The following is a 102,540-nucleotide window of genomic DNA, read 5'->3' on the forward strand; positions in this document are numbered from 1 at the left end:
TTACTTTAAAGTCTCAAAGTGTTGGATTTCATGGAGGGATATGCATTTTATTGACCAAACAAATTCTTATCCGGTTTTGTTTTACATGTTACGCTTCAATCTACGCTGGCTACATCTTGCAGTCGTGGATATAACCCGATTTTTAACTGCACAAAGAAATCAGTGTCTACTATATGCAAAGTCTTGTAGATTTAGTCTTAGATCGGCGGTGACTGACATAATTAGTTTGGTGCAGGGAATGTTCGTCTTTCCAGGGCGTATTAGTCCGTTTCTGATTTTTTTTTTATTGAACTCTTGATAGGCTTTTTTGTTGCCTTACATACAATTTCTTTTATGCTTTCTAATTAACTGCGAGGTTTGAGTTTTCCGTGTTGTATGTGTTTTTTCCTCGAATATACAATGTACCAGACCCTATTTCAGAATTGAAATTTTCTAAAATCTTAAATTCACTTTTATGGGAATGTGAACCTGAAATTTTAATCGGCTATGATTTTTTTTATATAAATAACACTAAGTACGCTTGCTTTTTCTATGATGAATACAGAAGAGACTTTCCTTACGAAGTATCTGCATACCAACTGTATTAAAAAAAGGTTTGTACCTTATATGTTTTGTCTCTCGTATATCAACGTCGTTTTTTCAGATTTTTTATTTCATAGTTTCGGGTTTCGTTATTAATATTCTCAGATGGTTTGGTGTATCGTAATTAATGTTTTCAGATGGATTGGTGTATCGTAATTAATATTCTCAGATGGTTTGGTGTAACTTGATTAATGTTCCCAGATTTATTGGTGTATCGTAATTAATGTTCTTATATGGTTTGGTGTATCGTAGTCAATGTTCTCAGATGGTTTGGTGTATCGTAATGAATGTTCTCAGATGGTTTGGTGTATCGTAATAATGTTTTCAGATAGTTTGGTGTATCGTAATTAATGTTCACAACTAGTTTGGTGTAACTTGATTAATGTTCGCATATGGTTTGGTGTATCGTAATTAATGTTCCCAGGTGATTTAGTGTATCGTAGTTTCAGACTTATCTGTCTGTTGGTTTGCCACATACAATACGTTGACAGATCTTTGGCCAGGGAAGACAATGATGTCCTATGCTATTGGGTTCCAGCTAATGTGTCCGTCCCAATTTCGGAGGCTGCCGGTCTAAGTCCCGATTTGTTATCTAAAGCTTGATTCACATGTCACGGAAATGACGACAAAGAACCCTATTCGTATACCTTCTTACCGTTTTGAACTGTTTCAAATACATTATGATGGTTTATAAGAGCATGCATTTCGATACTTCATCCATCTTTCTTATCTCTGATTTGATTAGGTGATGAAATGTAGATAGAGTATTATAATAGATTTTGATATATAAAAAGGATGCATACACTTGTCCTTTCATTTTACCTAATCCCGTTCATCTTTTGTCAGTATATGTGTCAGGTATTTACAAATATAATGATATAAAGGAAATGATTTTGAAAGGAGCCTCCCTAAAAAGTCATAAAGCTCATTTGCATTTTCTAAGAATTTCACCGTAAGTTCTATATTTACATTCCTAATGTTGAATTGATTGTGCAATATACCTCAGAAAAAAACATCCATCAAAAACAATTAACACGCCCATCTCAATTTTTTAAGAATTTTAAGATAAATTCTACATCTACATTCCAAATGTAGAATTGATTGTAAAAAAAACCATCCCTAAAAGACCAGTAAAAACGCCCATTTCCATTTTCTAAGAATTTTTTAGTAAATTCTTTATTTACCTCAGAAAATAAAAGTCCTAAACCCAGTAAAAACGCCCATTTCCATTTTATAAGAATTTTATAGTAAATTCTTTATTTACCTCAGAAAAAACAAGTCTTAAACCCTGTAAAAACGCCCATTGTCATTTTCTAAGAACTTTACGCTAAGTTCTTTATTAACAGTAGAAAAAACACCCCTATTTTCTAAGAATTTTAGAAATATTGTTTTCTCATGTTCCCAATAGAGAACCATTGGCGAAATATATCTCAAAAAACATTCCTTAAAACAGGAAGTTTATGATAAGTTCTATATATTCCAAGCTTTAGACATTATTTCGCCCCTGATTCACCCGGAATGTTTTCTTTATTTGGTTATTTTCATAATTTTAGATTATGTTTGGCTGCGCATATGACAGATGATGCAGTTAGCTAAGATTTAATGAAAATATACCATAGCCTACATCCGTGTTTGTTTTTGTAACTTACAATGACCAGTTAAATCAAACTTGAAGTTTGACACCGAAATTATCATTAATTTTTTTTGGAAAAGAAGCACCTACTGAAAAATTAAATAAGATGAGGTCCATTTAGTACTTATTCAGTTATATAGGTCAAACCAATGAAAATACATTTTTAAAGTGTTCAGAAAGATAAGTAGAAATAAAGCAGTAGGGAAATGTGCAATATAAAGCCTCATAACGCAACTCGTGAAAGAAGAACACCATGTCTGAAGAATATCTCCCTGTTATAAAGAGCAGTGATATTAAATAAGATAGTAAAACACATTGTGCTTACCTCCTGTTATTGTTATTATTGCTTTTGTGTTTTTGTTTTTATTAGTGAAAACACTTTGTTTATCAGAAAGGTTAAACATAGAACATTCGATATCAAAAGCTTAATGTTTTTTTTTATTAAAGACATTTTTCTTAAAAAATTGTTGTTGATAATATAATTGACGTCCAAACGGAATATTTCTTATTTTTGCGCAAAATGTTTATATTCTAGCAGTAGAGAGTACTTTCTTCAATTCAGAGACTTTTTGGAGGTCTGAATTTTTCTAGTTGTGTTACCTACAATTACAACAAAAGTAACTCCCTTTAATTGTTTCAACCGTCTTAAAATGTATTTTGAATATATAAACTTAAGCAGCAGATTTAAAGTAGAGAACATTTACCGTATCAAAGGAGACATGCCAGTTGGTTTAAATCATATACTAATGTTCAAATCCTGAGGTGCCTAAAATACTTTTGAAAATGTTAAAACAATTAATTTCAAACTAGTGTTGCATGTAAACAGTGTCATTTAAGATGTTTGTTATTTCAATATTATGATTAACTAACGCTACCATCCTTACAAGCAGCATTCACAAGATATGAAAATAACTAAAAACAATCTACAAAAATAAAGCTTTAATTTTCATTTATCACAGACGGAAATTGCATTGTTAAAAAATGTATGGATGGCGTGCCACTTCTGTTGGACGATAGCTTGAACAAGCCTTCAGTCGAGTCGTCCTTGTGTGGGCATTTTATGGAGGGAAACGATACCGCCTTCTCAGTGGGCGTGACCTGCAACTCACACAAGTCATATGATCGTGGTGTAATATACCTAGCGGACTTCTCGCTGGAAGATCATGACCCGTGTCGAGGATATGTACCGAGGTGTGACCTAGGAGCATTTGAACTTTGCCTTCTAAGGTGTGGCTCTCTTATCCAATCCAAGAACAGTGTGAAGGGAATTCGTGAGCCGCAAGGTCAACTGGAGGCCAGTAATCCACTGTGATGTTCCAAATGGCGATGTACTGGGTTGAGTAATGTTGGAAACAGCTGCCGAATCCACACGTATTCGTGTCCCTAGGGAACAAAAAGAGCGTTGACACATAAGTTTTATTTGAGGAAGTAAACGCCAAAATAGTCACTAGCATATGCACATGACGAAGTCAATTGTATGACGTCACCAGTTGGAGTTTTATTTATCGTGTAAAAAGCATTTATGTGTTTAGCCATTCATTTCATAAAATACTCGTAGTGCTATATGATTATGATTTTAACTGAGATAAAAGAAAGTTTTTCTAAAATGTTCTGTTTATTTGATTATTCTTGAATTACAATGATTAATTATGGCCTTACATTACCCTTTTTTAACAGTTCCTTTTTAAACGCTTAATACATTAAAGCATCGACGTGTTATAAGATCATATAAGATTTATTAGGTACAGTGCTTTTCTTACAACGAAAAAGTTAGATTTTTGCGTTATATAATTTTACAATAATGAAACACTATGTTCTCTCATTCAGTAATATGTCTACTTCCAGACTAAAGTATCGCACACTTACGAGATGTACGTATACACAATACACACTATTCCATGACTGATATAAGCCTTCAATCACCTGTCGTAAAAAAGTCCAGAAAAAATCTACGATGTCGATGTGGTTACGTGGTATGATAGAGTGTCATCTGCAGTGTGTATCAGACGATATAGTGACGTCAATATATATGACAAACGTTACTTCACCACCTGGTGGGTTAGATAGGTCAAGACGATTCTTAGACCACTCATAGTATATATCGTAACAGGACATCACCAGGTTCGACTTATCACTATACACGGCAATATAATAGAATATGTAATTGACTTATTGCTGTATATACTGTTACAACCAGTCCAGAACTATTCCAGGAGAGTATCCTGTGGGAGGTCAGGGCTATATCTATTGAATGTCCACGTTAGTAATTACATACCTTATGATAGGTGATAACTACGTATCTTTGACTATGACAGCTATTGTGTATGTTGTGGTATGTTAGGACTGTGACTTAAACCAGTCCTTGAGTATCTTGTGGTAGGTCAGGTTATATGACTTTACCAGTTATTGTATATATTGTGGTAGGTCAGGTTATATGACTTTACCAGTTATTGTATATAGTGTGGAAGGTCAGGTTATATGACTTTACCAGTTATTGTATATATTGTGGAAGGTCAGGTTATATGACTTCACAATCTTTGAATATATTGTGGTGGTATATCATCTTTTTTACTTTACCAGTCTTTGATTTATTGTGGTAGGTTGTTATTTTGACTTAATTAGTCACCGGCTACATTGTGGTAGGTCAGGTTATATGACTTAACCAGTCATTGTATATATTGTGGTAGGTCAGGTTATATGACTATAACAGTTATTGTATATACTGTTTTAGGTCAGGTTATATGACTTTACCAGTTATTGTATACATGTGGTAGGTCAGTTTATATGACTTTACCAGTCTGTATACATGTGGTAGGTCAGGTTATATGACTTTACCAGTTATTGTATATATCGTGGTAGGTCAGGGTTTTATGACTTTACCAATTATTGTACACATGTGGTAGGTCAGGTTATATGACTTTACCGGTTATTGTATATATCGTGGTAGGTCAGGTTATATGACTTTACCAGTTATTGTATATATCGTGGTAGGTCAGGGTTATATGACTTTACCAATTATTGTACTCATGTGGTAGGTCAGGTTATATGACTTTACCGGTTATTGTATATATTGTGGTAGGTTATTGTATATATCGTGGTAGGTCAGGGTTATATGACTTTACCAATTATTGTACTCATGTGGTAGGTCAGGTTATATGACTTTACCAGTTATTGTATATATTGTGATAGGTCAGGTTTATTCACTAACTTCAACTATAATATGTTTGTACTCAATGTTACACTGTCATACGACATTGTAGAAAACTGCACATTTAGTAAACCACAAGCTCAGTGGAAAACCCCACTTGAGCAATGTCGTATTACATCATGCATTACAAGTAACTGAACCAAATAAGATTAATGACAGCACGTTTAAAACATTCGTTATACCACTGTCGTAAAAACAACTATCAACACTATCTCATTCTTTTTAACTAAAAAATAACAAATCATTTTGTGAAGAATGCCTATTTGTCGTTTGAGTTTAAGCAAAAAAGGAAAGTCAATGGTAGAACTTACGGGCAAAAGCCGACATTTATAAACTGCTTCTCTTCTTCAAGGTTGATGACCGAGTACGTCGTGTTGTTTATAGTAACGTTTTCATAGACCACATGTAGTTTCTCCCTGTAAATATCAAATAATTGAAATAATCGGAGTTAACGGAACATTCACATCCTAATGTAGTATAACTATAACATATATATACTGTGTCAAAGTAAAAAACAACTAGCTGCACCTTCACGAGAATGTTCACATCTTTATACATTATCATAATGAGCGACGAAAACTTTTAACAAATGTGTACTGCTATCCATATATTCTCTCCCTGTAGTGTATAATAGGATTATACAAATACTAACAGGTACAAACATCAAGTTCATTGTACAGCAGGAGTTTGATATGAAGGTTGATGTTTTTTTGATATGCTCATACGACATGACATTTTTTGGATTCGACCGTTTACCCTTCTGGAACACATGATCTAATTATTCTTGTTCTTTTTCAAAGATTTCGACTTTTGTTTGTCATATTTCACTCTAGTTTTATTAATTTGATAATAATTGTTCGCGTGATACTTGATTAACAAAAATAAACAATAGCTTACTACATTACGCTTTCATGATTATGCATGCACGCGGAACACATTAATTAACAAGTGCCATTTTGTATTGGATATAATTATATATAGCCCTATTTCTGGGATACTGGGCCCGTATTCATGAAACCGTTCTCATTATCAAGCATGGATTCTGTGCTCAAGCCAGCTTTCTTGTAACTCGCCTAAATCATGTCAACGATCAAAATGTCAATTGTAGATATTGCAAACAGTATTCGGCTTCAAGCCTCTTCAATTTTTATCACTTTGACAAAATAAAATTTTAAAATAATTTATAACCAGAACCAGAATTTAGGCTTGAGCACAAAATCCATTCTTGAGCATGAGAACGGTTTCATGAATACGGGCCCTGGTGTCAAAGAAGTAATTCTAGTACTCACGTATCACAGCAGGTCGGCTCACACCTAAAGGCTCTTGGGTCCATCGGCCGAGCCGCCTGTCCAGAACTAGCCTGCGGAAGGGGTTGTATGCTATTGAACTGATTTCTAGATGAAGACAGTATATTGGAATCTGTGTTGCGTTGTATGTTAGTGTCTAGTATTTGACTGTTGGGGAACGCCGATCGTTGCACCTCAACTGTGTTACCGTCAAGTCGAAGCGCCTCACTATCGGATAATGTACTGGTGTCCCGAATTTTGCTGGTGGGGTTGAATTCCCATTGTTCGTCTCTACGCCTCTGTAGCCTCCGGTGTCTCCGCTCCCTGTCAGAGTCGCGGATACTCCTCTCTGACATAAACCTGCCTGGGAACAGCTTTGTAATCTCCGGCAGCATCGTGTTAATTCCATACTGTTTATCACAGAATCCGTATTGCCTCTGATTGCGACCCTGAGGAAAACGTTCTATGACCCAACGGGGCAGGTAATCCATATTGTTCTTCACCCTGAGATTCTGCAGGTTCTGTGGGGAAAGTTTGACATTGTTTGTAAGACGCGGGATGTACGTATGTGAGTGGCCATGGTGGTAAATGGTCTCTGTGGCTGGTCTATAGTTAAATTGGCGTCTGAGAAGCGGGTGTCGGAAACCGCCCCTAGCAGCATGCTGTTGTCGTCGCAGATCGGTGTTCAGCCTAGGGCGTTGCACCGGGGCAGTTAGGTTTACCTCCGAGACCAAAACTGACAGTAACCATACGATGCAAAAACTTACCGAGATGTTCATTCTGGGTTGAAATATATTTCTGAAAAAAAAAGAAAAAAAATGTCATCTAAAATAAATATATGATAGAAATAAATTAACTAGTACGTCAGAACATCACGAAAAAATCGAAAGAGAATTCGAAAGGACAAATCATCGCACAGAAAATAGGTAGTTAATTGTGTTGACCATTCAGTATTTTGCTTTCAGATTAATGAATTGAAAACAATTTGGTTGAAACACTTAAAGCACCACGTTCCGATACCTTACTCGAAACGTCACGATAAACGTTAACGCAACTTAAGATATTACTTTTTATATATAATAGTAAGTTTAATACTCGTCGTTATTTTACCTATTCTTTTGGAAGTCAAACAAAATTCAGTCTTAAATGAAAATGCTTCCGTATTTATACGTTCTGGGACATAATGTATACTACATTGAAACGCCAACGTGCAATGACAGGCAATATTTTCCAGAACAAGCATTACTATTTATAAAAAATTATGATAAATACACACATTCAAACGCCAACGTTCTATGACAAATCCCATCACCAACTCACCTGAAGTATCACAGTCAAATTAACAAATTGTGTGTGTTCCTAACCGCAAACTAACGTTTTATCTTATCCCAACATCACAACACACTACCGGGAGATATATGTACCTTGTAGGTATATTAGGACCGTCCTACGTAAGGTGGTATATAAAAACATCCCGTCAGTGGTTGAATTTGTACCAGCGTCACAGACTGATTGACAGTGTAAGGATGTTGGGCCAATGTACGGCCACCGTTCATATCCTCTACATTTGTACGTCGGCAGTGTTGACACTGCGAACTAATGGGCGGTGACGGAGGATGACGACAGGAATTCACTTTTATAATGCTACATTGATTGATGACAAGCTCCTGATTGTTTTAATAATTGTGTTTGTAAGAGTTTCTTGATTGACTCAGATATATGTTTTAAATGAAATAATTGTATGTGTGTAACATGTCTAACGTACTGTTTAAAATGTACAATCGTTGTATTATGTATACCATTGTGAGTCAACGCTGACATCAGAGGATGAAAGCAACAGAATCAAGAAAACAAAACAACTAGAAAATCATCGGAAGCGAATTGTGCAAACTTTATAAACCAGGGTTCATCGAGTTCGCAGCGCGTTTCTAAATATTTGTGTAATTTTTTTTACTCCTCTCTTAAAAATAAAAATTGATATAATGGAGAAACATTGAAAAGTAGATACTTATTTGGATGTTGCTGATTATCAAACATGTCTTCGTAATTGTGAAATCGTGGCCGTTGGTAGGATTCTTTTTGAAATGATAAGGGTTCCGTCGTATTTGGAACAAGCTAGATTTAGTTATGTTTGGATTGGTTAAAGACCCGTAATGTTTAGGATGGCTTGATCTACGTTATGTACGGAATGGCTAGTTACCGTTCTATTTGGTAAAGCTAGAGTCACGTGTTGATGGGAGAAGTTGGGACGCCTCGGCAGGTTTGAAGTGACATGAGTCCCGTTTATTTACGGAAAAGAGTCATGTTCGAAGTGATTGGAAACCAGAAACGATTAACATGGCTGGAATCCCTTCGTGTACGACATGGCTAGAGTATATCACCGTCGTTTATTTAATGACAGGAGTCCCGTCCTATTTTGCATGGCTTTATAGCAAATGTGCAATGGCACATTGGTGACCATAGTATGTTTAACGCATCCTCTTGCCAAAATATGAAATAAGAAAAATATGAAAACGTAAACAAGTCGGACAGTAGAAGACATAGTTTATTCCTACCGTCTGCTTGACAATTTTGCCCCCTATCACAACAACTTGTCAACCAGCAACTCAATCATTCTGACAAATTCATTCTACAAATATTTCATTTCGGCATTTGTTGTGCTTTTCACAAATTATGCTCCAAAATAGTTTACCATGATATATCAATATCACCTTTCTCGAGAAAGAAAACTAGCATAATAGGAGAACGAATGCGTCCCTAGTTTGATATGAGTTATGGTAGTGTTAAGTGTTCAAGTCCATATTTTCTGGCTTTTGTCAGAAGGACCATTTTGAAAGGAAATTATGCTCAAAGTTCTCAGTCCGTGACTTCAACTTCCGGAGTTTACAGCGTCACAATATGACTGTAACCTTGATTTAATGCTACTGAACGGTAGTAAGATGCTCGGATAGTAGCTGGGATAAACAACTAGTAGAGCCAGCGAGTAAACGTTTAGTATATCGAAAAACCGAGACAGATCCGTATTCTAACCAATAATGGGTTTTAAGGAAAAATCATAATTCAAAAGCCTGATCTATTATGGATACGGTTTGGCGTCGTCTCCCTTTTTACCATTTTGATTTTGGCTTCATTGCAAAAAGTTCACCCATGGCCAGGATTTAACAAAGTCCTTCAAGCGTTTGTTGTCATTCCCTGATAAACGTTCATCATCTAAGGAAAGATGACAAATATTCTTATATGATGGCCCTAGGGTCTGACCCCACCCTTGGAGACTTAGTTCCTGGATCGTAACTTTGAAACGGTTGAGATCTCCACCCCAAAACTATATATACAATCGCTGGACATAAAGAGACAAATACAATCATGATATTAGCATTGACATTTGCATCTCCAAGATATTCAGGTGAGCGATACAGGCCCTCTGGCCTCTTGTTTAGTGAGTTACTGTAGTTTTCTTAAGCCATATCAGATTCCCGCTATCACAAGGAGACAGATATATTAACAAACCGCCTGCAGCAGGTACACCACTCAATTACCTCAGGTGTTCATAGAACGTTTAACCCTATTAGCCTTATCCGTATGTTTGGAATAACTTGAGCCCGTCGTTAGTAACATTAAATTGTTGTTGATTTGTTTGCTGTCTTCTCTGTTTAGTAATTCATTTAAATAAATCACCGTTTACTCGACTTTTTATTCTGTCTTGATAGCTTGATATAAACTGTTATCTTATGAACTAGTAGTCATGGTTCGCTATTATTTAGGCTTGTGTCTATATAAGAAAACACAGTTATTTTTATGTTTTTTTTAACAGCCTTCAAACTTCATTGTATACTAATCGTTTAGTACCTACACATTCTTTGGATTAGATCTGAGACATCATGGAGGATTCCATATGTGGTAAAAGAATAATAGAATATCTCACCCCCTGGCGGGTCTCAACCCGAGGGGGGAAATTCTTAAGTTGCCAAACACGAGGCTTTGCCGAATCTTTTTCCGGTGGGGTGAGATTCCCCTATCTCACCCACAAGGGGGTGAATAATTCTTTTTTTTCTTACCCTGTTCTCCCATTGTGTATCATATACACAATGTAAAGTTAACGTCTCAGGCTAAATTCAGGGGAATCCCCTCGTCTCAACCCTAGGGTGAGACAAGGAAATACCACACCGGTAAAAGTGCGGATACACCTGTCCAGGGTAAGAGAAACGCCTTTCCCCAAAAGATATTCAATATGTTGTCTCCGTTCTTCGTGTTCATTTACAAGTGTTGTGTTTTTGCATCTATTATCGTTTAAATTAAAAGTTTGTTGTGGTTTTCTTAAATGTGTGATCTATTATTATTATTGTTATTTTTTACAGTTTGGTCCTAATTAATCCCAATACAAATAAAATGTATTTATAGCCACCATCTGGTCACTCCAATTTTAAGAATAGAATAAACTGATGACTAATTCAATAAAACCTTGTCATGCCTATGATAATGAGTTATTGCGTGTCTTTGCAGAGGTCTGTCTGGCATGTTACATACACGGGTTTTTTTATAACAAAGGCCACTTCTACAATCTAGAAAATCCATTATGTCTCTGTCATAAATGTGTTTCCCATCTAATGAAACAAATGACCTACACTGTCATGATGCTATTTTTGGCTGCGGTATATGATCTACAACAGGAATTGGCACGTTTCAGTGGGACATCCGGATCATAATATAAACTGACAAAGTTCGTCATATTTTTACTTGATGAATGCTAAGACGTAACGGTCCCAGCGAAATCATGTATTTCTTGTGCCTTTTCTCTTTTTGTTCTTTTTTTTCTGCAAAGCTGACGATAGATGACAGTAAATTATACAAAGAATTGGAAAAGTGACAAAGAAAAACTTCCTTGCATAAATAGGTCATTCTGGTGGAGAACAATTTGGTCAGTTGTTTTGTTAATTATTCCATATATATCTGTCTACTCTCAAAGCTTTATGAAACACATGATATATGTATCTGGTTTCACATTAAAGACCCGGTTAAGGTCAACATTTAACGATTGAAGTTGAAGTTTGAGACCTCTGCATTTTCTCAAACTTCAGGAATTAACTTACGTGGTTTATCTCATGATCATAGTCTTTCTTCTTATCGCTTATATTTTCTGTTTTCTAGATAAAATACAGAGACAATACAAATTAGTACAAAAGTTCTAAACGCACTCAAATTTTAGCATATTTTCGAATTTTAATAGATTAGCGCATTTATGAATTGGCGCACCACGAAAATATGGAATAGAAAACAACATGCAAGAACTTTTATCGGTACGTTCATAAATTAAGCGCGAAATGCACCTAAATATGTACATTGTATTTTAACAGTATTGCTTCTCTGTTTGAAGACACTCGCCCACATACCGATGTCATACAACATAGATGTGTTGTGAAGTTTGTCGGGTAATTAGGAAAAACCAATTAAGGTGTAACATTCCTCTGCATTGCCATATGCGTACATCCTTGATACTAATGTAAAACAATGCGGACATTCACGTATGTACAATGCACATTGTGTGATTGAAATTTCCATCGTTTCATTATTGGTACTCGGTTTCTGCATTAAGTCAAACCCAATATTGCAATGTGTAAATCAGACAAATGATTCCAACACGTAAACACTCAAAGACAAAGTATACCAAAGCACCAACATGCAAGGACAAATACTATTAAAGCGTCAATACCATCAACACACAAAGACTAACTAAGGGTGGTCGGGTGGCGCAATGTATAGCGCACTTGCCTTTTACCAAGGCGGCCGGGGTCCGATTCCCCGATCGGGCGTGAAAGGTATGGGTCACCTGGCCGACAACGTGTGTTTTCCCCGGGTTATCCGGTTTCCTCCCACAATAAGACACCTGCACACTGACATCCGGGTCAACAATAGTGATTAATATAAGTTGAAAGAAATTGTTTCATAATTGTTGTAAAATAAAGTTTATATTATTTTGAAGAATTAACGCAAAAACAGACCATGGCGTTAATTAACATTATACATATTTACGACGTCGTTAGCTAACCCAAAACGGAACAGTAATACCGTCAACATAAAACAGACAAAACCGGAACAGTAATACCGTCAACATAAAAAAGACAAAACCGGAACATCATGTTGATTTCTCATTGCGAAATGAAAAAACCAGGAACCGAAGGGAGAGTGAAGGAAAATGTTAGCCATCGGAAACTCCACAAAAACAATCGGAGAGGCTATCAGTTAATGCGAGTTGACGTACCGAATGTAACACTCTTCATGACGACCGTTGACAAAACGAGGAAAGTAAAGAAGCTGCAACGCAAACGGAAACTTAGGTAATGCATGAACTAAGTCACCTGCATTTGTCTTAATGAAGACAAATAAGAGAATTTTATAGAAAGAACAGAAAATGACATACATGTAACAAATAACTGTAGTCTATACCTACTTACATAAATTACCAGTACAAATGCCCTTTCACAAGATTTTGAAAAAACCCATTAATCCTCTGGAAAAATCCCCCGTCTTTCCAAAAACTACATTACACATCAAAAAAATAAATACATTTGTCATAACAATAGATGAAGGGGAACCCCCAGCAATGTTATGGTCGTGTCCTATAGGGGAAGGGAGGTAAACAAAGAAAACTTCACTATTTCTAAACATTTTCTTCAGGTTGCATTGGTAAGTATGGATTATGAAAAGTTCTTTTTTACACAGCCAATAAAATTGTCTATGTGACGTTTCGATGACCAGTACGATATGTACACTATCACCTTCAACAAACAAATGACCAGTGAAGCGTATGCACACAAAGGTGTAAAATGTGTACGAGTTGTCCACAAAATCGTTGTCGATTTCGGCTACGCTGTAAGCGTATGTACAATAGTTTTTTTTATATATGTACCTACAAGAAAACTTCACATACTCTGACTTACCATGCAATATCACATTAATTTTATGATAAAAAAAAATAAACTATAACTTCAAAATTTACCATAACTTGGAAATAAATCACTGGACCTAACATATAGCAAGATATTAGAAATAGTATTCAAAGATAGAAATATTATTGTATAAAAGACAGGCAAACACGAAATTGAACTGATATGCTAACTGTCAGCAATGCTTTTAAATATAAAAAGACAACCAAATATTAGATATAATATGTCAAAACCGATATAGGAGACACAAAACACCTCATTTTATCGTTGTTAACTGTCAATAACAACGTTAAGTAAGACAACGAGACGACTATGAGTTGCAGCCTTGTTAGGTGTTAATCATGATAATAGAAGTAGTGAGATACCATACATAAGGCTACTCCTTCCCTTGCCAAAAACTGTAATTATGCATTAGATTCTTTTTTTTCCGGTTACATTATAGTTTTGATAAATCTTATCTGGAAACAGTAAATACATTGCTGGAGAAAAAAGATAAGAAATTAAAAATTAATTTTAAAAAAGAAAGTGCGACAAAAATGGATCAGGCCAGGATTTGAACTACATTGTATATACTTCGGATCATTAGAGTGTCGCTCTAACAAACTGAGCTCCTATAAACTTTATTTTGTTTTACAACAATTATGAAACAAGTTATTTCAACTTATATTAATCACTCTTGTTGGCCTGGATGTTAGCGCGTGGGGGTCTTAGTGGGGGAAGGAAACCAGAGTACCCGGAGAAAACCCACGCGATCGGGCAGGTGACCCCAACCTTTTCACGTCCGATCGGGGAATCGAACCCCGGCCGCCTTGGAGAAAGGCAAGTGCGCTATCCACTGCACCACCTGACCATAAAACTGTGTTGCGTGGTCAACACTAGTGCCCTGCCCCAATCGCAGTACAGTTATATGTAAATGTATAAAACATAATGTCCAATCTACATGTATGTCCAAGTTAAGTGATGATAGATGACCTACAACATTTTTTGGTCCCAAATTCTATGAAATGAATAAATATCAAGTTGGTGTTTGATTAACCAGTGCAAGTACTAGCTGTTGAACACCGAAGGCTGAGACAGTGTTTTTTGCAATTTTCGTAAAATATATATATATTTTTTAAAGAGATTTATAAGTACATTAACTTCATTACTATTAATTAATTAATTAATCAATCTATAAATAGTTAATAATAAACATTGATTTCATCAATACTTATTAATATCAAATAGCATTAACAATTATAAATAGTTAATAACAACAGTAACAATCACAAAAGAGCCGTGTTTGTTGACACAACAGTACTTAAAATATTACTTGTTGACTGATATACATTATATATGGAGGCCAATACATAAAAACACAACTTAAGTCAAGGTAGCCCTAATCTAGTCAATGGTCAGTCTGGAAGTGTCTAACCAGCGACTGAGAAGTTGTTTGTGCATGTGTTTATACTGAAATCGATCAATAGTTTCATTAAGCTTTACATTCAATGTTTCTTTCTGTGTTGGTTTTTAACTGTTTGCGTGTATTCCAAGTTTGTATGTGTTGGAGTCTTGTTCAGTTGCTAGCATTGTTGAAATATCCAACTGTTTGTTAATAACAGTGACCATTCATATCGATCATTGGAAAACCGTTGTAGTGATGCATAGAACAGAACTAATGCCTAGCTGTTGGATAGGGAAATATACAACTACTAAACATAATGGATGATATCACTGAAACGTTTAAAGCTTTGACGAGTGTTACCTTAAAAGTGCTATAAACGGAACACACGAACTTTAATAATCAATTGTCATTACTGCCTGTGGTGAACCTTTCTGCACACACTTTGTTTTCTTACTGCTTTTTATACATCGATCAACTTAAGTACATTTGCAGACAGCATTCGGCATTTAGGAAGTAGCGAGGTAACACTGATACACCTTATCACAACTTACTATACAGATCGATTCGAAAATTTCCTTCTGCCAGTTCATCTCATAAAATTATAATTTATGTTCTGTGTATGGTTTGAGGTCATTAAAACATATCATTGATCACCAGGAAAGCAGTATAATCTAATAAAATTAATAGAAACTAGACATTATTTAGGAACGATGATATGGACGTTGCGCGCAATTCGTTTTCTCCAAGCATCACATTTGTATATCTAGAATTCGCTATGAGATGATACCAAAATAAAACAAAAATATTGTTGCTAATTAAACAACATCAGAAATAGTTACTGAAAACGCACAATATAATACTCATTACATCCGATTTTGAAACTTCATTACCCTGGGCGTGGGTCCCGTTAACAACGTGTTTCGACATGAAAACACGCAGACGGCATTACAGTGTCATGTTACAGATGAAATATAATTCCTGTGACATAAACATAACTTGCAGATAAGATCTTTAAAATGATTGTGATCGTAATAACTATGTATTTCCAAATTTACTTCCGTTATGTGTCAAAGGGTACAGTACTTACATCAAATTACGCTTGAGAAATTGATGTTTCTTTATAAATTTATAAAGATTAGCCAACTTTAACCCATGTCTGTTATCTTATTTTCCAACTGGCCCCTTAAGGTGTTTTTTCCAATAACAAAATCTACACCAAACACCTTCATTACTACTTTTTACCTGGCACGTTCTTAAATAGCTATAGCTGGTAATAGGCCGTAAAATGCAAGCAAACCAAACCAATACATTATTGAAAATATCGATATAAAGACAATATACTGAGAGGGTGGTTGTCATAAATATGTGGTAAATCATTATTCGTTGACAGTGTTCTACTTTTCCAGGTACTTCATCAAGTAGGGTATATACCACTGCATTATTTATATGACAAACCATGTCTAACGTAATATGACTAAGAAGCCGGTTACTATAAATCGTTGTCTACCGACATAATTTGCTTTGTAAACATGGGATGATTTTATATTGCTCTTTTGATTTTCTTCTTTTAGATATTTGTCCTTAGATGCTTCAATTGCGAGCCATGTAAATAGGTGACGAAAGTAAGAAGCAGTGTGTCACAAGATCTATGGCCTATTGCAGTGATTGACATATCCGCCGGCCTACATTGTAAGAAAACCATCAATCGCATAGATGAATGGACAATGATTGGTCAATCATTTTTTTCTTAATATGTCGATCTACTTACATTGCTGTAAAACCATGTCCACTTCCATCCACTAAACACTTGTCTTCTTGTGTACATTGTTCAAACAAGTGGTAAAACACTACTAGATTCATCGGACAGCAACGCCTCCTGGCGACAGTGTTATTGTAACACAACATTTAAGTATAAAACGTTCATTACCATTTGTGACCGATTATAAGACAAACACATGCACACAATTGATATGATTCGCTTTATGCATATGTCAGCCAAGGCGTATAATTTACCGCAATCTATCATTTTGGAAAGGTGTAATCTTTGTCGTCGGGTACTGTATCATATTGCTAGTTTCTTATCAAAACAAACGGCGCCTACATATAGAATCTTTCAAATTAAATAAAAATGTATGAACAATTCATTTTATTATATTTAATTTTCAAGATACACATGTTTATAAATAAGTGTTAATACATAAAAAATGTATTCCGATGTGTTATTCACATGTAACATAAAAATGAAAAAATCAATGACGGACTGTATTTCTAATAACATTTTTACAGAGGCTAGCATAAGCTTTCTTCTCTAGTACCTAGTGGTAGACTTACAAAAGCGCTAATTATAAACAAACGTTTGCTCCATGGATATGAAATTTGAAATGGATAGCCGTGTAATGTTTCGGTCTATTTCTATTGATGCTGAGTTGGTCTTGATACAGTCACCACAAGCTACTTTGTAGGTCATTAACTTTGTGTCAAGTCCGACACAATTTATCATCCATTAAAATCGTCCAAAGCAAAATTTAATCCTTGATGCAAGAATAAAGAAGGTCACAATTACACTGTTACTTTTGTGTACCCTTATAAAAGTCCTTTTACAACCAATTAGAATATTACCTCCCACAGATCATTATGTCAATGTAACAAGGGGAGTAACTCTAATCATTTTGGCCATCAAAGACATACACAAATTTCCACCATTGGCCATTTCTTTTTTGAGAAATAAGGTCATTCTAGGCAACGCCATAGTGATGCTTGAATATTGCTGGAAGCAGAAATAAACACTTTTATAATAAGAATTCACTCATCTTCATTAAGAAAGTGTAATATTTATATCACAGATATGCATCAGTATTATTACTCTATTACTCTGCAAATACCGTGCATGGTTATATTTAGTTTTTTTGCGTGTGCCACAAATCGCACAAACATTAATTAGACATTTTAAAGAACCATTATTATCAAAAAGTGTGTTTACGAAATGTTATAACTTACATGTGACAAAGTCTGGGTTAATCAATATAACTGGTTCATTTAAATGTCATGAATAGATCTGGTAGGACATGTGACAGACAAACATCCTTTTCTTCCTTCTTTGACAAGGTGCACCAACTATCTTATATAATTATAAACTCTGTTAATTGCATTGTTTCCTTACTTCGACAGGATTTCTCTATTTCTTGAAGTATTTTGAAATATAATGGAGGACATGTTTGGCAGCAACATCGGGTTATTTGTTTCTAACTACTCGCATTAATCGGAACACAAAATCGTCATTGACAATGCACTCACCAATACTATTGTACTTTTTGGCACCAACAAGAGGTCAGGTTTTCATGGAGTGACTGTCAGGACTGAACAAAATGAATCTTATTTCCTTATTATCAGATAACCGCCAGAAGGAGGTAATATCGCTGGCGACACAACCAGGTGACAAAGCGAAAGCTAAAATGTCGTCGGAAATACAATAGCTTAACGATCCCTTTCCCCATTGTACTGTGTTGTTTCAAATATACTGTAGCCTCCCCTCCATTTCCTTTTTCGGTATAACTGTAGCGTAGTTGTGTCAGGACACTTTCGTTGACTAGGAACGTGTAGCTTAGTCGGTTAGAGCGATAGTTTAACGATATAGAGTCATGGGATCGAATCCTGGTCTTGCCCCAATGAATATGGGATTTTATTTCGTCTTTAAGCTTTTTTCATAAAAGTCCCCCAAGGTATGGTTTTCTTTTCAGTATTATTTTTCAAGGCTATAGTCATGCTGGAAAACAGCGGGCACAGTTTGTTCCTAAAGGAATGCCTACCGTCGGCTGAAAAATCTTGCCACCGAACAACTCAACCATTTTAACAATATCGTCCTCAGTATACTAAAGTATGTCGTTTGGGCCTTTATTTTATTTTTCACAAGGGATTATCCAACATAATTTTACAACCATGGATTTATGTTTTGATAAAAGATTTTTCGGAAGATGTTCGAGAAGATCAAAAGATGTTTTTAAGGCATAGCTTCACATATTTCAAAAAAGGAAAGTATTATAATATGGATGTTTTAGTTGAAAATATACCCTTGCTATTTGTAATTTTGTAATTTGTTGTTGTAACGGTTGGTTTGGAAGGAATACATAACGAAACGTCTGCTACTAGCTTTAATAGTTTAATGCCGACTGGTGTGAAGTTATTTATTTGTTTGGGATTAATTGTATATTCTTTGTTGCAGTTAATGGTGCTGAAGCCTGTAAATGATCCAAATCGCAATAAAAGGGTTTCACATGACGTCACATGCCGTAATAAGTAAACAAGAGAAATATATATTTATTATAAAACACTTACATCATGTATAGCTCTCTGTGAATATTTATATAGACAGCATATGTTTAAACATGAATACTTGAAGAAATTGTGATATGCGGCACATAAAGACGATTATATTATCTTCAGTTATGTTTTAAACAATAGTTCCTTTTTCTTGTTGAAATATACATAATTGGCATGATAGGGTGATGTGAGACTCGCATACTGATCTTATAAAATTGGTAATAGATGCAGTATGCCAACAATGTTTAACACTGCTCCATATTTCAACATAATTCTTGTACATTGAAAATAATTTTCATACGGACTAACAATCTCATATGCTTTCTATGATCTATTTGCAACCTAGATCCTTCTCCAAAAACCAATATACATATATGTATATATATCTGCGGTATTCTCTATAAAACCAGCACTGTGTTCTAGATTTGATTTACTGCCAGTTCGTTTAATATAATGCTGGTTTGATTAGTTTATTAGGTGTGAAATGAACATACATACACAGGACAATGTATATCTTAACCATTTGTCAGCAGTCTATTTATAATTGTATATTTAGTGGTGATCCATCATTGTCGTGGAATATGGCCTACATTTGTATCATGGATCCAATAAAACACGTAGACTGATTAACTCATCAGTCAAAACTAGCAGTTTACAATCATTACTAGTATCTGACCAAGGATGTTAATAAGCACAGGTGTTTTTTAATACTAATAGTAAGATTTAATATATAACATGATTTCATTGTAATTTACAATCTTACATATCCAGGCCATTAAAACATATATATTGGTTATTTGAAAAAGTCTATATATTTAATTACTTATCTATTTCTTAGTGTATATTTACTAAACTTCCTTGTCTGCTTCATACACACATGAATAATGATAATAATATACAACATATATAGCGCCCTATATCATTTGTAAAATTTCTCTAAAGCGCTTTACAACTTTTGGATAATAGTATTAGTTATAATTGTGAAACAAAAACAAAGACTTACAATCACTTTGATACATTTGAGCAAGCAGATACTCATCGCAATGTGCACATAAATGAACAAATAAAGGGTGGTATTTACATGAGGTCTTTGCAAAGAACCAAAACGCAGACGTGAAGAGGTGAGTTTTGATGTCCCTCTTGAATTTGGCCAGGGTATTTGACTTTCTAATAGCAGATGGTAAGCTATCCAACAACGTGGCCGAAACCCTCTCAAAGCACCGGTTTCCATAGATCACAGAACGATATTTTGGGACACACAACAATGATTCTGACTCCGACTGCAGTGATAGTGACAGCTGATACAGGGTAACAAGCTCCTGTAGATACTGAGGAGCCTGTTCCATTCAGTGCCTGGTATGTGTACACCAACATTTTGTACTACGACCTGTATCGTTCAGGTAACCAGTGCAATGAATATAGCACAGGTGTGATGTGCTCTTTCATTCGAGTAAGAGTAACCAGCCGTGCTGCAGTGTTCTGGACCCTCTGCAGACGACTAGTTAGTTTGTCAGATATACCACAGAGCAGGGCGTTACCATAATCTAACCGAGAGGTAACAAGTGAATGCACCAAAATATTCAAGCATCTGCAGTTAGAAACTGCCGAATACCGCCGATGTTCCTGATCTGGTAATAACAGGATTTGGCAATAGCATTCACTTGTTTCTCCATGTTCAGTGAACTATCAAAGAATACACCTAGGTTTTTAACAGCTGGGACAGTCTCAATAGTTCTGGTACCGACCTTGAGCTGGAGAGCCATTGTTTGCTGTCACTATAGTTCCGTCATTTCCTGAATAAGCTTTAGCATGTTGGCGTTCATCCAGGTACTGATATCTGTCAGACAAGCTTCCAGATTTTCTGAAATTGTATCCCAACTGTCCTGTGGTTTGATGACCAAGTACATTTGTATGTCATCAGCATAGCAATGAAAGCGAAGGTCCTAACACCGACCCTTGAGGAACCCCGCAATCTAGTACTTTGTCATTTCAGGTGGTAGAACCGACTGTAACACACAGTCGGCGTTCACTCAGATAAGACTATGTCCAGCGTAGTGCGGTATCAGTCACTCCATAAGAGTATTCCAGACTTTTATAATACAGACGCACAAGAGTAAAGAAATATAGTAGCACACCTTACAATCAGGATTTTCTAAATCATATTTTGTTAATAACTAGCTAGTAACGCCCTCGATACATTAAATGAATACTTCTAAGATACCAGACATAACAAGAGGCTTAAACTAATTCTTGAAATATATTTGATTGAAAACACCATCAAATCATCAACATCCGGTCTTGTAGTAGTGGCATGGTTCATTATGTAACACTCAACATTATATTTAATTTGAAATAAACCAGTACTTCTTTTAATTTAAAAATTCTTTAATTAACGGATTTTACGCACCTTCCACCTTTGTTTCAACATTAGTGTGGAAAATTTGGATTTCCAACGTTTTTGCCCCCTAGAATCACCGATAATGCAAAGAAGGACGAATCTCATAGGTGCAGTCACCTGTTAGTGTGTTACGTTCCTCCTTTAGCATATCTACATAACAAATAGCTAGCTTAAATCAATAATATAGCGAAATAGGCGCAAACTGACCCTAAAAATATCCGCGTCATGGTGTTGGTAAACTATGCTTTCAAAATGAATAATTCAGTAATTTATTGAAAACAGAATTTGCTAGAAACCTAAAAGCATACCCCAACCTCCTCAAAAAAAATACAAATAAAAAATGAATAAAAAATAGATACAGTAAGATATCTGAAGTGTTTATGTGTTTGTTCCATCAATTCGGATGCTTTATATGTTTAACGACATCTTCAATAACTGATCATTAAAACACAATTACGCTTTGCCTCAACATTAATAAATGCACTAATACCTCCGGTGGTTACACATAGTCACGTCATTTGCCAATATATTTATAAATCTACCGTAAAATGATTCAACACTGCGAATGAATTGCTTCAATGAATTTCTGTCGACGTCATTGAAGATCATTCATTATTATGAACAAGTTAAATTTTTTGTGTAGGTGTACATGTGTGTGTGGATATTAATCAAGTTTTGGCAATAAACAATTGATTTTCAAATATATATATATATATAAATGATTGACTACACTATAGACGTAGGTGGTTATTTGTCAACCTTAATTACCATAATTTACTATTGAATTATCTTGTTATTGGTTTTCTTTCACTAAGAAACGAAACATTTCCAGAAATATTCCGGAACTATAACTAACTATATTTTCTATTATGTATTCTTATCATTATCTCATATATTTCATTTGGCAGGTTCACATGACCGACATACAGGGTAAGTGTAAATATGTTGACAACAGATGTAACATCCGTATGATACATAACAGAATCTCTGAATATGATTATATATTCCCTGTTTAGGTGTGGCATCTTAATATCAATCACAAACTGATAATTATATATTGTATTTTTTATTTTAACATTTTAAGACATGTAATCACTAAATGCTGAATAAAAATGCAAAATAAAAGTACAAGTTAAATTATATATTAAGCAGGTTTTCAAAAGCAGTTTAATATTATTTTCAAATAAAAACACAATTTGTTTTATACATTTATGGTTCATGTAACCAGATCTTGATATAAGTACATGTAAAATATTGCTGTGTAAAGTTATGTTTAACTTCATATCGTAGAATGGTCTACACAAAATACTTATTTAAGTATACATTATATGTTGTAGCCTTAATTTGTAAACTGATAAATCATTACATTATAAAGGGACATTTTCCCTTTTTTACGTTAATCTACATTGTACATATATTGTGGAACACTTTAGACATAGAGTTTGGATTCTTGTGACCTTACGTCACACTTTTGTGTCTAAAATGGACGAGATAGGACAGTGAAACGGTTGATTTGTTTAGTTTTCTGCATCTAGGAAACACATTTTTTTCAATTTTACTGATATGTTATAGTTCTTTTTCTAACAATTCTAGCAAACCTCTTTTTAGTTAGTATACGCATCTGAACAAGTCTAAGAGAAACACCAAAATATTGACAGCGTAAAATGAATAAATCTTTGTTTTTTAAATTCTGATGAAAGCAATAAAGCAATGTTTCTAAAGCTGTAATTAATGATAAGACATAGATTGATGGCCAATACGACTCTTAGCCTGCCCTATATAGAGCTATTCACTGCTCGTTCATCATCTAGACATTACGTCAATGTTTCAGACAATGGGCTTTTTATTCTTATAATTACCTAGTCATTACAACTAATAGCTAAACAACTAATACCATAGACAATATAAAACGTAATGATCAATTACGTTTCATCATAGAAAGTATTTGATAATGTAGTGCTTAAGAGGACTTATTTCAGATTCATAAGCAAAAAGTGAAATTTAATATTGATAAGCCCTTTGAAGCAGCATAAATAAAACCGTTATTTGTTTATAGCTGATTTTGTCGTACTTGTGCCTATTTAATGTATATATATATATACTTTATCTCTTATATAGGGTATTCTACCAGAGAGGCATCGATATACACTGGAGGAAGTTTATGACTACACTGTATCACAATGACCTAAATCTTAACGCAATTTAAGATCTGTTAATGTGTCTTCGATCGTTGATCGATCGTTGATGACCTACACAGTGTACAATCTCTCTTAGATCCTTCTAGAGTTATGCTTACATTTCCGAAACACTATGCCTCACCCTCGGTTAACCTCTGAAGTTATGTAGGGATGAATGCTATTTTTCATATTTGTTTTGATGTCTTTATGATTATACCCTCGCAACGAAGTATAATTGAATCACTCTGTCTGTCTGTCTGTCTGTCTGTCTGTCTGTCTCTGTCTGTCTGTCTGTCTGTCTGTCTGTCGTCCGCAGTAACTTGTCCGCAAAACTGCTCTTTAATTAATTGGTGGATTTCATTGAAACTTTGCATGAATGATCAGTATCGTATGCAGCTGTGCACCAGTATTTTAATTTGGGATTTCGACCCTTTTTGATGGAGTTATGCCCCTTTTTGCGAAATACTTGTCCGTGCAACTCCTCCTTTATTAACAGGTGGATTTTATTGAAACCTTGCATCAATGATCGGTAACTTATGTTGTTGTGCACTGTCATTTTAGTTTGGGATTTCGACCCTTTTTGATGGCGTTTTCCCCTTTATGCGAAATACTTGTTTTTTTTTTTTGTTTTTTTTTTATTTTATTTTTTTAATAAAATAGTGATTACCATTACTGGTGGGAGACTATATTGATTTGCATGAGTAAGCCTTTAGCGTTCAGTTCTGGTTTATATAGGAGCGGGGGTATTAGTTAGCCTTTGGCGTACAGTTCTAGTTTTAGTGTTTAATGTAGACTTTGAGTAAGGATCTCTGCAAAGTGTTTTTCATAATTTATTTTATACCTTACCTTAATTCGTATAAACAAACCTATCCTGCATTTTTTTGATAATAGCGGAAAGTGTTTTTTGATATCTTATACATTTCTCCAAGCTTCGTTGTATTATAAATTGAAATTCGATAAATTTTAGCATTATTTTAGAACATTAATCATAAACTGCCAGACTGGTGCACATTTTATATACGCCCTTTAAAGTTTTGATGTAGCAAGCAACGTGTTGTTGAAAAAATAAACACGGAGAAAATGTAATTAAAAATTGTTTATTGACAGTGGTCACGACATCTCGACAAATTATGATTAAGATTTGGGTTGAGTCGTCGATTTCATATGCAATACGTGATATGAATACAATAAAAACTGAATTGTTTTGTATCAACCAGACGACTACATACATAATGAAAGTATACTTGCAAACGCAACAATACGGGACGCATTGACAAAAGAAAGTGAACAGAAACAACATGACTTTAAGTAAACAAAATAGACTAAAGACATATATGAATCTTAAGAGACAATATATTTTAACTTTTTGGCATTATTATAATCATTAAAAGACCAACAAATAGTGAAGGTTCAATGGTAGCAAAATTCTAGGGGGATTTATAGATAAATATATAAAATGGAAACCAGATATAAAGGATAGCAGGAACATTGAAATGTTCAGCTGATTTTTTTCAAACACTTAGAATATTAGATGTAATTTTAGCCGAAAGCCGAACATACTCATTAAACCCTACCAGATCGAATCACAACATCTGCACATATGTGACATTGACAAGTGACAATCATAATCAATACAACACATTGCCGATGACATGTTACATGATGCTCAAACATGAGCCAAGCTACGATGATGGTCACAACTATGTTGCGAGTGACAAAAATATGTATTGTAACAATATCGTGAAACATTCGGAGCTCGTTTTTGTTTCAGATCGTAAATTAAATCAGTGAACAAAAACCTATTTATTAGGTATTTAACTAAAAATGTAAAAGTTAAAATTTACTCCCTTCTTAAACTGATTGCAGCGTGGACATTTTCGGGTTTGCAATGATGTTTACATCTGTTTACTCTGCATATCTATATTTTCTATTAATTATACATAATTATTCGTGTGTAGATATTTTCGTGCTAATTTACTCACCGCAAAAGAATCCGCTTTTACGTTATATTACTTTTAAAGGATCGAACACTGCTTTGTAGTAAGACATTATCAGTTAACATCTATGCGAATATCATACATATATATATTTATAGCTTACATTGAACTCTTAACATAGTATGTGTACAAAGCATAAACATATATAGTTTTACGTAATAAATGGTAATATACATGGTATAATATTCGCGGGAGACATCGATATACATAAAACGTACATGTAATATGCATATCTTATCGGCGAGTGACATATATGCAGAGTGTAACAATAAGCAGTACTAAATTATAGTGATGTAATTTTTACCATACACGCTGCATACATATATGATTTCACAGCATAATAATAATACATTTTATAAAACAAATACGAAAAATTGGCATAGCACATATAATTTAATATTTTATCATAGAATAGTTGGTTGTAATAAAATATTACACAACATACAAGTTGGGACAAGTTTCATACAAACTTGGCTTAAACTAATGGAATTCGCAATTGCCTTATATTATAAGCGTCCTTACAACATCATATTAAGTATCCCGTACTTAAGTAATACAGAACCAGACAAACTTCCGTGTGAGTTGCAACGTAATAAATATTTGAACTACTATCACGCATTTTTACTTACAATGGATCCATTTAAAAATATTTAAAATAGGCAATATTATTCATTCTTCAAGAAGTATTCTTTACGATAGCCATCCTTTTAATGCATTAGTAGTTTTCCTCTGTGACACAAACAGAGATCTGTTGATATAAATCTCTCAGAATATGTCCGTAAGCATAGCCTGCTCCTTAATAAAAATCATTGCCTCGCGTTCAAATGTCACCGATAAATTCCCAGTACAACTACTGTCCCATCTGCAGATACCTAATTTGCACATTGTCAACAATTATGTATCAAATACATATTTTATCATATCACAATTTGATTTAAAGCATATAAAAGCAATACGCGTATGAGTATCTCACCACCGGCTAGTCCTGTTACACACGGTAGCCTATACTTCTACCAATAGGTGTGGGCTCACGTACCCTTGGAATAGTCATTTGACCACTAAGCTGCGTGCGTTGAATCTAATAAGCGTATATCTGCCCCGAAGGGCCTTTTTTTACGTCAATGGTTATCAAGTACGCAAAACTTCGACGTCAGTAAATCTGCATCCAGTCACGCATCACTGACGTCAGTGGTTAAGAATCGAAACACGCAATCCTTCCGACATCGGTAAATTTGTATTCAAGTACGCCATAACCCTTGACACCATTAAATATCAGCCCAAGCACGCTATACCCATGACGTCACTAATTGTTCATCAAAACGACAGTGCATTTTGCACTTAAGATGAGGATGTACTCCTTCCCACGTTGACACACTCACAGTGGGAGGGTACTTCGACCGGCAGGAACGTGACGGGCGGGTAATGGGGGAGGTTATCGTCCCATACTAACATCCAATGGTGACGATACATTTGTAAACACTGTCCTACTCCGCAGCTCACATTTGACCTACAAACCAACGGTTTACCATTAATCAAATAATAAGTCTACTTGTTTCCGCTTTTATGTTAATCTCTCTTTAAATTTAGTAGCCGAGTAAAAAGATTGAAATACAGTGTCGAAGGCCAAAATATAGAATTAGTTATAAGCCTTGCTTATATTACGATATTATTCAAACTAATTTTGCATATATTTCTAGTATATTTTTTCCCTGTTAAGATCCAAAACAGCATATATTAAACTGATATGATACTTACGCACACCGTCCAGTTGGCACAAACTGAAACGCATTTTTAAAGTGGACGACATTCAGCTGGAAACTGGAGCTTACGGTCGTATTGAATACCTCGTACGCATAATCTCTGGAAATAGATATGGCATGTCAAGGTTTACATTTCCACGTAATTTTGATATAATTAGTGATTCCGATCAATTAATTACATCATTGTGGTTCTGTGTAACTTGAAAAATAAAACAGTACTTATGTTTACAACACTGTGTTGCAAAACTCGATACCAAACATTTCATTTTCAGACTCTGTAAAATTTTTGGAATTGTTATTTCTTTCTTTCATATTATATTACATAGTTTTGTTAGACTATAATATAGTTATACATGATTCATGGCTCTGTTTTATCCGATTTGTACAGTATATTCTTCCTTTTCATACATGAGTATTACAATATTACATTATGTTCTTCCTTTACCAAAATATCCGAGAATAACATAATTGCGTTATATTATTACTTTACAAACACTTATATATATTCATTACATTATATTCTGACCTAACTTATAACTTACGTAAAACAGCAAGAGTTCTTGGAGTTAGGAACAGGACCGGGACGAGGCCTTATTCCATCTACGTAGGAGTTTAAACCATGACCTCTTACACCTTCCGGTTTTATGACCGGAAGTTGACGCAGGTCACGAGGGTTCATGAACAATCCCCGGTACATACTGAGTACACTGTCTCTAAAGCTTTTTCTAAACTGCCATTTAGACCAATTGCGACAGTGACACCCTAGCAGGTACCATCTTTGATGTTTTCCGTCCGCATGGATTAGGAACACAGTGAGGAGAAGCAGAAATTTGAGCAAACACTTAACACTTTTGTATGACACCAACATCTGGAACGAGAAGAAACAATAACTTATTGTGGATTGAAATCGCCACAAAGTCAACACACAGATACAATATCTAAACGAAAGTCTATTTGAAAGGTAGCACTGTAAACGAATGACGTAGCGTACAAAGTGACGATCCTCGTACAAAGGTAAAGTCGCCAATCTGTACTTGGAAGGATTTACAGTTTCTGCACCAGATGTAGAACCAATTAAGATGTTTAACATCAAATCAAGAAAGTAACAAGGCAGCAAAATGTTCCAACGTCATATGTTTTATATTAATATGATAATCTGATCAAGTGGCCTGTTAACTTTAACAATATGTCAGCATTCGGCTCAAATTGTGTAACTGCATTGTCGGCATCTTTTAATAGTTTATATTTTTGACTTTGAATATGATATCGTCAGCTCTAATGATTGTGAATTTCAAGCAATGTTAACTATTTATCATCCGTCCTTTCAACAGCAGCAACCTTCAGACGCCTGTGGTTATAAATATTAAAAGATGTAATTTGTTCTTGAATGTCTTGTTATACTTTGACAAAACTCTACCAATATATTTGACTGTGAAGTGAAAGCATCGGGAAATTATCTGCCTTTGTGGAAAAGCTCTGGTATACATTCAGTTACTGACATAGAAGACGATACAAAATATAATAAAATATTTTATTCGGTGTAAATGCAGGAAGGATATATAACTATCTTTTTCTCTATCATAAATTATCGTGTAGTATAGTATTATACATATGCTAATGTGAAACATGAATTTAAAGCCTCGTTTGCAATAAATCCTAAAATGAACTTAATAAACATATATGTATACATTTAGGAATATATATATATATCAATTACAGCAATAAAGAAAACGGTAATGAACATTCAAAATACATACATTACAAATAACAATTACAAAACGGTAATGAACTCTTATAATGTTATTACATTATTTATTGTTGGATTATATAGTATATTTAATATCGATTTCAAGAACAACCCCGAACGCATTACAATACTTTTATAGTTTTCTTCTCACAACCCACATTTCACGCTTACATGACGGTATATTTCCCGGAAACATAGCAAAGCAACACATGTATGTGTATTTCACCAAGTAGCTCGTTCAGCTGCTAACGACATTTCAGTTTTGTACCATGAACGACGAATCAATGGAATAATTAACAATATCACCGAGCCAAGGTACTAACAGGTATTTTGGCAAACAACGCTCAATACATCAATGCCGGTTGCCATTTCGGCTGTAACAATATAAAGAAATGTTCACTCGATTATTGATAATGAAGAAACATACTAGAACATTCTAAACGCCTAGAAAGAGAAATGTTGAAAGAAACAAAGTAAGCATTACTATTTCAATTAGAATTGAACAATGAAATGAAATATGTACTTACCATGAAACAAAAGTTCCGTGTTGGTTATAATGGATTTAAAATGGATTTCCTATAAATCTGACGTTCAGTCACAATACACAGGCACACTCAGGAAATTAAGCTTAATACGTTATGTCCGTCCATGCTGTGGGCTGCTAGTATACATATATGCCACATCCGGTCTCGAGAGATTCATCTGCAATATACAAGGTATTTGAAAAAATAAAATTTCCAAGAAAAGACTCGTGGAAAAGATTAAACAGAACTGATATAATCTTAATAATGTTAGAAGCAAATACTAGCTGTACGTACACAAATGTTGTTAGAAGACACCATTCTAGCAATGTGGAGAGTCTATGTCCAATGTGACCACAGTTACTGGCTGTTTACCGCACACTGTTCCTGTAGCGGTTCCGTCTCCATATAAACGTTCATAGTATTCTAATTAGTTATAGGTGAAGCCGGTACGACTACCTGTAGAGAACACCTGTTCAAAAAGGTAAGCAGTTACGTCCTGAGTTGTCATATGTCGTCTGCGGCACAGCTACTTATAATCTTCTGCTTAAATGGTACAATTGTTACTCGTTTTAAACACCAGTGAAGTTTCGCTATTAATTGCAGTTAAATAGGGAATTGTAAGTGAATTATCTGTAACAAATCAGATGCTATAAGAAGGCCGATCTGTTTTGGTGTTGTATCGAGCGTCTGTCCTGTCAGGCGAATACAATCAAACCGTCCCGCCTTGATTGATCGGTCGATTCGTAATCGGCCTCATCAAAACGTATTAATAAATTAAAGAATGATGCAACTGGATTAAAATTCATGATTGCATATTTGCAATAGAATATATGTAAAGTTTGCACAGAGCCTGAACAGAACAGCCATTCATTAGTCGGTGGACCTGCCATGTTTGTGATAAAATGTTTCATTAACAAATGTAGCAATTTATAAACATATATGATTTTTATTGTTACTAACCGGACATCAATCTTCCTCAAACACCTACCTGTTGATATGAATGTTATCATTAAAGTTAATGTATTAGTTATTGTAGTAGTAAGGGGAGACGACCTTACCAAATATATAGATATATGTCAAATAAACTGCTCAGCTTTTTTTAATATTCATGGCATGGAATGAATATAAAATCATGTTACAAATATCAATCAAAAATAAACATATACTGAAATTTACGCAAAGTGGAACATTGGAATATACAAATCCTTATCGTTAACCCGACAGGGGAATACACTCAATAGTCATGGTCGAAAAAAACATGAACATTAAAAAAAAAAAAAAAAAAAAAAGGTAGTTCTAAAGACAACATTTGAGGCGATAACAGATGTATGGTAAGCGTTTTGCCCACCATTTCTTGGTCCCGTAACAATATAAACGGGATAAAATCTGGATGATTGATATAAATAACAGGTATGAAACACATTTTTAAATTAATGAAAACAAAAGCAAAATCTGATTTTGTGCACAACTGATTCAGATATTAAAGTAACAGATTATTTTTCATTTAAGAGATAGTTTCTTACAAACCTGAGCGAACTACTTTATTTCCTGACCAGATCCATTAGAAAAGCAAATCCATAACGAGGTCTGAATAGGAGAGATGACCTACAGCACAAATTAGTAAGCGGATGTTTAATAACATACAGGATGTGTTTTGCCAACTATTGCAAAATAGATAGCATTGTGAGTCACCACTCGTGGCTCTGGCGCAGGTTACTGTCAGAGCTCGATAGGTCATTTCGTCGGCCCTAGGTTACGATGGACACTCCAGGTGTTATACTGGGAAGCATTTATTTGTCAGCTTGACTCCAAAAAATGGTCCTATTTTCTCAGATTTAATCGGTAGCTAAACGTTCCTTGAATAAATGTCTTCATAGTTTTTTGTAAGAGGACTATTTATACACAAATCTATTTAAGATAAAGCTGTTGTTATGTTGATTCGATTAAGTTACCTCACGATAAACGTAGAACCTGACATATGCCGCTCATTTAGACAGGAGTAATTAGTTATCTGTGATGACTACTGCATGTGACAACACACCTGTAATAAGTGTCTTAATTTACGACTGTCCAGAGTAACATACTAAGTACATACTCATATGCAAATATGCAATTTCATTGCATCAAGAAATAACGGGACATAGCAAACCAAAGTTAAACAAAGTATGAAGATGTGAATTTTATCAGTGTTGTCTTTGTATAATACGGCAATATTGATGACAAAACTATATTTTTTTCAATTCTAGAAGCAGTACAAGGCTATAAATAAACTTCCATGTAATAATTGCAACATCAAAAACATACACTCTCAGTAATGCAGAATGATGCACGTTACAAAATTAACTTATCATTCTTGAATAAGAAGCAAATTTTGACACGATTTTAAGATCACAAAGTCATTTACATAGTCTTGCTTTTGATTTACAGAATAAATGATTAATTAAATATCATGGAAAGTAAATTTGGGATATAAGGCTTGATTGACATTCGAAATTGGAACGCAAGATGAAATATTAATACAATGCCAATAGATCTATCATTAAATAAAATTATATCATATCTGCTGAAACAATAATATTTTGTCCTTTGATAATTAAATTCGATATGGAAAGGCACATGAAGAATTTAAATACGTAATGATAGACACACTGACAACTTAACGGAGGGTTGTAGCAGGTTACATTCATATCAACTTACATAATATGGGTATATTAGAGATTTATATGCATTTCATGACTTTTTAAACGTTTTTCATCACACTTCAATGACTTAAATACATTAAACAATAGTAAGTGTGAAAATATAACAGTAGAAAATAAATGCACATTGACATGATTTATCCGAAAAGAAAGTAGCACAGACGGCTTATGCAGTCGTATGCAAGAAAATGATATTGTATGCATAACATTAGTTTCAGGTTTATTCCATATGTAATGATGTTGGGTAGTGAAGTCCTTTTTCCTGATAAATACATAACCGATGTTTAATTTGAGTTCAGTGTAAGGTCATCGACGGTAGGATCCTTCATCCGCCTGCTATTATCTATGGATAAACATTATTCTCTTTGACGGTCGATGCCAATTTTCTTGTAAATTTCTTTTCTCCGCTATTTGTGCGGGTAATATTATTAAAAGAAACAAGAACGATGCGTGCCGAAGAAGAAGAAGAAGAAGAAANAGAGAAGAAGGACAGAAGAAGGACAGAAGAATGTTCTTGCCAACTTCATTATTTTTATTAAGCTTGCAGTTTTTCAGCCAGCTATCTCTATATACTATTGTTAAATATTTCCTGACAGCGGTTATGTAATAAATCTATTTAATAAATAAATAGATGAATAATAGAAATAACAATTTGACAGGATTGTTCACTTTTCGTTTTGTTCATAAGCCATGCGATTAGCTAATATACAATTACAGTAGGAATCACATGGGCAAAGCTTATCTAACAGGGCCGAATACGAAGGAAACCTATGTGTTAATGATCACACACAGTTACACCTAAATCGGGAGAACTACATTTTTCTAAATCATAACCAAGAATTTATCAAACCAAATCGTTCAAGTTAAGAATTGGCTACATTGTGAAATGTGTCGCTATGTCAACTTCCAGGACACAGTAAATTACTGAAATTACTTCATCACAACATATACCAGAACAAATGTACCCCAGTTTCAATAAACAAGGGACAAAAGAAACCACGGCGCCAACACTTCAGGGCGTAATAAACAAGGGACAAAAGAAACCACGGCGCTAACACTTCAGGGCGAAATAAACAACAGCATCAATAAACAAGGCACAAAAGAGACCACAGCGCTAATACTTCAGGGCGAAATAAACAACAGCATCAATATCCAAGATTGAAATATGCCATACCTTTTACGTCTAAGAATATAATGAACGAAAGTAAACGAAAAAACAATTTGGGAAAAGGGACAGTTAGAAAGAAATTCTGACGTTCTTGGCTAAACAAAAGGATTATTACATGCCTAATTAACATAACCCTTGTAATAGTGACTGCATGTATCACATCTTCCGCCCCGCCTGACACAGCCCACACAAACCTGATTATAATAAATCCAGTCAATTAAACAAATAGTTTATAAAGAAAGGTTTGTAAAAAGTTAAATATATATGCATATAATAAACATAGGCCAATTAACATTCTTTTTTTGCATTATTGCCTGCGTTTTGTAATGTTTTAATATATAGATGTAAATATATAACCTAACGCCCGGATATCCGCCCCCTTAACAATAAACATGGAAGTACACCTTTCCTGCATTAGCTAGATAAAAAAAGTATATGCTGTTCATTCATTTTATTTTTGTGTCGTGCAGTGTGTAGATATACAGGTTCTCATGTTCTCATCAAGAGTTGCCGCTAGAAGAACAAATTAAGGGAAAACGCCAACTTGTGTGTGTAGTAGAACCATTAAATGAAGACTACCAAACATGCTAAAGTAAGTGAAATATCACAGGCAAAACACCAAACGCGTGCATGTAACACCATTTGAGACCATTGTATAGTAGAAGTATTCAGGTGAGACTACCTGTATACATGTTATAACAACACCATTTGAGACCATTGGACTGTGTTAGTAGATAGTAGAACTATTCAGGTGAGACTACCTGTATATCTGTTATAACAACACCATTTGAGACCATTGAACTGTGTTAGTAGATAGTAGAACTATTTAGTGGCACCCCAACACATTCATTTACTACTCACGTTATTCATTACTAATAACAACACCATCCACAGTAGGTAAAGCATAATTCACAAGGCAACCATGTATTCCTGCCCTCCAAAGAAATAATAAAGCGTAAGTGTTCTTTGACATGACATGCAAATCGAAGCATGAAAGAATGTAAGAGAGGTCATCTAGATATACGAGTATATAGACACCATGAATGCAGTACAATATACATGTAACAATATTCAGTTAAACCATTTATTCATGCAGAATGAACCATTAAGCGGGTCGCTATCAAGTATAGAAGAAGAAATATAACCGTTCTAGCGAGACCTACCCTCCACGTCATCCTAATTCAAAATTCAAATGAGAACTTAGATCTGAACTTAGACTCCAGATTGGACCTTCATTGTGAAATATTCAAGGGTGCTCAAACTCAGTCAATCGTTCTGTTTCTGATAGTTGATATATCATTGATCAAAGTTTTGTCTCTTGACAAAGCGGCAGATTACCTTAAAAAAAGCAATTTAGTTATTGATCCACTGCTATTGAATTCATATATATATTGTTACAGTATAACATTGTTACAGTATAACATTGTTACAGTATAAGATTGTTACAGTAAACATTGTTACAGTATAACATTGTTACAGTATAACATTGTTACAAGTATAACATTGTTACAGTATAACATTGCTTAAATCATTGGAATTTAAGTAGAACTTCCCATAAAAACACCTTCATAATTTTCATTATAAATAGATCTGCTATTTCTAGGAAGAACTATATATGCATGGTATGTATAATGTCATCAGAAATGTATCCATACTGAATTAAACATTGTAAATAAATAATTAAAATTAAATATAATTTTAATTTTATTATGCTAAATTTAAAATAAAACCACAAGTTATGATTTGATATGTGCCATATTGCAAATATTTATGAAAGTTTAATTGTATGTTTCCAAATGCCCTTTAAAATGATGTGTGAGTCAGTACGTGTCACGGCGGGATTTAGATAAGCAATCATCTGATGTCAAATGATCCAGTTTATGTCGACAGTGAACTCTAATTAACGGAATTAACTATAAATAGCTACAGTTCCTATTTGTAGGGATGTTTGATGTTATGGAGAAGATTATGTCAGATGTTAAAACCTACAGATAGTTTTCCCTTAAAACAATGTATTTCTAAATGAGAATCGTACATTGGTTGAAGATGACTAATACTAGACCAGAAAGACGTGATACAAGTTCAAACTGTTGAACTTTCCTCATGGCAACTAGGAAAAGGATACAAAGGACTTAATATATAGAAATGATAAGACTACTGAGGTCTGAATACATTGCACGCAAACCACACAAGCTGCACATACCACGCCCACTATGCCAATTTAGGTCAAATTCTAGTAATGTCATGTTCTCAAACAGTCAAAACGTTACTATTCATATTGCATAAGGATATGGAATATTTCCCAATGAACTCAATATAACAACCATATTTTTACAAATCGAGGAAACATTCAAACGATTTTGTTCAGTAACAAGTCAATCATGACTCATGTCTTAAACTAATATCATTTAAAGGTTCATTTACATAACAAACCATCTTCATGCTATAACTCTAGGGTTTCTCATGTCATTTAGTCCCAACGTCTTTTCATCTTTTTCTATGTTATTGATATATGGAACTGTAAAGATAACATTGTAAAATGGCACATTAAACTGTTAAATCACATTAGATAGGAAAGAATTAAAAGCCCAGGAAAGAAATAAGCAATTCTGATTCATGTTGCTGTGCTTGTGAACATAGAACATTTGTAATAAGCAATACAAAAGAGTCTCAATGCGATTTCGATAAAACCTTAGAGGGGCTATGCTTTGGAACCACACTTGATCAGGAAGTTCAGTTGGTAAAGGCGATCGTTTTTTGATCAGATGTCCATATTTAGAATCCCGGTTCGGGTTACGTTTGATGTTTTCCTCTCCGAACACCTTTGATGATTTGTATTCATTTATTTCACTTTCATCTTTTTCATAAAAGGTCTGCAAGGTATGAGTTTCTTTCAAAAATGATTAATTGAAGGTATAGTCATATCAGAAAATCGTTTCCAAATTAAAGTTTAGCCAGGTGTTCTGGGTTAATTCAACCCGTAAACAAAAAGTAGAAATCGACAGCTGGTGTTCTCAAAGGTTGGCATGTTATGTATTATGCATTCTATACTCATTATAATATAGAATATTGCGATGTATTATTTTTATTAATATCGTAATTGTACAGCGTGTGAAATATATTAATTTGACATCTGATTAGATTCTTTTATGCTACGCATACATTTTGCTTAATAAAAAACAGTCATTAACAACAGATAGACCATTGTTCAAGACTTGTTTGTTCATATTCACCATGACGTGACATTTTGGATCTTCACATATATCTCATTAATAACCTATGTACACTTGTATTATAAAACATACTAACAACCACTCATGATATATGAGAATATCTGATATGCCCAACGACAGATAAATCACTGTCAATACTACATAAAATATAACACAAAACTATCTAAGAAAAATAGAGTTATCTTTGCGGTAAAACTAAAAAATACAGTAAAAGGCGACCGTTGATCTTCATCGACAACTGTTAATCTCTCCTGACCATATTGCTGATGAAATTTAACTGTATTAATCAACTAAGTGCCTAACACCACTAGCAATCATGAATTCCGACCAAAATATTTGAAAAGCAAGCCCTACAAAACTTCAGAGTGGTTATTTATAAACTCTCTTTTTCGCCGGGAACAAGTCACTTCAGATGCGTTAAGGATCCCGGGTCCTCTGCCAAAGACTGTTACTACGTATGGCTGCACACTGTTGTTATTCCGGCATGACTATAGCTTTGATAAATCCTTTCTAAACAGTAAAACATAACTTGCGGGTCTTTTATGGAAAAACAATAAAGATGAAATAAACAAAATTGTTTTTATGAGTGTTTTATATGACCAATATCATATTCACAGGCAGCACATCATGATAATATGTTGATGTTATTGATAATGATATTGCATCAAATCTAACATCTAACATCGAACACAAACGCTTAATTAATCATACCCTGAACGAACACTCAGATCTGACGAAAAAGCAACTGAAATCTCAACCAGGACTTACTGATTGAGTCCAGTATTATCCGAAACTAACATCGAACTGATAACAATATCGAAATGAATGCGACAAGAGTTTAAAATATTTGTTTGGGTCGTCAATCAGTTTTCACATTTCTTTTCATGTGACATTTCATTTTTTCCTATCAGTAGTCCCTAGTTACAAATAGTAGTATTTAGTGGCACCCCAACACATTCATTTACTACTCACGTTATTCATTACTAATAACAACACCACCAAATGGCCATCAGTACTAACAATATCTTCTAGAGGAGAAACTCGATGATTAGTTTACTTCGTTTAAAAGTAAGCATGCGTCAGTTGGAAAGTCCTATTTTTAAGATGAATACTTATAATTTACTTAGATTTTTGCCTGAAATGAAACTGATATTTTATTACAAAAACAAGAGAAGCATTGCACATATATGATTAGTCATACCTGTACCCCATTATATAACGATAGTGCAAGCAACCATTTTATTGCTGTCATATATATGTACGGTTGTTATAACGGCTTACCAGTATATCAGTATACACTGTCTGTCAACCACGTATTAAGAAATGACATACTGACCCAGACAGACCGTACACGTTGATATTAAATGCCGAACAATCTAATCACATAAATCTGTCGATCTTTGTATTTGCTTGTTGAGATATTCATGTTTTTGTTCTATTTATGTCGTACATACTTTCAACGTGAGTTTTGGCGGCTGTAGAGAGATCCGAACAACGACACAAGCATGATGTTGTCATATATGACAGTTGTGCCCCTGGCTATTGTTTTGTGTTAAACATTTCAAAAGTGGATGAGACGAAATGTTTCAACTGAGGTTGCCTGGAATCATTTGTCAGACGACCCTCACGCTCTGATAAGTCCCATAAGATTATATTCTCATAAAGGCGCTAATTCGTTGAGATAATTTCTTCTAATTTGGCACAAGGCACATTAATAAACGTCCACCATTTCTTGTTTATGGTTATGAGGACAAGCCATAATTAATCAACCTGCTTCAAAACTACCTTCTCTCACCGAGAGTCTGCTGTACTGACCATCCGAAAATTGAATGTGTTCATGGGATCAGTAAGCAATTTCACTATAATAACGTCAGTTTTTGAACTTATCTTTAACAATTATTTTGGTTTTGCGATGCTAAAAAGTTAAAAAATAAAATAAAATAAAAAAAAAACAGATGGGCTTCGGTTCTTCATACAAACATGGAATTGTATTTATTGTAATATGAAAAATCAGACTAATATGCTATTATGTTGCTTAAGCTTTTTCTTAGCGCTTACTGGCCCTTTCATTTCGTTTCTCCTTTGTTTTAGGATTACGTGGCTGTGCGTTGGCGATGTTGTATTTTTCCTTTTCGATACTACATTGTCTATAAAGCATGACCTCCTGAACTCTCAACACGTTTATGTATGACAATATTAATAATAATAATAATTCGAGGTTCTTATCTACAAATTTATCACAACCTAGTTCGTAGGTCGTCTCAAAGCGGTTCACAAATTAGTATCCGTGGTTATAGGGCCTTTGCAACAAGTCAATATCTTTCCAAACTATCTGGGGTGCTGTCATTTCGTCGCTCACAGCTAGCATTCAACAATTCTAGCACTGCCCAACCAATTACTCATTTACAGCTGAGTAGACTGGAACAAGCGGAGAAAAGAATCCTGCTCAAGGATACAACACAGTGCCGTGACGTGACTCGAACCCGCAACCCTTCTGTCACGAGCCCGGCTTCCTACCACTAGACTACCGTGCATCCAAAGTATGAATAATTGTTGTTGTGCTTGTGGTTCAAACAACATTGTGGAAGCATTGCTAATATCATCTTCAATTCTATGTTATTTCGTTACCTATTTCGCCCTCGTGAAACGTGATTCATCTCGGCCAAACAAATAATCGTGTTTTCTAACAACAAGGGCTATACATGTATACTGCATCAGCAGACACGGAGTTGTTATTATGTATATTATACCAAAAATTTAGACATTTATCATCATTGGTCTAATATTTCAATATTGATTTCCATCTTATGCTAGTTGACTTTTATTGAATGGAAACATGACGTATGCTGTCAGAATGATGATAACCACATGCACTTTTCTAAAGACAGCATTTTGTCAGCATTGCAATCGTAGAAAGTTATGCAACATATCAGGTTTAATTAGCCTCCTTAAACTGTGGCTAAGACTTTATTTAAAAGCCAAGCAGGTTATTATAGCGTCAATACAAATGGAAAAAACCCGGAATGCAAATAATATACCAAAACCCAGGGAAACACAAAAGTCAAAAGATAGACATCAAGCAGCTTACGCTATCGATTGACCACACTTTCAGGTTCAACGAAAGGGTACAGCACATCTAAATGTTATGTAGAACTGTAATTTATCTAGCGTTATTACAGATGCATGTCTACACTATTGTGTTTAAAAACAAAGACCTGTTGTAACAGGAATAGTATTTCCCAAATAACTATCGCATGAACAATACAGTTTTTTGTGTATGTAAATGTGTTGCGGTCGAGTTTTTGTCCGTTCATGGCATTTGTATTTATCTTAAAACATGTCTGACAAGGAAACATACCACCATATGTTTAAATAAGAAGAATTGATGGTATTGTTTAAATAACCTAAATGCTAAATATCTTATGTGGGTTCATGTAATTTTGGTTGTTAAAATACAATGTAACAATCAAGCAGAAACGCATTTGATAGAAACTAGTGTCTTTATGTCAATGAATTGGACAGGAAACAAAGACGCCAATGTTCAGCCCACGTGTTTTATGCCTCGATTATGTGTCATTTCTCCTGTTATACAGTTAAACTATAATACTTGTTAAAAAATGTATAATGACGCATAAATATGAATTGGACAAGGTCAGAAGAAAAAGTGAATGTTGACATCACCTTGTGAGCGTGGGAGTATAAACGAACGTAAACATAATTCAATAACGGCGGCTTGAATCACTCTTTTTTTTACCAGCCGTGTCGGTCTCATACGAATTTACAAACAAAAAACACAAAAAACCCAATACAATTGATTTATTAAACAAACTTTTGTCTTCAATTTCAAAACTGGATGCAAGCTCCTTAGGATTGATTTAATAGCTATACATTCATAAGGTCACAAACTTCGCTATAAAATGCCGATCGGCGAATGAAACGTTGGGCGATAATGTGTGTACAAATGATTTTTGTGACCCCGTATGCGAATTCAACCAAAATGAGACAAAAGCAAGTCGGCCATAGTATAGGCAAAGTTTGATCTAAAAGGAATATCTACAGTCTGTTTGACAATCTTGCCATCGAACTCGTCAACGATATTGTCAATAAGATCCTAAATAGTTCTTACATTTTCATCCTCCTTATATTTCGTTTGGCCTTTGGTATTTTTCACAAAATATGCTCCAAAATAGTTTACAACCATACATACATAATGTATATATTACATTGGTCTTTCAACGAAAAGGAAGTTGTCATAATATGAAACCGAAGGCGGTCCTTCAGTTAAATGTAAAATATTGTAAATGAAAAAGGTGAAAGTCAAAAGCGCTAATCGATGAAACGTTTTTGGGAAGTGGATGCTCAAATTTAATCGAAATATCTCCCACTTCACTTCTGGAGTATATAGTGTAAAATCCTTATTGTAACCCTTATGGTATTGAAAGGTTTGGATAATGGTTTTGCTGAGCATCTACAAGAGCTAACGTTACAACGTTGTTCATAAGGATTCTTGTACAGTTTCGAAATCCAATACCAACGAGGGAGGTCCGTATTTTTATCCTTAAAAGACATCCGATAAAATGTAATACAAAAGCGTTATAAGCTAGTGTGTTGTCTTTTAAAAACTGGAAGATATATAAGTTGGATTTCGATTGGTAATCAATGCAAGTCTACTGCTTTCTTACCATGCAGGAAATAATTTTTTTTTTGCAGACGAGGGTTTAATTATTAGCTGATTTGCCTGCAGACACACTATATACGTATCATGCAGATAGTTGAGTGTGGTTTGGACATCATGGTCAAGTATACAGACAAGTGTTTGGTATTCAAGCAGCTATTTTCGAAAAAATGAACCTGTTTTATTCTTCAAATTCCGAAATTGAGAACATTCACCATGGTCTCTTTTTGTCCATTACCGGTTGTAGTCTTCCATAGAACCCATCAGATTCTTGAAATTAGTATTTCGATTGATAATAGAAGTTTCTCGATACTACGAACCTCTCGTTATAATATGTGTGGTATTGCATTGTGGACCATAGTTGTATGGAATGTAACACGAGCATGCTTAATGAGGCTTTATTTTCTGTGTGTGTGGTTTGTTCATGGAAATAAAGAATGTTTTTCGAGAATGAATGCTTTTGAATTGGATATTAAGCTCCCGTGTCATACTATCCAGACGCGTGAGTCTGCAAGCTGTTTTACATCTTACCTTGTCAAGGGATGTCTCGTTTGTGTGTATGAGACAGACTGAGTGAAGACAATGTGTCAGAAGTTTGGACTTAGCAAACTGTAATCAACAACAACAAAAGTCTGGCCCTTAAACGCGCATACAGTGTCATTTTCGTTGGTTAGACTGATTACGTAAACTAATTATATTGCTTTTATGAAATCATAAGACTTTTCTGCACTTACTTTTATTGTCATGGCAACTAAATAGCGTGTAGCAAGTAATGGTTATACATGTAATCATGCATAATCGAAAGGCTAATATGTGATATATATATAGGTAACAAGAGTATAATTTAAATATTATCAACATGCAGTTAATACGTATACATTGATATATTAATCAAGATTATATTGTGTTATATTATATTATTTACACAAGATCAGTGTTGCTATTACAGAATAAACATCAATTAAGGGTTATGCTTTTTATATAAGTAGACTTATTCGTCAGGTATATAGCTATTTTGATAAAGCAAAACAAGGCGTCTGATTAAATTATAACACCATTGATAATGACTAAAATCGAGACAAAGTTATACCATCTCTTTAATCTTATAGCGTAGCGTCTAATAGTGATATTATTACAACCTTGGTTTCAAAAACAATATAGAGCGCAAAGAAAAATGATGTGAAACGCAAGGATTATTGTACTGAGCTAATAGTGTTTTGGTCATGTCAATTAAAAAAGAAAGTATCAGCCAAAAACAGGATGTATATTTAATGGGTTTTTTCCCTGGCCACACATGCTGACCGGCACAAAGATTATCCACTACATGTGTTTAATTCCCTTATATAGCTGAATATTATCTTACCTGTGTCTGTTCCATTTGGCTCAGAACAAGTCCTACATTTTAGACATCTGAAGCTTTACTGTATATAAATGTCTTCCCCGATGAACGACATAACGTCCAGGAATTGTGCTGTTCTGGAGGATATATAAAGTAAGTGTTTATTTGGGGATGTGTACGTGTAGGTCCTAGTGTGTTGTCTCGCCGGAACATGACACCGTTCCAGACTCATCCCCTAGGGCAGCTCTCTGACAGCCCATCGGGAAGTCAAGCGGAACCAAATGAAGGATTATTCATCTAAATACATCTCCTTGTCAAAATTATACATAAATTGAATTTATTAGAAATATTTTGAGTTATGTTTCATTTGTCAGTTGTTAAAACTATATATATATAATTATATACAACTTTATATATATAAATATCTTTACCGAGAGTCATCTGTTTTTCGGTTGTAACAGTGCAGTGTTACTTACGAATCATGTAGCGAATGCTAAATCTACGTTTAGATTTATTAGAATAAAACATAACTCTCATAAACTAGATACATGACTGAAAACACATAATGTATCTACAGAATGAATAATAATTCATTGTTAGTTTTCGACGCTGAAGAAATGGCAAACAAGCTTGAATCAGAGGAATGCAAGACTACCATGTTACATGTAGCAATGTAATTATACAGATGTGACAGTTTTCATAAGCTAAGACACCTAATTAGCAAAAGACATAAGCAAATTTTGGACATGACAACATGGATATGTTCTCGAAATTGGAGGAATGGTAGAACACATAAGTAAAAGAACATAATAACAAAAAGAACTACTTTACCTGCCTAATTAGACACACAAAACCAAATAGGTATAATTCTATTTTTTTGCAAACAAAGGTTAAAGCCCCATAAAACGTATTGAATATCTTGTATAATAGTCGATAGTTCGCAAAAAAAACCGGGAAATGCTTATAAGAAATGATACAGGTATCTTTTTGAAATGTTCAATTTGTTTACATTATCATATATGTTACCTATATATATCTATAAATGTATGTTTGTCTTACTTTTTGTCCTCACCTCATCCGACAAATTGTCGATGTGGCAGACGAACGGATATTACTTATGACATTAGCTTCCGTTGTTTCACGTGACTTGGCAGAGAACAAGCGGAAGGTCATTGACACGGAAGGACCCGCTTCAAAAGGCCATGGTGAACAACTAAGTATGTTGTACACGATAACGACACAACATCAAGTGCCAGACTTTGGATAAGATATGTCGTTCTTGATTTAAAAAGAAAGAAACATATTTAGCTCTTTAGTATATTCTGATGTGTAGCCTATTTGTTAATTATCCAATGACTTCGAATGAAAAAATGCCAACTTAATGTTGATGTGACGTCATAATTATATGCTCCTGTTTCATATGCAATAGATATAAATGAATGCCTACTTGTGAAAGCTCGGATCTGATTTCGACTTTGTAGTGCTATCTCATTGAAATACCATACCGAAGGCACCCAGCAAAGGATTCTGCCCGGTTACATTAGTATGACAACGGTGAACCAGCTAATACCTTTATCCTTAATGCTGAACATCAAGCAGGTAGTTACAGCTACCAGTTTTAAGGACTTTGTTTGTTGTATTCTATGACAAAAGGCATGCTCGCTGTGTATCCAATAGTTAATAGTGGAAATCTGACCATTGTCACACAATTGCAGGGAACTCGTTTCTTTGCAAAGCCCCCTTCTGTGCCTTTAAGGTCTAATTGTTGTTCTAGTTTGATGCTGGCGTACCCTTTTTCCAATTTCAGGTTAGAAATAAACATAAACATGCTGTACTGTCAGATTTATTATGTAGAACTTATACCCACCGCTAACATTTAGAGACGTGGTGAGAAATATGTCTTCACGCTGAAGTTTTATTGAGTTTTGATTGATGTGTTTTCTCTACCAATTTTGTGAAAATTCGCGGTTAAATTGTATTTTGGTGTTTTATTGCTCCCTTATGATATGTTTCCTTAATAATATTATCTTTGACAGGTGTCCTTCGTCACAGACTCCCATTGACAATATTACATGTTTAAATTATTCAATTCAGTTCAATTCAATTGAAAAGCATTTTGAGTTGAAATTTACATCTTTACTTATTTGAGTACACTTACATAAAACGCATATTCACAACACTCTTTCCTTTTTTTATACTAAGTTATGGCTTCTTGACACATCTTAAACTTGGAAAGGGCTTGTTTCCAGTAATGTTAATTCTCCATAGGAGCCTGCCCCCGTATAATTTCTTATCTAGCTCAACTTCTGTTTTTTTTGTTTTCCGAAGAATAATTTTACACCTTTCCGACACCCAGATTTCATAATTTCAGTGAAAATGTATTTTTATGAAGTTGTCAATTTCAGCATCAAAGACATAAGTTCGTTAATAAAAGATGTTTATCTCGAAATTGTAATTCGCAACATAGTATAAATTTCTTTTGATAAATATTTCCAAAACATCGTGTTTATTCATAAAACATAAAAAAAATATTCTCGGATGAAAATGCACTTGCAGAGACACAATTATGAAGAAAAATGCCATAAAATTGCAATTTTCTCCCGTTATATAGTTTTGGATGCAAATTTCCATCAGAAAATCGGATAGAGCTTTACTTGTTTCATATGTGTACCAAAAATCAGCTAATTCCATGTGGTGGAACGTTCTCATATCGCCGCCTGAATGTGGTTGTAAATTGAAAGAAAAGGGGAAATGAGTAACAACCTTGTCTGAAACCCTATTATATAGCTTATTATATACAAACTTTTATATTGAATATCAGAGCGGATATTTTCATGACAGTTTTATGATGTGTAACGACTAAATAAACAGTATCGATATAAAGATTTACACTGAGGACACCCTGATACATGAATACTGTTCTATCTCAAGTTGTCCTCTTCTGAATTTTCTGATCGTGTGGCCTTGTACATTTATCCGTATCTTCTTGTCTTTGTCTATACGTTTACGGAATCATTGACTCGACGCTAGCTATTCTTGTCTCACTTTCCTTGTTTTATTGTCCCATCTCCAAAGCGTTGTGGCTCTGTCAGGGTTGGGACCCTGACTTGTCTCACTTTCTTTGTGCCTGCCGACCACGCCACATCGAATAGATAGATTATCCATATGAAATACTTTATTTTGTTCTAAGTAATCAATCAATTCTGCGCTTCTTGGAGGTATTGAATGTGATTTATTATATTGTCTTGTTATTTTGTGTAATTAGTTGTTCGTTATTTATCACACATTTTCGCATAATTGTACCAAACTACTAAGTATTAGCTGTTTACAGCAATCATCGGTGGCTTGCTATTTTGTTACTTTATCGACGCTTCATAAACCAATCGTTATTGTTTCAAGATGGAGGGTAAATGTGTTGGAGAAGGGTGTCAAGTATACTTCAAGAAACGTAGTGGCAATAAGAACAGAAGTGCACGCAATGTAAATAGTCCACAATATAAATGGCTCCTAGATACGCTGGTGCAACAAGGATTGATGTCAGCAAAGGAACAAGCACTTATTTGCCAGAAGTGCTACATGAAGTATCTTCGGAACAAAAATCAGCCTGAACCTGAACCCGAGCAGAACCAGGAAATAGAGGAAGAAGACGACTCCCCGTCCCATATCCTGCCGTTGCTGACCCTTCATGATCTTTTGAATGGATCATCTTCACACAAAAAATGCTGTCTCTGTCTTGTTACCTTTGCAAGAAATGGAACAAAATCATCAGTCTTACCAAAACGTGCAAGACATCACCTGATCTATTCACACAAACTGTGGTGTCCCACCTCATCCCGCGTCTGCTCCATTCACCTTATTGGTAACGACTTAGATCCGTCTACAGAGGTTGTCCTTGATGGTAGAGGTTCCTTGGAATCTCAGTTACCATCAAAATCGTCCGAAATCATTAATGACCTCCTAGAGGTGTCGCACGTCCTTTCACAGAACCAGTCTGCGTTTACAATAAGCTTTTCTTCTCTTGATGACTCGGCATGCATGGCCTGGACAGGTTGGTCCAAAGATCAGTTCCTCGAAATCCACTCGCACTGTTCCCCATATCTTTCATCTGGTATATATACCAAGACTACACACGATGCTCTATTACTGTTCTGGGTAAAACTGAAAACCGACATTTCCTGGAGTCAGTGTTCTTCTCTTTTTGGAATTTCCAAGTCAAGTGTGTCCAAAACTTTCCACTCCATAGTACAGGCATTAGACACATCGATAGTCCCACAATTTCTAGGTCCGGATCACTTGACAAGAGAACAGTTGCTCGGGCACAATACTGTCTTTTCAGAAGCATTTTTTGGAGATAAAGCCACTGCCATATTAGATGGCACCTATATTTATATCCAGAAAAGCTCCGACCACAAGCTCCAGAGAATGTCCTACTGTGGCCAGAAGAAGAGAAACTATCTCAAATTCATGAGCATCGCCTTACCAGATGGCTACATTCTGGACACAGTAGGACCATTCACTGGCAGCGAAAATGATGCTACAATTACAAAAAAAGTCATGGACAAGCTAGTTACTTGGCTACAACCAGACGACAACGTTGTCGTTGACCGAGGTTTTAGAGATGTCCTACCAGTTCTCGAAGCCTCTGGCCTCAATGCTAGCATGCCGTCATACCTGAAACCCGGTCAAAGTCAACATTCTGACGTCCAAGCAAATCTTGACAGAACTATCACCAAATCGAGGTGGATTGTGGAATCCTATCATGGTCGTCTGAAACACTGGACGTTCTTCCGAACGCAATTGGTGTCTAACAGCTTTATCAATGTCATCGAGGCTTTGCTTCGAACCGTCACAGCCTGTCTGAATGGTATTAGAGGACCGATCTACCAGAGATCTCCAGAGAGAGATGCCAAAGATAGGCTAATGGCTGAACGTATGAAGGACCGTTTGACAACACCGAATGGTTTAGCTCAGAGAGTCAAGACAGATCCGGATCTATCTAGACGGGCAAGGTCCGAGTTTGTCAAGATGGATGCATCTTCCGTACTGTTTCCCCGTCTCGATCTTGATTACTTGAGAACCATTACGTGTGGAACGTATCAGATATCTCTGGCTCCTGGTTACATCGCCGAACATTTAAGTGATGACGGAGACTATGAGGTGTGGCTTTACCAGCACTCCCCAGACCTTCTCCGATGTCAAATACATTCTCGACACAAAAGCCAAACGAAATATAACGTTTGGATACGGTTCACCGTTTCACCCGATGTTGAGGCCCCAATAAAGGACTACTACTGCCAGTGCCCAGTTGGAGAGAGAACGATGGGAATGTGTGCGCACATCTCCAGTATCTTGTACTACCTTGGGTATTACAGGACGCTGGAAAACCCTCGACCATTACAACCACAGGTAAAGAAATTCCGACAAAACTTGAAATAGTTTTCCATGCGGCAACGGAGTGCATATGTCGAAAGTATGTTTGGGGCTCGATATGAAAGATCCCCGTTACCATGTGACTAACCAAACTTATAAATATAGGTATTATACAATCGCCCGTAGCTATGAACACTCCCGTAAATGCGAAAACCAACCAAAATCATAAGGAACACGTTTTGTTTGTTGTTCTGTCTATTTGTCAGCCAATGTCTTCAACCACGGGGACTTGTGAAGTAGCCATCTTGGATTTTTTTTATGAAAAAGTGTTTCTCTCACTTTTTTTCATATCTGTGTACATATTCTCAACATACCGAGCAAATACTCTCGTTTTTTTGTTAATTATCTAAAGAAAGTCGAAAATCGGCAATTCAACCATAGGCTAATTCAACCCAACATTTGAAAATGTTCCACCACTTACATTTTGATGATTTTTCCTCTCATCAATAGCATATTACGTACTGTTTAATAGGATAAAAATTGGTTTGCATCCAACGCCCATAAAAGGGTGTATTCTCTAAAAAACACAGTTTTTGTGTCTAAAATGTTATCATCGAAAATGGCATTTTTGAGATTGTTTCTTCCATAAAACAGCCAAATGGCGCGATGGAAACATGATTTTTTGTCACAATCATGCCATGAATGTATTCTTTACGGTGACCATCATTTGATTAGATTTTATTTAATATTTTACATAACATGCACATTTTATCAACACTTAGACAGCTTCTGAAAGGTACAACTTTGTGGAGCCATAAAAAACAAACCAAGTGACCTAAATCTTTGTACTTTATAGATTTGTGACCACAACGGCATGGGCAATGCACCAAATGCACCACCAAATTTGAATCAGAGAAGGGGCCGTTTTGGAAACTGGCCCTTTCAAATACCTCTCTATCTTAAGTGAATTAGAAGGTGCAGTACGCCCTTTATATGCTATAAGTATATGATAGTAATTGTTAATATTATATATCGTATCTATCATATAATATGTGTTCAGCACCTGTGGCTGAAGAGAATTCCAAGTTCTTTCTTATCAAAATTAACTTACAAATAAGCAATGGCATTTTCCATCATAACTACAGTAAAATGATTAGTTCAGTATATGCAGATTGCTTTGCTGGTAATTTTAAGTCTCCTAGCGTTAAGGAAAGTATCTGTTTTAATCGTTAAGGTTAACCCATTTCATTGTTTTATCAACTGTTGTGCCTATTTCCGATGTGTATGTGCTAACTGTTCATAAAAGAGGTTTTGGTATAAGCATGCAACTTGGCATAAATATTGGATATATGATGACATATTTCATACTTATCCCACAATGAGTTATTAATTAAAAAACAGCTTTTTCTTTTGTTTTGGAATACACGGACTAAAGTGCATCTCCTTGCTCAAAGATGGTGGGCATGGTGATGCAATGTTTTAGGCATTCTTTTTCCCGCATATTGATATTTTTGTCTCTACATGTCAAAAAAAAAAATACTTTTAGTACAGCATTTGCTCCGACGGAAATTCTTAAACTCTTCGTGAAACATGATCAATCGAAGAGAAACATAGAATCATATTTCCCCCCCAAAAAAGGAAATTTATTAATAATGTAGGTTTTAGCAATTTTCAAGATTAAGGCTATCGGAATATGTTTTTGTGCAATAGTGATATCCATGTTTTTTATTCTCATTACTCTGCCTTATCTCATATGCCATTACATTGATTTGACGGTAGTATCTGCTCCGACAACGGGGAAGTTAGCAAATACATTTACATGACTGTTCACATTTAGAAGCAGTCTTCCTCCTGTTCTACTTTCAAGGGTCTCCGTGTTAATTTTTTTGTTTTGTTCATAATAGGTCCTGATTTACCACTATCAACATGTTGCTTTTCTGTAGATTGAGACATGTAACACATATATAAATGTTGCTCTTTGTAATTGGTTTCGCGAAATAATCTGTGTTAAACACACACGCACTTATATAAAAAAGAGTAAGACCATATACACAACAAATGGTGGTTGGGTGTCGTACCAAAACGGGAAAATATGGTCAACATTATGGTAAAATATGGAGAGAAAAAATAAATAGCTCAGAGAGCTGTATTAATGTTAAGAACATTAAGGAACCTTAGTCCGCAATTTCTCACAAGGAAGTGATGTAAAATGGCTCATGAACACAACTCTCGATCATCTATTTATCATTCGTCGTCCCAACTCTGAACTGTTTATAAACACAACCTCAACATTCGGGCACTACCCCAAAATATAAAATTATCCAAGACACTGGAATTTTTCGAAAATCAATGTATAAACATCGCTGTTGATATTTCTTTTATGTTAGAAATGCTTTCTTTTTATAATTTTGTTGTAAGTATTTGACATTCTTTGGTATTCTATCATTGTACATCTTTCCTTTTTGACTGCATTTGGAAGATACGTCCGTATGTCCGTTTGTCCAGGGTCATGTGAAAATAGTGCTGTGCTCCAGTCCCTTGTGGTATCTATATACTATAGAGGCGAAAAGGATTGTACTATAGTCTCCTGCCAGCTCGTGCAACAGTCCCCTGTGTTCATAGTAGCTATTTTATATAACGGAGGCAAGGATCTTGCTACATTCCTCTGTGGTAGCTATATACTATAAGGTAGGCAAGGATTGTGCTACCATTCCCTTGTGGTAGCTATACACTTATAGGGGAGGCAAATATCGTGCTACTATTCCCTTGTGGTAGCTATACACTTATAGAGGAGGCAAATATCGTGCTACTGTCCCCTATGTTAGTTATATATATAATCTTGGGGAGGCAAAGATCGTGTTACAGTCCCCTGTGGTAGCTTTATACTCTAAGGGAGGCAAAGTTCGTGTTACTGCCCCCTGTCGTAGTTATATATATATATCCTACGGCGGCAATGATCGTGCTACAGTCCCTGTGTTAGCTATATGCTCCAGGGGAGGCAAATATGATGCTACTGTCCCCTGTGTTAGCTATATATATATTCTAGGGGAGGCATTTATCGTGCTACAGTCATCTATGGTAATTGTATAATACCTGTGGTAGCTATATACTATAGTGGAGACAATTATTGTGGTACATTTTTTCTGTAGTAGCTATATTCTATAAAGGAGACAATGATTGTGCTACAGTTTCCTGTGGTAGATATGTGCTATAGAGGAGGCAAAGATCATGCTATATGCGTTGTGGTAGCTATATATATGTACTTAGGGGATGCAAGTATCGTGTATACAGACCCCTTTGGTAGCTATACACTTATAAGACAGGAACAGATCGTGCTACAGTCCCATGTACGCATTGTACACATATTATTACATATTACACACAGTACACATTTTACGATAGTTCATACCGTCCTTATACAACATTCCTTTTCCAGGTTATGCCTCAGATTGGTCTAGAGGAGTAGGCTTTTTAATATTTATCACCCATCTTCCCCTTTTTCGCATATCACCTCAGCCCCCAGGGGAGGAAGACCTACCCTTTTTAATCGAATGATTCCAAGGTCGCAATGTGTCTTATGCCTCTCTTTTCATTATTCAGCATTATAGGGTTTCACTGATGAGATCTCAGCTGTTTCCAAAACACGGTGGATAGATTGAACCCCAACGCAAATCTTGGTGGTGTTGAAGTGAAAAGAGGTGGGGTGGGGGCACAAATTTCATTTACACATAGACTATGCAGTCTATAAAGTGTTCTTCATCAAAAAAAGTTTGCATTTTAGGAGATACATGTAGTCGATAGACTGTTGATCCGAGTAGCAATCAATACTGGAAGCGATAATTACAGGAATTAGTAGCGCTTATCGGGAGAGATTTTGGGTAATTGGTGTACCTTGTATATAGAATTAAAGAATAAAGAGTTACCTACAATATACCATCTTAATCAACTTGGAATTAGCCAACAGATATAATATTTTAATGTTTTTCTTTCCCATTTTAAAACATAAGTTCAGAACTCGCTCAAATGTCTCCCTTTAAAATGACCGAGAGTTTGAATATTGCTCTAGTATTAAAGTTAATGTTATTTAAATTGCATACCTGCGTAAAAAGATTTTATTTATATAAAAACTGTACGATTTCCTAGCGTTGCTGTTGTTTTTGTTGTTTCAAACACGTAAGTGCCCAACTGTGCGCTGATGTGTAATCAAAGCTCCCCTGGTCCCTGATTGGCCTTTTAGCTTGGTCGTGAAGCGAGTGTAAATTGCTATGTGTACAAATACAAAGCTTTCATCTACACGAGCAATTGCAAGGTCAGTTCTGTTTGGAGACTGCTATTTCGGCAGTTTGTTCTGACATTACAGTTATCTACTGGGATAGATTACTACTCCATGCTCAATGTGGCCGTTTTCTAATTGGAAGTGTGCAGCGGGGAAAGGGGAATTACAGTGCGGTAGAGAGACAGTGAGTGTGAGTGAGGAGTAAGAGAGAGGGTGGGGAGTAGGTGAGAGTGGTTGAGATGGAAATATTTGATGTTGAGCAAAGACATGCACTTTAGTCCGTGTATTCCAAAACAAAAGAAAACGTTCATATATATATATATTAAACTGATAATTTTACTGTAGTTATGATGGCAACTGCCATTTTTTATTTGTAAGTTAACTTCGATACATGTAAGTAAGAAAAAAAATCAGGACCTGGAACTCACTTCAGCTACAGGTGATGAACACATATTAAATGATAGATATGATATACAATATTAACAATTACTATCATATACTGTACTTATAGCATATCAGGGGGTCCTATACCTTCTTATTCAATTAAGATAGAGAGGTATTTGAAATTGCCAAGTTTGTGTCCAGAAGCCATAACTCAGTATAAAACAAAACGAAAGTGTGTAGTGAATATGCATTTTATATAAATGTACTCAAATAAGTAAAGTTGTAACTTTCAACTCAAAATGTTAATTAGAAAGGAACTTTTTGAGAAAACAAAACACTTTTCATTTAAAAATTATCTGAAAGAACCCCCTGACTTTTTAATAAACGATTTTAAGTGACGATTGAATATCTGTCATTTTCCATTCTTTTATATATGCCTGTTTAGTTTACGGATGTTTTCAAACACAGACAGATTATATTTGTGTTTACCCTACCCTTTTGGTTCCTCCAAAAACTCACAGTTGGTCAAACTTTTACCTTAGTGTTTGCGCATGTAATATAAAAGGAAATCTTTGAACAAATTAAAGAGGTCAAAATCCGAATATACCGGGGCCCAAAAAGGGCCTTATAGACACTCATCCTTTAAAGTTGTATATACAAAACAGTTTCCCGTGTAAATTGGAGACATTTACTGTTTCATTTGCGGATTTTGAATTCATATCCTATTACCTCATATTCCGGGTAATGTAATTGTTACCGTAAATGCTATACTATTACATTAAACATCGCAACGGCAAGCTTTAATACAGGAAAGTATTATTTTTAAGAAAGCACTAAATGTAATATCATTACACGCAGACGAACTCCTCAAGATGGTATCAAGCGGCGCAACGTTCAATAACAAAATTATATTATTCAAATTTATCTTTCTAAGATTACATTAACTATTTTAAGGTAATTTTTGATGTTTTTTTTCTTTCAAACATTTTATTTCATAATTTGGATAGTCCGTGTCGGTATAATAATGACAATTTATTTTGATGAAAGGTACCGGAGCTGGGGAGAAAAGAACGGATACTTTAGATTAATGGTGTAAATATTTTGATTCAGACCAAATTCAAACGGAATACAACAAAACGCTATTTCAATTAATTCAATTCAGTATAATTATGAAACATATATAACTTCTATGAATGTGGAGCCTCGCAGGCGAAGGTTCATGGTGTCTGACTATCTATGATCAGTCTCCCACACCATTGGGTCGCAGGTTCGAGGCCTTCGTGAGAGAATCGCCAAGAACTTACCGCAGATACCCTGGTAACTTTTTTTATATTTTAATAATGATTTGTTTATGACGGACTATTTTCTAAAGCTGGACATTTGTTTTGTGGATACGATTTCCACTTCAGGACGTCATCTGGCGCTAGCGGACGGACATTTTTTCTAGGGGGAAGTAAATTACCAAATGGGAAAACCCATTTTCAAGTCGTTTTCAACTTTTGGGATATTCTGATACTGACATCCCATGATTTTATGATTTATCAGGCCTCCGGTAGGTGGTATAAAGTAGTATATAGATGATAAATCCAGTTACTTCTGAGGTGTTTTTAATAACTGAACAAGGCGGAAATTAAAACATGGTCAAGAAAAATTCAGGAATTTGGCTGAGAGCATGGTGGCGGTGTCACTATTTAAGTGAGGATATTGACTTGCTATTTCTGAAATCAGTAACGCTGAGAAAATATATTTAATTATCAAATTCCACGTGAATATGCTCCATAAAACCCAGGATGTAAAAGACGACTTTATGATATAATATTTCTATTTTCTATATAATGTATATGTATTTATTGCCTGATATATTCTCATCCTAGTTAATGTTAATGCTTAGTTACGCCTTTTTCTCATCAGTTTTGATTTTGTATAACCATATTTTCATGTATCTAAAATTGTTTAATGTATTTAGACGTGTTTAATTCATTTTAAGTGCCTGAGATATTTCATGATATAAATATCTTATTTATATTAGGAAGGTTGATACGTGTAATATTGTATTTCCTTTTTCGGTTTAAATTTTGATGTTCTTGCAGATTTAATATATTCTGTTTGGTTTATCGTCGTTTAACATGCCTGACACAATGATGTGCAAATTGATTTTGGGAGTCTACCAGTAATGTGTAATGCTTCTGCAGTAGCGGACACCTCAACAGCATGGCGTCTCAAGGACGCAATTTAATTTGTCGTAGCCAAGCATGTCTGCCCAAACAAGAGATACACCACCAAAAATAACTGCATGTCAACAAAAAGGACACGATGTACTGAGATCAAAATAAAATCAGATGATTTTGCTATATTTGTCCTTGTCATTCCTTGTCAATAATGCTGTCGACGTTGGACTTCATAGCAATACATGGCTTTGTCAAATTAAATACACATCAAAACATATTAAAGGCTTATACGTGTCATGCAGTTAGAAAAAAAACGAAAAAGAAAAAATAACACGAACAAGTATTAATATCGATACATATAACTTTATATAAACGGTGTATTTTCGTTGAGATTTAGCTTACAGTACGACATATATTTGACAATAAAAGACACGTGAAATTTGTGATGGGTTATCAGGCATACTTGAGCAGTGGATCTCTACGCCACGGTGACTGACTGTCCTTTTTGGCAAGAACGGCGATATACATGGTAATTGATGGGGACTGTCAATAACAGTTACCAGTACCTTCACTTATTTCACGTGCATGATTTCTTAGCTGTAATAGTTCAGAATATAAAGAAGCGAAACTTTCGTATATGGTAACGTCATTTCAATATTTCTTCCTTCCTTTCTATTTCCCTTTCGAACTTTCTTTGAAATTGGCCCTGTCATGTTTGCTTTTATCTGCAGAAGTAACACAGAGCGAGTTTGCTTTAAATGAACATACACTGACCATGCTGTTAATCTTTCCCCCTCTGGTGGACCATTCACAGATCGTGATCAGATCATTTTTTTAATATGATTTTTGTCCGCCAAGCAATTTGATAGATCGATATTGCACTTTGATTAATTAAAACAGTACATTTCATCGATGAGCTTTTAAAGTATCGGCTCTGCACTAATTAAACTTGTGCCTGCAAGGCGAGCCATGTTCCATTTCCATTCTTTTTAATGACAAACGTTATTGAAGAGAAATTCTCTGTTTTAGCATTGTGTTATAGCAGTTGTCTATGTATGTACATACAAAGCACCGAACGATTTTATTTGCAGAAAACGGAAAAATTCTATGGTAATGCTCGGACTCAATTAAATTATTTGATTTGGTTATCATCATTTTACCTGTGTTATATTATAACGTCATACCTGCTATAAAATATGATGTCACTAATTTGTTTGTTGCAATGTGTGCTGCTCTGACGTTCTCGAAATTTGAAGAGAACAAGAAGATAAAAACGCGAAAGAGTAAGTTTTGCTTTACTTTCATCATCATAACGTTTAGTTCCAAAAACAAATTTTCAGTCATATATGAACCCTTACCTCTGATATATTTTTTAAACGTTATATAACTGATACTGTAGACATTTACTGTACTTTCCGATATGTTTTCATTGTTTTGATCTTAGTATCACTTTAAGTCCTCAATTAAATAATAATCATAAGGTGAAGTATAGTGTTACTTTATTTGGGATTTTGAATAAACAAACTAGTTTTAAGTAAGCGTTTCGTTACTTCGTATTTGTAATAATTATTCGACAGATGACGTAAACATAATTGCTCGCTTGGTACTTCAACCAAATATAGTTTACTGCAAGTCACATCACCTGAAAGGTTCGCGTGACAATCTATTACGTCGATAAAGCGATTTGTTTGTATTTAACATAAATATTGTTTTGGCTTCTCTACACAAGGAAATTATATTGTATGGTTTAATGTAAATGACCAGTTAACTGACGCGTTATATGCCCACTATATCATTACTGACACGTAAATACATTCTGAAGAATAAATCATATTTTTCAGTGAGGTGAAGAAATATCAAAACTATAATGGAATTCATCATTTGATTTTGTATAAATAGCATCTTGGGACCAATCTTGTTGAGCATTATTTTGTTAAATGTAAGATCGGTCACAATCTCGAAGGGAATGTATGAGCACACCATATCAAATTAACAAACAACCTATTGATTTATTGATGACAGCTAATCTTGACATCATAATGGCATTTGATAGATTAAATTAAAAAAATCCTTGATACTGAGGGAGTCATATTTCTGCAATTTGCCGTCTGTTGTTTCAGACACAAAATAAATAATTCACGAACTAATAGTGTTACTTGTGTGAGAGTCATGTACCAGATATTGTGGCGTAAGCAATTCCGTGTTAAGTGTTGACGTCACACAGATATGGGTCAAAATATAAATAACATGAGAGAGGGGAATGCGAAAATAATATAAATATACCTAAACAATGTAATTCAGCGAAATCAGGATGACATTGGATCAACAACGTGCCTTTTAAACAAGGCGAGTAACAACTATTTCAAATATTTAATTGTTGTATTTTATCACGTTGACCTGACATACAAATAGTTCCAACAGAAAGCTAGCTGATTTTGATAAAGATGATAATTTTGGCCAGGAAGTAAACATAGCAATTCCAAAGACCATGTAGGTTCACGCTATCGCTTAAAACTATCAAACTATCCCGTCTTTTCGTATTGCAGAGTTATCTGCACTTGTGAGCAGGGATTGATTGTTACGTCATTTGTTTGTGAGAGTAACGTCATCAATTTTTGAGAAAACGACGTAATTTTCTCACACAAACGAATGACGTAACAATCAATACCTGCTCACAAGAGAAGATAACTCTGCAATACGCAAAGACGGAATAGTGTGGGTCTGAATAGTCACCTACCCAAGATTGTCCAGATAAAGGGGAATTCATCATATGGAAATATTACCTACCACATTTTAGTGAAATCCTTTCTATTTTCATGTATATACTCAAGTAAATATAGTTCTCTAGGAATTAGATAATATATATATATATATACCGAATCAACGACGTTATATTGAGGAGATTTAGTTCAAAAGGTGTTGACAGACAGGGGGATTTACCAGAGGATAAATGATTTTGATATAGACAAAGACTATCATTACTTGTCACATAAATGATTTGCTACAAAAATTGTCAACTTAGATTTTAATAGGAATGCACTCCTTATGTCGTATTAAAATGTGTAACAGAAAAGCCGACGTGACACTTTGACAAAGATCTACCATGGTGTGGTATAAGAAGAACATTAGGAGTGGAATTTTTGCTGGGTGAAGTATCCGTTCAAGGGAAGGTAAGAGGGTTCTAGCTCCCCTCAACTCTGATTCTTGCGAACGATAAATGTAGATACATGTAATCTCTCACGACGGAGATGCCTAAAATGATGATGATTGTGATGATGATTGTTATTCCGTCTTTGCGTATTGCAGAGTAACTTCTCTTGGGAGCAGGTATTTATTGTTACGTCATTGCTTTGTGCGAGAAAATTACGTCGTTTTCTCAAAATTTGATGACGTTACTCTCACAAACAAGTGACGTAACAATCAATACCTGCTCCCAAGAGAAGATAACTCTGCAATACACAAAGAAAGAATAGGGCAATGCTTTTTGTACGAATTGGAATGAAAAAGGCTCTATAATCCTGTGGAACACTGGCATAAGACTGATGTGTTATACCATATTTTCCATATCAGTACCATCTTCTTTATAAAACGCGTTATAGACACTCCGGTATTATAACAATTCAGGATTTATTCATATCAGATAAAAACCTCTGTTTGGGTTTGTGTATGGATATTTTAGATTGAATACGACCTTCCTTCTCTGTATTTCTAGTGGATATTAAAGTGGTAACTAAACAGCAAGATCAGATTATACAAACGTCCATACTCATAGATCTTCAATGAATCTATGATAAAATGTCATTTGTGTGTCGTTTACATTTTACGGCATGCTGAGTTCAGTTTGATATTCGACAGAATAGTTCAAACATACAAATACTCATGGCATGTATTTTATAGCATGAAATGTTCGACATGGTGAGTCTGTCAGTGTTAACCGCAATCATAGCCTTAAGGAACATATGTATTCCTTATAAGTGACTGGTTGGGATATTTGTGAACAGGAAAAAGAAAACCATAACTGTTGTAACCTTTCATACTCTTATTGTTTAGATACCTTACAATTCATTATGAGGTCGGTTTAATTAATCTAAAAAACAAAGTGTTTGTGTTAATTTAGGTTATCTGACCTTTTATGGATTTAATTTTTAATATTTCTGGCTTTGTAATTTTGAAAATATAAAACATATAGTTAAGCAAAAATATTGTAAATTACAAAAGTAGATTGGTGTAATTATATACATCGTTCTAATTATCAGACAGAGGTTTACACTAAGGTTTAACTTGGTTTTGATTGATTCGTAACGATCTCCATACATTGTTTACATTTACAAATAACTAAATAATGTAACGCTTATATGATAAACAATAAAAACAAAGTTTCTACTTGATACCATAAATACAATTTATCCATGGTAAAACATAATAGAATGTATCAATGATAAACAAGGATATAATTACCTACATTTGTATGATAAACATAAATACTTCAATGTGTCGATGGTAAAAATAATAGAATTTAGAATGTAGCTATGGTAAATAAAGATAATACTGATCTACCGTTATAGGATAAACAACACAATGATGTGTCGATGGTAAAGATAACAGAACATAGCTAAGATAAATAATGTAAATGCATCCGCATTCATAAGATCAACAAAAGTATAAAGTGTCGTTGGTAAAAATAATACAATGTATCTTTGATAAACAAAGGAAAATTCGGAGAATTTAGCTATGATAAATAAAAATAAAATGCATCTACATTTAAAAGATATCCAATATTACAATGTGTTGATTGTAAACAATAATAGAATGCAGCTATGAAAAAGAAGTATAAAATTACCCACATTTGTATGATTACCAATAATGCAATGTGTCGATGGTAAAAATAATAAAACGTACCTATGATAAATAAAGATACAATATATATACATTTGTATGACAATAATATAATGAACCTGTGGTAAAACTATATATATATATATATATATATATGTGCGTGCACAAACAAGGTTACAATATATCTATGATAAACAATAAATGCCATAATTGTTTTCAATGGAAAGTGATAAAAATAATATATATGTATATATAAACTATGAAACAATAACAGACATAGGATATTTTGTATGCATTTCCTGGTGTATTCCCCTTTATAAATTATACCAACCTACCTTGTTGATAAAACAATAATAAAAATAGAAAATCCTTTATTGAACTTTGTGTAGCTTACAGTAATAATAAAATACCAGCCGTGATTTAATTTGGACCTAGTTCCTGTATAAAAGAAACGCAAACAGCATCTGGCATGTTCCTTACCCTCGACAACGGTAAACATCACCAGTATTCTAAAGACGTTCACTGAATCAGACAATACCAAGCGCGAACAAATACTTTCTTTTGGTTAGTGTTATACTTTCATTACTATATTACAATAGATAAGACGACTAAACTACGTACCGATCAACGATACAGACAATGAACCACATACATTAATGATTACAACCCTGAACCTGCTGGATTGAAATGAATCGTCACTATTAGAAAGTATGCCTGCAATCATTATGCCAAATGACGAAATTTAGTATGTCTTTCATACAATACTGACATAATTTCATCGCATTGATGACGTGTAACGTCGTACAGGCTGACGTCACTTCCTGACAATTGGACGACGTATGATGTTTGCTATAACGATGTCACATCATCACACATCCAATCCCATTGGCCAACTGAAGTGTCTCAACGTCATATTTATGTGTCAAAAACTAACGCCATTCAAAACACATGTGACGTAGTGCATCTAACAGACTTGCCTTTTCACGATACGCTGTAATACATTACGACTCCTTGGTTGACGTTAATCCATCTCATAGTTGACGTATTGTATCAGTTAATATGACGTCACTTTATCCCACGAGTGACGTTTTATATTGTTTTGGCTGATTTCACTTTATTTTATACGTTCGCCTGTTTGACGTCACTTCGTCACATATGTGTATACTGTGACGTTTCACACATCACATTCTGACGTATATGACATGCTAAGCCTGTGATGCTGACGACACTTCGTCGGATTTTAATTTGACACATGGTCTGCTCGTTTCTCCTTTAGTCTTATCCTTGTCTTTCCTACGTTTTATGCCTGGACTTTGGCGCAATTTTAAAAGAATGTCCTTTTCCCTTCGTATATCTCTTAAATCTTCAAAATATTTATATTTGGGTTTAAATTCCTCCTCTTCAGACTCTGCACGCGTACACCCATATATGTAACAGTCTGTTACAGCATCATCCGTCATTAGGGGAGGGGCACCATCTAGGGAAGAAATTCAAATTATAGTGTTAGCATAAGTCATTTATATGCTAGAACGTAACGTTTTGTTTAAACCTTCAAACTACTACCTGCATTGGAAGAAAACACAAGCAAGTTGAGTTTAGTCCAAGCACGAACAAGATTTTTTCAGGCCAAATCTAAGAATGTGTACGGTGTTTTACTATTGTGTTTTGGGTTGGGTATTGTAATTGTGATTGTAGGGTTGCTATGTAATTTACTATTCAATCCAGTGACATGAGTCGTGTATCGACATTGCCTAGGTACATCTGAATGTGGTGATGTATCTGGCACACTGTCTGACACGGTTTTTTGTAAGCATCATTTATGAAGATACAATGATTTATCAAAGAAACGATAACAAAACAACACATCCATCTCGAAATATAAAAACAAACTAAATAAGTTACTTACTTAAATTAGAGTATGTTTCTCGCCTAACTACTTTAAGAGCAACTGTTTTGAAATATACAATCAATCTACTTGACAGAAGTAATTGCGATAGCGTAGTGATTTAACTTCTAGCCTTGGTGAGGCACGTGTCACATAGTAAGAGTACAAACCTAAGCCAATAAAACCAATACGATGAAATTGTGCTCCCTCGCTACTCACATTTATACGACCATTTAGTACACTCAAAGTCGTTATCTGGTACTGTTGCTATGGTTACTGGCACAGCAGCGTATAGCACCGTGTCGGCAAAGCTGGCCTCAACCTACAAGTGGGAGAAAGGATCATATGCCTTATTGTACAATCGAATAATACTGCAATCAAACAGCTATAGAAGATATCAGGAAATATGACTATGTCGAAGTTCTTGGTAGAAGAACATATATGGAAAATGCAAAAATGACGTCATGTTTGGTATTATATCATATAATAATACAAATATTATCTAATGCTTGACACTGCTTTGCAAAGCTTCTATACATAAAATATGACGTCATGCTTGGTTTCAATACATATTATCATAGATAAATGGCAGTGAATATAGGGAAATGATTGGATACATAATTATCATTATAAAAATAACAAATTAACGTAAACAAAATAGCACTTGCTGTTGTAGAATACATATGGAAACTATATGCTGTCAAAAATGTATATAAAATAGGAAGTACCACAAACGTGCGTAGTTCTACATTTATGTAATAGGCATGTAATATTTTCTATAAAAAAAAACCATTTACTCCACAGTGGACTCAAAAATTGGAACACGCCCTTGTTTCAATCCGACGATTTGATTAGCGTATAACACCACTTGCTTTCATCCGAAAAGGAATAACATGGACGGATATTAGGTAATATAACATTCTTGGACTGCAACATCAAACCTTTTTTGAAATTGTTCATAAAACTACCATGAGAATATTTAACATAGAAACAATCTGAAATGACACAACCTCACTACTCACACCATCCTTAACGAAGAGAGAGTATGGTTAATACTTGAATCTAGAGGAAATCCTATAGGTTAATACAATTTTAGAAATGGTGTAAAGCATTACCCCGCCATAACTTAGCAGCATTCTCTGAAATCGACATTATGAAATCCATTACCACCACAACATAGAAACGCAAATAGGTATCGACCTGTACGTTGTTGAACAATACATATATAATGCTTTATTGCCCTCTGCTAATTATCTGTAGAATGCTCTCCCTAGAGACGTATGAAAAGATGGATCCTGCACAAAAAAACCTCACCTTAATAGGAATTCTTCCCAGATATAAATGTATTTTAACTATTGTACTAATATAGGTCATCATTCTTCATGTAAGTTTTGGAATGAAACATAGTTTACTAAATGATCACCGTGCCATTAATAGCTAATAGTGAACCCACTCTGTTCGTGGCTTTAGGACTTTGAATAAACAAAAATACTATCAAAAAAGAGATCATGTCGAAAATATGAATGCGCTGGGCAAATATGATTTGGATCTATCAATGGCTAATATTCTGAAGGAGTTTTCCTGTTTGGTGACCACAACCGGTTATTTTCCAAAATCGAAATGAATCTACCTCTTTAAGAAATTTCGATACAAAACTATTCACATATAGGAGTTTAATTAGAAAAATACTGGGGATAAATGTTCTTTCTTGATCTATTTCATCCCATTCTTGATAGAAAAAACCCATTTTATTCAGATAACAAGTAACTCTTAACAAGTAGACTCGTGCATTTATTTGTCTGTGAGCGGTATCGAATACTCAAAGTATCCAAACTCTTAAATTGACCAAATGGCTCTATCAGTGATTTATTAAAAAGTTAAAATTAAAAACAACGTTGCTAACAGGTCCCCACCTAAAACCGAAATGCGCATCACTAATACAAGCTTTGATAAATCATTTCCGAAACAAAAATCACACCGTGTGGGACTTTTATGAAATCAATAGAGATGCAATGAAATAAAATATGAAAAAAACATGAACATAAAATACATTTATAAAAAAACATGAATATAAAAAACATGAATAAAAAAACATGAATATAAAAAACATGAATAAAAAAACATGAATAAAAAAACATGAATATAAAAAACATGAATATAAAAAACATGAAAACAAACAGGGATTCAATCTGTGAACTTCAGATTGTTATACCATCGCTGTAACCGATTGAGCTATGTAGTCAACTGTATTGTTCTGACCCAATTGTGCTACAGTTATATCCAAACACAAAATTAAGGGGAGGTTACTGTGTTTACGAAAAACCCGAGTGCAGTGGGACAGGGAGCCGTAAGTGGCCAATTGTTCATTGTGGCTGTAAAGGGTTATGTCATGTAGCTCTTAACACCAATACACTAAAAATGTAAACAATCAAATGCGATGAAAATGTTGGATGAAAAACATGTTTCATATAATAAATACTATTGACAAGATTGCATATACAAAAATGGCTACTAGGTGTAGCAATACTCGTTCTTTTTGTATTACGAAAATATAGGATCGGCAGGTAAATGTTATGCTTTATTACCTGTGTTACTGGTCAAGCATACAATATGAATAAGAATACTTATGTTGCAAGTAATATCATTGAATAATATGGCATAGTTTAGATAATATGCAGCGAAACAAAAATACGCCAAACTACTAAAAATCAATAACTTAATAACGTGTTTTTGTTTTGCATTTTTATTAACAACATATGACGAATTGGGATCGGGTGTGTATGCCACCTGGCACATTCAATTTGAATCACCATTACTCCAATATCAGTCATGTCCGCCTTCTCTGATGGTAGATTTTTTTATCTATATTTCGAAAGCAACATTTGCCATTTATGAATATTAAATATAGATAGCATAGTTCAATAACTAAGTTACAAATATAAATTACTGTTAAGACAAATGGTAATTTAAATACCAAAGGCAAAACAAATTAATCTTAGCTCAAGAATGTTTTATCAATTTTGTTGATTCAATAATTTTTCAATAAAAAGATATTACAGTCCATTAATTTCTTGGTATCAACGAATATGAAATGAAAAAGTCCAATGTCGATGTTGGCAGATTTTGTTTACTCTTAACAAACTCTTACTACAAATTGCCATCGTGGTAATAAAAGACAAAAACAATATTCTGTTGCAATTAGTTTGATGTTTGGGCATTTTCTTGAAGAGTTTGACTAACACGACTAGATACCCTGGAGGCGGTCGGGAAACTAATGACATGTTTATTGCGTGTATATCAAACCGGACCGGATCTAAGTGATTAGTTCGAGCATGCGCATTACGAATTTTAATGGTAGTCAATGTTTCCGAAATACTCACAAAACCCAATAGAGAGAAACCAGCGGTTGAGTATACTGTTTTTTGTTTATAGTCCCGTAATCAAAATTACACGGACATCTAATTGCATTAATTGAACTGATATGATAGCAAAATTGTTATCGCCTTATGACATACGGGGTCAATGATGTTCATTTCACAACAAAAATTAGATAATTTTTGAATAACTACACTGAAAGAATATATGTTTTTCTCATTATCAGTAATGAGCTTGACTGGTTGGGGACACCGGCAGCAATACACAACTACGGTATCAGAAGAAACCGATACGAAGATTAAAAAACATCTAAAGTATACGTCAGTCTTGGATTTCCTAATTAGCATAGGTTTGGCTCCGGGAAGAAGAGAACTACATATTATACTGATTAGAAAAGCGAGATAGGATAATATGCAATTCAATAATATTACAAAAACAGGTCTAACGGTGCATCATAAAACTGAAAAATCTCCAAGACAGACGCAAATGTCATGGAAAGAAAATCAATGTAGCCACTCTTAACATTAACTGTGTGCCTTGAGCGAAATACAAGGAATCGAGAACTTCAGAGCATCAATTTTCTCGCCGTACTGAGCCTTGTTGGATGATAATTAGTTGATGATGAGAGGGAAAAAAATGTCAACCGACATTTCCTTCTTACTTGCGTCACTGCTGCGAACTCTTTCAAATATAGCGGCTCGTTATATTCACAAGTGCAAAAAAAAAAACGTTTACTGTATTTAGTACCATAAATATCCTGCAATTTACTGTGTAGTGTTAGAATGTGGCTGTTAGCATCGTAATTTCCTGCTTTGTGACGAATATTAAAAACAGCACACTGACAATCACGAAAACATGCCCGAGCTGGAAGTTAATGTGGCGAAATGGAATAACACACACACTCCAACCTTGACAATGAATTGCTGCTTAGGTGCAAACTATGTTGTTGAACACTAAATCTGAAACTGTGAAATCCAATTAGGACTTGTTTGTGTGATTAACGTTTTCAAACTACGTGAAAACATCAAATTCAGTTAAATTAATTAGCCTAGTTCTGACCCCCCATCCTCCTCCCCTAAATCTCGTTCTTTCAGAAACTTCTGCGCCAGTGTTGACTCAGCCCTTCTGTTGATTTTAACGTCACTAAAAACAAGAGAACACTGGAGTGTCAACAAAAACAAACATAATATGAACACAGCAAAAGAATGTATATGGAGGCCTTGAATAAGACCAGGTGTTCAGGAAGGGTAAACTACATACAGAGACTTGTAAAGTTGTCCGTCCATTGTTGAATTTATCCTCTCGTTCAAGGGCGAAATGGGCGAAAAGATACCAGAAACAAACAAAAAATCCTTAAGCAGCGTATGTTAGCATGCAGGAAACTCTAAAAAAAGGAAAACCCCGTACAGTTGTTATTTAAACACTATATTGAATATCAATAAAAGTGTTACTACCTCGGCCGGACTTACCGCCACGCAGTACCGCAGGTCAAGCACCTTGCACATGTGTAGTCGCGAAGGGCAGAGCGAGGGCACGCGTAGCGGGTACTCTCGCCAGTGACGATGCTGCCCCGGCCTTAAGCTGTCACACACTTTTAAATCCTTTAGAAGCATGGTTCGCGTGTGTACCCCTCCGTAGGATATTATCTGTAATGCAAATTCATACAGTTAGTATTACTACACAAGCCTTTGCAATTAGATGATTCAGAGAAATAAAATCAGAGTTGAACGTTCGTTCTCTCTGCATGCAAGCTTAAGACTTTCGATTTTGCTAAACGGATTGGCCTCACAAACGCGGAATGGTTTCCCGACTACATTTGTGAAAGTCGTTTGCAAAAAGCGACCAAAAACGAAATGATAAAAACATAAACAAATATTATACAGAATTGGGGAATAAAATAACTAAAATTTCACAAGACACAATGGTTAACCCATAAGACTAAATATGCACAAAGCGTGCGAAATAGCAATTTTTGGAGGAGACTTGCATGATTATCATGCTGGATAAATCATTATGATAAAAGATCGCGGTGTTTCCTGCGAATACCTGTGTATACATAATATGTCAGACTACGTATGACAGTGTTTAGCGATCACATGTGAGGATATGACTCCACACAATTCGACCATTGAACAGTCGGGAGTAGATGGCACAGTATCGATTTTGCTCCCACTGAATATAACCCTATAGCATGTGCTCGCTTCCAACGACCGTCTATATCGGGGAGAGGGACGGCGTGGGCGGGGAGGAACAGGGAGGACAGGGGTCGGGGAGGAACAGAGAGGGCAGTGGTCGGGGAGGAACAGAGAGGGCAGTGGTCGGGGAGGAACAGAGAGGGCAGTGGTCGGGGAGGAACAGAGAGGGCAGTGGTCGGGGAGGAACAGAGAGGGCAGTGGTCGGGGAGGAACAGAGAGGGCAGTGGTCGGGGAGGAACAGAGAGGGCAGTGGTCGGGGAGGAACAGAGAGGGCAGTGGTCGGGGAGGAACAGAGAGGGCAGTGGTCGGGGAGGAACAGAGAGGGCAGTGGTCGGGGAGGAACAGAGAGGGCAGTGGTCGGGGAGGAACAGAGAGGGCAGTGGTCGGGGAGGAACAGAGAGGGCAGTGGTCGGGGAGGAACAGAGAGGGCAGTGGTCGGGGAGGAACAGAGAGGGCAGTGGTCGGGGAGGAACAGAGAGGGCAGTGGTCGGGGAGGAACAGAGAGGGCAGTGGTCGGGGAGGAACAGAGAGGGCAGTGGTCGGGGAGGAACAGAGAGGGCAGTGGTCGGGGAGGAACAGAGAGGGCAGTGGTCGGGGAGGAACAGAGAGGGCAGTGGTCGGGGAGGAACAGAGAGGGCAGTGGTCGGGGAGGAACAGAGAGGGCAGTGGTCGGGGAGGAACAGAGAGGGCAGTGGTCGGGGAGGAACAGAGAGGGCAGTGGTCGGGGAGGAACAGAGAGGGCAGTGGTCGGGGAGGAACAGAGAGGGCAGTGGTCGGGGAGGAACAGAGAGGGCAGTGGTCGGGGAGGAACAGAGAGGGCAGTGGTCGGGGAGGAACAGAGAGGGCAGTGGTCGGGGAGGAACAGAGAGGGCAGTGGTCGGGGAGGAACAGAGAGGGCAGTGGTCGGGGAGGAACAGAGAGGGCAGTGGTCGGGGAGGAACAGAGAGGGCAGTGGTCGGGGAGGAACAGAGAGGGCAGTGGTCGGGGAGGAACAGAGAGGGCAGTGGTCGGGGAGGAACAGAGAGGGCAGTGGTCGGGGAGGAACAGAGAGGGCAGTGGTCGGGGAGGAACAGAGAGGGCAGTGGTCGGGGAGGAACAGAGAGGGCAGTGGTCGGGGAGGAACAGAGAGGGCAGTGGTCGGGGAGGAACAGAGAGGGCAGTGGTCGGGGAGGAACAGAGAGGGCAGTGGTCGGGGAGGAACAGAGAGGGCAGTGGTCGGGGAGGAACAGAGAGGGCAGTGGTCGGGGAGGAACAGAGAGGGCAGTGGTCGGGGAGGAACAGAGAGGGCAGTGGTCGGGGAGGAACAGAGAGGGCAGTGGTCGGGGAGGAACAGAGAGGGCAGTGGTCGGGGAGGAACAGAGAGGGCAGTGGTCGGGGAGGAACAGAGAGGGCAGTGGTCGGGGAGGAACAGAGAGGGCAGTGGTCGGGGAGGAACAGAGAGGGCAGTGGTCGGGTAGGAACAGAGAGGGCAGTGGTCGGGGAGGAACAGGGAGGACAGTGGTCGGGGAGGAACAGAGAGGGCATTGGTCGGGGAGGAACAGGGAGGACAGTGGTCGGGGAGGAACAGAGAGGGCAGTGGTCGGGGAGGAACAGGGAGGACAGTGGTCGGGGAGGAACAGAGAGGGCATTGGTCGGGGAGGAACAGAGACGACAGTGGTCGGGTAAGGAATAAGAAAGGATATATTTGGGAGGGATAGAGATAATACGCGAGTTGAGATGAAGAGAAGACATCAGAAAGAGACGGAACGTGGAGGATATCTAAGTGGACGAGGAAGAGTTAGAAATAGAACGAGGCGAAAAAGGAGGTAGAGTGAAGAGAGTAGAAAAAAGGCAGAGATGTAACGAGAGTGAAATTGTAATGGGCTATAGGGTGTGAAATAAATAAGGGAACGAGGGCGGGATGAAGTCAGAGTGGAAAAGGTTGGGAAAGACTGGAAGAGGGTCGCGGTGAAGAGATTACAATTATGGAAAGAAAAGGGTCAGGGAATAAGCAAGGGGGATGAGAGCAAGGGACAGAGAAGGAATATATAACAGTATGTCAAGATAAATATTGGTCATGTTCAACTGCAAAAAATCCCCAATAAGTTCTCGAAGGAAGTAAGCACATGTAACTCTGCATTTTTTTTATTATATCTTACCAATATTGCTCCATGTAACAAGTATTGGTCACGTTTTGGAAATAATCAGGAGAAATCCCTAAAGCCAAGTTAGTATCAAACAACTAGATGTAACAAAAGGAGAATACTCACCTGTTTCAGTTAGAAAATGATGTGACAATTTTACTAGATACTCACTTGTTTCAGTAGGACAATGACGTGATCATTTTACTAGATATACTCACTTGTTTCATTTGGACAATGATGTGACAATTTTACTAGATATACTCCCTTGTTTCAGTTAGCCAATGATGGGACAATTTTACTAGATGTACTCACTTGTTTCAGTTAGACAATGATGTGACGATTTTACTAGATACTCACCTGTTTCAGTTAGACAATGATGTGACAATTTTACTAGATATACTCACCTGTTTCAGTTAGAAAATGATGTGACAATTTTACTAGATACTCACTTGTTGCAGTTGGACAATAATGTGACAATTTTACTAGATACTCACTTGTTTCAGTAGGACAATGACGTGATCATTTTACTAGATATACTCACTTGTTTCATTTGGACAATGATGTGACAATTTTACTAGATATACTCACTTGTTTCAGTTAGCCAATGATGGGACAATTTTACTAGATATACTCACTTGTTTCAGTTAGACAATGATGTGACAATTTTACTAGATATTCACTTGTTTCAGTTTGAAAATGATGTGACAATTTTACTAGATATACTCACTTGTTTCATTTGGACAATGATGTGACAATTTTACTAGATACTCACTTGTTGCAGTTAGAAAATGATGTGACAATTTTACTAGATTCTCACTTGTTTCAGTTGGACAATGATGTGACAATTTTACTAGATATACTCACTTGTTTCAGTTAGACAATGATGTGACGATTTTACTAGATACTCACTTGTTGCAGTTAGAAAATGATGTGACAATTTTACTAGATATACTCACTTGTTTTAGTTAGACAATGATGTGACAATTTTACTAGATTCTCACTTGTTTCAGTTGGACAATGATGTGACATTTTTTCGAGATACTCACTTGTTTCTGTTGGACAATGATGTGACATTTTTACGAGATACTCACTTGTTTCAGTTGGCCAATGACGTGATCATTTTACTAGATATACTTACTTGTTTCAGTAGGACAATGATGTGACAATTTTACTAGATATACTCACTTGTTTCAGTTAGACAATGATGTGACAATTTTACTAGATTCTCACTTGTTTCAGTTNCTTGTTTCAGTTAGACAATGATGTGACAATTTTACAAGATATACTCACTTGTTTCAGTAGGCCAATGATGTGACAATTTTACTAGATATACTCACTTGTTTCAGTTGGACAATGATGTGATAATTTTACTAGATATACTCACTTGTTTCAGTTAGACAATGATGTGACAATTTTACTAGATATACTCACTTGTTTCAGTTAGACAATGATGTGACAATTTTAGTAGATACGCGCCTGTTTCAGTTTGAAAATGATGTGACAATTTTAGTAGATACTCACTTGTTTCAGTTGGACAATGATGTGACAATTTTTCTAGATACTCACTTGTTTCATTTGGACAATGATGTGACATTTTTACGAGATACTCACGTGTTTCAGTTTGACAATGATGGGACATTTTTACGAGATACTCACTTGTTTCAGTTTGACAGCGATGTGACAATTTTACGATATACTCACTTGTTTCAGTAAGACAATGATGTGACATTTTTACGAGATACTCACTTGTTTCAGTTTGACAGCGATGTGACAATTTTACGATACACTCACTTGTTTCAGTAAGACAATGATGTGACATTTTTACGAGATACTCACGTGTTTCAGTTTGACAATGATGGGACATTTTTACGAGATACTCACTTGTTTCACTTTGACAATGATGGGACATTTTTACGAGATACTCACTTGTTTCACTTTGACAATGATGGGACATTTTTACGAGATACTCACTTGTTTCACTTTGACAATGATGGGACATTTTTACGAGATACTCACTTGTTTCACTTTGACAATGATGTGACATTTTTACGAGATACTCACGTGTTTCAGTTTGACAATGATGGGACATTTTTACGAGATACTCACTTGTTTCACTTTGACAATGATGTGACATTTTTACGAGATACTCACTTGTTTCAGTAGGACAATGATGTCTCAATTTTACTAGATGCTCACCTGTTTCAGTAAGACAATGATGTGACAATTTTTCTAGATACTCACTTGTTTCTGTTGGACAATGATGTGACATTTCTACGAGATACTCACTTGTTTCAGTTTGACAATGATGTGACAAATTTACTAGATATACCCTCTTGTTTTAGTTAGACAATGATGTGACATTTTTACGAGATACTCACGTGTTTCAGTTTGACAATGATGGGACATTTTTACGAGATACTCACTTGTTTCACTTTGACAATGATGTGACATTTTTACGAGATACTCACGTGTTTCAGTTTGACAATGATGGGACATTTTTACGAGATACTCACTTGTTTCAGTTTGACAATGATGGGACATTTTTACGAGATACTCACTTGTTTCAGTTTGACAATGATTGGACATTTTTACGAGATACTCACTTGTTTCAGTTTGACAATGATGTGAGAAATTTACTAGATATACTCACTTGTTTTAGTTAGACAATGATGTGACATTTTTACGAGATGCTCACTTGTTTCACTTTGACAATGATGTGACATTTTTAAGAGATACTCACTTGTTTCAGTTTGACAGCGATGTGACAATTTTACGATATACTCACTTGTTTCAGTAAGACAATGATGTGACATTTTTACGAGATACTCACGTGTTTCAGTTTGACAATGATGGGACATTTTTACTAGATACTCACTTGTTGCAGTTGGACAATAATGTGACAATTTTACTAGATACTCACTTGTTTCAGTTTGACAATGATGGGACATTTTTACGAGATACTCACTTGTTTCAGTTTGACAGCGATGTGACAATTTTACGATATACTCACTTGTTTCAGTAAGACAATGATGTGACATTTTTACGAGATACTCACCTGTTTCAGTAGGACAATGTTGTGACAATTTTAGTAGATACGCGCCTGTTTAAGTTGGACAATGATGTGACAATTTTAGTAGATACTCACTTGTTTCATTTGGACAATGATGTGACAATTTTAGTAGATACTCATTTGTTTCAGTTGGACAATGATGTGACAATTTTACTAGATATACTCACTTGTTTCATTTGGACAATGATGTGACAATTTTACTAGATATACTCACTTGTTTCAGTTAGCCAATGATGTGACAAATTTACTAGATATACTCATCTGTTTTAGTTAGACAATGATGTGACAATTTTACTAGATGCTCACCTGTTTCAGTAAGAAAATGATGTGACAATTTTTGTAGATACGCGCCTGCTTCAGTTCGACAATGCTGTGACAATTTTTCTAGATTCTCACTTGTTTCAGTTAGACAATGATGTGACATTTTTACGAGATACTCACTTGTTTCAGTTAGAAAATGATGTGACATTTTTACGAGATACTCACTTGTTTCAGTAGGACAATGATGTCTCAATTTCACTAGATGCTCACCTGTTTCAGTAAGACAATGATGTGACAATTTTAGTTGATACGCGCCTGTTTCAGTTCGACAATGATGTGACAATTTTTCTAGATTCTCACTTGTTTCAGTTAGACAATGATGTGACATTTTTACGAGATACTCACTTGTTTCAGTAGGACAATGATGTCTCAATTTTACTAGATGCTCACCTGTTTCAGTTAGACAATGATGTGACAATGTTACTAGATACTCACTTGTTTAAGTTGGAGGCTTACTGCGCCCGACTTGCGGATGGACAGATTGTGTACAGTGATTGCTGCCCTGAGTATCTCTCCGGGCACGTAGGCACGTTTAGGTAGCGAGATGGAGCAGGACACTCGTCCGGGTCGGCAACAGAACGTGTGGACTGACCGCTCCGAGTGGTCCTCTAATGGATGCTGTGTCTGTGGACGAAAGGTGAAACACAGACAAGGTCAGTTTATGGACAAATACCGAGAAGATCAATGGTAAAATTACAGGTTTAAATGGTAAAATATGAATTGATGAACTGTGGACATCAGGGAGGAGGTATCAACAAATGCAAACAAAAACAATAAAGGTCATTTAGAACAGAACCAAGAAAGTAACCCTGATTTGACATCGCCTCCTGCTCCGGAACCCAAAACATGATTTATAAATCACGCGAACACTTAATATCATACGTTATCCTAAAATGTGATATTTTGTTATATAAAATTTATATATGTTGGCGGCTGAATCGGAATACAACGGACTTATGAGGATACGTTGCCCAGTTATAGACCATGTGGTGTAAGTACATAGGAGACAGGAGTGACACGCTCAATGGCGCCATAAACGGCTTCATAAAGAGGATATTAAATAACACAGCTAAACAATATAAATTAAATTCATTGTTTCCTGCAGAAGCAATAGGTGCTTGACAACAAACGGCGTCCCCAAAATCATCTAGTCGCGCAGTATAGACACCTCTGTCTCGTACGGTAGCTTACTTATTGAATGAAACACCAAAGAGATAAGCTATCCGGTCAAAAGGTCGCAACTCTAACGGCGCGATGTACCTACGCGAAGGATATAAGTACACTATCTTTCAGCTATACCTTCTCTTAATTCAAAAACGACAAAAACTACGATAGAAGAACAAGAAAAATGATTTCAATGACACTAAAGTAGAACAAAGGCCAAAGACAAGTATAACAATTGATCAGAAACAAAGAAAAAAATAAAATAAAGGACAATAACTCGAATGCTTGCTCGGAAACAAAATTATTTTGTTTTTGCCTACGTGGAATTGTTAAATATACTTTCAAGATTGTTTTGGTATGTAAGCTTCCCCTTATAAGAAAAGTTAGGGAATGTCTGAAGGATTCCTCTTGCAAAAAAAATATGCGACGTATTCGGCATCCCTGGACACAATTAGGGAGGGGGAGGCATTTGACATTAGGCATGCTAAAATCATAAACAGCATTATCACAAATAAACAAAAATCGCTAAAAAAAAAATAAAAAAAAATCCCCGAAACTAAAACCATTTTTTTCTGCCAAATCTATAAAATCTATTATTGACTCCAAAGTCTATTACTATTTAAAAATCAAGGAGGCTATCCCCTCCATATCCCCGCTCATGACATGTCACTCACAACAAGACACAATTATAATTCATCACATAGCAGCATCATATCACTTCCTACAAGAGTTGGACACTACACCAAGGTTAGCGGGAAATCAGATCACGGATGAAAAACCCGGATCTTCTCGACCCCTGTGCAGTCGCTGGTCAAGAATGAAAGGCTTGATTTAATTTTAGGTTTTTATATTCTTTACAACAGCTAAGATCCTCAGACGGTATTCACATATTATTGGGTCATTCGAATATACCATTTCACAGAAATATCGCAAACAAAACTTGGTAGCATGAACCCAGGCTTGGTACATTATTCTGAAAACGGGTTGACCAGATATTCCTATTTAACACAACTGTATAGGATAAAGTGCATATAAGGTCCGTAGTGTTGAGTCCAGTAGATAAATAGTTACATAGTGTCCACAGGTAATACAGGACAAAAGAATAAAGTAGATAGCTGTTTGTATCCTCATTGTCCACGAGACGAGAGCAAGAATCAAGCACATTCAACCCATGTCACTTGCATACAATATTTAATTAGAGTGATTCTGCAAGAAAAAAGTTCGATATGTAGCAATAAAGCTTACTTCTGTGTAGAAACGGAACATTGGTAAATGTAAAAGACGATCACATGAAGGTTGGTTTTCAGATCTACAGAAAAATTTTAATTTGTCCTGGCTTGGTGAAAAAGTCCATTAACTTGTGTTACTACAAAATGTCACACCAAACCGTGTGGAGTCGAGATCCTGGTACCATGATACAATCGTCTGAACACCAGGTTATATCCCCACTGGTTTCCGATAATACACGTTCAGACATTTAGAACCCACCCACGTGGCATCATTAATGCCTATATAAACTACAAATAGGGATCTATATGTATAAATGTACAAACCGACAGCAATGGACAAGCACACTGGTAATATAGCGAAAGGATTACATAATTATACCTAAATATACTCCATGCAGATGTGAGTTCCAGTTTCGATCATAATTCAATTACATATTCCACCATTCGGCTTTTTCTTTGAATTGATTCATTTAAGAGAAACAGCTTAGCCTAAAAATGTTAAATTGTGTAGTGGAATATGGCTGAAAGCCTACCGAATTAGCAGACGACAAGTCACATGGTTCCTTTTTCGGATCGTAGTCTCGCAGCACGTTAATGATGCGCTGCGTTGATATACATTCTCCATTGTATCGGATGATGATTCCTTGGACATTGTAACGCACGTGAGCATCAGGGCCTTCGAAGGAACATGGTACGCCCTCTGGTACCTTATACTGGAACGGAAACATATGGCGCCCTCTCTGTAGCACTTCTCTGCCTTCCCATCGACTTTGAGCGTTAACTGAAACACACCACAATTAAACATAAATTGTTTCTTGTGTTGATGTACATACACAAACATTTCCTCAACGTTTGTCATCTCGTAGTACATCCATTATCAACTAAAGTATCAAATGTTTTCTTCTATTCTGTTCTTACATTTGTGATGATAGCAATGTACGTGTTGCACCTTGATGCTATTCTTTACAATTGTGTGTAATGTTATTCACAATCTGTTCGCTTTATAAACCTGCCTGATTGAAATCTAGATTTAAGTTCTCACATCTCTTCCAATATTGTTTTATTTGTATGCCACTATCAATCCAAAGAGTGTTGTATACAAACCACGTCAATATTCTATGTTTCCAAATACGCTATGTAGGCTTCAAAACGCTGAACAATTCAAACAAAATGTTCATGGCATAGCTATCGAAAAATAGAGCGAGCAGTATACGTACTCTAGTGTACTGAACAACGTTGACATACATATATATATATATATAAACGTATATGAAGCATATAATAGAAATTATGAGGAACCAGCTGAACCCAGAAGTGACGTTGTATATAAGAAAATAAATGTAAGAGATTCTATTTTGCAAGGAAGTTTGTGACATTTGTGCGTGATGTGGTGTAGGACGGATACGGATATGATGTACAGTGTATGTATTGCCACAATAAAGGACATTTGTGTTTGAGAGCGACCCTTAACGGTAATACAAAACACACATATAATGATCTGCATACTGCTGATATCGCTACCGTCACTTTGAATCGAACGCAACCCTCGTTTTCCAGTATGATACACTTCCTGTTCTGTGGAGCGATCATTATTTGCGGTTGATACAGTATACGTCACGGATTAATTGACTAAGTGGACGGACGCCGCGTGATATAACAAAGGACGTACATGGTTTACGAATAGCCGTGAATATCGATGGCTTTTCCCCCCACTATCATGCAGTAATTGAAACGTCAAACAGGAGCGTTTCTCCAGGGTAATAGATGTTTCTTTTTTCAGTTTGTACTGACAGTCAGTTATAAACCAAATATCAATTTACTGTTCAGTGTGAATTATTAATTCAATATACATGCACGTAACACATTTCTGGTGATTTTTTGTTTACATGTAATACGTCACACGTGGACACAGGCTAGACTTTGTGTAAAGAAATACTCGTTATCTGAAAATTAAAACACTACAAGAACAAATCGTGTAGGGTTAGACCGAAAAAAGCGTGAATGTTCAAACGCTTAGGATAAGGTGTTATACTAATATTACTAAAATAAAATCGGATACGACTAGGTATCGATCTCCCTCTAGTTGAAAACAAGGCCATGTGACATGCTAGATAACAGAAACAAAACCTGATTTCCTAGTTACATGGTTAAACAGTGAACTATGTGGATTATGCAATGAAACACCACAAATATCGTATACTATCCCATCAGAAAACAATATTTTCAAGATAAAACTGGCATCCAATATTATGTAATTGAAGATAGTTTGGTCGTTCATATTAACATTCCAAACAGCAATTGAAGGTGGCTTGGAGGCTCATATTAACAATGTAGGAAACAGACCTATATCGCCTACCTGGATATTTTTGTAATCACGAAAAAAGCCTATATTTCCCAAGTTTGGCTCCGCCTTTCACCAACACTTCCTTTGTATAACATTTGTTTCCTTGGTCTAAATGTGCGTTAGAGTTAATTTTGTTGGAATTTGATCAACTGTTCTGGAGGAGCTGGCTTAGAAATACATAGACACCCCGCTTCGGGTCCAGCATCCAGGGGAGCTTCCTATTTCTGTACACAAGTATTTATTCCCGGCTCAAAGGGACCAATGTTCTTTCGTTTGAAATATGGATTAGATCTTTATATATGTGTATATGGTTTAAGAGGGGATTTCAACTGTTTCCATGTTATGATTCATGGACTTATTCTCCAGGGCGAGTCCATACCCCTGAGCTAATCCTGATAGCGTGATTGAGTTGTCTCTACATGCTCATCAAGCACACATTTGGTTATTTTGTACATGGTGGGGTATCATCCGTTTCCATGTTATTTCCATGTTATTGTCTTGGGACTAAGTCACAAATGACAGGGCCAGGCCCTCAGAGCAAATACTTGTAGCATGGCTAAGCTATCTCTTTAGGCCCACCAATGGTATATAGAGGTTCCCAAACGAGTGATGGTTGGTTGTCATGTTTATCTAGCTCGAGTTAGTTAATCTTTAAATTGTATAAAGACATGAGGTTTACCGAGTGTCTTTCACAATTTGAAAATTAACTAACGAGCGTTAGATAAACGTGATAACTAATCATCACGAGTTTTGGGACCTGTTTCTCCCATAGCGTTCGTATTTGTTCTCAAAAGAACCCACATGTTTCCCTTGGAAAATACATCATGTATGTTTCCGACGGGGAAAACTATTGCCACGGAGCATGCATCATAATGGAAAATGACATTGAAAAGCAGTGTTTCATGCCGTCATAAATCAAAGATTGACCAATGAAATCACGTCAATGAGTTAGGGGTGAGGTTAAATCATTTTAGCATGAGTTAATTTGTCTTTTCATATCTAGAAATAATTTTTTGGTCATAGGTAGAAGACCTCAACTATTGTCAGGTTAGACCTAAGCAATTCTTCCCTAGGGGCCGGGAGAACACCTTGCACAAAGTGTTTTAATGATTTACCTCTATTTCATATGCCGAACTCCGTCCATATGCCCCCAAGAGGCCGCACACATATTCCATGTCAAATTAAGTTAAATACCTTTCACTCGTGCGGAAGAATAAGGATTTTAGAGATTCAAATCCATTTCTCCTATTTTGTCTCGCGCCTCTATTTTAAAGAATGCTACAACCCTTCATTTATACAAAGATGAGAAACATGGCCAAAAAACCGTTCCAATTGGTTCAAGGACGTTCCGGATTGGATCTGGTTTTAATCCCTTCCTTGGTCTGTATGAATTAAGATGAATCCTAAAGATTTAGCAATATTTTTCTTATTTAGCCCAACCTCTCTGTCTCGAGATTGTGCAGTGATCTTTGCCATGATTCGGTAATATCCCTTTCGTTCGTACAGAAGGAGAAGCATTTTGATGATTTACACCTATAGCTGCTACTTAGCCTTCTCATCTGTCCTAAGGTTTGCGCCTATGCGGTGGCGCGGCGTCCGTCGTTACTACTTCAACTTTGTTTCCATTAAAACTCTACTAGTTCGCTTTTATTAATTTTGACTAAATTTGGTCTGGAACAATGCTTGACACTCGATGCTGAGGATGCAGTCACGTTCCTTCAATCCATGAGCAAAAACTATCATTCATGTTTGCGGGGTCGCTTAGGTTTTCAAGAACAGACTTTGCTTTTAACGTTGTCGTTAGGGTTTTAACATTAACAACAGTCAATGAAGGTAGCAAGGTCGCTCAAGATACAAGAAACTTTATTTAACGTCGAGAGATAATCACATAAATTAATAAAAAGCAGTAAAAATTATCACAGAAAAATAAAAAATATAAACAGTCTTTAAGGAAAGCAAGGTCGCTCTCTTAGCTTTTCATATTAGTATTCAAATGAGTCGCTTAGCTGGATAATTTTAGTTTTTCACAAAAGTCAATAACCAGGCAGGTGGAAACCAGAGTATATGCATAAATAACCTAAAGAAAAAGTAATCACAATGCTGTTCTGTATAGTTTTCTATATCGACAACTTGGGAATGATAAAATATGACCACCGGTATTCTAAGCAGGTTCAAAGAATATCACTGCATTCTGATTACGATAGTTTAGCTTGTCTAAGCGGTGAATCGGAATAGTTTAAACGGGAGCTGTCAGATGTGTATACATGGGAGGATAAAAATCGTTAACAACAACGATAAAAATCTAAATTCGATCTTGATCATTGTATTGGAATAATCTGTACCATTCACAGACACAAGGTTAGACGGGTCAGACAAGTGCAACAGCGTTCAACCCCCAGTTAGACGTAGCCAGCACCTATAATTGTTTTATTTGATCATCGAGCTGCAGCTGACGTCTGCCGCACAAAGGCCCTAGACTCACATCTACCAATTTACTGTTGTTCAAATATACATTAGTTGCCATATTCAGATGCTGGACCTGCCAATAACAAATAGCTGGCCTAGAAGTTCATTGTGTTACGCTACCGTTTGGTTCCCACGGCATATCGATGTTTCATAAAGAAACGTGTGATTTTAAAGTTGACTCGTTATAATCGCCATGCGATTCATCGAACGTTGAAGAAAAATTACGCAGTAAATATCATTTCTTTTTCATATTTAGAGGTAAAACGCGCGGAATTTTCCTTATGGACAAACATCTTAATAGAAGTCGAAAGTTTTATTTTGGCCAGAATCGAATTTGTGAATTACCTTTTCCCCACAGACAAAACCTATCGTCGAAGTAGATTTCTTCCTTCTCGTGCTCAATGTCTGTCCGATGAGTACCGCTCTGGACCGTCTCGCTCCACTTCGCACGCGCTGCTCCACGGAAACGGACCTCCACACCTAACAACAGAACAATTCAAACATTCAAACGCAAAACATTATTTTGCCTGTAACTGTTACTTGGTCGAAACAATGCTATTGAACTTCCTCTGAAAGAACAATCATTTAAAACTCAATGACAACAATACAGGTGGGGATTGAGGAAACCTTGTACCTACTGTTACTCACAGCAAGCTATAAAAGGTAACTACATATAATGTGGGAACCCCCTGCAAAGACATCAATATATCATCTCCAGTACACACGCATACATTACACACACGGAGGGACGCACGTAAATGACCTCAGGTGTTAATGAGACGCTAATCATGATAAAACTCAAAATAGAGCATATAGCTCAATGATAAGCTATACAAATGAATCAAAATATGCTTGAAAGTTGTGCTAAACCAATGTTTGTACTTGGTAATTGAAACTTCTCTGTCCCAGTTCCACCTGCTTGTTATATTGGTACATATATTTAGATTCATGTTTAATGTATACTCTTTCAGAACTACACGATATTATCACGGGAAAACGCACGCGACTCAGGTGGTTATAGGCTACCCTGGAGCAAACCTCACATGGCGCGTTGATCGCCCATCACAGGTAAATCAGTGCAGCATCCCCATTATCATGTAAGCATACCTTTGGTCATTGTAAGAGTTTCTGTACTAAAACATTGCTAAAGTAGACGCCTCTGCAATGAAGCGTAGGTCACGATTGCAAATCGTACATTCGTATTGATGATAGCCTATCACAGCCGTGATACAATGTAGCACCTATGTGGCTTAACTCAATCATTTAACACATCCAGGGTATTAACTAAAGCATGTAGACCATTCCTGTGTTTAACATCGGTCGTGGATATATATCAGCCATGTAAGTGCATCAAGGGTCATACCTTAGTCATATTTTCACATCCGGGGTAACAAATAAGTCATGTTAGTACTTCCGGGTTATACGGCGGCCATTTTAGCACCTCCGGATCGTACCTCGCTCACGTTAGCATATATGGGTCATATGTCAGTCATGTTAATACGTCGGGGTTAAACCTCGGTCGTGTTAGTACACGAGGGCTGTACTTTGACCATTACAAGATCAAACCTCGGTAATGTTAACGCATATGTGTTTATAAGCCAGCCATGTTAACACACCTGATATGATTAATCAGGCATATCTTGGTCATGTTATAAAACATGTAGCAAATCTAGGATGATACCTCGGCCATTTTGAAAATCTAAGGCAAAAGCTCAGCTGTGCTAGTACTGCCGGATACATCAGTATTTTCTTAAATATATGCACAAAAAATACCTTATCTGTGTTATTTCCTAAATATGTGACGATGTTACTAGTGATCTGTGTAAAATTCGTGTCATCTTTCTAATTTACGCAGTTTCCATTGCGTTGATTAGCCCTCTGTGAATTGTTTAGTATAATGTAATTAATGGTTATGTGAAGCCGTGTGACAAATCACAGTAGCAGCTGTGGTGCGGATCAAAATGACGTCACTTGTGTATCTCTCGAAAAGATTATTGATTCTTAGGCTCATTACCGTACGCTATTTTTCTGGACAACATACTTAGTGATCCTTCCAATCTCCGACATATTTCTTAGTGCTTATTGTCACCTCGTGATCGACCAGGACACTCACGTTATGTTTATTGGTTAACTGTGTCTGGCCCAGGGTGAAGGTCACTGCACTGCCCCAGAGTAGTTGATGGGGGCACTGTACTGTCACAGAAAAGATTACTAGGGACGTCTCAGAAAAAGTTTGGAGGAACAATGGGTAATGTCTGACTAAATAACGACAGACATTCGACTTTCTCAGGTGACGACGACCAAGGTGTCAGGGACATTTAATTAGCATTCATATAGTAAGTGTTACCGAACTGTCTCGGAGTAAATACCAAGAGACACTGGACTGTCTTGGAAAAAGTAACAAGTGACACTGGACTGTCTCGGAGTAAGTAACAGGTGACACTGGACTGTATCGGAGTAAGTAACAAGGGACACCGGACTGTCTCGGAGTAAGTAACAGGTGACACCGGACTGTCTCGGAGTAAGTAACAAGTGACACTGGACTGTCTTGGAAAAAGTAACAAGTGACACTGGACTGTCTCGGAGTAAGTAACAGGTGACATCGGACTGTCTCGGAGTAAGTAACAAGTGACACCGGACTGTCTTGGAGTAAGTAACAAGGGACACCGGACTGTCTCGGAATAAGTGACAAGTGACACAGTCTCGGAATAAGTGACAAGTGACACTGTCTCGGAGTAAGTGACAAGCTTAAGTGACACTAGACTGTCTTAGAATAAGTAAAACCGGACACTGGACTGTCTCGGAATAAGTAAAACCGGACACTGGACTGTCTCGGAATAAATAAAACCGGACACTGGACTGTCTTGGAATAAGAAACAGGGGACACCGGACTGTCTCGGAGTAAGTAATAAGTGACACTGGACTGTCTCGGAGTAAATAACAGTGACACTGGACTTATTTAGACTAGATTATGTGAGGGACACTCTTTTCAAACTGTGTGACGATGGACAAACGACACCGGAATGGGCGGCTTCAGACTAAGCGACGAGGACTACTTAATTAGTTCCCCTAAGCGACCAATAACATGTAGGGCTGCCTTGGTCTAGATGATGGGGGCTTTGCACTTTCATAGATGAGTTGATGCCAGCACATTGGAATCGACTGTCTCGGACACAAAGAGATGAGGAACAATGTGTTGTGTCATATTGCAAGACAACCGACAGTCGGCTGTCTTAGAATAGGTTCTGAGGGAAAATGAAATTTTACAGACAATTTCGTGAAAGGCATTCTACAACGTCAGACTAAATATCAGAGGACAATGAGCTGTCTCCGACTTGTTTGACTGTTTAAGACTAGGTTGTGAGGGCACTGGGTCGGTTAGGACAAGGTGACGAAGTAGACTTGACTCTCACAAACCTGGATACGTGTATCAAGAGCGTAACCCAGGGATTTCGAGAAAGGACTCTCACAGACAATGGGTCCGTGACAAGGTTGACATCCGACTTTCCCAGACTTGTTGTCAAAAATACGACACTCGACTCTTTCAGACTTGTTGACAAGAATACGGTATTTGACTCGGTGACGATCGAGGGACAACACCCAACTGCATCTTGCTTGAGAACGAAGAACACTGGACACTCACAAACAGTGAAGATATCGTGACATTTAACACAACCATGTATGATATTTATCTGAACTGAAGAGCCTACCACAATCCGAGAACATCCTGCATTTGGTCATTGAGAAGCCCATTGTCGACAACACAACCTGCTTGATAGTCCTTATCACGACCTTAGATCATCACTGATCTTCTAGCTTCTTCTAATGATATCGCCGTGGTTATGTATCGAGGACACTGATTGGTGGGTTCTGCTCCGTCTGTGGTGGCATACTTCTATATCATCTCGCGGTGTTCACGCTCATCATAGGTGATGCGAGGAAGATAAACGTTAAAAAATCCATAGTTGACTTGATTAATAACAAGTCGGTGACCCATTCAGTAAATCTGCCATATAAAGTGAATAAACTGTAGAGATCAGGAAAACGTCAACTTGTTCAACAAATGACTTGCATGGAATTATTAATACTTCCAATACAGAAACTATATTTATAATAAATGACTGAAAATGACATTTCTAATATCATATGTTAACTCTTCAATAATGCAAAACATTTGCTTGATCATTCCCGACAGTTTGTTGCAAATTTGTGATGAAAATTCAGGTGTTTTGGCTTCTGTACATGTAGTTGCTTATCAGAAAACGTTATTCTTCCATATAAGGTCGTATTATATATGCGGATAAAGTGTCTAAATCACCAAGGTTACTGTGTATGTCCGTCACGGCGATCGACCGACTTTCAATAAAGTCTTCGTATAATCACATGACATATTGTCTTCAAAAGACATAGTAAAGCTGGACCAAATTATCTTTCACCGCTGACATTTCACATGACATTTTCACTTCCGGTCTTCTTCTCGTATGAATATCAAGAATATAAATAATTTACATTCACCAATGCTGACTGAATTATCAAGATAGGAGTATTAGTTTTGCTACATGGCTGTTTATTTTTGTACTGATCAAACGGATGTATTTGTGTCGATGGTCTGTCTGTAACACTAGGACAACTGACAGATTTCCTCTTTCAGTGATGAATGACAGTCACGAGCATCTAGGCTTTACCGGTCTCGTTATTGACCAGTTCGGCTTAATATATTGACACGCTTGTCGCTACCTTCATCCATTGCGCTTTACGGAGGTGCGAAACTGACCACAGCGTGTCACCACAACGAATTATTTATAGATATATCAGCTCATATCACGTGGTGTATTTTTTTCATCACTACTTCCGCTTTTACACGGCTGCCTGTGTAATATTAATTATCCTCGTTTACAATCAATGAGAGAAAACACAATCTCTTCCGCGTAATCACAGACGCTGAGTGATAAACAAGACCCGAGTGTGAGATGGTAATACACGCCATACATCCTGATCTGACGGGAAGCACATGTGATGTGCACAACCCGTGTGTACGGTGCAGAGCCCCGGGTCACATCTTGTACCACACCTGTATTAAACAGAGCACTTGCTCGTGCACTGTTCTTAGTCTTATTTGACACTTCGTTCATATATTGGCCCTGTGTTGCCGTACAAGAGTCACAGACAACGTAATATACCACACCTGTATCATTCCGGCAACGCATGTGTACCATGTCTTAGGTTTTTATCTCACATCTGTATTATACTGACCAAATGTACCGTACAAGCACCACACCAGTGTCGTGCAGACCATTGTGAACTTTGGGTCACGTCTTACACCACATGTGCCTGATCTAACACTAGCCTTGCATGCTGCTTTGTCAAACGCATGTATCATGCAACCAATGTATGTGTGATCCTACACGAGCCGTCGGTCACATCCTACAACACACCAGTTTACCATATAGCCAATATATGACCTTACAGGAGCCTCGGTTCAAACCCTGCAACACAACTGTATCATACAGTCCATATTTGACCTTACACAGGCCTTAGGTCACAAATATTGTCTCCCAACTGTATCATCCAGCCCATATGTGACCTTACACAACCCTTGGATCTCACCTTGCCACACACCTGTATGATAAAGATCATGTGTGACCTTAAAATAATCTTTATTCATGCCTTACAAGACGTTCACATCAAAAAGCCCGCAAGTGATCCGACACGAATCTTTGTTCATGTTTTGCAACACATTCATATCCTTAAGCCCGCATGCAACCTGACACGAACTTCAGTCAATCCCACACTTATATAATACAGCTAACGTGTTTCCATACACAAGACCAGAGCTAATAGCTCATGTGTTATCATACACAAATCAAGAGTCACAGTCTACCCCACAATCATATAATACAGCTCACGTGTTATCATACAAAGGTCCAGAGACACAGTCTACCCCACACTTATATAATACAGCTCATGTGTTAAAATACGCAAGTCCAGTTACACAATCTACCCCACACTTATATATATAATACAGCTCACGTGTTATCATACAAAAGTTCAAAGACACAGTCTACCCCACACTTATATATATAATACAGCTCATGTGTTACCATACACAAGCAGAGACACAGTCTGTCCCACACTTATATATATATATAATACAGCTCATGTGTTACCATACACAAGCACAGAGCCACAGACTGCCCCACACTTATATATATAATACAGCTCATGTGTTATCATACACAAGCACAGAGCCACAGTCTGCCCCACACTCATATATATAACACAGCTCATGTGTTACCATACACAAGCACAGAGCCACAGTCTGCCCCACACTCATATATATATAACACAGCTCATGTGTTACCATACACAAGTCCAGAGTCAGAGTCTACCCCACACGTAACCATACACAAGCACAGAGCCACAATCTGCCCCACACTCATATATATAATACAGCTCATGTGTTACCATACACAAGTCCTGAGTCAGAGTCTACCCCACACTTATATATATAATACAGCTCACGTGTTACCATACACAAGCACAGAGTCACAGTATACCCCACACTTATATATATAATACAGCTCACGTGTTACCATACACAAGCCCATAGCCACAGTCTGTCCCACACTTATATAATACAGCTCACGTGTTATCAAACACAAGCACAGAGTCACAGTCTACCCCACACTTATATATATAATACAGCTCACGTGTTACCATACACAAGTCCAGAGCCACAGTCTGTCCCACACTTATATAATACAGCTCACGTGTTATCAAACACAAGCACAGAGTCACAGTCTACCCCACACTTATATATATAATACAGCTCACGTGTTACCATACATAAGCACAGAGACACAGTCTACCCCACTCTTATATATATAATACAGCTCACGTGTTACCATACACAAGTCCAGAGTCTACCCAACACTTATATAATACACCTCATGTGTTACCATACACAAGCACATATCCACCTTTTACCCACACTTGAATTTGTATGCAATAAAGCTCATATGTTAAATGTATCATACACAAGCCCCTCCTCACGTACCCTCTCCACACGCATGTATTACATTGTAATATTGACATGTTTTACCATACATGAGCACCAGACGCTGTCATCGCAAATGTATTGACTACGTATTATTACACACAAGTCCCAAGCTACACTCGATCCCACACTTACATCATACAGCTCACGTGTTACCATACACAAGTCCCGAGTCACGCCCTACCCCACGTTTGTATCCTATGGACCACGTGTTATCAATCCGAACCTCGTGCCACATTCTACTCCACACGCGTGTGATGAAACCGTGTTATCATACATGTAGCCCATATTACACCCTACCGCATTCACCTGTACCACATACAACCCACGTGCACGTGTCACCTCTTACACAGCCTTCGGGCAACGGTACCGGTCTTTCCGATACCAGCATGTTAAACAGTTGCCATACACGCTGATTATGCTATACCGCATTTACTTGTTAAACAATAATTTAACATCGTATTTAGTACAAAAGTTTCAGCGTATACATTGTATAGAATGAATTGTACTGTATTGATTGAATTGTTTTGTTTGACGGCCCATTGATAGTTGGGGTCATTTAAAGTATTGATTGGAGGAACACTAAATGTATACAACTTGTATCAATTAAACATTTTAAGGTTCTTTCACGATACACTGCATCTTAAATGAGTATATTAACATGTCTGTATTGAATACACTAGCCACACGGCTCTATGAGCTGATACCCCCTTATATTGCTTACCTGCTATAATGACGGGCAAACCGATGTGTAGGACCAGTGACCCCTTGACCCTCTGGCCGGAGATATATACCTGGTTGTCCCCTTCGAGATGCAGATCTATAGAGGTAACAGCCATGATTGCCACGGTTCATGTGTCTAGGTTCTCAAACATATTTTGTCCCCACAAAAAGCACACTCAAGGCACAATACAAGCACCGTGCAGACAACACCCTTCCACATGACCCCGTGAATGGTCACCATAGAAACGCGAAATGGCAATGACAGTAAGGCAGACTGCTTTTTGTTCACATCCACAGAGCATCAAAGGCACAATAAATATTTCCAATATCGAAAGCAAATTTTCGTTTTCGTTGTGTTGCAGCTTATCGCCATTACTGGAATGGCTGCCTTGCTGCCTCACTCAGCACACCGCTAGCCAAGTGCGCCCGATCAATAAGGCCATGGCTTCCCCTTGTAGTACCCACTGTATCTGTTGCAGGATTCCTCGAGCTTCAGTCACCAGTAGGCATACAAACATTTTATATATGAGTCTGTCTACATGGATTTAATTGTAGCCATCCTACCTTTGTCTGACTATAGTGCGAACGATATTATTTGATGTCGTTACGATCCGAGATGAGAGGCCTGATCGCTAGATAGAACACACGGTGTCACTACTGATCTATACCCAATGGTAATCGGCTAAACCCAAGAGATGTGAAGAGTATTTTTAGCAAGAAAAATGAAATATATATCACGATTGTGAAAAGTTGCTGTTGTTAAGACTGACACGGGAGATTAAGGAGGGATTGAACAGGAGGACATGAACACACGTGTAGACGTAAAACTGTCGATTAAAGTATTGCTGAATTCGTGAAATTTAATCTGGATGGAGAAGTGTTGGAATTGGAAAACTGCACCAAGACGGGATCGAGTGTGATAGAATGGTTTCCATGTACAATGTTTATGTATTCTTTGTCTAACTATCCGACAAACTATTTTGCCAGTGCTCACTACCACAAGTAAAATTCATCACGATAAGTGCTTACGATGTTTAACGCTAATCTACAGATATGTGGAACAAGTGTACCTAAGTATACGGACATGACCTCGCCCGCAAGGAACACCCAGTTCGCAAAGGCACAAACAATCTAATTTTATATTCTCTTTAAAATGCTATCCACAGCTAGATTAGGTCGCTGGAATTCATCTGACGTGCCGTTTTTGTTGCTACTCAATAAACAAGTCTGGTTTCTGTCTCTATAAATTCCATAACAAACAAAAAAAATGCTAGTATTAGCAGGTTTTCCTGTTTGGTGTTACGTGCAATCCCGATGAGCAATTTGTTCGAACTTTCCAATGTGCCATGAAGTTGTAAAATGTAACAGCCAATTTTGCATCGCAAGCCTTAACTGGGTAGATTAATGTCTCAACACTTGCACAAATCATTACGTTCCGTGTTTTTTTCGGACGAAAAAAAGGCGCCAGTCAAGTTTTATGAATCAGTAAAGACAGGAAGAAATTACCTTGTACATAATTACCGGAGGACACACCAAATCAGAGAGTTCAGGAAAAAGGCAGCATAGCCGTATTAAAACAAACACTCTATTATTTGAACATGAGTAGAAACCATTCCGTGTAGTAGTGTCGACATTGTTTTCGTAATTATTTGTCATTCAGGTCTGTACACACACAAAAAACACTATACTACGCTGACGTCATTAAAATAACGTCACTTACGTCAGGTAACGTTTCGTACTGCACACTAACTAGTAGTATTTGTAAGCAATTTATTACATACCACATATTACATATACCATGGGCACGTATTCATGAAACCGTTTTCATGCTCAAGCATAGATTTTGTGCTCAAGCTCAAGTTCTTGTTCCAGATATAAATAGATAAACAAATCTTATTTTGTCTAGGATTTGGATATATTTTGAAGAGCCTGTAAGTGTCGAATACGGTTTTCAATGCTTACATTTTACTTTTTGATCTTTGACATGTTTTAGGCGAGTTGCAAAAAAGTTGGTTTGAGCACAGACTCCATGCTTGAGCATGAGAATGGTTTCATGAATACAGTGAATCTTACAATAATGATACAGCTAATTCTCAGACCATGCAATACAAAGTCCTGTAAAATGTATCTCACTGTGATAATTGAATATGTATTACTCTAGTAGCAAGAATTCCGTTTTGACCGTAACCCATCGGTTGTTATCCGCCGATTAAATCGACAAATTGAAACAGGAATGGGTTCCGCACAATAGAGCGTCATATGTTGCGCTATTGTTAGGTAACGTCATATTTCCGCCCTCGACGACGTCATTTGTCCGCCATAGTTGTTCAGCTAAAGTTTTCGGGAAGGAAAATGAGCAATAAGTCTGGGTCTGAGTAATGCTTTGAAAAAGGTATGGTAAGCATATAAGAACAATTTAGGTATTATAATAAAAGCAATATCACACATGTGTTTAAATGTAAGCAACATCGTCGCCGTCATGTTGTTCGAACCAAATAATTTTCTGTGATAAAAGTCATAAAAAAACATTAATTGGCTTTAGGGAGGCCAAAAAGTATGTACATCTGGTGAAAGACATTTTAAATGTTAACCTAAAATCTTGAATCAATAAACATATCAAACATAAATGAAAAAAGAAAATGCAACACACGAATCAAATAAAACAAAAAGGTCAAACATCAACAGGAACCGAAGAGTTGCAATTGTATCAAGCAAAACAAAACGGAAAGTATAACCCGCAAGTGAACGTAACTGCGCTTAACAGAACACCGCTGTCTCTGTACCACATGCATTATCCGTAATGATTTTTTATGGCCAATCAGTAGATGACCATACATACTTAAATGTACACTTGGTCAAGAGAATATCGCTGTCACATCTTGTTTGTTGTTTTCCATTGTTAATGAGCTTTTGATACGTTTATGGAAAACCTACACTACGTTGTAAGAACTTGTTTATAATCCATGTCAGCGTACAATGAAATACGTTTAAATTATACGTTTATAGATTACAAAGTAGCTCAACAAGCGTGCATTTAAGTTTTCGTTTTCCACATAGATTTCACACATATGTGTGAATATTTCTAAAACCGGTAATAAATTCGGTGCTCACAATATCTATAACTTTAGTGTGTGTACATCGAAGGTATACTTTTGATCGCAATTAGTGTGTCATCATTACAGTTGGTTTCAAAATAAAATAACAACTTATTTATCATTGATGATAAAGAAACAGCATTGTTCATATGTGGGAACTGGAGGTTATGAGGTTACCATTGTTTATATGTGAGAACTGGAGGTTACGAGGTTACCATTGTTTATATGTGGGAACTGGAGGTTCCGATGTTAGAATTGTTCATATGTGGTAACTGGAGGTAACAAAGTTATCATTGTTTATATGTGTGAACTGGAGGTTACCAGGTTAGCATTGTTTATATGTGGGAACTGGAGGTTACGATGTTAGAATTGTTTATATGTGTGAACTGGAGGTAACAAGGTTATCATTGTTTATAAGTGTGAACTGGAGGTAACAAGGTTATCATTGTTCATATGTGGTAACTGGAGGTAACAAGGTTATCATTGTTTATATGTGTGAACTGGAGGTAACAAGGTTATCATTGATTATATGTGGTAACTGGAGGTAACAATGGTATCATTGTTTATATGTGGTAACTGGAGATAACAATGTTATCATTGTTTATATGTGGGAACTGGAGGTTACAAGGTTATCATTGTTTATATGTGTGAACTGGAGGTTACAAGGTTATCATTGTTTATATGTGGTAACTGGAGGTAACAATGTTATCATTGTTTATATGTGGTAACTGGAGGTAACAAGGTTATCATTGTTTATATGTTTGAACTGGAGGTAGCAAGGTTATCATTGTTTATATGTGTGAACTGGAGGCAACAAGGTTATCATTGTTTATATGTGGTAACTGGAGGGAACAAGGTTATCATTGTTTATATGTGTGAACTGGAGGCAACAAGGTTATCATTGTTTATATGTGGTAACTGGAGGTTACAAGGTTATCATTGTTTATATGTGTGAACTGGAGGCAACAAGGTTATCATTGTTTATATGTGGTAACTGGAGGGAACAAGGTTATCATTGTTTATATGTGTGAACTGGTGGTTACAAGGTTATCATTGTTTATATGTGTGAACTGGAGGTTACAAGGTTATCATTGTTTATATGTGGGAACTGGAGGTAACAAGGTTATCATTGTTTATATGTTTGAACTGGAGGTAGCAAGGTTATCATTGTTTATATGTGTGAACTGGAGGTAACAAGGTTATCATTGTTTATGTGTGGTAACTGGAGGTAACAAGGTTATCATTGTTTATATGTGCTAACTGGAGGTAACAAGGTTATCATTGTTTATATGTATGAACTGGAGGTTACGATGTCAGAATTGTTTATATGTGGGAACTGGAGGTTACGATGTTAGAATTGTTTATATGTGGGAACTGGAGGTTACAAGGTTATCATTGTTTATATGTGTGAACTGGTTATCATTGTTTATATGTTTGAACTGGAGGTAGCAAGGTTATCATTGTTTATATGTGTGAACTGGAGGTAACAAGGTTATCATTGTTTATGTGTGGTAACTGGAGGTAACAAGGTTATCATTGTTTATATGTGCTAACTGGAGGTAACAAGGTTATCATTGTTTATATGTATGAACTGGAGGTTACGATGTCAGAATTGTTTATATGTGGGAACTGGAGGTTACGATGTTAGAATTGTTTATATGTGGGAACTGGAGGTAACAAGGTTATCATTGTTTATATGTATGAACTGGAGGTTACGATGTTAGAGTTGTTTATATGTGGGAACTGGGGGTTACGAGGTTAGAATTGTTTATATGTGGGAACTGGAGGTAACAAGGTTAGCATTGTTTATATGTGGGAACTGGAGGTTACGATGTTAGAATTGTTTATATGTGGGAACTGGAGGTAACAAGGTTAGCATTGTTTATATGTGGGAACTGGAGGTTACGATGTTAGAATTGTTTATATGTGGGAACTGGAGGTTACAATGTTATCATTGTTCATATGTGGTTACTGGAGGAAACAAGGTTATCATTGTTTATATGTATGAACTGGAGGTTACGATGTTAGAGTTGTTTATATGTGGGAACTGGGGGTTACGAGGTTAGAATTGTTTATATGTGGGAACTGGAGGTAACAAGGTTATCATTGTTTATATGTATGAACTGGAGCTTACGATGTCAGAATTGTTTATATGTGGGAACTGGAGGTTACAATGTTATCATTGTTCATATGTGGTTACTGGAGGTAACAAGGTTATCACTGTTTATATGTGTGAACTGGAGGTTACAAGGTTATCATTGTTCATATGTGGTAACTGGAGGTAACAAGGTCATCATTGTTTATATGTGTGAACTGGAGGTAACAAGGTTATCATTGTTTATATGTGCTAACTGGAGGTAACAAGGTTATCATTGTTTATATGTATGAACTGGAGCTTACGATGTCAGAATTGTTTATATGTGGGAACTGGAGGTTACGATGTTAGAATTGTTTATATGTGGGAACTGGAGGTTACAAGGGTACCATTGTTTATATGTGGAAACTGGAGGTTACGATGTTAGAATTGTTTATATGTGGGAACTGGAGGTTACGATGTTAGAATTGTTTATATGTGGGAACTGGAGGTTACGATGTTAGAATTGTTTATATGTGGGAACTGGAGGTTACGATGTTAGAATTGTTTATATGTGGGAACTGGAGGTAACAAGGTTAGCATTGTTTATATGTGGGAACTGGAGGTTACGATGTTAGAATTGTTTATATGTGGGAACTGGAGGTTACAAGGTTACCCTTGTTTATATGTGTGAACTGGAGGTTACGATGTTAGAATTGTTTATATGTGGGAACTGGAGGTAACAAGGTTAGCATTGTTTATATGTGGGAACTGGAGGTTACGATGTTAGAATTGTTTATATGTGGGAACTGGAGGTAACAAGGTTATCATTGTTTATATGTGCTAACTGGAGGTAACAAGGTTATCATTGTTTATATGTGGTAACTGGAGGTAACAAGGTTATCATTGTTTATATGTATGAACTGGAGGTTACGATGTCAGAATTGTTTATATGTGGGAACTGGAGGTTACGATGTTAGAATTGTTTATATGTGGGAACTGGAGGTAACAAGGTTATCATTGTTTATATGTGTGAACTGGAGGTTACGATGTTAGAGTTGTTTATATGTGGGAACTGGAGGTTACGAGGTTAGAATTGTTTATATGTGGGAACTGGAGGTAACAAGGTTAGCATTGTTTATATGTGTGAACTGGAGGTTACGATGTTAGAATTGTTCATATGTGGAAGCTGGTGGTAACGATGTCGGAAACATGGGAAGGGAATATGAAGGATACGAACAGACGAAAACAATAACCAAGGACACACCAAACACAAGGAAGCCATCTTCAACTCACACACGTTTTCTGCTCAAGATAACTCCAGTCGGGAGGTCGTCTGTCGAATCCGACAAAAAAGGTATGTAGGTCACTAATTATCCCCAAGACTGGAGACATTACAGAAGATAAACCCGAGACTGAATTTCCCGATCTCGCTTAATTACAGGCATTTTTTCTCGCACCTCATTTGTTCGAAAATATTTCTTTTCGTTATTGTGTATTATTATTCCGTCTAGAGACCCATTTTGATATGACTTCTGAACTATCATCCAGCGTTTGCCTGTTGCCACTGAAACAATGTAGTCCGTGCCAAAGAGAAAAGAAAAGCATATTTCACAATGCACGGATAGATGTACAGATGATAATCTAAATATAATATTGCGGACTAAATAACAACAAAACAATACATTCAACGACAAGGTTGAGTTTAAATGCTGGTTGTTAATTTCTATAATGTGTAATATGTACGGAAAGCCAACAAAACATGTATTTAAGAAGTGATTTATGTTTCTTATAAACAAAATTAAATCATATACCTTATGTACTATAAAAGATGACATATATATATATAAGACTTCTTATATAGTATCTAAGATATTTGATTTAATTTCTATATATTTATATAAGATACATAATTTTATGAAATACAGGATCCACACTGTTCATTGAATGAAAGAAAAGTTGGCTTGCCATAAACGAGAGTCTGAGATATGCAAGATCAAAAATTTTAGTTGGATAACAGGTAATGATGGTCATCTTACATTTTCTGTCAAATTAGATTGAAGCATCTCTGACAGAAAGTCCTGACGAGGACCCTTGCAAAAAGCCCCGATACTTAGAACAGATTCCTCATACAGTAGCAAACTACAAGTGTAAATACTCATTTCCTTATTTCTCTTTAAGTATATCTCATTCATGTGTATTGTATACAAAATATGACTAAATGCTGTTTAGATTGAAGTTTATTATTAGATATAATATATTAAATGGTCTATGGATGCATAATGGCAAAATGTTTAATTTGTATAAAATTGGTTACTCTAAAATGTATGTCCCTACTCGTGGTTGGTAAATAATGGTCATCTCTGACATCTCATGAAAATCATAATTAACGTGAGTTATTGCTTGATAATAATATACACCATTGGATGCAAAGTGAAATTTAAGAGGGATTTGAACGGATATTTAAAACAATCCTACCGGTATGAACACAAATCGGTAACGTACATATTGATTAAGACCTCAGCTTAATATTAATGTTTAAATCGTAACAGAAACCATTGAATTTCATGTACCATATGACATGAACCATTGAGTATATTGTGTCATTATAACAGAAACCATTTGATTCTTTGTAACATTATAACAGAAACCATTGAATGTTCTGTACCATTACAACAGAAACCATTGAATGTTCTGTACCATTTAAACAGAAAATATTTGATACCGTGTACCTTTATGATAGAAACCATGGGGTATATATACTGTACCATTATAGCAGAAACCATAGGGTATACTGTACTAATATAACAGATACCATGGGTCTATACTGTACCATTATAACAGAAACCATGGGGTATACTGTACCATTATAACAGAAACCATGGGGTATACTATACTTTTATAACAGAAACCATGGGAGATACTATACTATTATAACAGAAACCATGGGATATACTATACTATTATAACAGAAACCATGGGGTATACTGTACCATTATAACAGAAACCATGGGATATACTGTACCATTATAACAGAAACCATGGGGTATACTATACAATTATAACAGAAACCATGGGATATACTATACAATTATAACAGAAACCATGGGATATACTATACTATTATAACAGAAACCATGGGGTATACTATACCATCATAAGAGAAAACATGGGGTATACTGTACCATTATAACAGAAACCATGGGGTATACTTTACCATTATAACAGAAACCAAAGGGTAACCTGTACCATTAAAACGGAAACCATGAGGTAAACTATACCATTATAACATAAACCATGGGGTATACTGTACTATTATAACAGAAACCATAGGGTATACTGTACCATTACAACAGAAACTATTGAATGTTCTGTACCATTTTAACAGAAAATATTTGATACCGTGTACCTTTATGATAGAAACCATGGGGTATATATACTGTACCATTATAACAGAAACCATAGGGTATACTATACTATTATAACAGAAACCATGGTTTATACTGTACCATTATAACAGAAACCATAGGGTATACTATACTATTATAACAGAAACCATGGAGTATACTGTACCATTATAACATAAACCATGGGGGATACTGTACTATTATAACAGAAACCATAGGGTATACTATACTATTATAACAGAAACCATGGGGAATATTGTACCATTATTACAGAAACCATGGGGTATACTGTACTATTATAACAGAAACCATGGTTTATACTGTACCATTATAACAGAAACCATGGGATATACTATACTATTATAACAGAAACCATGGGGAATATTGTACCATTATTACAGAAACCATGGGGTATACTGTACCATTATAACAGAAACCATGGGGTATACTATACTATTATAACAGAAACCATGGGATATACTATACTATTATAACAGAAACCATGGGGTATACTGTACCATTATAACAGAAACCATGGGGTATACTTTACCATTATAACAGAAACCAATGGTAAACTGTACCATCATAACAGAAATCATGAGGTAAACTATACCATTATAACAGAAACCATGGGGTATACTGTACTATTACAACAGAAATCATGGGGGTAAACTGTACCTTTATAACAGAAACCATGGGTATACTGAACCAATACAACAGAAACCTTGGAGTATATTTTAGCTTTGTAACAGAAACTATGGGTATACTATACCATGATAAGAAAAACAGTGGGGTATACTGTACCGATATAACAGAAACAATGGGGTATACTGTACCATTATAACAGAAACCATGGGGTATACTGTACCATCATAACAGAAACCATGTGTGTACTGTACCATAATAACAGAAACCATGTGTATACTGTACCATAATAACAGAAACCATGGGGTATACTGTACCACTATAACAGAAACCATGGGGTATACTGTACCATTATAACAGAAATCATGGGGTATACTGTACCGATATAACAGAAACCATTGGTATACTTTATCATCATAACAGAAACCAAGGGGTATACTGAACCAATACAACAGAAACCTTGGAGTATATTTTAGCATTATAACAGAAACTATGGGTATAATATACCATGATAAGAAAAACAGTGGGGTATACTGTACCGATATAACAGAAACAATGGGGTATACTGTACCATTATAACAGAAACCATGGGGTATACTGTACCATTATAACAGAAACCATGGGGTATACTGTACCATCATAACAGAAAACATGTGTATACTGTACCATAATAACAGAAAACATGTGTATACTGTACCATAATAACAGAAACCATGGGGTATACTGAACCAATACATACTATTATAACAGAAACCATAGGGCATACTGTACCATTATAACAAAAAACATGGGGTATACTGTACCGATATAACAGAAACCATGGGTATACTTTATCATCATAACAGAAACCATGGGGTACACTGTACCATAATAACAGAAACCATGGGGTATACTGTACCATTATAACAGAAACCATGGGGTATACAGTACCATCATAACAGAAACCATGGGGTATACTGTATCGATATAACAGAAACGATGGGTATACTCTACCATCATAACAGAAACCATGTCTATACTGTACCATAATAACAGAAACCATGGGGTATACTGTACCATTATAACAGAAACCATGGGGTATACTGTACCATTATAACAGAAACCATGGGGTATACTGTACTATTATAACAGAAACCATGGGGTATACTGTACCATTATAACAGAAACCATGGGGTATACTGTACCATTATAACAGAAACCATGGGGTATACTGTACCATTATAACAGAAACCATGGGGTATACTGTACCATTATAACAGAAACCATGGGGTATACTGTACCATTATAACAGAAACCATGGGGTATACTGTACCATTATAACAGAAACCATGGGGTATACTGTACCATTATAACAGAAACCATGGGGTATACTGTACCATTATAACAGAAACCATGGGGTATACTGTACCATTATAACAGAAACCATGGGGTATACTGTACCATTATAACAGAAACCATGGGGTATACTGTACCATTATAACAGAAACCATGGGGTATACTGTACCATTATAACAGAAACCATGGGGTATACTGTACCATTATAACAGAAACCATGGGGTATACTGTACCATTATAACAGAAACCATGGGGTATACTGTACCATTATAACAGAAACCATGGGGTATACTGTACCATTATAACAGAAACCATGGGGTATACTGTACCATTATAACAGAAACCATGGGGTATACTGTACCATTATAACAGAAACCATGGGGTATACTGTACCATTATAACAGAAACCATGGGGTATACTGTACCATTATAACAGAAACCATGGGGTATACTGTACCATTATAACAGAAACCATGGGGTATACTGTACCATTATAACAGAAACCATGGGGTATACTGTACCATTATAACAGAAACCATGGGGTATACTGTACCATTATAACAGAAACCATGGGGTATACTGTACCATTATAACAGAAACCATGGGGTATACTGTACTATTATAACAGAAACCATGGGGTATACTGTACCATTATAACAGAAACCATGGGGTATACTGTACCATTATAACAGAAACCATGGGGTATACTGTACCATTATAACAGAAACCATGGGGTATACTGTACCATTATAACAGAAACCATGGGGTATACTGTACCATTATAACAGAAACCATGGGGTATACTGTACCATTATAACAGAAACCATGGGGTATACTGTACCATTATAACAGAAACCATGGGGTATACTGTACCATTATAACAGAAACCATGGGGTATACTGTACCATTATAACAGAAACCATGGGGTATACTGTACCATTATAACAGAAACCATGGGGTATACTGTACCATTATAACAGAAACCATGGGGTATACTGTACCATTATAACAGAAACCATGGGGTATACTGTACCATTATAACAGAAACCATGGGGTATACTGTACCATTATAACAGAAACCATGGGGTATACTGTACCATTATAACAGAAACCATGGGGTATACTGTACCATTATAACAGAAACCATGGGGTATACTGTACCATTATAACAGAAACCATGGGGTATACTGTACCATTATAACAGAAACCATGGGGTATACTGTACCATTATAACAGAAACCATGGGGTATACTGTACCATTATAACAGAAACCATGGGGTATACTGTACCATTATAACAGAAACCATGGGGTATACTGTACCATTATAACAGAAACCATGGGGTATACTGTACCATTATAACAGAAACCATGGGGTATACTGTACCATTATAACAGAAACCATGGGGTATACTGTACCATTATAACAGAAACCATGGGGTATACTGTACCATTATAACAGAAACCATGGGGTATACTGTACCATTATAACAGAAACCATGGGGTATACTGTACCATTATAACAGAAACCATGGGGTATACTGTACCATTATAACAGAAACCATGGGGTTTACTGTACCATCATAACAGAAACCATGTGTATACTGTACCATAATAACAGAACCTATGTGTATACTGTACCATAACAGAAACCATGGGGTATACTGTACCATTATAACAGAAACCATGGGATATACTGTACCATTATAACAGAAATCATGGGGTATACTGTACCGATATAACAGCAACCATGGGTATATTTTATTATCATAACAGAAACCATGGGGCATACTGTACCATTATAAAAGAAACCATGTGTATACTGTACCATTATAACAGAAACCGTTGGGGTATACTGTACCATCATAACAGAAACCATGTGTATACTAGAAACCATGTGTATACTGTACCATAATAACAGAAACCATGGGATATACTGTACCACTATAACAGAAACCATGGGGTATACTGTACCATTATAAAAGAAACCATGTGTATACTGTACCATTATAACAGAAAGCATGGGGTAAACTGTACCATTATAACAAAAATCATGGGGTATACTGTACCATTATAATAAAAACCATGGGGTATACTGTACCATTATAACAGAATCCATGGGGTATACTGTACCATTATAACAGAAACCATGGGATATACTGTACCATTATGACAGAAACCATGGGGTATACTGTACCATCATAACAGAAACCATGTGTATAATACTGTACCGATATAACAGAAACCATGGGTATATTTTATTATCATAACAGAAGCCATGGGGTATACTGTACCATTATAAAAGAAACCATGTGTATACTGTACCATTATAACAGAAACCATGGGGAATACTGTCCCGATATAACAGAAACCATGTGTATACTGTACCATTATAAAAGAAACCCTGTGTATACTGTACCATAATAAGAAAAACAGTGGGGTATACTGTACCGATATAACAGAAACCATGTGTATACTGTACCATTATAAAAGAAACCCTGTGTATACTGTACCATAATAAGAGAAACAGTGGGGTATACTGTACCGATATAACAGAAACAATGGGGTATACTGTACCATTATAACAGAAACCATGGGGAATACTGTCCCGATATAACAGAAACCATGTGTATACTGTACCATTATAAAAGAAACCCTGTGTATACTGTACCATAATAAGAGAAACAGTGGGGTATACTGTACCGATATAACAGAAACAATGGGGTATACTGTACCATTATAACAGAAACCATGGGATATACTGTACCATTATGACAGAAACCATGGGGTATACTGTACCATCATAACAGAAACCATGTGTATACTAGAAACCATGTGTATACTGTACCATAATAACAGAACCTATGGGTATACTGTACCATAACAGAAACCATGGGGTATACTGTACCATTATAAAAGAAACCATGTGTATACTGTACCATTATAACAGAAACCGTTGGGGTATACTGTACCATCATAACAGAAACCATGTGTATAATACTGTACCGATATAACAGAAACCATGGGTATATTTTATTATCATAACAGAAACCATCGGGTATACTGTACCATTATAAAAGAAACCATGTGTATACTGTACCATTATAACAGAAACCATGGGGTATACTGTACCATTATAACAGAAATCATGGGGTATACTGTACCGATATAACAGAAACCATGGGTATATTTTATTATCATAACAGAAACCATGGGGTATACTGTACCATTATAAAAGAAACCATGTGTATACTGTACCATTATAACAGAAACCATGGGGTAAACTGTACCATTATAACAAAAATCATGGGGTATACTGTACCATTATAATAAAAACCATGGGGTATACTGTACCATTATAACAGAAACCATGTATATACTGTACCATAATAACAGAAACTATGTGTATACTGTACCATAATAACAGGAACAATGAGGTATACTGTACCATTATAACAGAAACCATGGGGTATACTGTACCATTATAACAGAAACCATGGGGTATACTGTACCATTATAACAGAAACGATGGGTATACTTTACCATCATAACAGAAACCATGTGTATAATGTACCATAATAACAGAAACCATGGGGTATACTGTTCCATTATAACAGAAACCATGGGGTATACTGTACCATTATAACAGAAACCATGGGGTATACTGTGACATTATAACAGAAACCATGGGGTATACGGTACCATTATAACAGAAACCATGGGGTATACTGTATCAATATAACATAAACCATGGGGTACACTGTACCATTATAACACAAACCATAAGGTATGCTGTACCAATATAACATAAACCATGTGTATACTGTACCATTATAACAGAAACCGTTGGGGTATACTGTACCATCATAACAGAAACCATGTGTATACTGTACCATCATAACAGAAACCATGTGTATACTGTACCATTATAA

At 36.1% G+C, this 102,540-nt stretch overlaps 3 protein-coding genes across 6 annotated transcripts; all 3 read right to left on the reverse strand.

Moving 5' to 3' along the window:
• Positions 1 to 3,154: 3,154 nt before the first annotated feature.
• On the reverse strand, positions 3,155 to 16,884 carry LOC110443163. The gene is made up of 4 exons (XM_021487202.1): positions 16,803 to 16,884; positions 6,713 to 7,507; positions 5,735 to 5,839; positions 3,155 to 3,598 (listed from the first exon to the last, which is right to left on the reverse strand). The coding sequence occupies exons 2-4, from the start codon at positions 7,486 to 7,488 to the stop codon at positions 3,454 to 3,456; spliced, it is 1,026 nt and encodes a 341-aa protein (XP_021342877.1). The 5' UTR covers positions 7,489 to 7,507; positions 16,803 to 16,884; the 3' UTR covers positions 3,155 to 3,453.
• Positions 16,885 to 25,026: 8,142 nt separating this feature from the next.
• Positions 25,027 to 43,203, reverse strand: LOC110443157. 3 transcript variants are annotated; one of them, XM_021487191.1, is made up of 5 exons: positions 43,093 to 43,203; positions 29,958 to 30,132; positions 28,226 to 28,551; positions 27,679 to 27,783; positions 25,027 to 27,430 (listed from the first exon to the last, which is right to left on the reverse strand). In XM_021487191.1, exons 2-5 carry the CDS (start codon positions 29,958 to 29,960, stop codon positions 27,262 to 27,264), a joined length of 603 nt encoding a protein of 200 aa, XP_021342866.1. In that variant the 5' UTR covers positions 29,961 to 30,132; positions 43,093 to 43,203; the 3' UTR covers positions 25,027 to 27,261. The 3 variants fall into 3 exon arrangements, with proteins under 3 accessions (XP_021342866.1, XP_021342869.1, XP_021342867.1); XM_021487194.1 differs by lacking the exon at positions 43,093 to 43,203 and adding an exon at positions 31,482 to 31,533; XM_021487192.1 differs by lacking the exon at positions 43,093 to 43,203 and adding an exon at positions 30,249 to 30,522.
• Positions 43,204 to 60,340: 17,137 nt separating this feature from the next.
• On the reverse strand, positions 60,341 to 88,572 carry LOC110443161 (arrestin domain-containing protein 17-like). 2 transcript variants are annotated; one of them, XM_021487201.1, is made up of 7 exons: positions 88,056 to 88,572; positions 80,620 to 80,754; positions 75,998 to 76,245; positions 73,507 to 73,695; positions 66,832 to 67,008; positions 62,207 to 62,309; positions 60,341 to 61,579 (listed from the first exon to the last, which is right to left on the reverse strand). In XM_021487201.1, exons 1-7 carry the CDS (start codon positions 88,168 to 88,170, stop codon positions 61,308 to 61,310), a joined length of 1,239 nt encoding a protein of 412 aa, XP_021342876.1. In that variant the 5' UTR covers positions 88,171 to 88,572; the 3' UTR covers positions 60,341 to 61,307. The 2 variants fall into 2 exon arrangements, with proteins under 2 accessions (XP_021342876.1, XP_021342875.1); XM_021487200.1 differs by having other exon boundaries at positions 66,817 to 67,008.
• Between the last annotated feature and the right edge of the window lie 13,968 nt (positions 88,573 to 102,540).

This window comes from Mizuhopecten yessoensis, unplaced genomic scaffold (assembly GCF_002113885.1).
Source record: "Mizuhopecten yessoensis strain PY_sf001 unplaced genomic scaffold, ASM211388v2 scaffold716329, whole genome shotgun sequence".
Classification (NCBI taxonomy): domain Eukaryota; kingdom Metazoa; phylum Mollusca; class Bivalvia; order Pectinida; family Pectinidae; genus Mizuhopecten; species Mizuhopecten yessoensis.

Coding starts and splice junctions, on each gene's coding strand:
- LOC110443161 (XM_021487200.1), bottom strand. CDS start 88,170: ATGGCTGTTACCTCTATAGATCTGCATCTCGAAGGGGACAACCAGGTA. Junction 80,755..88,055: donor TTTGCCCGTCATTATAGCAG/GTAAGCAATATA, acceptor TTCTGTTGTTAG/GTGTGGAGGTCCGTTTCCGT. Junction 73,696..75,997: donor ACTTGTCGTCTGCTAATTCG/GTAGGCTTTCAG, acceptor TTTCGTCCACAG/ACACAGCATCCATTAGAGGA.
- LOC110443157 (XM_021487191.1), bottom strand. Junction 27,784..28,225: donor AAGAACTCTTGCTGTTTTAC/GTAAGTTATAAG, acceptor ATCTATTTCCAG/AGATTATGCGTACGAGGTAT. Junction 27,431..27,678: donor GTGCCAACTGGACGGTGTGC/GTAAGTATCATA, acceptor GTTGGTTTGTAG/GTCAAATGTGAGCTGCGGAG.
- LOC110443163 (XM_021487202.1), bottom strand. CDS start 7,488: ATGAACATCTCGGTAAGTTTTTGCATCGTATGGTTACTGTCAGTTTTG. Junction 5,840..6,712: donor GAGCCGACCTGCTGTGATAC/GTGAGTACTAGA, acceptor TGATATTTACAG/GGAGAAACTACATGTGGTCT. Junction 3,599..5,734: donor ATAAATGTCGGCTTTTGCCC/GTAAGTTCTACC, acceptor TTTGTTCCCTAG/GGACACGAATACGTGTGGAT.